Below are 144,179 nucleotides of genomic sequence, written 5' to 3' on the forward strand. Positions count from 1 at the left end.
ATGCTCTACGTGCGAGTGAAAGCGTGGGGGGAAGGGGGAGGGGTTGAGCCGACGATGGTGGCTCAGTCTTGTGTGCGCAAGGGAGAAAAGCGGGGAGGAAGCGCACCGCCTTCCGTCGCACGCGATACATTTTGGGAGTGGAGGGAGGGGGGGGGGGTGCTGTGATCTGTGTACCTCTGGTTGTGCAACCTGTTTATTTGCCTTGTTTGATGCATTATATATAGTGGCTTTTTCTTAGGTACGTAGATTTATTGGAAACTTATACGTATATTTAAACATCTTGTTGCGAGGTTTTGTGTATATGCGAAGTGAACTTTGTTTCCAGTGACAATTTTTTGCCCTGTATCAAGCTGTATCTTCACATTTGTATATTCCATTGTATCTTCGCATTTCTATTGTACGAAGGCGAGTCAAATGAAAGTGAGACAACCCGTGCCGCGCAATAATGGTTCGGTTCATTATTTTCGAGGCATGCGCGTAGCACATACGCATCTCATTTACAAGTGACAAGCAGAGGTGAGGTTAAATGTTCTTTAGTGCTCTCATACACAGGGTTGAACATGATTGCGTGACATAATGGACCCTCCAAAAGTTGAACAGCTCTGTGTCATGAGGTTTTTGACAAATGAAGATGTTTCCCAAAAAGAAATTATTCGCCGTATGGCTGCCGTATGCGTGGAAGATTGCGTTTCATTGGCCACTTTGAAGCATTGTAGCAAACTGTTCAAAGAAGGACATGAAAGTCACAAAGACGATCCATGCCCGGGCCAAAGCCACCGTGCAATCACCCTAATCACAATTGAAAAGGCCGTGGTCGCTCAGTGGCTATGGAGTTGGGCTGCTGAGCACGGGGTCGCGGGATCGAATCCCACTCACAGCGGCTGCATTTTGATGGAGGTGAAAACACCCGTGTACTTAGATTTAAGTGCACGTCAAAGAACCCCAGATGAGGGCGACGACTCTTTGTCTGCAATTGTGACCGGGAATGACTCATGGTGCCGCTACTACTAGCCTGAAACACTACGGCAAAGCTTACAGTGGAAACATTTGAATTCACCACTCCCAAGGAAAACAAAGGCCGTCATTTCTGCCGGAAAAGTGTTGACTTCGTTTTAGATCGTTAAGGTCCATTATTGATCGAATTTTCTAAACCTGGAGAGACTCTAAATCATTTCAGATATTGTGAAAGGTCGGATCGGCTGCGTGTCGCAATCAAGAACAAACGACGTGGAAAATTGAGCATTGGGAACATCTTCCTTCACGACGTTGCCCGTTCCCACGTCGCTGATGTGGTTGATACAAAACTGGCAAAGTTAAAGTGGGAAATGCTGCAACATCCCTCATGCAGCCCAGACCTGTTGCCTTGCGTCTTCCACATTTGGTAAAATTTGAAAAAACTGCTCAAGGGAACCAGATTCGTGTCGGAAGATGACATGTATTTATTTACAGATTTTTGAGGCAGCAACCCAAGGAGTCTTATGAGACGGGAATTACGCGACTCGTTAGTAGGACAAGTGTCTAAATACTCATGGTGACTACTTTTAAATAAAGTACCCCGTTTGTCATATATTCGCATTGGCTCACTTTCATTTGACTCCCCCTCGTATATTCTGCAGAACTCCTGCTTTTTATATATGCTCTCTGTTGCGGCTGTAATTTCGGAGCAATTAGTCGCAATACACAACCGGTGACAGCTGCTCCTGTCATTTAGATTTCCCCCTGGTCATATGCACGACAATGTAAACATGGTTGTTGAATGACATATATATATATATATATATATATATATATATATATATATATATATAGTTCCTTCGACTAATTCTATAAGGAGGAGGCCGAGCTGCAAAGTGAGCCCCCCACGAACGAAATTTCTGGCTACGCCACTGCCCTACAGGTGCGTGCGCGCCTGACGTACGCCTGTGGTGGTGGCGCTTGTCTAACGTTGACAAGAGCTTCATTGTACATCCACTGTCACAGGGTAGAATGGAGCCGGATTTCTTTCGCGTCAGCATTCATGAAAAAATAGAATTTGACGTGCCACAACTACACAGTGGATTCTCAGGAATTTCTTGGTGGTGGCCTCCGGAATAGTGTTGACCACTCAATGCTCTTTAAACATGAACCCAAGCCTGTTACACGGTGGTTCCTACAGTCAGAACCAAGCAGAGTGCGGCCATGAATTGCCCTCACGACTTAGCTCTCAGGAGAATGCCACAAGAACAGAACAACCACGGCGAGAAGAAACGGTTTTGTATGCTCTATTAGAAAAATACAGTAAATTATATTTGACAGTAAGGGTTGCTTACCGTGAACAGTGTTACAAGCAAATAATACACATCTCTAAAATTTAAGACAGAACCATGATACATAAATAATGACTGAATAAATACTTTAGCCAGACATGAAAAAAGCAAAGAAACCACAAAGAAGGAAAAACTATAGAAATGACCAAAAACGCCATTAAAACAACGGCAACGCTGTAGACAGGCCTTGTTTATCATGTACTTGTTGTACGTCTGTTTAGCCTACGAAAACCGCTAACACCGCGATGCTGTGCCATTTTGTCTAGCCAGTTATTCACACAGTTATAACTGGACTTACTTGCATCGTTTTGTATTATAGTGCTTTTTTGCAATAAAAAGCGCTACTTGCACTTTTCAAGCAAGGAGAAATGCTACTCAGGTAGACCCTGTATTTTTTTCGCCTTGTCTTCCGGGTAATTCTTGAAGCCTGAAAAATGTAACAGAACCATTCAATGGGGCATTCTCAAATGATGTAAATGCAAAATATCCTTAGACAACGTGCACTTCAAACCGTGGTCCTTGCTCTCCCTGCTGATATACAATGTTACGCAAGAAGACGCAGATCAAACGCTATATACAAGTATATTTACAATGTAATACGCCGCACTTGGCAAAGAGGCAACAGCCCGTGTTGGCCTCTAATCATCGTCGTCGTCTTCTCACTGCTCACCGCTTTGTCATTGGAAACAATATTCCGTAGCACTACCCCCGGCGGCAAAAGCGCCGTCCCGGAGCGACTAAAGGCCGGACTCGGAAGCAGTGTAGTAGGCCTTGAGCATACTGAAGTACATGAAATCACTAAAAGCCAGAGTAGAAGACGAGGTTGAGCTCACAGGAGCAATTTCGTACGTTACAGCCGTCACCTGGGACAGCACGTGGTAGGGCCTTGTGTATCGCGAAAGGAGCTTTTCTGAAAGTCCGATGTGACGAGAGGGTGACCACAGGAGCACGAGCGCACCAGGCGAAAACTGTAGGTCACGGTGGCGGGCGTTGTAGTGATGCTGCTGGGTGGTTTGCGAGTCCGTCAGTCGAATACGGGCAAGTGCATGGTCGGCGAGGGCGATGGCTTCGCGCGCATACTCGCTTGTTGAGATCGCAGCAGGAGGAAGTGCCGTGTCAAGGGGCAAGGTCGGTTCGCGACCGTAGAGCAAATAAAATGGAGAAAATCCGGCGGTGTCATGTCGGGAAGATTTATATGTAAATGGGACGTAAGGAAGAGCAATGTCCCAGCAATGGTGGTCTTTGGTAACGTACGTGGACAGCATATCGGTAATAGTACGGTTTAACCGCTCTGTCAGGCCTTTGGTTTGAGGATGGTATGAGGTAGTCAGCTTGTGTTGAGTGGAGCAGGAACGCACAATGTCGTCGATAACTTTCGAGAGGAACTTACGGCCATGGTCAGTAAGCAGCAGTCGCGGGGCGCCTTCAAGTAAGATAATGTCACGCAAGAGAAAGTCCGCGACGTCAGTGGCGCAACTGGTAGGGAGAGCCCGCGTGATAGCGTATCGGTTGGCGTAATCAGTTGCGACGGCTACGCATTTGTTCCCAGAGGATGGCGTGGAAAAGAGACCGAGGAGGTCTAATCCAACAAGAAATAACGGTTCAAAAGGGACGGTGATCGGCATGGATCTTGTCTGGGTCCGGTGGCACTCAGTTCGCGTCAACGAGATGCCCAAGGACGGCAATCTGACGACGGCCGAATTGGCACTTCGATGCGTTCAGTTGCAGACCGGCTCGACAAAAAACGTCCAGGACTGCATAGAGGCACTCGAGGGGCGTAGCGAACGTTGGGGAGAATACTATGCCATCGTACAAGTAACACAGGCACGTGGACCATATGAAACCGTGAAGAAGGGAGTCCTTCATGCGTTCAAAAGTGGCAGGAGAGTTACACAGACCAACCGGCATCACTTTCAATTGATTAAGACCGTCGTGTGTTGCAAAAGCAGCCTTCTCGCGGTCGAGATCGTCTACGGCAATCAGCCAGTAGCCGGAGTGAAGGTCAATACAGGACAAATAGCGAGCACCGTGGAGGCAGTCAAGGGCGTCATCAGTGCGAGGTAGGAAATACACGTAGTTTATGGTAACCCGGTTAAGGCGCCGATAATCCAGGCAAAAGCGCCATGAGCCTTCCTTCTTTTTTTCCAGTACAACAGATGAAGCCCATCGACTACATGACAGTGCAATAATATCCTTGGCAAGCATTTTGCGAACTTCGGCGTGAATAACTTGACGCTCAGCCGGTGACACTCGATACGGGCGGCGATGAATAGGAGGGGCATCGCCGGTACTAATGCGATGTTTAACAGCTGTAGTTTGGGCCAAAGGACGATCATTAAAGTAAAAAATATCGTGGTAGGAAAACAGAACGCGGTTGAGCTCACGAGCGTGCTCGGACGGCATGTCAGGCGCAATCATTTTCTGTAAGACGGCGATGGAACAAGTTGCCGACTGCAATGGTAGAGGAGGATCAGCTGAATTGTCGTCTACTGCAATATATGCTATTGAGTGATCGTAGAATGAGTAAAGCTGGGCCGTAGACATTCTGCGTGGTAGCACTTGTGTCGTCAAGCCAAAATTGACCACTGGCAGGCAGACGCAAACCGCCGTAATCGATAAAACGGTCGGTGGTATTGTGATCCCGTGTGTAAGTACGACGTCTTGCACAGGATCTGCGATGTAGTGACCGTCGGGCAGTGGTGGGGATGACACTAAGTGAACGTAAGTGAGTGCCGATGGTGGCAAGCGAACGAAGTCGACGGAAGTGAGGCGACTGGGGTGTGGTTCAGCGGGATCCAGAAGGGGCAGGTCAACGTAGAGAGTAATGGCGGAACAATCGATGAGAGCAGAATGTGCAGAGGGGAAGTCTAAGCCGAGGTTGATGTCGTGGGGACAGTGGGCGATGACTGTGAATAGCGCGATTGCGGAGCGATCGGCGAAGGAGACACGGGCGGCACACATACCTATTACGGGGGCTGTTCCGCCATCGGCGACACGGACAACAGGCGTCTAGGCGGGCGTGATTATTTTCTTCAGGTGATTACAAAGGTCAGCGCACATTATTGACAAATGCGCCCCAGTGTCTATAAGAGCAGATACAGAAACACCGTCGACTTGCACGTCAAGAAGGTTAAGGGCAACGTCAGTAGAGGATTTGGCGGCGTAGGGAAGCAATTATCCACTTGGATGCCAGAATGGGGTCCACACCAGGTTTCGTGGGGAATATGTAATGTTACTAGTATCAAGATAGACATGTATGCTTTTTATATAAAGTACACTAGTGACGGAAAGATAGGCGGCGTCTTGGAATCCGCCTACTTTGACGCAATAATGACTTCTCAGATAGCGCATGCGATGGTGCGCCGACTATGCAGTATGACGTCGTTTCAAATGCTTTTCTTGCTTTTTTCCCGCAACGTGCAGCAAATCGATACCATGATGCACAGACACGATGCAGTAATCGCTATTCATAATAGTGAGCCTTCTGGAGTGTTTTTGCCACGCTAACAGTTCAACCATGGCAAAGCACCCTCTACAGGGAGTACAGAGAAGATATTTCATTGCCTGCTTTTGGAAACCATGTTCTCCATTATGTAAATTGTGTCAGGCGGTCCAAATTATGCCGTTGAGATAGATGTTCCCACCAGCGCAAAGTAGTGCGGTGTTAAGCACTTACATGTCTTCAATAGGCCCCAAATGTTCACGAAGAAACGCGCATCTATAGTTACCCCTTTCTTTTCTTCAGGGCTTGGCCGCCGTTTTTTAGGTCATGCAGATTATTTAAGAACAACTTTCGTGTGCCTTCTACTTTCCTGATAGAATATGGCAGCGTCACTTGTTTTTTTTTATACGTAGAAAATAAAACAAATGTTCACACCAAAATTAAATTTATTGTTGGGTTTTACGTGCCACAACCACGACCTGATATTAGGCACGCCGTTGTGGTGGACTCCGGAAATTTCAACCACCTGGGATTCCTTAACGTGCAACTAAATCTAAATACACGGGTTTTTTCGTATTTCGCCCCCATCGAAATGCGGCCGGCGTGGCGGGGATTCTATCCCTCGACCTCGCGCTTAGCAGTCGAACACCATAGCCGCTAAGGAACCATGGCAGGTATGTTGGCATGTATTTAGATGTGTCAATAGTATTTTCTTCTAGCAGGGTAAATTTTGGTGGAGTGAATGCCGGAGGCCAACCTTACTAATTTCTATGCATGGCCGCTTGCACTTTACGTCGGCCAGTATTTTTCGACTCACTAAGGATATTCATATATAAACAGAGCCATGGGTATTCAACTGCGTTGTGAGGTGTCAGAACAGACTAACGAAACTTCGGGTCAGCTTTCTTGAGACCAGGTGACGTGATTATTATTACAGCACATTATCAACTTAAGCTGTTTCTACTAGAGAGGCTAGTCCTTGTTAGTAGCGTGCAGATGGTAGTTGTTACGGCCGTCTTTGCTGGTTGCCTTGACTAGTTAATACGTTCGTTTTAAAAGCGCCTCGTAACGAAGTCTGTTTTGAGTCAATGTCAATGAACCTGGATGCGGTCAGGTAATCCCAAGGTAATCCCAGCCGAACGGCGGTAGCGGGCATCGCCAGCCACACTGTGCAAGGGAAAAGCGGATGCATGGGCGAGTACGCGAGATGCCCTTGTTTATCGCGCATTTACGAGATGTGGCATTTCGAACACACTCTGTGAGTTCACAGGTACCTCTTCAAGAGGTCTCTGACAAAAATTGTGATCTGACGGGGCAACTGCGGATGACGACAACTGAAGCGCCAATTCCGGCACAAATAAATGTTTTCGCTGAATTTGTTTCATGGGTATCATACGGGAATAAAATGGTTTATTTTGCTATTTGCTACCCCAAACACCGCCCCGTATTATGTGCAGCTTTTACTGCCTTCCTCCTCATTCGCTTCATGTCCCTTTGATGACGTGGCATCTCTCGCTGGAGGAGGCCCTGTTCTCCGCACAGATTTCAGCGTTGCGCTAAACTTGCTCTCTTTCTTCAGTGGAACCGGCAAGTACACGTGTTCGTCGCATCTAAAAGCTTGAGTTTGTGACCACAAAATGCAGCGCAATACTTCGCTGCTAACTTTTACATTTTGCTTGTGAAGAAGCCTTCGCCCTATCTTATGACTTTATTGCTGTGATTTCGTGCAAGCCTTCGTTTTTTTTTACCCTATGCATGTTTTTGTGTTCCTATTGTGTACTTACACTGCCTTTCGCTGTATTTATACAGCAGACTCGTGTCAGGACTATACCATCTAAGTAGAACTCGTAAACCGGAGAAGTGTGGATATTTAGGCGTTTCCCATAATGCATTCCAAAAGGAATATCCGCTTAGCACGAACCGTAAGCTTGGATAAGCCTAACGTCAACTGCCGCCTCTGGCTGCTGCTACTCGACTCAACGATAGGCCCGGATCGGAATACTTGGAGGAGATTGCTCTGCTAGCTACACGATAAGCAAATATTGTTTCTGTGCATTTTGAAGGCCGCCCCAAAGTCGGCGTTGTTGACGGAATTTCTCGATGTTTCGTGACCCGGTGTCACTCGTCGTCGACGCTGAGGTAGGCGACAGTCTGAAGCGCCGAAGTCGCCATGCGTGATCGCCATGCCTCCTTTCGTAATGTAGGCACCCAAGAAAGGTGTCCAAGAACCCCCGAGGTAAATCAGTCTTGGCGTTTTTCTTTTCATGCGTGTATTGGTCAATTGAGAAAGCCGTGAAAAAAAATCTTTCTAAATTAGTCCCTTTCTCTCGATTTCTGGCCCGCTATAGCCGTGCGATCAAAACGTGGTCGTTCCTGTCCCTCTGCAAGCAGAGTCGCGTCGCCGCCTTATCAAAATTATTTTACTTCTTTTTTTGCTTCTGCCACTGGCTTTAAGGCGCTGGCTCCTTTCACACTGAGCCCAGCTCAGCTTGTGCACAGCCAATTTTCTCGTCTGGACGCGTGCACAGCATTGCGCTTTCTTCGGGGCCACATTTAGAGGCTCCTTTACTAGTTTATGAGTTGCAACGAACGCGCCATTTTCCTGTGTCCCTTATCAGACGTGATGCTCAGACAACAACAATACAAACTCCTTCAAAACTTCTTTTTGCTCCTAGCTGTGGGGCAAGACTTCCGGAAGAAATGGCGGAAAAAGTCCGCCAGTTTGCGGCAGATGGAAGGCGAGACGCGGTTATTTCTCTCACTGAAGCAGCCTGCTACTTAAGCTAAAGCATGACAACTTTTGCATAAGAATGAAAAACCAAAAGCTTTTTTGTTTTCTCATATGTGACAAAATAATTTATCCTGGCTGCCAATAAATTTCTTCTCAGATTTCGTTACTACAACTCAGTTGCTTTATCATGACGCAGCTTAACATGAACGTGGCAAATCAGGGCTCATTGTGACAGCAGTACAAAACAGACGGTTAGACACAGAAAAATAAACCAAGACAAGTGGTTACCATGCCCGCTTCATGATCTCTGTGCCGCTGTCATCTTCGCACTGCTCTTATGAAATTCAACTTACTTGCCAATTTTTTCTATTTTATTTTGATAGCTAAATTAGGTGCGAAAGATGGAGAGGTTAACCGAGAGATAGATATCCACTTTGCTACCCTGCACTGGGGAAGGGGAAAGTGGGCTTTACGGAGTGAATCGAATATTTGTTACACAGCTGGTTTGTTTGTGACTTCAATACGCTGGCACAAAGACGGTGGCGACCCTTTTTTGTTGTGGTTCTCTACAGCCCATATTATTTTGAAACATACGTCTGTGCATACGTCTGTACATGTCTACTTAAAAATCCATAAGACGTATTGATAATCCGTGATGGTTTTTCAGGGATGCTGCTCAAAGCTAACGCTAACAAATGTACTCGAGAACTGATGGAATATCTAAGGCATTCTTAAGGCGTTTGGCTTAGCAAATAACCGACCTTCTCAGCCGTCTTTTGAAAACGTCACTCGACTGTGGTCAGACGCCATCTGATTGGCGTGCAACACGCGTTGTGCCTGTCTAAATAAGTTACAGCAACCATTAGAGCTTGCTGTAATTTATTAGAACATGTAGTTCTTTACTCTGACTTGCCGTTGAGGCCGTCCGTTTTCCATAGGTTCCGGGGCGGCGTAACGCACACGCGAACAGCACGGAGACCAGAAGGGCACTGCCCCTTCTCTATTATTCCACGTGGTAGCTCTCGCACGCGCATGCTCCGATTTTGGGCATTATTTTCTTCGCGCTAAAGGCGCGTGGCACGCGCGGAGCTTCGTCTGCTCCGTTGGTGTGCTCTGGCCAGTGACTTGCCCGGGTTGTTAAAGGCACTCGTTCCGACTGTCTATCAATTCGGAAATTGTACCGGCGCTCAGCGCAGCAGTAAAAGAGAAAACAACTCATTCACCTCACTTAGAGAACACCTACAAAACCCTTACAAAAAGGCAAGGTTCGCCATCCCACTTTCACATACACACAAATGAATGAAAACAGTGACACTTATCGCATATGCACCGCAGTTTTGTATAGTTGACTAGTCTGCAGAAAGCGATTACTTCAATTTGACAATGAGGCTTAGAAAAGGCTTATATTTCTCCAGATGCATAACATCAGTTCTCATGCCGTCTGCAAGTTCAATCTCGTAGTTCGTGGGAGACAGTCTGTTCACTACATGTGAGGTCCAGTATAACGTCTGACAATTACGTTCCCAAATTGTTATCAAAAATAATGCGCTTTCATTATATCAACGTGAATTCAGAAGAACCATTTCGAAAGTAAGTCAGCCGGTGGGTACAGTGTACGCAGATTGATGTGTAGTTTCTAGATTTTTGTGAGGCTTTTGAAAAGTGCCTCACGAAAAGATATTATTCAAACATGAAAGTATCGCACTTCCTTCAAGTGCGATAGTTTCATGGATTCATGCATACACAGCACGACGAAATCAGTTTCTGTAGGATGTTCTTTTTTCTACGCTTTACTGCAGGTGTACCACATGGTAATGTGTTACGTCCGTTATAGTTTTCTTATGGATTCAGTTACGGTCGTACCTAAACGTATTTGATAAATGCTGTGGGTTACTAATTGATGAATGTTGTCAGCAATGGTTGCAGGGAACTTATTGAAAATTAAACGGTTCTCAGAGAATAAAAAGATGCTTCCTTCACAATATGTTTATCAGAACATTTCAGTATGACAATGTCAGAGTCACTCTCCTTGTCAATACTCATTTCATAGATCTGCACGTCTGCGATAAGCACAATGTTTTTAAAAGGAAAACTATGTCTGCTAACAAAGAAAGACGAATTATGCTCAGCTCGATCAAGTCCTTAAAACCAACTCGATAACAATATTTAGCGGTTGTGTATAGCACGCTCCGACAGCATGCGATTATAATTTGTGTACTTATTTTACTTATTTATTGCATACTAATTTATGCATTATTGCCTGTACTATTCCATTTTATGTTTCGTAAGATGTGCATAGCGCACCATTGTATTTTGAGTGTTTCTGCTCCAAGGATTGTTCATTCTTATCTTTTGTTGGCTCTACTGTTTTAATTTTTTGGTTGTCCCTCCCGCTTGGGTAAAATTAGGCCTGCAGTATTTCTCATTAATAGAAATTAATCATTCTGTCAATCAATTCGTTCAACAATTCTCTAGTTTCTCCAGAATATATATTTTTTGTTTTCGTTTTACTTGTGTCCTCCAGGTTTCATGCGTGGCTTCGGTACGCCTACCGAAGAGATTAAGAGCACTTGCCCAAGGAAGAGGCGCGAAGGAGCTACAGGATTTCTCTAGACAGTTTGCAGGCAGAGCATACCTAGACCCTACCAAAACTAGACTTGCCAATTCAGCAATGCCAGGATACCGTCACGTTTTGGTTTATTGAAATGCTTATCGGCGGCATGGCTGGTACTTCTTTCAAATTACTGCATGTTTTCCCGCTGGATGTACACTCACAATGTACACTCACACTCCTCGCAATAAACGTGATTATTGAGCTACTATGGTTTGTGTACGTTAAGAGTCTTTGACAAATCTGTAAAAAGCCCATCACCATGTAAAAAATGCATTACCACAATCTCGAATATGTCGGTCAATCTAACCGCTATTAATATTCACACCCGCAACAGCTTACACATGTTGGCGAACTCATTTACTCGGCAGTAATGTTGCACAGCTCGAAGAGAGGCGGAAATAATTTTAATATTACGTAGAGAAGCCGACAGGTTAACTAAACGCGCTTTGTGAGACTGCAGCAATGTACAGTGCATCTTGAAAACAGTCACGGGTCCTGAAACGCTGTTATCTTTTAACTGTTCACAAAGAGATTAACACCAGGGAGACAAAACGGGTGCTATATGAAGCATACAATGATAGCACGCGCAAAACCGCGGATCAAGCAGTAAGGTATAAAAACGAGGAGAAATACTCGGCAGATTTTAACGTATTAAAGGAGCAACGAAGCCCTCTAAACCTTTGTTCGTTTGGTTCCTTATAGCAAACTTTGGCAATTTTGATGTCTGAGATTCGTAAGGGGAGGAATTAGCGCTGGAAACAATAAACGAATGATAAGATCGGCCCTGTGCGGAAGTCTTCACATGCTAGAACACGCCGCCACCAGAGCTGGAAGGAGCCCATTAGCGGAGCCCATGAGCGGGCGATAGTGGCAATGCAGCTGGCAACCTTCGCAAACGATACCAACGGCAAACAATTGGCCTTGCGCGGCGCCGCAGGACGCACCTCTTGTCGGCAAGACGGGGTGCCATCTGCGAATGCAGCTGTTCAAACTTTTTGTGAGCGGTGCTTTGAATATTCTTTTATGCCTTAAAACTACATGTAAGCCATAGGGACTACAAGCAAGAATAATTCGTTCACTTAGCACCCTGCCTCAAGTTAAAGCCATATGGCAACACTGCGCGACGCTGAGCTGGTGATGGTCTGCGTGCTCCTCGAGTGGCTGGGCATCCTTTCCGACGCCGGACGGGCGACGACGGTGAAAGGATCAGGGTCAGAAAGCGCCGGCAATAGGTAAAATGTGGGGCGACTTTAAGGGCGACTTTAGCGATAGCGCAATGACGTGCAGGACTGACGCCGCTGAACAAATATTTCCGGAGATCCTGGATGTGCCCCAGCTGGCTAAGAATTAGGTAAGCAAGCTTCCCAGAAAGAACAAGAACTAGTTTCCCACTTGATGCAGCTCATAATGCCCTGAATACTTCAGTACCTTCTTTTACAGCGTAGGCTGCTATTGGCTCATTCCAATAACCGTTTTGGTTGGTGATGGTGCCTGCCGCCTAATCCGGCAACCGGTGTCCGTTGCAGCTATCGCGTAAGGCGCGAGATGTCGCACAACGTCACAAGCGCACCGCGTGCCGTCGATACGTGCTCACCTTTCACAGCACTTGCACAATGTTGTGCGTACCGAGCCACGCTTATCCAAGCGATTCGCATTTTAATGTTTCGTGCATACACACGCCTAATTTTTTCATTAGGACGCTGCATCCTTTAAAAGGGAGAAAACGCTATTTAGAAGAAACATAGCGAAGAAGAAGTGATGCGCGCGTGGTATTAAACGCTCCCTTTTTATTAATGTTACCACGGACTGAGTGCGTTGGACCGTCAATTTTCCATTTGTGTCATTTCGTGACACGTATCAAGCCATGTGACATGTGAGCCGCGTAGTCTCGCTACCTGTGTTACCCTTTCCTAACCTGTTATTGCGCCTCCTCGCAAGCAGAGAACCGCTGCGGAAGTGCAATGCTTCTTGCGCTGCTCGATCAGCCCCACCGATTTGCCATCTGCTCTTTCAGTGCATTTTCTTTGGCTGCATATTCGTTTGACGTCCTGCACGACTGGATGCATGCATCACCGGCTGCAGTTGTGTGGTGTCAGCAATTAGAACTGAGCACAGTGCCTCGGGTGTGGCAATATAAGAACGAGAAAATTAGCCTATGCCATTAGAACTCGTAGGAGCACCGGACGTAGAATTTGCGAGCGTGTGAGCACTGCGTAAATCCGAGGGCGTTGTGGTGCCCTCTGTGTATGTGTTCACCTATGTGGTACGGGTGATTTGAATGTAAACGCACCGCATCCCCACAACGCCTCGTTCGGGCAGTGTGTGAAAAAATACCTCGGAATGGAATTTGTGTCAAATACACAATGTGCTCTCTTCACGCACTGGTTCTTGCTTGCACTTTTTTTTTCAAACATCAAAGTACCTTTATCGCCGTCCTGAATGTCTTTCTCGACTTACATTTCCGAACATATTGCACAAGTGAGAGTCTGTCAATAAATTTATGCAAATAAAAACACGACTTTATATATACCTAATAATTGCAGCTGCCCTGTGCAAACAGTTTATGATGGTCTCCTACAGAGACGCTCCTCCAGCTTAAGCTGTGACTGCGTTACTTGTTCAGCGCAGGCCTGCGCCTCTTTTTGCTTAACAGCTCAATACACGTGAAGACATTTAGATCAGTCTAGATGAAATGTCAGTTTTGTGAAAGCGTAGAGATTATCATGGTGGCAGCAAGCAACATTAACTCAACAGATTGCTTAAGAGATTGTCAAGCAATATTTTGTCTCATGAAACTCCAACTAAAGTCGTTTGCTTGCGCCTCAGTATTGCTTTTAATTATGATCCTTAAAATATTTTAATCATAACATTTGGACGGATCTGCAAATAATGTTATGCTCGAGTGAATAATCTTTATTAAACAATGCTCACATTATTATTATTCAAATATAATTTGTCTTCCTCACCTCTTAATTTTCAGGGCACATTTCAAAGCATTGCATCATGGGTGGAGGAAGTTAACAAGAGCCTAGTGTTCTTTACTGGTTTCTTTTGCTCTTGTTTCCAACTAAATAATTTTTAAAGGTTACAGAAGTTATGCGTAAAGAGACTGAGGGGGAGTATTGATTCCACCAATAGTTCATCACAATTTTCTTGGAGCCTCCTAGGTAATACAAAAACAAATTTGCAGTTCTGTTCGAAAGGCGAAGCGTCGGTAGCGAGAGCAACGTCTGAGACAGCTACTCAAAATAAGTACAGTAAATTTATTGGCCCTATAAATTGTACTAAACATTCGCTCACTAAATAAATTAAGAAGCATAGTGTCACATTCATGGAGGCAAACATCAACACGTATCACTCGATAACCGCTAGCCTTCGTTATACCAACTTTGTCAAAATGAAGAGTGCCAGCAGCGGGTGGATAAGGCTTCGTGCTGCGTCTCACTTCAACGCATCTGCAAAAGTTGCGATTACATGACGTGTAGCCCCAGGTGCGCAATAAGACAGCGCGAACGAAGCCACCACGAAGAGTCGCTTTGGAATCTGCCACAGAAAAACCTATAAGATACGGCGCGCAACCACGATTGGCTCGAAGGAGGAGACGCATGTGCTCCTTCTTTAGCGCACGCTCGATCTCGTGATCTGCAACAGTGGCCGCCTGACGCCACCCACCATCACGGCTATTGCATGCTTTCTGTCTCAGCCACATCATATGGCGCGCAGAATGCGGCCTTATTGCATTTGAACTTCACATGGAACAGCAAGTAATTGTGGACATTCGTTTGAAGTTACCATACATCGCCAGGAGATCATTTCAAAACAGTTATACGTTGCTTTATGGAGCTTTGACGCTACCGTTCTAATTACTTGCAATTTTATAGAAAAAAAAACTGGTTTCTTATGACCCTTCTGTGCAAGCGAATGTCAACACACTGGACTAAACGTCGAAGAATTTGAACATTCACACTGAACAACATCGCTAATTATCGTCAAAGCAAACAACACAGCAAGCTTTAATTAGATCTATTCCCGCAGTGCGTGGGATCTGCATAATTTTGTATGACGAAGATAGAAATACCTTGGGCGCAACCTCGTGGTTGCGCCTAAGCAACTAACTTCATGCTATACAGCAATAATTCTATTTATAATATCTGCCCCACCGTTCCTGGTGATAAACTTTATTTATAAAAAGAGAATGCAACGTCTTCGTCCTAGGCCGGCCGAAGACCGTTGCCTTTTTGTTTATATACTTGCAGAAGTATCTCTGTTCACCACCGCAGAGCACTGACATTAACCTCATCTCAAGTGTTTGATCGCCGCAGTTGCGGTCTCAATGCTCAAGAAGCAAATAGAGATGAACAAGGTATCACTTTCAGCAATGCTTAATAAAAAAAATGGCTGTGACTTAGCTAAGGTTAAGCCCAGGATGCGAAGCATACTAGCCTTTATTTTAGTTGTTAAACCACTGTTTAGCCTGGTGAACTGCTGTTGCTTGGCTATATTTGGTTCGGCTAGACGAAGAAAGAAATCATGCGTTACTCTGCTTCGCCTTCAAGAGTGGAACGCGACAGCGTTCCCGTCGACCCGCCAAGGGATGTAAGACTGTGCTACGGCGCAGCGACTACGCGCCCCGCATTGGACGCGGTGAGCGTCGAGCAACGCAGCGTTCGGCGCGGCAACGAAATGTGCGCCTGAGCAAGCGACGCACGCCTGATGCCTGTTTCACATGCTGCGACTGGAACGACGAAAATCGGTGCTGTCGCACGCGTCGCAGAGCGATTTTTAGAGGGCCCATTTCACATGATTGCGATTTTAACAATGCGACTGGTGCGATTCCCAGGGTTGCTTACTGCCAGGTTTCATGGCACACGTTGCACAATTATTTTATTGTAATGAATAAAACGTTTAACTTATAATATTGTTGACTTTTCTTTATTAGGAGCAAATAATATGCTTGTTTTGTAATTTAAAAACGTGTTGAAGTTAACATTTGTTTCGGAGTGCGCGACGGCGGTTTCTGTAGTTCAGTGCGACATCGCGCACGTAAACAATGGTAAACAGCTGTTCGCAGGTGGTTCAGCGATTCTTTATTCTATGGTTCAGCGCTGTGTGTTATTTTATCTACCTTCTATGACCGTTTCGTTCTGCCTGCGCTACAACAATATACAAGATGACCTATCGACAAGTTCATATAGCTACCCTCACCGTATATGCAGTATTCGGAATTCGGCTGCCACGAAGTTGTCGTGTCAGCCCAACAAGATCCTCGCGCTACCCGTGCTCGGCGTCAGCTTCTGGAGAAATGATGCGTGTATATTGCCCGTCATTGCGCATATGTGGTGCCTGCTCCTAGCCATATTCTTACGCCAAACGCAACAAGAAGCACCAACCCGAACGCCCGCGTGTGCCCCTGAACGAAGCCTCAAACGATCTGTGTGATTACGACGTGGAATGAAAATTGTGTTGTGAAATTCAACCTTAGCGCTAGCCTGGTTCGTCCATCGCCGCGCTCGCGCTGCGAATGTATATATGGGAGCCCTCTCTAAATATTTCTAAAGGCGCAAAAGCCGACGCATCAAATGTTTCGAGCAGTTACCGTCACTTTTGTAAAAACCTGTACGTTGTAACATAGCATTCTAAAAGACACGCTTCTCGTCCACTTTGTTGTCCCGTGTCTCGCGCTGGTAGTATACTAGGAACTTCTAACAAGAAGACCATATCAATACGCGCTATTCATAACGCAGGATCGTAGGCCCACGGCAGGCGGACTTGCCGTAGAATTTTTCAGCTTTCTGCTCAGCCTCGCACGCCTCTCAAGGTTAGCCTGTTTTGTGGAAATAAATATTATTATTATATTATTAATGTTATTAGATATTATAGCTTCTTCACTGTAATTTATAGCAATCATCCGGATTTCTTAAGCTAGTCATGCATTTAACCTGTATTAGATCAACATTGTTACGACGTGTTTACGGGAGTCATTTAAAACTAGATTGCTCAGCCAGAGAAAGAACAAATGCAAGCCTCAGTGTTTATTCCAATTTGGTATTCCTAAACAGATTGTATTGGCAGAATTTTATGCCTGCTTGCATTTCCTGCAATTCAATGTTCAGAGCTGGAGAAACTTATTCCTTTTCTTGCTGTCGAAAGGCTGCTTCAATGTCGATAGCAAGCTATAATTATTCATTTCGAAAGTGTTAAGCAATGACTATATGTCTAAGCTTATCAATGCATTTTTGTTCTACGAACACAATTAAGTTTTCTCTCTCCCTCTCATTGACAGCCATGGAGTGAAACTGTTCACTTTCATAAGTATCCGGATGCAAACATTCTGGAGTTTGTCCTGAGCATTTATCTGCATCCTATAGTGTGCATGTATGTATCAAGTTTTTGTGTTACAATCGCAGTGATCTACACATATTGTTATATTGCAAAAACAAATTTATTTCACTTTGTTTTCAAATCTACAATGTGGCCATGCAGTAACGACTGCATTAATAAGCAAAGAAGAAAACTGCATATTCAGTGTACGTGTTGGAATCTATGCGAAGTGAAGTTTTTGTCAAGTGGTCAATTAAATACTGTTAAAGTAACTGCGATATATACAATTTGTCTTATTTTCAACAATCCAACATGTCATCTTTTGCAAGGTTTGCTTATGCACCGCATAGGTCACAACCTTAATGTAATGTAATTTTTATGCATTACACTGTTCACAAACCATACCGAAACGCAAATGGCAGTTAATGTAGATGCACGCTGCGAGACATCAATGCAGTGACGTTTGTTGAGCAAGAAATGATGCGAGGTATATGCAGATAAATGAATGACATGTGCTTATATACATATTTATTTATATACCTCGCAGGCTGCAAGGTTGGAGTATTATGCGAGGGGGAATAGAAAAGTAGCTACAGAAGGAAGAAGGGCACAACATAAAAAAAAACATCAAAAAAAGCAGTGCCAATACATTGCACCAACTAGTCCGTGTTTTACTGGCACAACATTATACAATACTTAACAAACAATAACAGAAAAAGTTACTGCCCGTGCACCCTGTACAGACAGTAAACCAGCAAAGCTGAAATGTGCAGCCCCGGTGTTTATCACTGGGTTAATTTCAATGGTTTATTCAAGTCTTTCTATATTATTGGTTATGTCTGTGTTTCTTAATGAGGTTATGCACATGTTTGGCTTGGGTTTATCACATTGTTTATTTGGAATGCCACACATTGCACTTTGCAAGATCACTATCATGGAAAGTGCAATGAGTGGTTCATTGTGGTATTCCAGCGGGTCCATCAAAGTCTTTCTGAATTATGTTACACACTTGTGTTTTTTAATGCATTAATCATAATGTTTATGACTCAGTTATGCACTGCAGTTACGAAGTGACACACCGGGGCTGCACATTTCATTTAATTAAATACAGGGACACATTTTCGAACCTATTGGGAAGTCGGAGAGAGACTGCTGCTAGCGTGCTCTGCTGCTAGAGAGAAACGACGTCACTATCGGTCTAGCCAATGGCCCACCACACCTTTGCTGTGAGTTAATAATGACATCATGATCTTGTCTTAACCCCGTCCCCCTCTGTGTCCCTTCCCTGCAATAATACGCAGATAAATGTATGTTTGAAATGCATAAGCATTTCTGTCTACCCAAAAAGAAATGTCGCCGTCCATCATGCAAGACGAATGCAATGGCTCACACCCCCTTAAACAATGGCTCATACCCCTACACTAGGGTTTTTGGGATCGGACCATGAGTGTTTCGCCTAGGCATATACAGCTTCACTGTAAAAAGAATGAACACCTTTCTGCTAGAAACCAAGGCAATCATGAGGTGTATTAATATATGAAAGTTTATTGAACATGCCGAGTAAATGCTGTTCGACAAGCAATAAACCGAATTTACACAAAAAGCAGAAGCAAGATCTGATGTGTGTCCATACAGATTCCAACAGGAAACGCATCCATCTCTGAAAGTGTAACAGTGGCCATGCTGACACAAGATTCTCCCAGTGTGTTTGCATCTACAACATCCATAATTTCTCTAGGCAGCCGATCTCCACAGAATGCTAGCTTCTTCCTCTACAATGCACTCTCCACATCTGAGCGTGCATTGTAGAGGAAGAAGCTAGCATTCTGTGCAGATCAGCTGCCTAGAGAAATTACGCAAGCTGTAGATCTAAAAATGCTGGGTTAATCCTGTCAGCACGGCCTCCGTTAGAAATGGATGCATTTCCTCTCGGGAAACACACATGAATTTTTGATTCTCCTTTTTGTGCATGTTCAGTCTATTGCTTGTCAGCGAGCATTTACTCGGTGTGTACATTAAACTTTTGGTTGTTAGATCATCTCGGTTTTCTTGTTTGTCCTATGTGTTCTCTGGTGCCATCTGCAGCCAGGCTATTCGTTTTTTTTTAGACTGCAACAAGTCACTTTAATGGCCCTCATGATACCTTATAAAATCTTTTATTTGGCCAATGTAGCAAGAATGTACAGTGTGAAGCAGTAAGAACAGGGTATGCTAACTTCTGATTAAAAGGTTTATTGTGAAAATGCAGTGATCTATAAAGGTTACCACAAAGTAGTACAGCAATAAAACCTGATAAAGACTAGTGCTTGATGAAACCAAACATAAAAGCAGGAAAGGGAGAAAATACATATAGATATACAAGTCCAGGGAAAAAAAAACATTGTGATCATCAAGTGTGCATGTGGCTACCTTCCAGGAAACTCATTTTTTTCCCAGTGGCATGGAACTGGAAGTATGTGCTTGCATAAACAAGCTGTCAGTCCGTCTATTGGAATAACAACAAAGTTTCTTGAAAGGTGCTGGCATGCAGGATTGGCAATTGTAATGATTTTTTTCTTCTTGCACTTGGAATTTTTCTATATTTTCTTTCTGTAGCATCTTTATTTATGTTTGTCTGTATCAAGCACCAATTTTTATCTATCCTTCAAAGATGTCTTTCTTTTTCTGGGGAAAACTCGGGGAAGACAGGAGATGGAAATTCAAGACGATGAGCAACATGAGAACAAGGTGAAAGTAGGAGCCAACGTTTTCACACGTGGACCTTGAAGAAGACAAGTCCACTTGTCGAAACGTTGGCTCCTGCTTTCACCTTGTTCTCGTTTTGCTCATCGTCCTTTTTTTGTGCTAATTTATATAACTCGCCACATTTTTACAAATGAACCTCAGTTGAAAGTTCGTCCTCATCCATATCTAGTGTCATCCTGTTGATACTGCTTCATGCTATCCACTCTTGCAACATTTGTGTGTGTGTGTGCACACGCGTGGATTTGGATGTGAGATCGGGCCCTTGGGCAGAGGTATCATTCTTCTCCTGTGCAGCCTTATGAATTCATTAGCTATACTGCAACAGAAATTCGATGGACAGGAACGAAGTGAACACACCGAGTACTTCTTTCTTGTCTGTTGTCTATCTGTAGCACTTTAGTTAATAATGAATATACACAAACTCATCTAGTTCTCAGTTATTATGTCAGGCTTATAAGCCCGCTTGTTTCCTGAAATATCTGCATGGCTATGTATTCTGTAATTTAATTTCTGGCTATGTGCTTGCAAGTCGCGTGTCAATCTCCTGATTTTCCCGACAATCTTGTGTGATGTGCAGGCCCAGACAGTTTCTGGTGAATCCATGCAGGGTGTATTCTGCACTACAAGTGCTGCTTTGATTGCCTTCAGTTCAGCTTTTCTAGGTGTAGGATGACCTGGAATGGTACTCACTTATATGGCGTTTAGTTTTATGTAGTGTCATACTACTGTTACACTGGTATTGCCAGATGAGTGTACTATATGTGCCTTATGTTTGCTTGCATTTTCATGATTAGCAACCTCCTCTGTGTGTTTGGCAGTTGCATATAGTCTCCTGCCCTAATTGTTTGCCCCCATATTCCACGGTATGGGCCTGTTGTGTTTCAAGTTCAGGTACTCCCGAGGTTGTGTTTCTGAAGGGAGGGGTAGTCATCTTTGCATCTCGTATGCTAGCTGGCATAGTATCTTGGGACGAGGTTCTGAGCTCTTGAGACAAAGAATTTGTGCTGCAGGCTGCAACTCTACTCCGTCTAGGAGCTTGTTCGTCAGCTCTTTTTCATAGAGGTCATCAAGCATGGTACAGTTGGAAAGACCTGTTATTACTACCCGATGCCTGTATTCGATGAGTTGTCTTTTTTGTGTGCTGCTGGTAATTCATACCGTGCCATACCTTGGACACAAGCACAGCATCTGCGATTTTCTATAGTATGCACTAGTCCACCCCCATTATTTCGAGATTATTCTGTTCACCAGGTGTGGAAGTTGCGTCCAGGCATTGCATAATTGTTTCACCCACGTGCTGGCTCTGCCGTCACGGGCTTACACTAGCTGAGGATTTGTGGATGTTGACTTGCGGGCATATTTGTCCAGCTATGTGGATCACAATGTGCAATCTTGGGTAGTTCTTGATTCTAGTCTTTCTTTTTTTTTTCCGACGTCCATATGAGCTGACTTATCAGAAAGCGAGAGGCCAGACTGGCCAAGAAAGTCTGCAGTGTTGTCGAGGGCTTGTTGCATCATTCTTGATTTCTGTATAAGATAGCTTTCCCATGGACTGTAATACACCATAGGCTGTAGTGTTTCTTGTAGTATGCCCGTGTTTTGGTGTGTGTGCGCCAAATGTACCTCCAACTCTCACCTGAAATTTTCTGTCTTTCAGAAAGTTGCTGTTTAAGTGCTCTACCAGAAATGTTTTTGCTTATCGTTCCTCTTATTAGAGCAGCATGAGGTACTGCTGTTAAAAGCCTTTTCACTCTCTTCACTCTTTCATAAGCAGTATTACACAATGTCCTGCAATAAAGTTTCTGCTGCTTATGTCCCACTCATATCTGCCAGAAGGGACAACTCTCGAAAAAGGTTTTCTTTGTGCTATGTGTGCGACGTAGTATGAGCATTCATGCCTTTTATACATCTGTAGAACCAGCTTCCTGACAGAGTACTTGCTACACCTGCTCATGCTTATTTGTGCAGTGCTGTTGAACAATACATATCGATGCAATGAATATTTACACACTCGAATTATCACGAAAGATGGTTGGTTTACAATTCTGCCCTTTGCTTTCTATTGGTGTTAGATTTTGCATAAGCATGCCCCCCTATGCAATAGTATTTTGAAGTGTAAGGGTTCAATAAAAGGTGATGAACTAAATCTAAGTGCAAGAGCTTTTTTTCTCACCTACAACTCCCATCGAAATGCGACTTCCATGGCTGGCAAATCAACCCCTCGCCTTGTGTTGGCAGCAGAATGCTATAGCCACAGTGGCAGGTGAACAAATTGAAGAACAATATTTCTGTCTATAATTTTTTTTCTTGCCTGTATGTAAGTAAAGTTTGGAATAAATTTGTCATGGCAAAAAAGCCCAGTTTATGGTATTTTATTGAATAGCCACATATTGTGTATGGCCCTGATGGTCTCGCATAAATCGTCCGTGGCCAGTGATTGAATTCCGGAGTAGCTTGTTGGCTTGGTGCGTCGGTCAAATTGCCGGTTCCGCAATTCCAGTGTCTTCTCGATGCTCGTCGCCTCACGAAGAAACTCGTCGACGGTCTTCGGTGGACTTCTTACCATACCGGCGAAAAGTTCCTCCTTTACGCCACGCATCAGTAGACGTACTTTCTTCTCCTCGGACATTTCTGGGTCAGCGTGGCGGAACAGACGGCTCATTTCCTCAGTGAAAATCGCGATCGTCTCATTCGGCAGCTGCGCTCTTGTCTCCAGTAGAGCTTGGGCTCGCTCTTTTCGCACGACGCTTTGAAATGTTTTCAGGAAGCCGCTTCGGAAGAGGTCCCACGTCGTCAAGGTGGCTTCTCGATTCTCGAACCACGTCTTGGCGGCGTCCTCCAATGCGAAATAGACATGTCGTAGCTTGTCGTCGCTTGCCCAGTTGTTAAACGTAGCGACCCTCTCATACGTTTCCAGCCAGGTTTCCGGGTCCTCAAATGTGGAACCGCGGAACGTCGGTGGTTCCCTGGGCTGCTGCAGGACGATGGGGGACGCTGGGGCTGCCATTGCGGTTGCCTTGGCCACAATCTTCTCGGTCTTCTCAGGTAGAAGTCCGTGTTCCGGGGGCAGTTGTTGAAGACGGCGGCTTGCTCGGTGGTCCGGGATTACGTTGGTGTTCTGTTCGCGGTCTGGGCTGGGATCACGGCTTGTCGGGGGCGTCCTGTACATGGACGAAAAGCACCTCCACCAGATGTCACGTGGTAGTGACGGTGAAGAAAGAAGCAATAACACAGTAGCAATACTGTGAACGAGAAAACTAACTTTTATTGGGCGAACCTGTGCCCACAAAAACAGGCTACACTTATAGCACAACGATAGCGGCGAACACGGTCGGCGATCGTCGAAAATCTGATCAGCGGGTCAAGCGCGTCGGCTTTTATAGATCAGTCGTCGAATGTTCCAGATTACCTGATGGGACCCGCGTGTCTTCCACAAAGTTCTACACCATTCATGTCACGCGATGAAATCTGATAACACAAGGTTCGGCGACAACAGACACGCGGATAGAAGCATCGATAACTTTCCAGAAACTTCGGATACATGCAAGCGCGTCCCGCGCTGCGCGATAAGATTTGTTAGGCGGTGAAACCTGGTCGCCCGATAAATATAAATACACGTGTCAGTATAGTTTAAATGCAGAAATTTGTTCTGAAATCCTTGGGTGATATATGTTCTTGCAAGTAGCATGGTATTTCATTACTTATAAAAATAATAATCGCAGCGGATATCGTTATATGGATTTACACACTAATATATGTGATCACAAACTTATTAGAAACTTACTAGAAACATGGAAGGCATGTTTCTGCACACTTGATCCGCTGTGAATGTGCAAGAACTGCTTGTACTGGCTGACTTCACTGCACAGTTTTGATTTACTTTTCTTCAGCGTGTCGTTTTATACTGTTTTATCCCCACAAGAACAGGCCGTTTGCCTGCTTTTCGCATTGTTGCACGAGTTCTACATAATTGTGCTGGAGGGTACGTTGTCACTTTGCCTCTATAGCAAGCAATTTAATTAATCTGCTAGCTGTACAGTTGATTACCTTGCAGAGCAAGTGTTCATACAGATGCAGTAAGGATACAAAGTCCGCAACATAGCCTATGTTTATTGGTTTCTGTGCAAGAAAAAAAAAATCTCCAGAGAAGAGGTGCAACTTAGCGTGCATGTAATATTTTATTCAAGCCACGGATTTAATACTACCGTAGCAAATTCATTACGATAGCCTACACTTTTGCTCTGTCAAATTTAATAAGAGGCAAGATAAGCTTTCAAGATGAATCGGTAAATTCATGCTTGAAAACCGACAAGAAAATGCAGCTGAACGGTACCGCGTTCAGCGCAACGTAGAAACTTCGGGTACTTTGCTGTCTTGTCATTTGCCCTTGCCGAGGTTGAAATAATTCAAGCTGCTCCGTAAGCGCGATTTTTGCATGCTACTCAACAAAAGAAAATTGTGACGACCTCGTCGTCTGCTGGGGATCGAACACCTCCTAGGACTGACAACTCGCAAAGGCGCACGAAGCAAAGGCGAAAATGCACTTCATTTGCTGTGTAGCGTGTCAACAAACGCATAGCAATAGGAGAATGCAATCTGTACAAGTTTTTTATTCTCCCTTAATTCGCGCACGTACCTAATTCGACGATCCACGTCTCCGCGATTGCACTGCTCGTGCGAGACGCCATCAAAACAAACCGGCGCAATAGCTCCGTTGACAGCTCTCCGCGCAATTTCGACGGAAAATCGCAGCGATCGGTGCGACGGTGCGACTGTGCGACCAACCGGTTGGTCGCAGCCGAAAATCGGGGGGTCGGCACTGCGACTGCGATTTTCATCGCAAACGACGGAAATCGCACTTCCGGTGCGACGAAAATCGCATCATGTGAAACAGGCTTGAGCCTTAGAAACAGCTCGTTTCTAAGGCAACACCGCATTCACTAGAGGCGCTTTTGCACCGCTTTGAAGCATCGTACTCGTGGCTTAGCGGTAGCGTCTCCGTCTCACACTCCGGAAACCCTGGTTCGATTCCCACTCAGCCCACCTTGCAAGAGTTGAGCCAAAGCCACCTAGAAAATCAGTCTTTGTAGCACGCCGCAACCTTCGCTTCTCATTCCAACGAGCAGCTCTGCCTCCAGGAGGCATCGCACCTTGTGAATGTCTAGCAGAGGCAAGCGCAGCTGCTTATATACCGCCGCGACGCAGCGAGCGACGGCGCGAGTCGGAGCCCCGTTTCTCCTCTGTCGTGACGTCACGGTGTCACGTGGTATTGAAGGCGACACCGCCGCGCCTGAGGAGCTGGCTTGAGCTCTCGTAATATGCTTCGCAAAAAAATTGGAGGACACTTAAGCTTCGCCTTCAAGAGTGGAACGCGACAGCGTTCCCGTCGACCCGCCAAGGGGTGTAAGACAATGGGCAGCCATCACTTACGAGGCGCCCCGCATCGGACGCGGTGAGCGTCGAGCCATATGGTCGAGCAACGCAGCGTTCGGCGCAGCAACGAAACGTGCGCCTGAGCAAGCGGAGCGAACCAAAGAACTCGGTATCCCGGAGGGGGAAATGATGCACGCCAGCCAAACGTCGTGATCAGCACGGGCAGAGAGATAGACAGATAGTGATCTAAAGAAAGGAAGGACGCTTGTTTCTGCAGAGGGAGCAAGGCGAAGCGTTGTCAGGGGAGAGAGTCCGAGCCGCGACAGATCCAGTGTGCGCGTGGCGCGCCATCTGTCGGGGCAGCGCCGTACATGGAGAGGAGGGGGTCTTCTGTGTTTCCGCAAGATGGCTCTGCGTGTGCGGAAAGCGCAGAAGAAATGCAGCGAAACGCACTTCGCTACTCGTGTAATTGCGACTTCTGTAAGTTACATGTTCATAATTACCGATATACACCGCAGTATAACTTTCCACGGCTCGTTTCGAAGGCAACACCGCATTCACTAGAGGCGCGTTTGTACCTCTTGGAAGCATCGAAAAAAAAAAACTCGTGGCTGAGTAGTAGCGTCTCCGTCTCACACTCCGGAGACCCTGGTTCGATTCCCACCCAGCCCATCTTGGAAGTCGCTTTTTATTTATGGAGTGCCTGCCGTGATTTATCGCTCACGGTCAACGCCGCGGACGCCGACACCAACGCCGACGACACCGGCTTTTCTGCGGCACGAGCTCCCTAACGCTATCGCGTTAAAACGCGACAACAGTGAGTGATTAGAAGAGTAGAGCCACTAGGCTGCGCACATAAAGTGAATGCATTGCGTAAAATCTGGCGCAACCAATTCAGATACGCTGTAGTCTCAGGCTCCCTCATTTCTTTCTTTTCTGCTGTCCACGACATCGCTTCGCCTTCAGTTTGTTTACGCATATCTGTTCGTTTACTCGTAGCAACGCCTTCTTCCCCCTTGTTCTGGTTACACACATTTTCATCACAGGCGTGAGGAGTAACCTAGCTCATTCGCAGTCAATATGTCTCCAAAAATAACGAGCCTTTCTTTCATGCGTTCCAGTACTCCACAATATTCTTTTCCTTGGTTGGCATAAGTAATGGCGGGCTTTCGTCGTTTAGTGATTGCGAATGAGCACTCAAGAGTGTTATAAGAGCTGCAACAAAGGGCGTACATGAACCACATAGCACACTTACAGCAGTGCGTGAACCATAGCGAATGGAAGATGAAAACTGAAACCTAGGTATAGTTTAAGAGCGAAATGCTTCAATGAATTTCCGAAGTTCGGAAGAACTTGAGTCGCGTTTTGCCGAGTAGGTTGCTCGAATCATTTTGATCTTGTGCGAAGGCCCATTGCGGCGGGGAAAGAAATTGTAACTGCACTGGCACTATCTTTTAGACCGAGCTGCTTTGATTTTGCAATATAACCTAGTGCGAGTTCTGGAACAATATCTCAATGTTTTGGCAAGTGCTAAAATTATGCTGCACGCTTGGAAACGAAAAGACAATGACGCAATAGCAGTACAGCCGGCGTAATTTAGGTAAAACCAGCCGTTAACTCAGGGGACCAACTGCAATGCATGCTCACTGACCTGGAGAGGCAAAGCAGAAGAGTGGGTCTAAAAATTAATCTGCAGAAAACTAAAGTAATATTTAACAGTCTCGGAAGAAAACAGCAGTTTACAATAGGCAGCGAGGCACTGGAAGTCGTTAGGGAATACATCTACTTAGGGCAGGTAGTGACTGCGGATCCGGATCATGAGACTGAAATAATCAAAAGAATAAGAATGGGCTGCGGTGCATTTGGCAGGCATTCTCAGATCATGAACAGCAGGTTGTCATTATCCCTCAAGAGAAAAGTGTATAATAGCTGTGTCTTACCTGTACTCACCTACGGGGCAGAAACCTGGAGGCTTACGAAAAGGGTTCTGCTCAAATAGAGAACGACGCAACGAGCTATGGAAAGAAGAATGATAGGTGTAACGTTAAGGGATAAGAAAAGAGCAGATTGGGTGAGGGAACAAACGCGAGTTAATGACATCTTAGTTGAAATAAAGAAAAAGAAATGGGCATGGGCAGGACATGTAATGAGGAGGGAAGATAACCGATGGTCATTAAGGGTTACGGACTGGATTCCAAGGGAAGGGAAGCGTAGCAGGGGACGGCAGAAAGTTAGGTGGGCGGATGAGATTAAGAAATTTGCAGGGACGGCATGGCCACAATTAGTACATGACCGGGATTGTGGAATAAATATGGGAGAGGCCGTTGCCCTGCAGTGGGCGTAACCAGGCTGATGATGACGATGATGATGAGCCGTTAAGTAGGCGCATTTCGAACTTTGGCCTTTCTGCTTTTGTTCACGAGAAAACGTGTTTTCTTCTATCGGCCTAATATATATATATATAAATTTACTGTACGAATGCGAATGCAAAAATTTACGTTCTTGTTCATGGGGCTCCGTAACAGCAGCGTGATTTCCCCAGCATTACATGTGATATCAGAAAGCGACTTCAGTTAAAATTGTGGCACCCTAACATTACATACACAAAAAAGAACCTTATTGAATGGGCTATTGTGTGGTAAGTAATAATGAAGTGCTCAATCAATTCCTTTTCGAGAATAGATTGTGCAGTACTGAGCTTTCGGAAGTCTTTTCAAGAGTTAAAGATAAACTCAGTGTTATATCTTAAGGGGCTGGCTATGGCGGATTACTTGCTGGGTGAACTTTCTTATGCTTTCGCCGAAGAACATGGCTTATCTTCAGTCAGATGCACCATATCAGCATTTTCTTTGTTGTTTTCTACCATCTTGCATTATGACATCTTGCAATACAATCCAAGCTTATCTTGACAACAAATAAATAGCCGCCAGGGTAGGGACCACAAGGCAAACAAGTGCTTGATAATGCGTCAAAACTCCGTACAAGGACTTGTTCCATAGCACCACTTTTGCCGAAACATAACAGCCTAAACAACCATAATTGAATTATGTTCGCGCGTAGGTGCGCTCCTTAGATATAGCTTTGGGTTAGATGCAAGTTGGCCTTATGGCATGAAATGTAATGAAATAAGGCAATAAACGGGGAAGTATAAGTGATTTAGACTCTATCAAGACCGTCCTATATATAAGTTCCCCAAAAATAAGTGCAATATTGTAACAAGCACGATGCAACACAATATAGAGTCCACAATTTAGGTTTTGGCCACCTACAGGCATTGAACCGGCGCACTGAAGATTTCACTGATTCAAGTTAAGACATAAGAATGTGTGGTTAAGCTGTGTCGCATGTGGCATCTGCACACTACATAAATCAATTCAGCTATTTAGAACTTCCCAGGCCATAAAATTAAAAGTCCTGCCTGAATAAATAATTCTATGTCTTGTGTTCTTTGACATCGTGGCAGAGCAACAATTGCATCACATTCTTTCACAAGCTACTAAAGTTGATATTTTCGGGAAACTAGAACTTCTGCGAACCCAGAGAAGCAAGGGTGAAAACGCATGTGTACTACCATAAATTCAAAGTTATGAGCCAGTCTTGATTGTTGCAAACTGTGTTCTAGAGCCTATGAGCACCGGACGTAGACTTTGCTAGCGTGTGAGCAGTTTCCCTCTGCGTATGTGTCACCAGAGGCTCAACGCGGCAAGATTTCGGACTTCAACAACATGTTCCTCAACAACATGTTACCCTATGTGTTACGGGTGATTTCAATGTAAACACGCAGGATCCCCACAACTCCTCGTTCGTGCAGCGTAAGCAAAAATACCATGGAATGGTATTTGTGTCAAATACACAATGGACCTCTTCATGCACTGGTTCTTGATTGGACGCTTTATTTTCAAACATCAAAGTACCTTTATCGCCCTCGTGCATGTCTTTCTCGACCTACATTTCTTACCATAATGCACAACTGAATGTGCTTCAATATATTTATGCAAAGAAAAACACGACTTTCAATATACATTTTAATTCCAGTTGACCTCTGCAAACAGTTTACGATGGTCTCCTATGGAACCGCTCCTTCAGCTTAAACTGTGACTTCGCTGCTTGTTCAGCGCAGGCCAGTGGCTCTTTCTTTTTCAATACGTCGATGTGCCTGAAGACAATTGGATCAGTCTAGGTGAAATGTCGGCTTTTGTGAAAGCGTACAGATTAGCGCTGTGCCGGCAAGCAACATTATCTCAACAGATTGTTTAAGAGAATATCAAGAAATATTTTATCTCACGAAACTCCAACTAAATGTCGTTTTCTTGTACCTAGGTTTTAGTTTAATTATAATTCTTAAAATACTTTAATCGTAACAGTTGGACGGATCTGGAAATCATTTTATGCTCTAGTGAATCACCTTTATTAAACAAAGCTCATCATATTAATATTAGAATATTATTTGTCATTCTCTTCTCTCAATTTTCAGGGCACTGTTCACAGCATTGCATCAGAGGTGGAAGAAGTTAACAGGAACCTAGTGCTCTTTACTTTGTTTATTTTACTCTTGTATCCGAGTCTAAATAATTTTTGAAGTTTACAGAAGTTTTGCCTAAAGAGATTGAGGGAGAGTATTGATTCCTCCAATAGTTCGACACAATTTTCTTGAACCCTCCGTGGTTGCTCAGTGGCTATGGTGTTGGGCTGCTGAGCACGAGGTGGCGGGATGGAATCCCGGTCGCGGTGGCCGCATTTCAATGGGGGGGAAGTGCGAAAACACCCGTGTACTTAGATTTAGGTAATCTTTAAAGAAGCCCAGGTGGCCGAAAATTTCCGGAGTCCTCCACTACGGTATGCCTCATAATCAGAAAGTTGTTTTGCCACGTTAAGCCCCATAATTTTAATTTTTGTTCAAGCTTCTTGGGTAATGCAATTACAAAGTTGCAGTTCCATTCGAAAGGCGAAGCGCCGGTATCGATAGCAAGATATGAGACAGGCACTTGAAGTAAGTATTGTAAATTAATTCGCCCTATAAATTGTACTAAACATTCGCTCACTAAATAAATTAACAAGCACAGTGTCACGTTCACGGAGGCAAACATCAACAGGTATCCCTCGATAACCGCTATCATTCGTTATAACAACTTTGTCAAAATGAAAAGTGCCGGCAGCGGGTGGATAACGTTTCGTGCTGCGTTTCGCGTCCCCGTATCTATAAAAGTTGTGATTACATGACCTGCAGCACCAGACGCGCACCAAGACCGCGCGAACGACGCCCGCAGGAAGAGTCGCTTTTGCAGCTGCCGCAGAAAAACCTTTAAGATACGGTGCGCAAACACGATCGGCTCAAAGGAGGAGACGCGTGTGCTCCTTCTTTAGTGCACGCTCGGTCTCGTGACATGGAACAGTGGGCGCGTTGCTATAAGGTGCGCATCAAGACACTCACCATGTTGGCTATTGCATGCTTTCTGTCGCACCCGCACTATATGGCGCGCAGAATGCAACCTCATTGCCTTTCAAATTCACATGGAACGCCAAGTAATCGTGAGCATTCGTTTGAAGTGCCCACACATTGTAACGAGATGATTTCAAAACAGTTATACCTTCTTTTATGGAGCATTGGTGCCGGAGTTCTAAGTACTTGTAATTTTACAGTAAAATATGGTTTACCATGACCATTCTGTGCGAGCGAACGCAGAGCACGCTAATATTCTGCGCTGAAAAAGACCAACGGTTTATCGTTACGTTAGTCTAGTGCGCTGTACAAGAGCATTTTTTTGATAAATGGTGTATACAAAGGTCGTGCACTTGCATTGCAGCACGCTTTTGCATTGCACCACCGACGTTCATCTTGCCTTGCAGCTGCTGCCACAGAGATTTGTGATTTCACGAAGAAAATGAGAAATGCGTGCGCTAAGCAAAAGTAAGGGAAATACTAGTAAACTACACCTCGTGGATGGCCCCTTCAGCGAACCTATGCTTCTAGCGCTTGCCAATGGGTGATTGTGTGGTTCACGTGGGTCTTCTGCTCCGCAAGAAGTGCGCGGTTCACGAGAATGTGGTGGTGCCTCCAAATGTTATCCGCGTGCATATCCATCTCTCTTTTTTCGATATTAGATGGGCTTGTGCACTAAGTACACTAAGATGCCACGATAATAAATCCACATCTTCAATCATCAACTTCCAAATAAACATCCAAGTATTTCTTATGAAATACCACTATAGGACAGGCACTATCATCGTGGCTGTGCTATAGAGTGGTAAAATAGCATTTACGCGGACTGGTTGCGCATTACTAGCTGTTCTAAAAACTCAACGGTAAATAATTCGTTGGCAAGGAGATTCTCGTGTCACTACCCATAGGCAACACACGTGCACGCCTATATAAATTATCCATGGTGAAATCTTCACTGGCCTGGCTTTGAGTAGTTTAACGCGCGTCCTCTACTTGTTAAGAAAGAAACTCTACATTTCTGAGCTGAGAAGCCCGCTTACCATAAAAGGAAATCATGAAATCACATCTACAGAGCATTGAAGTACTAGTGCAGGGAACGTGTTAGCAGGCACTATTTTCGAAACTGCACTTTTGCTGAACCTAACGAGGACGCGGAGTGCAAGTAACGTTGCCGCATTGAAAAGTTCCATGGGAGTATTGAAATGTGCTGAACTTGGAATAGGCTAAATACACAATAATTAACCTTGAGAGAAAGAAATCGCGAATCATCTCACTCTTAGAAATACGCGTAAATGTGCGAGTAAAAAAGGAATGACAACATCATAAATTGAACGAGGAAGCATAAAACACCAGACACGGGCATTCGGGTGGCGCAATGGACGAGAAATAGAAGTAAAGAAAAAACTATGATCCTCTTTTTCTTTTTTTGGTCACACACAACGTAGGGCAAACTTTGCTATAGGGATAGAAACCCCCTCTAGTAGTGCCACTGCAGACAAAAGAGCAAACGATTGCAGCCTGTGCGGAGGGCGTGGTTTGGCGCTTAGCCTTGCAAGAACTGGCTTACATGTTTTCCTAGTCATCGCTTGGAGGTATTTCACATTCTGGCTTTCCGCTCAGTTCCATGGAACGGATATATGAGGAACGATGCCCGCTAAAATTATAGGTTTCAAAGCACTCGTGTGACGAGAGAATGCTCGTGGGACGCTGTACCGGAGGCGTAACGGATTCCTTCTCCTGATGCTCTTTTCTGCGCTACATCTCAATTAACCTCCCGTGTTTCACTGTAGAAGGTCGCATTCAGGTACATTGCGGCGTCAGAACTAATACCATGGCGCAGCAACCACTGTGCAAGAAGACGCCGTCGAAAGCAACTGTACAGCGCGTGCGAGGCCCTCACAGCTTCGCTACGCGTCGGTGTACCTCAATAATTTACAGTTGCATTTCTATGACAGTTATATCATTTTTGCTTCTATCAGCCCCGTATGGGTGGCAAAGATATTTGTATCTTAGTCCCAAAAAATTATGGAGATCCCACGCACTGCGGGTATCGATGTAAGGGAAGCTTTCTGTGTAGTTTCCTTTGACGATAATTGGTGGTGTTGCTGACATGAATGTTCAAATTCTGGAACGTTTAGTGATATGAGTTGACGTGTAACGTTACATTGCGTGCACCACTACTGTTTGTCTGCGTATTATACAGAACACATAAGGGGAGGTGTTTGCTTCAGCAGTTGTTGTGTGCCATACTTCATAACGTCTGAGAGGGTTAGACTAATTCATTTCCTTACATGTCACATCGCATCTTTGTGGAAGTAACAAACCTTAATTGAATTATGGGGCTGTACGTGCCAAAATTATAATCAGATTATGAGACACGCCATAGTGGTAGTCTCGGGATTAATTTTGATACCGCGGCGTTCTTTAACGGGCACCTAAATGTTAGTGCAAAAGCGTTTTTTTTTTTTCGCCCCGGTCGAAATACCGGCTGCTGCGGCCAGAATTAAACCCACAACATCGAGCGATACCATAGATACAGAGCTACCACGCTGGGCATAGAAGTGTTGATTTGAAGTGGGACCACTTCGTAGTGTCGTCTAGACCCTTTAATGCAACTCTGCCTCGGCACGCCCTGCGTAAGTTGTCCGCTTGACCAATTTGCATGGTGTTTATTTTTCTGAAATAGCATAAATGTGCCGTACCGTGCCTTGAACTTAAATTCATCCCGTATGCCTGCAACCGCTGTCGTGTCCATAGCAGCAGCGTGTGTGTGTCCCCCCCGCCCATCTGTATTTGTATGGGAACTGCTAGCGAAGAGTTGTAAGGTGTTATTCACTCATTTCGTGACTGCGTCGGTTCCACCCGTTCTCTGCCTCCTTTCCATCTCATCTCTACTATTCTATGTAGCTTCCCTCTGGACTTACACTTTAGTAGAAAGGTAAGCGCTTGCTCGGGGTCATGGATAATTACAACTGTCAAGAGGATAATGTAGCGAAGGCCAGCGAGCTCCAGAGGGCATTGTGCGCAATCGACGTGGTGCGGTCCGACCGAGTTTCCCGCATCTCACTTCCTCTCTGCCATGCTCCTTCTATGTATATGCACATTCTGAACCACCGCCCGACAGGGTGTACCAGACAGCAGCAGCAGCACCAATAGCACCAGCAGCAACGGGAAAGTCGAAGAAAGGGGCAAAGAAAGCTCCGTTTTAAAAATTTCTGGCCATCTCGGCTCTGCGAAAGTGGATGTCAAGTGAAGCGACTGCGAAATCATTGCTGCAACTGCTGAGAAGACCATGCAATGCTTTACTGATGGTTCAGATGCTTGCTCCGAAATTGTTCTTTATTGAAACGTATCCTGTTTTGTGCGTTGTATTTCAATGAATGCATGCACTATTCGCTTTACTTTGCTGAGCACTTGTAGCCTCTACCTGAAGCTATGAGCGATTCCATTTTTCACTTGCATATGGAGGTATGAGCCTTTGCTTATGATTAAAGATGCTTGCTTTTATTTTGCTTTTTACTGAAACGTACGCTGATATGTACGTTGTATGGTTGATACCAATGAATTTATGCACTATTTGCTTCAATTTCCAGAGTGCATGTAGCCTCTGCATTTTGAGGGCGATGAGCCAGTGAATTTTAAAGCGAAAGCTTTAAATCACTAACCTTCGTTAGTTTTTCCGGCGTCAGGCAACAGAAACGGACTTAGCGATTTCTAACAAGCCCAAACGGGTGCAGTGTGGTGGCACAGGTGCCACAATGCGAAACAGATTAGAACGCTCTCCGTGAATAATACCGTGAAGTCAAGGCTAACGCAATATATAAGCAGGAGAGGTGTAGGCGCTAAACAGCTGCGTTATTGATGGGGTGGACACGCATAGTTCGTACACCTGAAGAACAACATGCGGACGAGGAGCACCAGGGGGAACAGCAACGAAAATGCAAACGGCGCAGGCGTGAAACGACCACTGATAAAGAACGCTCCCGCGATGCTGAACGAAAACGGTACTCGTGAGCCCGGGTACCTCCGAACGAGCAATGACGTGCGACTCGCAACGTAAAAAATGACAGCCATTCCACTCTGTGAAGATGAAATGGCAGCGAAAGCGCTTTGCTTTGCATTTGCGAGCTTTAACTGTCGCCAGGTTTTGCCGCCATTCCATCGTCAAAGAGTGGAATGGTTCTGTTTTTTGCTTGCTTAGGGAAGTATGAGCCATTGCTGAAGGTCATAATTTTCTGCATGGATAGAAACGAAAAAATGCCAAACTTCGAGAGGCTAACAGCTTCGCTGTAAGAAAATTTACAGTTTCGCCTGCAGCATGAAGCAGTGACACTGACAGCATTGTTTAGCGTTCCGTTTTGAACTCCTTTGACCTTGGTGTAGATATAAGCGGGTGCGACATGTGGACGCAAGGCACCACACAAGCCAACACCTAGTGGGAGGAAAGAACTGCACTATCGAAACGCTGCCGTCATGAGCCACACTAGTGGTGTTTGTGGCGTCGCACTTCGACGCTGCACGAGATGCAACCGACAGGGAAGCGTCAGCATAAGGCACCACCCTCGGCTTATTAGACGGACGGACGGATGGACGGACGGACGGACGGACGGACGGACGGACGGACGGACGGACGGACGGACGGACGGACGGACGGACGGACAGACAGACAGACAGACAGACAGACAGACAGAGACAGACAGACAGACAGACAGGCAGAGACAGACAGACAGACAGACAGACAGACAGACAGACAGACAGACAGACAGACAGACAGACAGACAGACAGACAGACAGACAGACAGACAGACAGACAGACAGACAGACAGACAGACAGACAGACAGACGGACGGACGGACGGACGGACGGACGGACGGATGGATGGACGGACGGACGGACGGACGGACAGAGAGACAGACAAGAAACTTTGTTTTGTCCTAACGGACTACGTCCAACAAAAATATTCACAACATAAACAAAGTGCATAGGTGATTGCAAAAAAACACGACATAAATATAAGTTACAAAATGAAAATATCATGCGAAAACTTGCCTGAAAAAAAAAGCAAGCAATGCGCACGGTTGTTCAAATCATTTTTTTTTCGAAAAAATGTAACGCGAAGCCTTCGAACTTGAACAGAATGACATCGGCCCTTAGCTTTATTTTTTGGGCCGGCAACTTCAAAACAGTGACTTGCATGATAAACTCAGAGTCACGACAATTGTCTTCCAAGTAAAAATTCATCCCAACCACACGACCATTTAGTGTGCCAAACACAAGTGAACGGCTTCTTGCACTTGTGCTATTCAGCACCACTGGAAAAAGTGAACGGCATCTTTGCGTCCGTCGCTGAATAGCCGGAGTGAGAGTCCGTCACACGAAAATGTCCTCGGCATTGTTTCTGAACCTCCTAAGAACCACTCAAACTTGTACTGCAGAAGGCAGACTTAGCACGTAAATCCGCGACAAAAAACACCGCTCCTACCCCGTCCCCGAATAGGAGCCGCTTTACTAAGGTCCTATTACGACCGGTTTTGCCACACAACGAGGTCAAGACTGGCAGCATACAATATTTCGCATTCCGTGACGAAAAAGTTTCGTGGCCAGTATAAAACGTACTCAAGGACGGTGGTAGGTCCTTGTGAGCGCAATTATTTAGTTGGTAATATATATTTAAAATGTTTGATTGATTGACTTGTGCCTGATTGAAGGAAGTACAGACTTTGTAGCCTTGCTGCTCTGTATTTATTGCCTATGTTCACTGTTTATGTACATGTAACAAAACATGCATTTTTGATTTAGCGCTTTTTTGTCACCTCATGATATGATCTATTGCTGAAGAATTTATTGTTTGTGGCGTAGTCAGTGACAAGATAGTTGACGACGTTTAAAGTTTCATCTCAATAAATAGGTCAGGCACAGGGGCAGCTACCGAGACAATACGACCGTAATTAATGCAGCCGCTATGCTCGTAATCCCCCCGTTAACTGCAATAACTTCCCGGCCTGCGTCACGGTGAAGAGATCTCCGATCCTTACCACGGTCGCTCCGAGAATTGTTTCTCTGCATTACTATCCTTAACCTATCCCTAACTCTAACGGGTCAAATGGGCTGCAAAAAAAGGGGGGGGGGGGGTCGAAAAAAAAGAACACGATGCTTCAAGTTCAAATGATTGCTAATGAATGGCCCAACTAGCGCTGTCCAAATTCCGATACTTTGATGCGTGTGCAGTTGTTACGCCAGAAGACAGCCGAGGACACCTTTGGTAATTGCTCTAGCCTGCCGATGTCATCAACCCTTTCTTGGGTCAGTAATGTTCGGCTGCATTCCTGGCGTAATTAAGTCCGGCGATCCGACATACTCAAGAGTCGTGCACAACTTCGAGCTTCAACATCCGCCGTGCAATACAGGCAAGGGGGATAAAGAACGGAGTTGGTCTCTACTTGGTTGCATCGCTTATTGATCCGGAACTATTCTTCAGCTGCCGCGGTGACTAGGCAACACGTCGCTTTCAGCTCACTGGTTTCGGCGAAAGGCTGTTTTGCAGGAAAGAGAAACGTGGGCATTCTCCATGGGGTCTAGGGATGTTTGCCTGGTTTACAGATCACATTAGCGATGAATAAAGTGACACAGTTAATTTCTTTTCCCTTCATTATCTGCTAGGTTCCTCACTAGTTAAGGAAGGAAAGTGTTTAAGGTCCGAAATTGGCTCCCCTAGATGACTCGAGTGCACGATGGCAGCGCGAAGGAGGAACCACTGTCCGGCAAAGAGACGCTTTATTCAAAGGCCAAGGCGTCTGTCTAGGTCCAAGGGCGAATCTCTGCACTTTTTCACACAACTAAACATGACTTTATGAACCTTCAGTTCAACAAAAGATTCACAAACCAACCAATCAGAAATATGCCTTCACACCATTACAACCAATAGCTCCAAAACTTTCGTGACGGACACGGCAATAGTACAAACAGTGACACAATATGCAAGACACAAGAGGATAGGTTCACTGAAAGACAAATGTCATTTCACTTTCACCTACGTTAGACCTCGAGTATTGGCCTTTATGTCCTCCGGCACCGGATGCCAGGCTGAAGCTGACACTTGTAACCATAAGTTGCCCGTGCTATTCCCTTTTGTTTACGGACAAGTCTACAGACTAAACATCTGCGAGAAGCCGCCGTGCCAGCTGCCCGAGAATGTCCCCGCGGAGCCACGGCTATTGACAATATGTTTGCCTGAGAGTAGGCTGCCCTGCCATGACGAAGAAAACTCGTTCACCGCTTGAACGCCCTGAACACCGTAATTGTGAGCCGATGGCGATCGCACACACAAGCACCCCTACAGTCTCAGCAGGCTAAGTGGTCGTAAAAATACCTCTGTTTTCTCAAGGCATTCTGAAAAGACGCTCTTGAATGCCAAACACTGACACTGAAACCGGGTGGCCATGTGTCGCGTCAGCCAATTTCCGTGTCTAGGCTTCCCGGTCTTGCGGCGAGACCCACAACAGACCACAGTAGCGGTCGAGAATGTCAACGGACATGTCGTAAGCCCTGGGGTGTCTAGTGGTAGCGGTGACTTCAAGCACACCCCCTCCTCTTTTCTTCCTGCCTGTCTTCCCGAACGCTTTCCATTCAGCTGGAACCGCGTTTCCGTTTGTTCTGAATGAGGGTGCTCATTAGGGTGCTTCTCTACGGCACAACCACTAAGCCGCATTTGTTTCCATCCATGGCTGTCTTCTGTGTTCCCTCTTCGCGGAGCCGACCCGCGTCTTTCCTGTTTGGTAAATGCCCGATCTAGCATCGTGTGATATCTTCCAGCGCTTTGTAGTACTCGCATAAACTGGGCCACATAAGAACAACAACACCAACTCTGTTTACCTCAAACGACTGACCCCTTCATACAATGTAGTCAGTTCAAGCAAAAACATCACCATCTAGCAACAAGCACAATCATACACGTTAACACACGTCTATAGCGTCTGGTCGAGGCTAATATAATGGAGGAAGACAAATAAAGTTAAAACTCGATTTAACGAAGTGATGAGCAACCTCGAATTATTTCGTTATATCGGGAAGTTCTGAAAATAGAGAAAGTAATTTTTGGGTCGTTCGAAATCTAAACTTGTAACTTAGGGACATGCAAAAGCTACCGCGGCATTATTATTATTATTATTTGTTTTGCACACATATACGCGGCATTGCATTTCCCACTAATCCAGACATCTATTGCATAAACCCTAAAATAACGAAAGCAACCACCGCCGCCTTTACCGAGGTGGTGTTGAGTCCGCTGTTCTGTGCATTCGCACGGCGGGCGACCTCACCGAAATAAAGCTAGGGCTTTGACTAGGGTGCCTACATGTTTTAGCGCGATAGATTTAGAGCGCAAGATTGAAGAAAAACGCATCTGCGTCAAAACTGCAAAGACACCATTGGTTTTTTCACACATTTTGATTTCAAGAACTTTATTAATTCTGCTGTAAAATGCACATTATTTTATTTTCTCCTCATTCTATGCTGTACTTTGGTCTTTCGCCGTGATTTTGGGCTTCCCATTTTACACAAGTGCTGTGTCATTGCCATCGTGTGTTTTTGTTTCTGAACCCCACACTAGCCTCTGGCTATGGGTTCAGTCAGTGTTTTGACAATTTGTATGGCGAAAGTAGCAAAAAAATGAAAATGAAATGAAATGAAATGAACTTTGTTCAATCGAGTACAGCCAAGCTAGTTTCATTATATGTGGGTTTATGGCAACATTGAACCCTATGGGTACGGTATGGGGAATGGAAATTTCTTCGTGACATGGGGAACTTCGCAAAATCGGATTTCGTTAGATAAAGTTTTAACTGTAGCGCCTTCGTGGTGGGGAAAATTGCCAGCATCGCTTCTCCAGGCTTTATCGAAAGGGCTGGCACGTAAAACTAAATCACAATAATTAGCGTTCATTGTAGCCGCAAAGCGTGTAGTATTAGCCGGGGTGCGGCCACCAGCAAACATTAGCTTTATGCGTAAAACATTCGTGTACAGATCTTTATGGGCACGATAAGCAGCCTTATCTGGTCAAAGGGAATCCTTGCTCTCCCAGTGGCGCGTCGTATAGGATTTGGTGGGAAACAGACCTCAAGTTAGCAGAGTTGCAGAAAACAAGCACTACAGGTTCGGGCGTAGGTGCTTGTACAATCTGAGGTCGGCTATAGTTATCTAATTGCTCTACCATTTACTTTATCTCATACCGAATTAAAAATACAAAATTGTTGAAAAACCAATCACAGCAATAGTCAGCGTAGGTGGAGAGTCATACGCTCATAGGAAAGTATTCCCTTTATTATAAGGTTGGTGCACTTGAAGGCGCGTATTTAATCTAGTCAGGATAATTAAGTACCGTCTGTTGCTTAATTGCGTAATTCCGTAAAAAAAGACATTAACACACAGATCTACAGCGGTGGTGTAGTTGGTGTAGATTAACACATACAAGCTTATTCGTCATGTGTGCTGTCTCCAGCGACCACCGGCTTGGAAGGCTACTACCCTAATTATCTTTCGCCGGAGCCCTCTCCAGGTGAAAGTACCCGTCCTCTTCCCCTGGAGCCGCCACAGGGGGACGGGTAGTGGGAGACGACGACAGCTGTCCCTCCCGAGCACTGCGCCACAACATAGTAACTTTCAAGCTATCCCACCCTCTCGCGCGAATGCACGTACGCCTCATAGAGCAGTTATTAGATAATTGTATCGTGTCTAGTATTTCGGTGTACGCAAGCGGATTGGTGGGTTGGTCGAAGCTACTGCGCTAAGGGATGACACACACACACACACACACACACACACACACGCACACACACACACGCACACAAGCACACACACTTCCAACAATGTTTAATCAGGAAAAAACACCACTACCCTATACAGCGAGCGCAATCACAGCTTCTCAGTGTGCATTCGCGTTCAGGTAAAGCAGTTCTTTGCCTGACAGTGATATTGATGCAACATTTGTCACACCTTCACTCATGCTTAACCAACACGCCCAACTATCCATGCGAGCGCTCAGACAACTTGACGTTGTCGGACAACCTAGTCGGCTCGAGTTATTGAAATGTGAATGTGCAGGTTTGCAGAACAGCATATACGGAATGTTTCGGGGCGTTGTTTTCTGTGAAATGAATGAATGGATGTATGTATGGTGCTTATTGGCGCAAGGGCCAGGTATTTCCAAAGCGCGCCAGGTCCATGGTGATGCGTTCACAATGTAGTTATGAGTTATATGAGGTATATGTGACGTGGCTGTAAAGGGGCCTTAAAAATAGTGGTTCTAGAGTGTGTGAAATCTATCTGTAATAAGATTATGTCGGTGACAAATGACATTACATATGAGCATTAAAATCTATCGTAAAAGAATGACACCAAATATACTATATGTGGAATAGTAAAATTACCTGGAGCACTACTGCCTCGCCAGAGCCCTTGAAACACAAGCACCTAGAGGCATATGCTATACGAAACAGCTACCACAGCGGCATCCTCTGAAGAAAGGAGATGCTACGAACGTGTGCAACACAACATCTTTCAGAAAACCTAGGACTGCGTTGTCAAAAAGCGGATCTGGGCCGAGTAACATTACAGGATGAAGGAGGATGTGATGCCGGTATGCTAAAGGAAAATTTTTCTTTCTCTCAGATTCGGCTGCCCGAAACTCCAGTAGAACATGGAGGACGGTCAGCCTCTCTCCCCCTCCCCCCACATCTACCACAAGTTGGAGGATCATTTTCAGTGTGTAAAATGTTATGCGTGCCGAATGTGTGTCCTATTCAGAGGCGACAGAATAGGACATCTGATCGCCATGATTTTGTTGCGGAGGGCCAAGAACCTAACTGTGGCTTTATCACGTGCAGTTTGTTATTTATTTCTTCGTCCCACGTGCATTGCCAGTGGTTTCGTAGTTACCTTCTTAAGAAAGGTTTCAGGTCAGTGACAGGGACCGAAGCAGTAGGATTAGCTACATGTATTGAAATCGATGTGGCCACCTGGTCCGCTAGAACGTTACCCTCGATGCCCCTATGTCCAGGCACCCAGCATATAATCACATGTTGGTTAGATATATATGCTTTGCACAGGATGGAGTAGAGTTCATTTATTACCGGATTTTTGCGTTTACGGAATGATATCAAGGCCTTCACAACACTTAGGGAGTCCATATATATAACTGATTTCTGGAGTTTTGATATCTTTATATGCTTTACAACGGACAATAGTGCGTAGGCCTCAGCTGCAATGATACTAGTTTCCGGATGCAGTACATCGGATTCCGAGAAGGATGGACCGATGGCTGCATAGGACAGCCCGTCATGTGGCTTCGATGCGTTTGTGTAGAACTCCGTGCAGGAGTATTTGTACTGGAGTTCCAGGAAATGCATTTGGATTTCAGGTCTCTGGAGCATGCTGTGTAACTTGCGCGAAGTATATATCGCATTGTATCAGCTGCCACTCCCATGGGGGTAGCAGCTTGGCTGGATGCATTAGGCGGAGCTCGAAGAGTGGACGTGCATTTCATCACTAAGCTCCCTCACACGCAGCGAGAAACGCTTTCTTACGGAGGGACGATTATGAAAGAGTGTAGTATATGTCATATCGTTAATGGTATTAAAACACGGATGTTGAGAATTAGAGTGCACTTTCAGAAAATATGTTTGGCTGATGTATGTTCTCTGCAGATAAAGTGACCACTCATTTGATTACACATATAAACTTTCAATGGGACTTGTTCTGAAAGCGCCAGTGGTCAGTCGGATTCCTAGATGGTGGACCGGATCTAGCATCTTTAGCGCGCTCGGGGCTGCAGAATTATAGATCACTGCACCATAGTCCAGCTGTGATAGAATGAGGCTCTTGTAAAGATTCATTAAACATTTCCTGTCGCTGCCCCATGTTGTGTGGGATAACACTTTCAGTAAGTTCTTTGTTTTTAAGCATTTGACCTTGAGATAGTTTATGTGTGCAATAAAAGTTAGTTTAGAATCAAGCATGATGCCTAAGAACTTGTGTTCTTTGTTCACAGGAATTCGCTGACCATACATTTCGATACTGGGATCTGCAATGAGCCCTTTGTTTCTCGTGAAAAGCACGCAAGAACTCTTGTTGGGGTTAACTTTAAATCCCTTTTCGTCTGCCCATTTTGACGCTTTGTTCAAGCCCTGTTGTACTTGCCTCTCGCACACTGTAAGGTTGCAGGATTTGAAACCTATCTATATTTCGTGCACGTAAACAGAATAAAAATGGCTTGCGATAATGAAGCACGAAGGGTCTTCATTTCCACGATGACGTACACCAGTTTCCTGTATAAAAGGTTCTGGCAAAGCATTGCCGATTTTAACGCTGAAGGCACGTTTGGACAAATAGCTTTTTGTATATTTAACGTATTTCCACGAATGCCCATCTCCGATAAATCTCGCAAGATCCCGTATCTACACGTCGTGTCATAGGCCTTTTCCATATGGAGAAATATCGATAAGAAGAACTGTTTATGTATAAATGCGTCCCAGATATTTCCTTCAATACGTACAAGATGATCAGTTGATGAGCGTCCTTCCCTGAAGGGACACTGATAGGGATCAGGTATTTTGCTCTGCTCAAGAAAATGAATGAGTCGCCGATTTGTCATTTTTTCAAACACCTTACAAATGCAACTTGTGAGGGCTATGGGGCGGTAACCTGCCACTGCGGAAGGGTCTTTGCCTTGTTTCAAAACAGGGACCACAATGGCTTCCTTCCATGCGGTTGGGAGGTACCCCGCATCCCAGATGGTGTTGAAAAGTGTGAGTAGTGTGACTTGCGTATCATTGTGTAAGTTTTTGAGCATTTCATACATGATTCTAGCGTGTAGCGGTGGCGTAGAGGTACAACACCTGCCTCGCGTGCAAGTGGTCCGTGGTTCGAATCCCGGTGCCGCGAAATTTTCCACCGGAATAAAAAAAAAAATCCGCGTGTTGATAAAATCCCATAAACAGGCCTGGAGTGTGGCCTGATCCCGGTGACCAGAACCCACTAGAACGTTATCTAGTGAGGCGAGTCTAGCAGTGCTGTTGGAGGAATTAGAGGGCAGCAAATGGGATATAATAGGGCTCAGTGAAGTTAGGAGGCCAAAAGAAGCATATACAGTGCTCAAAAGCGGACACATCCTGTGCAACCGGGGCTTAGCGGAGAGACGAGAACTAGGAGTCGGTTCCTCATTAATAAGAATATAGCTGGTAACACACACGAATTCTATAGCATTAACAAGAGGGTGGCAGGTCTTGCTATGAAACTTAATAAGAGGTAGAAAATGAAGGTTGTACAGGTCTACGCCCTTACATCCAGTCATGATGAACAGGAAGTCGAAAGCTTCTATGAAGACGTGGAATCGGCGATGCGTAGAATAAAAACAAAATACACTATACTGATGGGTGACTTCACTGCCAAGATAGACAAGCACAGGCTTGAGACAAAGCAGTGGGGCAGTATGGCATAGGCACTAGGAATACCAGGAAAGAGTTATTAGTATAGTTTGCGGAACAGAATATTATGCGGATAATGAATACCTTCTTCCGCAAGCGGTACAGCCAAAATGGACGTGGAGGAGCCCGAACGGCGACACTAGAAATGAAATAAACCTAATACTCTGCGCTAACCCTGGCATCATACAAGATGTGGACGTGCTCAGCAAGGTGCGCTGCAGTAACCATAGGATGGTAAGAACTCGAATCAGCCTAGACCTGAGGAGGGAACGGAAGAAACTGGTACATAAGAAGCCGACCAATGAGTTAGCGGTAAGAGTGAAAATAGGGGAATTCCAGATCAAGCTACAGAACAGGTATTCGGCTTCAACTAAGGAAGAAGACCTTAGTGTTGAAGCAATGAACGACAATCTTGTCGGCATCATTAAGGAGTGTGCAATAGAAGTCGGTGGTAACTCGGTTAGACTGGATACCAGTAAACTATCGGAGGAGCCAAAAGATCTGATAAAGAAACGTTAATGTATAAAAGCCTCAAATCCTACAGCTAGAATAGAACTGGCAAAACATTCCAAGTTAATCAACAACCGTAAGACTTCTGACATAAGGAAGTATGATATGGATAGAATTGAACATGCTCTCGGGAACGGAGGAAGCCTAAAAGCAGTGAAGAAAAAACTAGGAATTGGCAAGAATCAGATGTATGCGTTAAGAGACAAAGCCGGCAATATCATTACTAATATGGATGAGATAGTTCAAGTGGCTGAGGAGTTCTATAGAGATTTGTACAGTACTAGTGGCACCCACGACGATAATGGAAGACAGAATAGACTAGAGGAATTCGAAATCCCACAGGTAACGCCGCAAGAACAAAGAAAGCCTTGGGAGCTATGCAAAGGGGTAAGGCAGCTGGGGAGGATCAGGTTACAGCAGATTTGTTGAAGCATGGGGGTCAGATTGTTCTAGAGAAACTGGCCACACTGTATACGCAATGCCTCATGACCTCGAGCGCACCAGAATATTGGAAGAACGCTAGCATAATCCTAATCCATAAGAAAGGGGACGCCAAAGACTTGAAAAATTATAGACCAATCAGCTTACTGTCAATTGCCTGCAAACTATTTAACAAGGTAATCGCAAATAGAATCAGGAACGCCTTAGACTTCGGTCAAGCAAAGGACCAGGCTGGATTCCGTAAGGGTTACTCAACAATGGACCATATTCGCACTATCAATCTGGTGATAGAGAAATGTGCGGAAAGTAACCAACACGTATATATAGCTTTCATTGATTAAGAGAAGGCGTTTGATTCTGTCGTAACCTCAGCAGTCATGGAGGCATTACGGAATCAGGGTGTAGATGAGCCATATGTAAAAATACTGGAAGATATGTATAGCGGCTCCACAGCCACCATAGTACTCCATAAAGAAAGCAACGAAATCCCAATAAAGAAAGGCGTCAGGTAGGGAGATACAATCTCTCCAATCCTATTCACGGCGCGTTTACAGGAGGTATTCAGAGACCTGGATTGGGAAGAATTGGGGATAAAAGTAGCTTGTGATATGTTGATGATATTCTCTTTCTTAGTAACTCAGGGGACAAATTGCAATGCATGCTCACTGACCTGCAGAGGCAAAGCAGAAGAATGGGTCTAAAAATTAATCTGCAGAAAACTAAAGCAGTGTTCAGCAGTCTCGGAAGAGAGAAGCAATTTACAATAGGCAGCGAGGCACTGGAAGTCGTAAAGGAATGCATCTACTTAGGGCAGGTAGTGACGGCGGATCCCGATCAAGAGACGGAAATAATCAGAAGAATAAGAAAGGGCTGGGGTGCGTTTGGCAGGCATTCTCAGATCATGAACAGCAGGTTGCCATTAACCCTCAAGAGAAAAGTGTATAATAGCTGTGTCTTACCAGTACTCACCTACGGGGCAGAAACCTGGAGGCTTACGAAAAGGGGCTCTACTTAAATTGAGGACGACGCAACGAGCTATGGAAAGAAGAATGATGGGTGTAACGTTAAGGGATAAGACAAGAGCAGATTGGGTGAGGGAACAAACGCGAGTTAATGACATCTTAGTTGAAATCAAGAAAAAGAAATGGGCATGGGCAGGACATGTAATGAGGAGGGAAGATAACCGATGGTCATTAAGGGTTACCGAATGGATTCCAAGGGAAGGGAAGCGTAGCAGGGGGCGGCAGAAAGTTAGGAGGGTGGATGAGATTAAGAAGATTGCAGGGACGGCATGGCGACAGTTAGTACATGACCGGGGTTGATGGAGAAGTATGGGAGAGGCCTTTGCCCTGCAGTGGGTGTAACCAGGTTGATGATGATGATACAGGATTCTATCAGACCACAGTGCAGAGCTCTTTCATGCGCTCAAGGCAGCTCTCAACTCGGCAGTACTAAAAGGACAGTTGTACGGTTCATTCTGTCGAGATTTTCCTATGAGTGGCTTACATTCTTCTATTTGTTTATATTTCAGAAAGGATTGCGAATAATGTTTTGAACTTGACACGCTCTGAAAGTGCTCTCCAAGTGAGTCTGCCTGATCTTGCAGTGTATCGCCTTGTGTATTTACCAGAGGGAGTGAATATGTTTGTCGCCCTCTAATTCTATTGGCCCTGTTCCAGACTTTGGCCTCTGCAAACGAGTTAATAATCGATAAAAACTTCTGCCAACTTTCTCTTCTGGCCTCTCGGCGGGTTCTCCTGCCTTGGGACTTTACTTTTTTAAAGTTGAAAATATTCTCTGCAGTGGGCGAAGCGCGTAGCAACCCCCAAGCTTTGTTCTGATTCCTACGTGCGATTATACATTCGTCGTTCCACCACGGCACACGCCGTTTGCATGCCGAGCCACTTCACGTATGCATTTAGAGGCGGCATCTATTATGAAGGCTGTAAAATACTCCACAGCAGCATCAATCCCTAACAAGGACATGTCATCCCATGATATGCTAGTTAGGGTTCGGAATTTCTCCCAGTCAGCTGTGTCAATCGTCCACCTATGAACCTGTGGTGGATATTCGTTTTCTTTAAGTGTTCCTAATATTATGGGGAATTGGTCGCTTCCATAAGGATTGTTCGTAACTTCCCATTCGAGTTCAGGCAGTATAGACGGGGAAACTAAGCTGAGATCAATTGAAGATAAGGTTTTGTTTGCAATATAGTAATATGTGGGTTTCTTCTTATTCAGAAGGCACGCACCAGAACAAAAAAGGAACTGTTCAACGGGACGACCTCGTGCATCGGCACGAGAGTCTCCCCACCTGCTATTAAGTGCATTGAAATCGCCCAGGACACCATAAGCTTCTGGCAATTGATCGATGTAGGACTGAAAATTATGATTGTTTAATATGTAATGTGGGGGTATGTAAAGCGAGCTAATGGTGATGAGTTTGTTTAGGAGAATGGCTCGTACTACCACTACTTCAAGAGGCGTTTGTAGCTGTAAAAGTTGACACGCGATGCTTTTGTGGATAACAATGACTACACCAGCCGATGATGCGAGAGCATCACCGTGATCTTTGCGAAAGGTTAGATGCTGTCGGAGAAAGTTTGTGTGTGTTGAGTTTAGGTGTGTTTTCGGTAAACACAGCACTTTTGGATTGTTTTGTGCATGAGTTCATGTACGTCATCAAGGTTTCTGAGAAGACCTCTAACGTTCCATTGAAAAATTTGTGCATGAACATTTAAAGAAAATTGGTGCTGTGTGTACGGAAACGAAAATGCTTCCTCTTTTTACCGAGCTCTTTCCAGGCCCTGTAACGGAGATGTGATCCTTTTTGGAGCGTTCGAGAGAATCTCGCCGCCCCTTAGGCGCTTTGTGCGCCTTGAGGATTGCTCTAGTGTTCATCGCCTCTTGTGAGGCGCCGGACACGTGCTCTTGCGAGCGAGAAGTTACCAGTGAGGGTCCCGCCTCTGAGGGGAAGACCGCTGCGCCCACCAGCCCGGAGGTCGATGGAGCTGCCTGATGGATTTGACTGCGCCGGCTGTTGCCAGCGCTGTAAGGCGCCGGGGAGTTTGGGGCAGCCTCGGCTGCGCCCCCCTTCGGGGTCGATGGTCCCTCATTCTGGGTTGACGGAGCAGCGCTAGCTGCAACCGGCGGGGGGCAGAGGGCGTAGCTGCCGACTCACTGCTTGTGGGTCGTACAGCCACCGGATGCCGTTGTGTCGCTGCCTCCTGACGCATCACATCGGCAAATTTTTCTTGCGCAGGTATGAAACCCGCCTGCATGCCTCCTTGATACTTATGTTTTCCTTGACTTTGATCGTGACTATTTGCTTTCCCCTTTTTCAAGACAGGCACGATCACGAGTATTCGGCATGCTCGCCATCACAGTTGACACAATGTGGAGCGTTTTGGCACGTTTCGGAGGAATGTTCGTTGTCAATGCACTTGGCAATAGTGAGCCGGCCTGAACAGTTCTGTGAACTGTGGGCGAAACGTTGGCACTTAAAGCATCTGAGTGGATTGGGCACGTATGGCCGAACACGAAGTTTGATATAACCGGCCTCAATGGACTCGGGAAGGACACTTGAGCCGTAGGTGAGTATCAGGTGTTTCGTCTTGCTCTCTTTACCATCTCACCTCATCTTAATTAGTTTACCATTGATAACATTCTGGTCACTGAAGCCCTCCAAGGGTTCAGCCTCAGTGAGCTCCGTCAAGTCATCTTCGAAAACAACACCACTAGTGGTGTTCATCGTGCGGTGCGGGGTTATAATTATTTGGATTTCGCCAAATTACACTAGTTTTGACAATTTTTCATATTGTTTCTGATTATGGGGCTCCAAGAGGTGATCACCGCTTGCCATCCTCGACGCCTTATACCGTGGACCAAAGACTTCAGTCAATGACTTGGAAACAAGGAAGGGTGAGATCGGTCTTACTGGTTTATCTTGTTTTGCAAATGAATGACATGGAAACGGGGGAAGCATTCTTTTTACCGGCCAAAAAAACGGAAAACTTTATCGGTGTGCCCTCTTTCTGAGGGTGATCAGGCCGTTGAGGGAAGGAATTATCCATAGAGGAATGTGTGTTTTCGGCAATAATGCTAGCCACCCACCGTGGAGCCCTACAAGTGGACGCTACAGGAACTGCAAAAGCAGGTCCTGCAAACGCCAGCTGTACGTAATTACTATAACCGAATATGAAATAACCTAGGTTGACTATTAACACAAGGTTAACCCTTGCTGCCTGGGAAAATTGGAAGTAAGCGGAAGCTAGATGAAGACTGGAAAGATGAACAGTCAGAGAAAGACGAAGGCTGGAGGAAGAGAGAGACAGGAAAAGGCAACTACCGATTTCCCCCGGGTGGGTCAGTCCGGGGGAGCCGTTTATGTGAAGCAGAGGCCAAAGGGGTGTGTTGCGTCCACCGGGGGGCCTTAAATGCCCAAGCACCAGCATCAGCTCAACCCCCAGGATCCCCGTTTTCCCAGACACGGCTAAGCCGCGCCGGGCTACACGCGGGAGGGTCCAGCCCTCTTGTGCTCGGGTACGTGGTGTTACAACACACCAAACGCCTGCTGACGCAGACGCCCCTGCGGGGTTTCTGTGAAATTGAGTGGAGCAAGCCGTCGACTACGCGTTTCGTGTTGACAGCTTCCGGTGTCGTCTGCTAGTCATGAGTGTGTACATGTGCGTGTACGGCCTTGGTATCTCGTCACTGCTGTTAAGTTTTTGCGACCCACTTAATATGACTTGGTGGACATTTCTTGACAATTAACTGCAGAATCGGGCCTCCAGCTACTATTTCGAGGTTGTAATACTGCGCTTGTTTGTACAGAGAGAGAGAGAGAGAGAGAGATTGCTGCGTCTTAGGTCGCCAGCTCCGACCGCCACGGACGTAGCAATTTTGTCGCCGCCCAGCGCGTTAAACATATCATAAAAGACGCTTGATGCTATAGTTTGTCGCTCCGATAGGTTACTGAATACATTAGTTTAGTGGGATTGCCGCAGAATTCAGTCTGCAACGTCTAATATAAAGGCAGAAAAAGATAATTAGAAAAACGGAGTTACCTATCCATGCGAGATAGAAGAAGCGAACATCCACTGGACGCCGGGACACGAATTTCTCGTGGGCAACCAGGCGGCGCACACCGCGGCCCGAGATCATGCACGCCAAGCCACCTCCAGTGCACAGAGAACACTGCCCAATGGCGGTCACAAAGAGGCTGAACGGATACCCAATAAGTACTGGGAGATATTGTCGCACTACAGGAAGCAGGGGAGCCACTACCCGTCCTCACATAAGAGGAGTAGAGGAAAAGCAGTAACCTAGAGCAGACTCCTGCCTGGGACCTACCCGCATAGAACGCTGCTGCACGACATGTATCCTGGGGCCTACAGGCCTCACTGCAAGTTCTGCCCGCCGGACACGCCAAACACACTGCGCCACATGGTGCTCGAGTGCAGGAATAACCCAGACGTACCACCATCATCACCACAACCAGGTGATAATGCGCAGAAAAAGCGCAACCAAAGGAAAAATCGGAAGACGAGTGAGAGGCTTTGCTGGTGAAGCAAGACTGTGAAGACCAGCTAGGGTTGGTGAACAGGGCTCGGGTGGTGGCAGCGACCCATTGCTACCCGGACTAAGGAGGCCACCCACCTTTGCGCTCAAGTGAAAGTAGCTTGGTCAAATAATAAAGCTTAGTCTCTCTCTCTAGTCTCTCTCTCTTGTCGTGTACTGCAGTGCTGAGCTTCACAACTTTAAATAAACTTCGCTGCTTCCATCATGCCGAAACTCGCCCGTATACATGTTAATGTATATGTAAGTCGCCTCAGCATAACCCTTTCTGTTTTTTGCTCCTGCCATGGGTACAAAGCCTTGTTTTCGGGTGAGGTTCGACAAGGGATAATGATAAGGGCTATCGCAATAACAAGAAAAAGCGACGCTCTTTGCTTAGATCACTGTTTCCGATATAGTTTCTTCTCTAACAGCGTTATACGCACTAAAAGTTAAAACAAGAATTTTGCTACGTTTATGTTTGCTGGAACTTGTCCATATAGGTAGCTTTAGCCTTAAACAAACGAGAGAGAAAAAGACAGGAGACGCACGAAGGTACATACTGATGTTTTACGGGTAGTGACCAATTATCTGACTATGCAACCGGACTATGCATCTAGTATTCTAGACGAACAAAAGTTTAAAGTTCCAAGGAGATTTCTTTTCAAGATGATGGTATTAAGCATGCTTGACTACTGCGAAAAATCATAGAGCGTTATTGAAATGATGCTTAATGAACCGCTTGTGAGTGAAATAATGAATTTTTTTGTTCTCAGGAGAAGGTTTATATGTGCAACACCAAGTGACTAGAATTACGAGCGAAGTGTGAAATCTGTATTCATCTACAATGCCACTCAGTCGAGGCTAAAATTTGAGAATGCGTCTTACGATTGTTCTGATTTCCAGATTTAAGTAGATTCTCACGTAATCACTCAGCGCAATGTTTGATGATTGAGACAGAAGATCCTGTGCCTGCCTGCGAGGGCAGTGGTTACATGAGAAAAAAAATTGACCTCAAGAAATAAAGTTGAGACATTTTACGAGTCAAAACCATCGCATCATTATAATGGAATGATTATTGTAAGGCTCCTTTATAATTTTGATTAGGTAGGTTTATTTGCCATGTACCGAACTGTATAAGTATACACAAACGTTTTTCGAATTTCACGTGCACATGCCGCGGCCAGAGTCGAATTAGTGACCTCGAGCTTAGCAGCGCAATGCCATAGCCACTGGGCTATGCCATCAGGCATAGCCCAGTGGCTACGGGCTATGCCTACGGAAGATCTTCTAAATATATAACCTTTGTTGTCCTCTTATTTCAAGCATTTATAAGACAGGCACTACAAAAAAAAGAATACTGGAAGTAATTGGAAAGCGCCCTCCCACGCAAACACGACGCGAGAGCGCGAGAAAACGCAAGAAAATGCAGCTATCTTCGCCGGAGCGTAGCAGGCAACAAAAGCGAGTCCCCCTGCTGACTTCAGCGGAGCGCTGCTCGGGCGCTGCAGTCAGCTGCGCACCAAGCTCATAGTGAACTATCCACGACGAATGTACCCGGCACCCGCCGTGGTTGCTCAGTGGCTACTGAGTTGGGCTGCTGAGCACGAGGTCGCGGGATCGAATCCCGGCCACGGCGGCCGCATTTCGATAGAGGCGAAAACACCTGTGTACTTAGTTTTAGGTGCAGGCTAAAAAACCCCAGGTGGTCAAAATTTCCGGAGTACTCCACTAAGGCGTGCCTCATAATCATAAAGTGGTTTTGGCACCTGAAACCCCATATTTTTTTATGTACCCGGCTACTGGGTTGTGCGTACGCACGTAGCCATTACATTGGCACAGAGATGCTTAAATTTCGACCAGCAGGTAAGTGGCTTATAGGTCCAAACGAAGCTCTCCTCTTTCAAAAGGACAATTTGTGACCAGTGGTTCGTGATATGGAAGGGGGCTATTCAATAATCAGAAGATTCCCTATAACAGGCATTTGACTCGTGGAAAGCAGTTCTGTGGCAAAGCCGAAGAGACAATAAATACAACGTGAAAGAAAGAAGAGTGAAGTAGCTCTTCCTGTCGTGCACGAAGGAGCCTGAGGCACTAACAAAGCAAATAAAGGTTGGAAAATTGGTGACCGCCCGGATCAGTGCCATTATGTTGGCGCAGCCCTCGGATTCGCTTCTTTGTGTGTCCAATGACGGCCTTCGAGGAGCCACGATTTTTTATTTATATTTATCGGTTCGCCGCCATTTCCTTCTGTTTTGGTGTCCCCGTGTTTTACCTTTGAGAAGTTCGAAGCAGAGAAAGGACTCTGAAAAGGACAACAAACAAACAAATTTATCCATGTCGTTAAGAGGCTTGGGTTTAACGACGTTGCTGTTGGCGTTCAATTTTCAGGCTCCGTCAAATTAGGACCGTAGCATGTATTAGTGTGAGTTCAACAGGAAAAAAGAACGTTTTTCACTTTTTTATGTAGCCCCTAAAATAATTTGCTGCAGCTTGGTTATCCGCACTGGTGATGACCAAAGAAATATTTCAGATTGCCAGTAGTACACCAAGACATCACTAGCGTTCTATTCAGAAAAGGCCGATGAATCGCTACTGCTTCTATTCCGAGGAAAGCAGCGCCAGTGGGTCATCGCAGCCATGTTGGAATATAGCTGTGATGACTGCTGCGATAAAATTCAATGAAATCATAATTTACTCGAACGGCGCATGGTTACCTTATGAAGTGACTCATCTGAAAAGCTGTGTGCCAAGTATTCGCAGCGACCTCGGAACCTGCGCATTTTAATTCAGTGTGAGTAATATGATTTCGAATGAGCCTTTCACTATAGAGTTTTGTACGTGCGACACTGTGAATTATCGCAATGTATTTACCAGCAAGATATTTCATTGGTACATAATCTGTGAGTGTGCGTTACATATTAATTTTTGCGTGCTTATACCCAGCTAGGGAACGTGGAACGGGAAGACGTCTCCATTTTGTATGCTAATTTTCTGCTGCACCCATTCAGACTGACCCTAACATGTGATCCTGCAATAACTGCTTAATGAAAATGTGAAACCAACGTAGTAGTCGCAAGCCTACTTGAACCTGGGCTGTGCGCGAAGCATAAGGGACATTTGCCTCATGGGCTCTAATTTTCTAATAATGAAGAATAGGACAAAAAAAACAATAAAAACATGGTAAATAGTTTTTGTACTCGTGTATTCTTTTTCATGGTCTTTAAAATTATATCTTTAACGCGCCCTAAAAACACCAACATTTCTGTTACCCATGTACCGACGTTCAATTGTATTTAATTCGATTCGTTTCTGAATTTCAATCCCTAGGGCATCTTCAAATTTCCTATGCACATGTGGTATCTTTCAAATCGTTAATTCAACTTGCTATATTCTGTTTTTGTTAACCACCCTATTTTTAATGAGTGAGCCAAAGAAATTTTTGGCAACGAAAATTATCATTTGTCTTCAGTTAGTGTGCGCATTATTTATGCTTGTTGCAAACCGGAGGTCACCACCGCCTTGGCGCCACACTGGTAGAAACAAAACAATGGCAGCGGGGCAATCTGCAACCTCACGCAAGTATTTCTTCATACACCAAGATGTCGACCATTGCGGGTGGCAGTCCCTGTTTACGTCAATCTGTAATCGTACGGTGCAGGTTCTGGTCTGAAGAGACACCACGTGCCGCAAGCGCGAGTGAATTACCGAAAAACGAAAACACTCTCGGGTACGTGATTGGCCGTCATGAAGTTTGTTCTAATACTGGCACTGTTTCCCTGGACTACTTATATATGACATCTTTCCATTGGGTTTTGTACTCCTCCAAACGCAACGCTCCCCTATATTCATAGTCTTACGCTTGAAGAGTTGTCTCGTGGCTGCGCCCAAGCAACTAACCTCATGCAATACAGCAATAATTATATTTATAATATCTGCACCACCGGTCCTGGTGATAATCTTGATTTATCGAAATAGCTTCCGACGTCTTCGCCCTAGGAGGGCAGCAGACAGTTGCCTTATTGTTTATTTACTTGCAGTAGTATCTTTGTTCACCATCGCAGAGCGCTCACATTGACCTCATCTCAAGTGTTTGATCACCCCAGTTGCGGTGTCAATGCTGAAGAAGCAGAGAAGCAGAGAGAGATAAAAAAAGTATCACTTTTTATCACTTATTTTTTTATTAAGCTATGCTTAATAAAAACGCGAAAACAATGATTGATTAGAAGAGTAGAGTCACTATCTTTTGCCCATCAAGCGAATGCACTGCGTAAAATGTGGCGCAACTAAACTCAGATACGCTGTAGTCTAAGGCTCCCTCATTTCTTTCTTTGCTGCCGTCCACAACCTCGCTTCGCCTTGAGTTTGTTTACCCGTATCTGTTCGTTTACTCCTAGCAACGCCTTCTTTCCTCTTGTTCTCGTTACACATACTTTCATCACAGGCGGGAGGAGTGACCTAGCTGATTCGCACTGAATATGTCTCCCAAAATAGCGGGTCCCTCTTTCAGGAGTTGCAGTGCCTCACAATGTTCTTTGGCTTGCGTTGCAAAAGTATTGGTAGGGTTTCGTCATTTAATGGTTGCGAATGAGCACTCAGGAGTGTTGCAAGCGCTGCAACAAAGGGCGTACACGAACCACAGATCACTCTTAGAGCAGTGTGTGAAGCATAGCGAATGGATGATGAAAACTGAAACCTAGGTATAGTTTAAGAGCAAAACGGTCAATGAATTTTTGAACTAAGAAAGTTCGCAAGAACTTGAGTCGCGTTTTGCCGAGTAGGTTCCTCGAATTATTTTGATCTGGTGCCAAGGCCCATTGCAGCGGGGGTAGAAAATGTAAGCGCATTGGCACTATCTCTTGGAAGGAGCTCCTTTGATATTGAAATAAACCTTAATGCAAGTTCTTGTACTTTAACTCTTAGTTTCGACGAGTGGCTAAAATTATGCTTTATGCTTGGAAACAAAAAGACAGTGACGAAATAGAGTATAGCCTGCGACATTTAGGTAAAACCAGCCATTAAGCAGGCGCATTTTGATCCTTCGCCTGTTTGCTTTTTTTCACGAGAAAACATGTTTTCGTCTATCCGCCTAATATATATATTTACAGTACGACTGTCAAGGCAAAAAATTTCACGTTCTTGTTTATGGGGCTCTGTACGAGCAGCGCAATTTCCCCAACATTGCATAGGCTATCACAAAATGACTACGGTTAAAATTCTGGCATTCTAACACTACAGACACAAAAGAAACCTTCTTGAGTGGGCTCTCGTGTGGTACGTAATAATGTGGTGCTCAATCAACTTCTTTTCGAGAATAGATTGAGCACCACTGAGCTTTAAGAACTATTTCAAGCGTTAAAAAAAAAAAACTCAGTGATACACTTTAAGAGGCTGGCTCTGGCAGATTATTTGCAGGGTGAATTTTCTTATGCTTTCGCCGAAAACATAGCTTATCTTCTGTCAAAAAGACGATATCAGCATTTTTTTATTGTTTTCTACTTTCTTACATTACGAAACCTTTCAATACAAGTTTGTCTTGACCACAAATAAATAGCTGCCAGGAGGATGGGCGATGATATTGCGTCAGAACTTCTTATAATAACTTGTTGTATAGCACGACCATTGCTGGAAACATATCAGACTCGTCAACTACACTTGAATTAAGTTCACGCGTACGTGAGCTCGTTAGATTTAGCTTCAAGTTAGATGGAGGTTGGCTTCATGGCATAAATTGTAATTAAATAAGGCAATAAACGCGGCAGTATAAGTGATTTACAGTCTCTGAAGACCGTACTATATAGAAGTTCCACAAAAATGATTGCTGTATAGCAGCGTGCACAAGGTAGCGTAATATTGATTTGGCCATGTAGGTTTTGACTCTCTATAAGCATTGAACCAGTGCACTGACGATTTCACTGAATTAGGCAAAGATATAAGGGTGTGTGATTAAGCTGCTTTGAATAGATCATCTGCACTTAAAATAAATCAATTCAGCTATTCAGAACTTCCCAGTCCATAAAATTCGCTCAACAATAAGTAAGACCCGCGCGAATAAATAATTCTGTCTTGTGTTCTTTTATATCATGGCAGAGCAACCATTGCATCGTACTGTTTCGCATACTATCAAAAGTTGATATTTTCGAAAAACTAAAGGCTTCCACCCGCCCAGACGAGGGAGGGTAAAAACGCATATCCAATACCGTAAGTTCAAAGTTATCAGACAGTCCTGATTCTTCCATGCTATGTTTTAGAGCCTATGGGCAATCACGTACTCTGCATTGCAGCATGTTGCTGTGCATAAATTTATTAGAAATACCACTAGTACCATATCCTGCTAACTACTTCGCCTGAAGCGCACTTGCTTTGCTGCTCATTCGGCGGCGCAAAAACGTGCCGACATATGGAACCGTGCACGGTGCTCGCCATAAAGTAAGCGACGACCTAGAACTGCAATTTATCTAGGAAAAGCAAGTTTATCTAGAAAAGCAAGCAAACATGCACGCTTGGTCAAACGACTGAAGGAAAAAAAATCAGCAGGTGTTACACTTTTGTAACACAAGAAGGCGAAAGCCTGCTGCACATTTCGTAATACATAAAGTTAAGCAATCAGGGTTAGAATTCTCTGTAAGATATATTGGTAATGCATTAAGGTATGCATTCGGGGCTAGACTGCTTGCAAGATAGAACGAGCCGGAATGGGAAGCACACGTGTGGCGCTACGGCGACCTGCTCACTAAGGCGCTGCGGCACGCTCTTCTTCCGCAGTGGCGCATTTGCACGGCGGTCCTCGCGAGCTACAAGAGCGCGCACGCAACTCCCTCACTCGCCGCCGACATACGCCGCGGTTCCGACTGTGACGTCAATGCCCAGAGTGCGCGCGCCCGTTTTTTTGCGAAGCAACACCTGACGCTAAAGCAATTACTAAACTTAATACTCGCTGGACACTTAGGACTGCTCACCTGTGGGAATGTGGAATTATTATACCATGTGTAGACCTCATGACATCAACAACGCACTCAGTTTATAGAGTCAAGACGTGGCTCCACCTCCTCTGCAGAGTCACGTGCGTCACCCAATGACGCACGCACTAGTCGCTAAGATGGCTGCGACGTGACGTGTGCAATCAAGCACGTAGAAGAGACACCTTTAGTTAAGCAGAACCGTGCAGTAGCTGTGGCTTTAGGGACGCGTGCTCGTCTTGGACCCCTGAGGTCCCGGTTCAATTTTCACCTATAACAGAACGTATCAAATGTTCTTCTAAAATCCACTAATTTACTTCGTTTGCAAGAACCTCCTTGAGAAATGTGACGTAAGTCCGAGCATTTTGAAACGAGAGCTATACAAACCGCGCAGAGCCATATTTAGCCGTCGCCAGCAATTTGACCTTCATTTTACTGCAGCTGCAGCGTAGCCTTGGCAACGTATCACGTGACTCGCCGCTCCGTGGTCCGCCCGCTTGGCACATGCGCTCTCCGCATATGGGTCGCCGCATGACCGCGTGACTCGCCGCGTGCCTGGCTAAGAGGAGCGCCGTGCTCGCCTCTTCAGTGCGAGCTTGCTCATGGATGAGAGCGAGACCGAGCCGCCTTCTCTAGGCATGCGCGGGAGCGGGACGCTTTGAGCCGTTGTCGCCATGCGGCGTCTGACCGCCCTGCGGATATGGCCCGGCGAGGTGCATCACTGGAAAGGGACCCGAATGCCACAGGCGTCGCACCGTCGCCATCAATGTAGCGACCGCGTTCACGCCCTGTCGTTTGTGCTTCGACGCTGCATATTCGCGGCGTCTCTTTGCATGTCTAGCACTTGCGCTGTGCCTGTGGGACAACAGACATCGCACCGTCAAACGATGCGTATCTATCCAAGCGCAATCAAAGTCATGTCTAGCCACTGACCTTGGCACAGCCGCCATACCTTGCTTAACGATTATTGTGTACCTAAGTATAATATTTACGGCTAAATCAAAGGTTAACCAAGTGAAACCAAGACTTAGCCAGGCTAAACCAAGCTTTCGCCTTACATATCCTCCAGTGTTAGCTGAGCGAAGTCGCAACCAATTATTTTTATTTGTTTTTACTCTTTCCGGTGTCGGTCATTTTTAGTCACGGCGCAGTTTCTTCAAGGGCGCCGCCAACATAGGACCTGAGGCTGTCGCATTAAAATTCTTACAACCCGACCAGAAAAGTTGCCTTCTCAGTAAAAGCCTCGGCCGAAAGAAAAAAAGAAACAGGCAACTGCCGCGAATGAAGCTGAAGCTTCACTGGCCAGAACGCACTGCTTCATAAAAAAAGTACTGAACATCGCTTCGTTTCAAAGAGAGCTTTCTGTTGCGGTGTTAAGAGCTCTTCATTTATAACACACAGAAGATAATTACTTCGCACGCTGTAATGTGCAGTGCTGCTAAGTCTAAACCATTAAAAACAAAGAGGAAACGCCATAGACCTTTGGCGATTACTGGGTTATCACGAGCACCTTTGGAAATTGAAGGCCGCTGGCTACCGGAAACAAAGAGTTGTCTCGGGTGTAGACCTGGAAAATATAAGGACACTGAAAGAAAAAGTGTACGTTTTCTCGGCTCCATAGTTTTTCGGTTCCTCAAAGAAAGACTCAATAGACATAAGCATTCTCGAAAGCTGGCTAGCTGATTTTCTGAGGAAAGATCCTTCATAAGTTGACATTTGGTTCATTGATTCATTCAGCGATTTTTTCATGGAGCTTAGCGTCCTAACTCAACCATGGAGTTATACGAAACGCTGCCATGGAGGGCTACAGATGGATTTTGAACAGGTGGGGTTCTTTAGCGTGCACCCAAATCTAAGTACATGAGCGTATTTGTACTTCACTAAACACAATTTAAAGAAATTTGGTAACGATAGCTCATGTATGCTATCAGTATTTTGTGTTTTTCTTTAACTTATGTCATAGGATATTGAGCCATTGGAAAAAGTGCACACGTGAGAATTACAACGATATCGATGCAGACATCAAAAAATAGGGGGTCCAAGCCTTGTCAAATTTTACCCAGTTTTTCGGGAGAGTTGTTCCACGTCAATAAATGTGGAGGATTCTAGGGAAAGTGATGATCTCTGCTTATGTATCACAATTTCAATGAAGAGCGTCAAAAAATGGTCACTACTATCATTATAAAATGTTGGATTTTTCGAATGTATCCTTTAGGGGATATGGAATTGCAGAGCCGAAGTGCAGCCATTTTCTGAAACATAACCTCATGCACGACATTCATTTCATGCCTAGCACTAGTTGCAAAAAAAAAACTGAAAAAGATCCGTGAAAAGTAAAAGAAAGAAGTTGTCCAGCACACATGCATGATTGCTAACTACCCTTGTGGGTTCATTAAATCAATAAAAAATTATTGACTCAATAAAAAGTTATCCATTATGAATGTATTATCGTATGCAGTATCAGCGTATATCAATGTTAAAAGAGCAAGTGCGCTGTTTTTTTTTGTGAAACAAAGGAAACACTTTTCGAACAAACTCCATATCGCCTGACAGGGGCTCTTGCTCCTAAGCGCGTTCGGCTTACATGATGATCCAATGTAAGAAAAAAGCAAATATAACAAGAAACGAGTAAGTACGATGTAGAAAATACAAATAAACAAGATAATGTGTACATTATACAATGACTATGTGAAAAAAAGCATTTATGCTTCAATTTTTGTTTGTACATTCACATTACTGCGCAGAATAAGGAATACATATATAGTGCATAAAAAAATGTTAGTGTGATAGCATTTTATGTATATATAATTTGATTGTGTATGAGAAGGTTTTTTAAACATTGCTTAAAATTAGGCGCACAGAAATCAATTTTTCGCTCAACAATGTTTAGTGGCCTTGGTATTTGATAGTCTATATCCTGATGGGGGAGGAAGAAGAAGTGCCTCGGAAGAAGAACGCCTATAGCTGTGGTCTCTTCATTTTCCTGTGTCTCGGACGTTTTTCAACATCAGAGACTGTGCAAAGGGCACAACGTCATCCTCCAGGATGGGGGATAGGAATCCCAACCAAGCGTTTGACCCTGGTCGTCCACCACTGGCTGCATCGATGACAAGGGACCGTACTGGCCCTTCCACTGTCGCCCTTGAATCTTCCGACAGCTCAACGGTTGAAGAAATGGACTCGGACAACGATTTCACACTTGCCATGGGTCGCCGTTTGAAGAGAAAACTCAGGAGGACATCAACAGACAGTGAATCGTTGCCCAGGCAGGACAGCGGTAAGCAATCATTCACTATTGCTTACGTCCCTACCACAGCTACCGACGATCTGAATACCTTGAACAGGCAGAGTTTAACAGAGTACTTTGAGCGAATTGCGCCAGGCCAAGTCAGCGAGATCAGAATTAACGCACGGAGGAACATCCTTTCGGTGGACGTGAACAACAAGACAATTCTGGATACGCTAAAGGCTGCCACACTACTAGGAAACATCCCAGTGCGCTCCTTCTTTGCGTATGGAAAAGGAACCTCGACTGGCGTTATTTCTGACGTGGACAAAGAAATCGCAGACACTGACCTCCAGCGGCTTCTGAATTCCACCGCACCAATAGTGCAGATTCACCGCTTCGGTCAATCCCGGTGTATTAAAATAGTTTTTGACTCTGAAGCATTACCTGACTACGTAAAAGTAGGATACGTAAGACACCGTGTGCGCCCTTACGTGCCAAAACTGGTGCAGTGCCGGAAGTGTTTCAAAATAGGACACGTAAGCGCAGCTTGCAAGGGCGGAGTAACATGCCAACGGTGTGGAGGGGCCCATCAAAATGATAGCTGCGATGCTACTGCCCTAAAATGTCCTAACTGCGCCGGTCCACATGAAGCGACATCGAAGGACTGCCAGAAAATCAAGGACGAAATGTCAGTGCTTCGAAAGATGGTGCGGGACAACTCCACTCACAGACAGGCTGCGACATCGATACGCCGCCGCAGACGTCGATCGCGACACAGACGACAGCAAGACAAGAGTACTTCTCATACCGATGGACCATCGACCGCATGGCAAACTCCTCGCTTGCCAAGTTTGCTTCTGCGATCAAGATGCGGGCCCGACGTGCCTTCTTCGGCAGCAGCACGTGGAACACATGCGCTGCATAAAACGACGCTTCCGCCGACCGACTCTGACATTGACTGGCCGTCGCTCCCACCCAAACAAATAGGCTTAAATGCGCCGGGTGATGTGTCTGCAAGGGTGGTTGAGAACGATAAGTCAGAAAATGAAAATGTACAAAGTATGCTGAAACAGCTGATAACTACGATGCGTTCACTTCTCTGCGGACTTCAGACGCCGGTTGCTAAGACCGCGCTACATGTTCTAGATGCTTTGGAACCGCTCCTTGCGGCTCTACAATAAGGCATCATGGCGCTCTCTTTTGAAAACCAATTACGAAGATCTGCAATAATGCAGTGGAATGCCAGAGGCCTACGAGGCCGCCTCGCAGACTTTCGGCAGTGGATGTTCAAATACCAGTTTCCCGTGGCTGTAATATGTGAACCAAACATGACATCTTTACTACGCGTATCTGGATATGTGCCTCTGTGGTCAAGAAATGATCACAATTTAAGCAAAGTGCTCACTTTTGTCCGTCGGAATTTAACGTGCCTTTGTAAAGACATTCCTGCACACGCTTCCAACGAGTACGTTTGCATAACGCTGAAGTACAAGCGGCGCACACTCTCAGTAATTGGCGGGTATATACCCCCAAGATCGAGCATAGACTGTTCATATTTGCTGTCCATACTGAAAGCTTGTCCGGGTCCGTACATAGTCATCGGTGACTTCAATGCCCACCATCCCATGTGGGGCTCTGCTTCGACGAACGCCCGCGGTAGAGACTTGGCTGACTTCATGCTTAGTCAAGGCTTGATGGTGATCAATGATGGCTCGCCAACATACCTTCGAGGCTCTTACTACAGCAGTTGTCTTGACATTGCGTTCGTTTCAAAAAGCCTGCTGTCTGCTACACGATGGTGTACTGATCTCGACATCCATGGAAGTGACCATCTACCAACATATGTTCAGTTGAAATGGTTACATCCCCCAGCTCCGCACACTGTGCGTTCTATCGATTGGCCGGCGTTTCGAGAATCTGTGACCACCGCATGTCAAGCCATCCAAGCACCATCCAATATTGAAGATGTCATCGCGGCAACTTTACGTGACACAACAAAACACCTCAGTGCACCTTCACCTAGATCATCTATTGATGACCAGTACGAGCGACCTCGCGCGATACGGCGTCGAGCAGAACGAAAATACAGAAGGACCAAATCACCATTAGACGTCACTGCATCACGCCGGGCTCAGCGTCATGTCCTGCGCCACCTTGACAAGCTTGACAAACAACGCTGGAGATCATTCTGTGGCTCTCTGGATCCGAGAAAACCTCTATCTAGAATTTGGCAAATTGTACGAAGCCTTCGCTCGCCTCCACAACAGCTTCACCCGTTCAGTGCTGTGGCCATACGGCAAGGCCGGCGTGAGGTTGACGTCGCCGATGACTTTTGCAAATTACTCGTGAGCTCCTCGAACGATATACCAACCCATTCACGATTGACTTTCCCGTCATCTAGTGATCACCGTCTGGACGCGCCTTTTACCATGCACGAGCTCGACGCTGCAATATCTTCTTCCCGCCGATCAACTTGTCCAGGACCAGACGGAATTACATACTCCGCGATTTTTCATCTTGGAGTAGAAGCTCGAGAAATTCTCCTGGCGCTCTACAACTCTACGTGGGACACAGCAACTGTGCCTAATCACTGGAAGTGCAGTCGTTTTGTGGCTTTGCTAAAACCTGGGAAATGCCCGCAGGATCTCTCACATTATCGACCAATAGCCTTGGCAAGCTGTGTCGGTAAAGTGATGGAGCGAATGGTACTGAGCAGACTGGAATGGCTACTCGAGAAAAGTGGTGGACTTCCTGATTTCATCAATGGTTTCAGAAGAGGCCGATCATCCATTGACGGTGTGATCGACCTAGTATCTTCTGTTCAACAGGAAAAGAGACGCCGTCGTCTGGTATGCGCAATATTTCTGGACATCAAAAGTGCCTACGACAACGTCTTCCACCATTCGATTCTTCAGGCGCTTGAGGATATAGGTGTTGGTGGCCGGATGTATGCGTGGCTGCAGAGTTACCTCAGTGGCCGCACCATTTTCATGTCCACTTCGGATGGCGAGACTGATAGACATGAAGTTCGCAGGGGTGTTCCGCAGGGTGGTGTCCTTAGCCCAGTATTGTTCAATATGATACTGGTGGGCCTTGCAGACGAGCTACCTGAAACAGCGCGTATCAGTACGTACGCGGATGATATCTGTATTTGGTCATCTGGGGTCACACGTCCGCAAGTGCGTGCAAGGCTTCAACGTGCGGTTACCATAACGGCGAAGTACTTGCGCCGTAGAGGCCTGCAACTCTCAGCTACTAAGTGTGCAGTCATGGCATTTACGCGCAAATCGATGTCAAATTATCCAATCGTTGTCGACGGAACGGCGCTCCCTTTAGTCACCCACCACAGATTTCTTGGCGTGATAATAGACCGCAATCTTTCTTGGACCAAACATGTTACTGCGCTTAGGGCTAAACTGTCCAACTTCATACACGTTCTTCGTGTAATATCAGGACTGAGATGGGGGCCATCTGAGCGAAGTTTGCTCCAAGTGTACCAGGCACTTTTTGTGGGCTACATACGCTACAGCATGCCTGTGTTATCTAACATGGGGTCATCTTGTATACGCACGCTGGAGAGCCTTCAGGCTCAAGCACTACGGATATGTCTTGGCTTGCCACGCTGCACGTCAACTAAGGGCACAATAGCGGAAGCACGGGCTTGTCCTATCGACATATACAGGTCTTGTGAACCCGTGCGAACCTATCTTCGCCTGCTAACCAGACACTCACGCCATCCACTGTCAACGCTTCCAAGCATCAACCTTGACTGTGCTTTTTCTAAAGCTATTGCATGTCACGCAAGCATTGTGCCTGCAAGATTCCAGGTAACCGACATCCCCGCGACACCTCCATGGACATTGCCAAGACCACTAGTGAGGCTTCAGATACCCGGAATTAGGAAGAAATCTCACGTTTCCTCCATTGGCTTGAAGCAGCTCACCCTGTCCCATATATTTACTTTATATAGTGGGACTGTAGAAGTATATACCGATGGTTCGGTCACGCCATCTGCCACAACGGCCGCATTTGTCATCCCACAATTTGGAATTACTCAACGATTTCGATTAGACCACAAATCGACATCTACGGCAGCGGAACTTGCGGGAATACGGGAGGCTGTCCGTTTTATGAGAACGCAGACACCCCATAAATGGACAATATTGTGCGATGCCAAATCAGCGCTACAGGCGCTAAAATACTTTTTAAACAAAGGACCATACTATCTGCTCGTGCTGGAAATCGTCGAACTTTATCACAGTGCCGAGTTAAGTGGCCACGTGATCACCTTTCAATGGGTGCCTAGCCATTGTGGTGTTTTTGGTAATGAACTCGCTGACAGTGAGGCAAGATCGGCCTCCCCTTCATGTGATGAAGTACGGATTGCCTACTCGCGACCTGACACCAACTCCATGATCAAGGCACTCATGCAGGACCTTACAAAGGCTTACAGAGCCCACTCTGATAACATTCACAGACGTTTACGTATGATTGACCCAGACGGTAAATTCTGTTTGCCCCCGAAGCTTACACGGAGCAAAACATCATTGCTACACAGGATTCGGCTCGGCGTTGCTTTCACCCGTCGCTACTCACACCTCATCGGCCAATCGAACAGCCCTGATTGTGTACACTGCCAGATGCCCGAAACACTGCAACACATACTGTGCGACTGCCCAGCATATATGCTGGAGCGAAGGACGTTAGAGAGTTTCCTAGCCAGCGTTGGCAGACAACTACTATCGGAGGAAGCTATTCTCGGTCCATGGCCTGACACTGCAATTTCAATGCGTGCCACAAAAGCATTGTTGAAGTTCCTGCAGGACAGCAAGCTCGACGAGCGGCTCTAGCGAGGCAACTGTCTCATGTACATAAGCACTCACCACTTCTCTTATCATCATCATCCATCCCAATACTTTCACTCCCCTTCCCTCTTCCCCAGTACAGAGTAGCAGACTAGAGCGCACTAGCTCAGGTCGACCTCTCTGTCTTTCCTATCAATAAATTCTATTCATATATATCCTGATGTCCGTGGTTAGTACGCGTGAATGGTATTTTCCTGATTTGATATCGTAATGGGTAGCGAGGAGAAGTGGGCATGCTGACAGCATGGAGCCTGTGTTTTTTTTTTATATGTAAGAGTAATCTATAATAAAGTACTTGATTTGCTCGGATCAGTAAATGTTTGCCAAATAGATTTTGTGTAGATAGGTCACGCGGCCTACCATGGTAGTTAGTAGTAAAAATTATTTCTGATTCGACGCCTTTTCGCCATTGGACATTGGATATTGGTCAAAAGTTCTCGGGCTGCACCCACTTCGCCTGCCTGTCACGCGACGTTGCAAAACCGCGAAAACTCAGCGCGTCAAATTGACGTATACGCGTTGAAGATGCATTAATATACCGGGCAAAACTGAATTTTTCTCTTAGTAGCCGCAGGCTGTCCCGTTCTGAAAGGAATAAAAGGTGGCTTCCGCCGATCGCTCAGGCACTGGCTACTCACACCAGCCGGATAACATGAGTTTATTTCCGTACACTAATACTTTGTGCATGGCTATGTAACGTTTTCGAGTACTTTTGGCACATTTACGACCTCGCTCAGTCTACTTTTCTTAGCTGATGATCCATTTTAGTGGCATTCTAAACCTTCCGGTGCATGCTGCCGCGATTTTTGACGAGCCACTCCAAGCTAAGTAAGAGAAAGCGGACCAATCGCAGACGCCGCATCACCCTCTTTATGCGGTTATCGATTTTCATTGCACTGTCTCGGCCTCATCGAATCCTTCTCCACTGTAGGCTATGTTATTTGTTTTTAAAGCAAACAAAAGTGACCTTCTATAAACGAGGAAAGCATTTGATTGGTCTCTTTAAATAACCTTGCGGGTTACCGCCCGATGCTTGCCTCGGAGGTTGCGCAAATTTGACATCAGGAGATTGGAATAAAAACATATTGGAATAGTTCTATGTTGTAGGGCCCCAGGTTTAACCAAATTAAGAAAGGCCACTGAGCTTCAACAAAGACACTCCCTGACAAGATCAGGAATTGGACTCTGTAGTACAGCATTCTGCCACTACCTCCCTCATGACTCCTGCAATTAAACCATGGCGATCAGTCCCAAGCGGCTGTGGACCAACTGGCCAATGCGGCGGTCAGACATCCGACGTGACAGTTGGTGCTATTTATCTCTGGATTCGGACAGCCTGCCACTGGAAACTGAGCATGCTAACGCACAACACATGAGCCCTCTCAATTGAATCTAGCTTAACAGGAGTCCTTGAGGAATTATCAGGCATTGCATGGGACATTGTAGGCCTTAGTGGGATTAGAAGAATTTGATTAGAATTGTTTAGGATTATACAGTGCTGACTAATTGCCACGTTGTCTCCTTTAGATGACTCCGAGATAAGAAACAATACGGGACAGAATTCTTAATCCGTAAAGAGATAGCGGGCAGGATTGACGAATTCTGCATTCGTCTGTATAATGATAGGGTAGCAGTAGTCGTAATAAAACTGAATAAGAGGTATAAAATAAACGTAGTAGAAGCCTATCCTCCTAGCTCCAGATAACCGTGGTCAATTACCCACATGGAACCCTGATCAAGTAAGGAAACGTATAGAAGGATAAAAATGTGTTCGAGTGCATGAGGCAGGCATTCGCGAGATACTGACTAGGAGCTTACCACTATCATTGAAAAGAAAGGTGTACAATTGCTGCATTCTACCGGTGCTATCATATGGCACCGAAACTTCGAGGGTGAGAAAGAAGCTAGAAAACAAGTTATGGACCGTTCAATGAGCAATGTTAGGAGTAACGTTAAAAACATGAAGATAGCGGCATGGATCAGAGAGCGAACAGCGATAGCCGATATTCTAATTGGCATTATGAACAAAAATGGAGCTGCACAGGGAATCTAATGGGTTCGATGGATAACTGGTGAACAATTAGTGTTATACAATGGCTGCCAAGAGACGGTAAGCGCAGTCGAGGACGACAGAAAACTAGGTGGTGTGATGAAATTCGAAAATTCGCAGGCGAAAGTTGGAATCGATTGGCGCAGGGCAGGAGCAATTGCGGATTGCTGGGAGAGACCTTCGCCCAGCAGTGGGCGTCAAAATAAGGTGACCGTGATGATGATGATGATGTTGTTGATGACGAATATGATGATGATGATGATGATGATGATGATAAAAAAGAAGTTACTTGGTAACGTTTACTCCGTGCTGAATACTTTTCCCTAGTTAACATTTTAACTGTGTTTTGAGGTTGGAGTGTATGCTTTGCAGGGCTACGAATAATGGCGTTGAAGTTTGCAATTCATCCTACTTTTCGTTTATGCACAACAGTGATGGAGATTTGTTAAGGTAATAGCTACCGATAAATAAAAAGGTTGGCTATAGGTTAGAGCCCGCTATGCCCAGACAAAGCTTTTCCTTGTAGAAATTTGTGATCTCAGTCCTCAAAATATTGCAACCAATCGATATACCTGTTGAACGGAGTGACATGAAGTGTGAACTAATACAATGCGACGCACGAAACTAGCCATCTTGTTCTTTTACGAAGAGAGAGAGAGAGAAAAAACATTTACTCGGACCATCGAGGTGGTTCTTTTACGAAGAACGTAGTGAAGTGTTATAAAAGAGAATGCTGGAAATAAAACAGACGCTACGCGATCAAGCAAAAACAAAAAACAAGAAAGAAAATTGCTTCACGCATTGACACCATCTCCGTGCGTGGGAAAAATCTAGGGCGCTTAATCGGGTGATTCACGTGAGCGCAACATTGAAAATGGTGGAGTTCCGCCCAAAAGATGAATCAATGGTTGTGATAGCAAATTACTAGAGATATACGAAGTAAGGCTAGTAGTTTTATCAGCCGTAAGAGAACCCCAGGGTCCTCTACGCGGACGCCTCGCTCCGAAAACACAGTGACAGTGCAGCGGCGGTGGTTACATCAAAGGACAGGCTGATCGTCAGCGCGTCCCTGAAGACTACAGACCCCGCAGTTGCCGAAGAAGCGGCCGTGGCCCTCGCACTCGCACAGCAGAGCATGGACACCATAGTCACCGACTCAAAGACAGCCTACAGAAGCTTCCGCCGGGGGGTAATCTCCTCCGCGGCCCGAGCCATTCTAGCCAAGTACAAGCCTCCGGGAGACCCATAGAGCTCGTGTGGGTCCCGGCTCACTCGCAGGTAGCAGGCAACACCATCGCCGACTACCATACCCCAGAAATGTCAATCCGGGCCGAGCACGAGCCGGAAGAGCTACCGCACCCGGTTACCAGCTTTCGGGACATTACCCGGATGTACCGAGAGGAAAGGTGCAGACTGCCAGAACCACACCCCAAACTCACCAGGCAACAACAGACGATTCTGCGTCGAGGTGAGGTGGGATCGCTTGCGCATCCCGTACTCATGAACCGCATGTACGCTGCGGAATACGATATGTTCTGTCCTTTTTGCAGACGAGAAAAGGGCACCCTGCCGCACGTCTTAGCAGAGTGCACAGAACTCAAGACCCACCCTTCTCCCCTTCCCACCAACACCCCCAATCCCCAATCCCTTGAGCGATGGGAGAACTTGCTATCCAGCCCCGCCCTACCGATTCAGCTCGAACTGACGGACAGGGGCCAGGAGCTGCTGGAAGCATATGGCTCCCGTAACTAGGGAACCACCCCGTCTGGTGCCTACGTGCACCACCAATTTATTTCGGGTCCAGCAAATGTTGCTTCATCATCATCATTATCAGCCGTAGAGACTTGTACACATTTGCTTACTAACTATATCAGGAAGCACGATGTTACGCGCACACTAGGAAATATGAAGGCATCTAACTCAGTGACAGCACACACTCGATTTCAATGCACTGGAGTGAGGAAGCCCGGCAGCAGCAGTGAGCGCATTGACCTTTATGGTGCCTCTCACTGTGTTGTTGCTTCGAACTAAGCGGTGCAAACACAGTTCCACGAAGCTATAAACATTCGGCATGCTCTGCCCCCATCGCAGGTCGCTTTCATGCTGGGGCACGCGATACCCTACGCAGCCGCGCCATAAGTAGCCGCCACCGAAAAAGATCCCTCCCCTCTCTCTTCCCGGAGCTTTGCGCGTGATGAAGACGGTGTGCTACCTCCCCGATCTCCTTCCTTTCGCGCGTGAGAATGGGTCTTCATGACCGACTCACCCTCGCACACTTTCACTCGGACATAGAGTATACGGCGCGCGATGATGATATTAGCGCACTTGGACGTTATATGGAACATCATGGCGACGCCAACGGTGAAAATTTCACCTTGAGCATCTATGTAATTGGTATTGCAATGTTATATTGACGCTAAATTCCTGCAAGCGCAAAAGGAACGACGGTTGCTTCGTTGCAGCGAAGACGGCAATACTGTCGCAATCCTGAAACCATGGATAGATACAACAAAATAAATCGCTGGAACGTTTTTTAGAAGATAAACAGGAAGAAAACAAAAAATACAGCTGCAAATGGAATAGCATGGCACCGTAGTACAGAGACCCGTGATAACGCGACAAGCCAGCCTTGGCCGCTTGGACCCGCGTTTGGAGTATTGTCCTTGGAGTATTGTTTTATGTGGTGCGTTTTGAAAATCACATTTAGTAGCGCCCTGTGCGCGCTTGAGTGAAATACACCCATCCTGCCACTAAACTTCATTACTTCCCAGTGTTCGAGTCGAGCAAGCGGGTCAGATGATAACCTCGAGGCGCCTGATTCCACAGCGCCATTGTTTGTTCGTATGGCCAAATCGAATCGACCGATGCGCCACTGTTGACTTTCTATCGTTGGCGTTGTCTGCGCTCTTTTACTGGCGGTCTCGGAATGTAGTTTTCACATGTGTTCTTTATAAACATGTTTCGTTTTTCTCTTTTGCTCCCAGAACTCCACTTCAATTCTTTCACGACAGCCGACCAAGCAGGTGGGCGCAAAAAAAAGCTCAATTTCTCCAAGCACAGGTGTTCCAGAAAAGCGATCGCCGACTTGGTGCTGTGCTAGCTAGTTGGAGTGCGTGTTAGTGTTTCCGTGACATTTTCAATTGAACGCTGCTGTCGAGGCTTACTGAGAGAAAAAGCAAATGGTGCTGACATGGCAACCAGAAAAACCTTTCGCCTACTTGCAGTTGCATCCATGTGTCAGCCAAAATGGTGAACATTCTAAGCTGTCCACGGCACTCTGCTTTGTGAGATGTCAATTTAGAAAAAAAAAAGAAAAGATATTGGCGGAACGTATCTGAAGTAAACGAATAACTGCGCAGTGTTGATGCCTTCCGACATGTTAACTGACTGGCAAACGCGGTTATGAGATAAAAAGTTCGTGCTTCACTTAGACATTGTTGTGCTCAGGCTTATGTTAATTTATTAGCAACCACTACGATATAGATACGATGCATTATATTCCTGGAAATCTGATGAATCAGAAAAAAAAGAAGTGTCCAGTTTCTTGGAATAAACTGCCTTTTGAGAAAATGGGTTTAAAAGTTGAAACTCAAAGAATTACAAAGTTTCAACTTGCAGCTGTGATTGCAACTATGTACTTGTAGCGCTTATGCGGAGGCGGGACGAAAATCCGTGAGTGTATCCTTCTCTAACCATTTTACCGCATAGCTGGCTCCCTGGGTAGTCAGTGGTGCAATGGGTAGCGCAGCGGGCTGCTGTGCGGAGGTAGCAGGATTTAAAATCAACCACAGGCCAAGTTTTCTGACAGGGTATACTTGGCAATCTGCACCTGCATGCGGCTCTTTATCGAACTTACTTCATGCCAGCCTGGCTTACTGCAGCCGCGGGACTGGCAGGTACCGCAGTTTGATGAAGCATTCTGACGCCGTCCTGGGCGCGTGCCACTCGTTGTGCGCTTGTGTCCAGTGAACCTCTTTCATGCCAACTTGTGTCACTGGGTTCGTGTCAGTAGGTGTCTGACATTCTTCAACGAACGTATTTGACGCCAACTTGGTTGACTAGGCATGTGCCACTGAGAATTTGCAACTCTACAATGACAATAAAAGATCCCTTGTATTTCTCGAACGATGAGTGGAACTGAAACCACATCACATGGATCTATGAAGGACGGCAACCTGACTCGTTAGCAGGCTATGCCATGGGTTCACTTGGCATGGGCCACTTGCAATGAGCGCCTTTCACTCGAACGCTTTAGCGAGCTGCGCATGAACGCGCTGGATATGTGACGCTCTTCAATGAGTCTCTTGCCATGTTGGGTTCCAGGCTATGTACCACTCACTGTGGGGCAAGAGAGTGAACAATTCTCAACCTCAGCAGGCACCAGCGCACCACGCATCTAATCTCGGGGGTCACGCGTGGAGAGAGAGCGAGAGAGAAAGAGAAGTAGAAGAGAGGAGGGGCAGGGAGCTTCTTAGCTGTGCCATTAGGGATCGCAGCGCATCCAGAATGAAGCGCGAGACCGGAGCACTGGCTGCCGCGTGACGCGCTTCTCACCTTTCTCACGTACTGGCACGCCATTCATTTCGGAGGCCACGCACAGGCTTCAAGGCGGCTGCGCAAGAAGGCGACGACTGTTCTTCGGGAAGCGCGAAAACGGAGTCCTGCCGCTGTACACGCGTCATACATATCTCGTTCTGATGGCGGTAATAAGTTGCGTCGCTCTAATATTATTTTGCTAACACCTTACCGTCGACAGTCATCGTTATACAGGTACTCACGCAATTTCATTGCACTCCGTTTGTGCAGAGAAATAGGTGCTTTTTTAGAGAGTCGCACATGACATATTTGGTGACATATAGCACCTTCGCATGGATTGCAGGGGAATTGCCGAGCGTATCAAAACTGCGGCATTGATTTCCCTCGTGTAGATGTCAGGACTGAGTCAAGAAAGGCAGGTGCTGATAATATTTGGGAAGCCACTCTAGCGCAAATGCCGTTGCGCTAAGACTACAAACTTACCATGTAGTCCCAGCTGTCAGTCTGAAACGTTTTAGTCCTTGAAGAGAGAACAGTACTGGCTATACTGACATTGCATTAGGCGACTGTAGCCACAGGTAATGAGTGCGCTAGGCCTATTCCTTCCGTCGCCGCAGATTCTCCCCTAAAATATACGAGATCTATTCGAACGCGAATATCATCGTGATTTCTCTCATCTCTGCACAGTCCTAAACGTGAATATTGTGAGCAACATTTCTGCTGATTGTTTCATTTAGCCTGTTGAAACCTCTGATGCTTTACAGCCTGGAACGTTTGCCTAAGGCAAGTGAGAGCCTCTCATGCCAATAGCGTTTCTTTTCTTTTGGGGATATTTTTGATTGTTCGGTGCACTGCGCGTTTGTTAGGATATGACACGGCGAAAGGGAAGTTTGAGAAAAATAAATTAATAGAAATATTATATTGAGTTAATCGAGTGATGGGTAGCTGCCCAGCTCATTAATCTCGTTCTTACAAAGTAGTGGTTTCCTTTATTTTATGGCTAAACAAAATACATCAAACAAAAAGAAAATACGAAATTAAAAAATAACTACTTTATTGCTTCTTTGACTTTGAAAGATTTGCTACTTCGAAGAACCACAAGACGCCTCGTAGCAATTCAATAGCAAGAGATGCCTGCTGTAATTTACATCATCTTGTTTATTAATTTCAGATAATAAGGTCATTCTTCATTATCTTCGGTAAGCGGCAATTACTACGTCTTGTATAAGAATACTTTCCTTCAAGCCAACCAGGCAGCCGTATTCCCGTCATGAAAGGTCTTCTAGATTTAATTTTTATGCAGCGTCTCTCTAACAACATCATCTTTCGCCGTTTATTCAATCCATTACTCTGTTTTCTAAACTTTATGCTGATTCTTAACCTAACACCGTTCGCATATTATCACGCGTACACTGTTTAGCTTCTTGATGGGGATTATTTTTCACCAGATTTATGCTGTAATTGACGTAAGGTTCGATCCAATGCCATTGTGCCAATCCGCGCCATTGTGCGCGTGACGTGAAAGCTAATATACATTCTCGAATCTGAGTGAGTACAAGATATTATTTGAGAATGTACTACGATCCGTGAAAAACCATGGACGAAATGTGACCCGTGAGATCCGATTCAACGGCCGAATACCACCCCTGATGCTATCGCTGTGATTTGAGTGTTGCTGGTCTTTTTGAAATACAAGCTGGCACATTGAAAAGATTCTTAGAACACACTCTTGGCACTCTATGAACCGTCTCCGTGACCACAACGTGACAATATATTCCCTCACGTTCGCAGAGCCAGGGCGACAGCCAGCTTCAATCCACTGAGCCGGAGCCATCACCGCCAATCGACAAGCACGTTCGTAGGGACAACGCCATTCCCGCACGCAGCTCGCGAGCCCGAAGTTGCCGTAAATGGCGTGCCTGTTCATGGCTTCGTGCGAAGTTAACCGGGGAGTGAACATGCCCGTAGTCACTAGCCACAGTGGTGCACGAATGTAGATTCATGAACAGTGCATTACCTCCACGTTTGCCGGATACGCACCACTACTTTCAAACGTTAATGAAGTATACTTACTGAGATCTGTGTTCTCATCTATAACACACAGACACGGACATATGTCCGCAGGCGCGCACACAATTCCTACTCGATGATCTGACTACCGATCTGTGGCAGACTTCATTTTGGGCACCATGAACGCCTCCTCTATTTCGTACCCGCTGCGGTAACCCAGTTGTTATATGACGCTGCAGACCTCACGGTGACGGAATGCAGGAACACTCATGCACCGTATACATTGGGTGAACGTTAAAGAACCTCCGGTCGTCGAAAATATATTGTAGCCCCTGCACCCACCCCCGTGTACTATGCAGGACACGTTAATCAGATCGTGGTTATGGCTTATAGAACCCCAGAAATTCTTCCCACGTAATTACCTGTGTAGTGACGATGAGGTAATGTAGTTTTGAAACACTAAACGTGTCTCATTATGCAAAATAGAAGTGAGGCGTGCAGACAGGACACAAGAGAAGAGAAGTGGACAACACGAACGTCCTGTCTGCACGCCTCACTTCTATTTTGCATAATGAATCCTTAACAACTAGCTTAGCTTTCTGTCGTTCTAAACGTGTCTCATCAAACATTTTATTGCATCTTAAACAAATTTGTAGAATCATACTTTGATTATACATTCGGTGAGAGCGGCCTTCTATTTTGTAATAAAGGTTAGCACCTCATTGCTTAGATTGTCACTCATCCGAAACAAACAAACAAATTATGTACCTGATCGTTCACAGATATAAGACCTGGTTAGTTTGTAATTTTCGTAAGGGATACGCCAAAAGAAATTATTTAGAATAATGAGGCTGGAAGGAGCTCAAGAGTTGGGCGGCGTTTTAAAGCAGACTTCCTTAGAGTGGCGGTGTTAATTGTGGCTCAGAAAATGTAACAGATGTATAACGATCGTTCCATTGCTATATGTTCTTTATCGTGTTGGTGGGCCGCTTAAGAGGAATTGTTACTTGATAATTTAAAAATAATATAAAGTTACATTTTGACATGATAGGAAAGAAACTCTTGTTAACACTGAGTATTTGCAACTTTCGTCCGTCGACTGCATAATTTTTGTAATAATATTATTGACAACTATGAGTCAATGTTTTCTCAGCAATACTGTACTTCCTATATTTGCACCTACCATGTTCTATCACCCTGAGCGGTGCTGGCTATCAATGCTGGGGATGGTCTCACACAAAAACACTCAAGAAACTGGGGTAGAGGATAAGCGGTGCAGCGGCCGTAATTAGAAAAACACCCCACTCATATTCCAGAGGACTTGAGTTTGGTACCACCAGCGGCAATTTATCTCTTCATTGGCTTTAGTTCCTCTTTATCTGATTACTTGAACATTTCAATTCAACATAACTATTTTCTTCCTCGGTGCATTTCCCGTCTTGATTTTTTGTCACGTCGAAAAGTCACGACTAATAAGAAAGTGAGCCACTCTTATCCCCTTATTCTTTGGATCTTTGCTCTTTGAACAGCCGTGTGCACGTTTCTTGTTATTTACTTGGGGTGTTTAACATCCAGGAACTGCAAAGTGGGCTACGAGAAGCGACATATAGGAAATATCTGGATCAATTACCACAATCTCGGGTTCTTTAAAAGGCACGTAACTTATATGCTAAAGCATTTTTTGTTCATTCCATTCCCACCAGAATGCAGCAGCCAGGGCTGTAATTAAATCGGCGAACTCATGCTGAGCAGCCCAGCGCCTTAGGCCCCGAAGCACTGAGGCTAGGTATGAAAGTTGCGCTAATGAACACGTGTGCACCGCCTGAATACAGTTAAGTCATTATTACTTTCTCATGTGCTATATTTTGCGTCCTACAAGGCTAAAGTGGCAGGAAACCTAGCTTAATACTGTTGTTTACTTTAGAGTGAGTAGTGTTATGCTCATAACGCTGTCTCGAGACCTCGTTTGTTACTTATTGGTCATCCTCTTTGGCAAACAATGTTGCTCGCTGACCCTGGGAATTCTGGCTATTGCTGAATGGAACAACCAGGGGATTGCTTGCTTTCTAACAGACTCAAGCATAAGTATGGTCCCCGAATAGCGAGGTTAGATAGGGAAAAGAATGGGGGCCATGCCGGCGCTCCATAGCTGAACTTCCTGGTTTAAAAAAAATATTAAGCAAGGTGAGGTCGAGCACGTCTAGCATGCGAATAAAGGGAGGCGAACATAGCGGCGCGCTAAGTGGACGCCGGGTCCTGCAGGGGCATTAGAGATTACAGTGGCCAGCGAACCATTACTCTGGTTTGAAAATCCGTCCGTGGTGGCTACTAAAGAACAGCAGGGTAACGAGGCTTCGCTTGGCGTGCGCAAACTGCTTTTCCTTTTTTTTTCTACGCTATGCAAACGAAACTGAGGTAACGTGTTTTCTCTGGCAGCGTTACCTGGTTGCCGCTGCCAGTGCGCCTATCCGCTCCAAACGCTAAAAGTTAATTAGGGAGGGAGCCCACTTATGCTCCCCCCCCATTCCACACAGACATACGAGCTACTCGCGCTAATCGGAGAGCTGGCGCGGCAGCTTGAAACCCGGTGTGTGTACCGACTTGCTGAGATAACGACTGGCTTAGCAGTTTCGTTTTTTTTTTGAGGTAACAAAAGAATGCGCACACTCAGGCGTCTACTGGGTAATGAACGCTTGGGGCAGAGTAATTGTGCTTAGAAGCAAAGCCGCAAAATGGGGATATCTAAGTGTACCGCCCAGCTAGCTGCCCTTTCTACGCATAGCTTGCACGCCATTGCTTTGATCACAATGTCTTGTGCTTAGCTTGCTCAAGGGATTTTAAAAAATTACGTTCTCTTTTCCATAGAAAAGTGATGTAAGGGTTTTTCAAACGACGATGGTAGTAGCGCCTACTATATGGTGACGAAGAGTGCATCGAGGCCACAATGTCTATATCTCCCTTTCAATCCAGGCGATGCTGTTTTGACTGGTGCACCCGATTATGCGCTGTTTTTTCATTATGTTTCTTCGCCCTGACAGAAAAAAAAATTACGCCTTCAGGTTTCATCGTTGATAGGCTTTGCGCTGCTTTGACTGAATGCTATATAAGCCAAAAAGTGAAACTTTTTGGGAAAAGTTTATCGCTTCATCAAAACAAACGAACTTAACTCGAAGTCTTATGTCAGTTCTATAATACCTAAAACGTGTTTGCACAGCTGCTGCGTCAGTGATCTTGGTCGACAATATACAATGAAGCTTTTTTTTTATTGGGGCACGCTCAGCGTGGCGATTTTGCCAGTATTTAGATGACTTGCGACAGGGGACATGGGAAGGTCTCATATTACATCTTACTGAAACGTATGGACCTGGGAACGGTTATATTGCAACGCATTCATTGACGTGAGTTTTGATGCATAGTGCTTGAGGCCACGTTTCTTTAAAAGTTTAGTGTCACAAACATAAAGACCTTATCAATAAATAAATGAAAGAGAGACGACAGTGATCATGACTCAGTCCTTTGGGCTGCCAATTTTGAGATCAGCCGACAGTAGTAAATCTTTCTAGGTAGTCTGCAGATGAAAGTATGCTCTGCTTTAAAGTTGTCCGGTGTCCCGAAACGCACAAAGGTCACCGATGTTCCCACAGAAACAGATTGTAACACTACAGGGTACATATAATTATCTCTCAGTTTGAGAGAGTACCGCACCGACCTGAACTTGCAAGACTGAAGCCTAACCTAACAACCTAACATCGTTGAAACTATCAATACTATATCGCTTTGACTTCACAGGTGTCCAGGGCCAAAGAGTGAGAAAGAGAGAAAAAGGTTGCACAGAGGAAAAAAAAGTGCCTCCTCCGTGTATGCAACATATCTCGCATTCTCTCTCTATCTCGGCTTGGACAGTTCTGAAGTGAGAATGATATAGCATCGATGCATTCGTCGTCCATACTGTCTGGGGCACTCTAACCATTACATGTACGCTATATTCCACTATCTTTGTTCATTATGTATAAAAGCTCTTCATTTCCTCTTCGTCTGCTCCATAAGTCCTTCCCTCGCCCTCCATGCCGAAGTCACAACAGTGTGTGCGTGAGTGTGTTTTGAACACCACGGCGAAAATTTGCTTGGATGTTGTACTAGCAACTATCGTAAAATTTGGCACTCTCAAGATTGCTTTTGTGTGGGAATGCGAAAACATTACATCGTTTGTAGACCTCGCAACTGCATTAAGGCGCTGATGTTAAACAATCATGACGTGGCACCACATCCTCCCTATTGGCTGCGCCGTCACGTGCCCAATGAGATACACACTAGGCCACACCTTCAGTGAGCCAGATGGCTGCGCTGTAACGTGTGCGACGTGGCTACAACGTGATGTACTAGGCACACCCTTCGTTAGCCTGAAATGTAGCGCCATCATTGCGTCATGAAAGCGTGCCCATCTCGCACCCCGGAGCCCCGGGTTCCATTCTTTCCCACACCAAAATTTACAGTGATTTCTTTTGAAAGCCTTTAATTTACTTCGTTTACAAGAACCTCCCCGAGAAATTTGACGTCAAGGTGAGTATTTTTAGGTATTCTTACACTTTTCGCCGTCGCCGATTTTTAGCAACATCATCTGGTCACGCTGACTACGCCGACGGATTTTCGCGTAGTGGGACATATCATAATTCCTCAATAATAAAAAGAAAATAAGGTGCGGCGTATGACGGGAACGAGACGCATATCCCAACTCCGCTGTCGGAGACGACCGGGAAGGAATGTCGCCTGCGGATGCTGAACCAGGCTAAAGAATACATTGTCTTTGTTGGCACTGAAGTTTCATGGCTGCAAGAGTGGAATAGAAATTTTGATGTCTACTAATTTCCTTAATAATGAACCGTTTAAAAAGTATTCCAGTAAAACGCTTCCTTGATAGCGAGGTTAAATAGAGCAAAGAAATAGCACGCACATATAGAAACAGAAATGAATCGTAGCGGGCGAGAACGCACGGCATAGGTGATCTTCGGCTCTTTTCTAGAGGAAAGGGCAGAAGACGTTCTGCTCTGGGCTCTTCGCCTCGCCCATCGCTCCACGATATTGTGACCTTAGAGGCGCTTAACGAACTCTATTTTTAACCAAACGTTCCGATGGGCCCTGGTGAGGTGCCTTTTAACACTTTGCCGATCCCTATAGCAGGCGCGTCCTAATTGTGACCGATGCGTTGTCGTGTCAATTGTATTAGTTAGCCACGACGTACAAAACAAACCACCTTTTCACTCACACATTAGAGGTCTATATTGCTTGTTCATTTTTTAAAGAATACTGCAGGCGTTACTGCCTTTCTTCTTACATACCACTGTCCGCCGATTCTGCTGTACATCTCTTTCAGCAAGGCTAGCCTTTTCGACATGGTTAGCTTTCACTTTCATAGCTATAGCTCTCTTCAAATAAGTCGCATATCCACCGAGTTCCTTAGCTACTATGAAACTATAACTGGATGAGGATATTCCTTACTGTTCAATTCCTATCCTATTTATTTCTGCTCTTCGCATTCTACGAAACACGTTGCCTTTATTTATATTATCTTGCGAACAATTTAATTATTTTCTTGCTATAGGATCTCGCTGTTAAAGTGTGAGCCACAAGGCATATTCGAGACACGCTAAACATGTCATTTTTAGTCGTTTTATCTTGCCGAGCAGTTTACTATTTTTTCCTGTCCTATAGGATTTCGCTCTTAAAGGATGTCGCTGTGAAAGTGCGAATCACGAGCTATATTCGAGACACGCTCACCAATGGCTGTCCTCTTTAGCGAGTTTTTATGAAAACTGTCAAAATGTACGAAATCGTCCAAAGCAACGTATTATTGCAACAAATTTTTTCTACAATGGGCTCAAACCTCTCATCACCGGCCAAAATCGACCTTGCCAATACCTGCATAAAACTTATTGCCATATGCACATGTCAGTTTGGAACGTTGTCGTACTACCTCAGGAAGAAACTCACGTATACAGAAGTTTAGGGCATCCCCGGGCTTGTCGACCAATGCTGAGATAATGTCAGAAGAATGTACAAGCTCTTCAAACAAGAAAAATGGCGCCGAATTCAAATCCAAAATGACTGGCCGAAGCTGTTAGTTCAAGGCAGTAACGACCCAAACAAAGACATGAAAAAGCTGGGCTACTACAAGAATTTAACAGGACAGACTACCGAATTCATATGGCAACGTACAATGTTCCCGTTACCCAAGCAGCCAGCAAAATGTTGTGAAGCGAACATGGTCACCATATTCGGATACTCTAGTCTTCCTGGTACCGTAAATAAGAACCTCGAGAAAGGCCCGAAATAGAGTCTCGAGTCGCACCTCAGCGGACAGCAGCTCTTGGCTCTAGCAAGAAATATAGACGATAGAGCAAAACAACGCCAGCGTAAACGTGTCATCAGTGAAGCTGTGGACAGAGTCTTGAAAAAAGTCGATCGTGGAATGGAGTCCCGACCTCCGCTCAAGAAGATAGTGGCATGCCTGAAGGACAACAATCTGACCATTATCGAAGCAGATAAAGAAGGAGAATTTCTGGTGCTGGGAGAAAACCTGATGCAAGGGAAGACGTGAAAACATGAATAAGAACTTCAAGGAGACCAATTTTAACCCGGAGCAACAAAAAAAGTTGCACGAAAATTGTTGAAAGGCATACAGCTCGACCCTAAAAAAGCGGACCAAATCTGCTAAGAATGATCAGCTGGAAATCTTCTTAACTTGCAAGATCCATCCTTTCCGCATGATCGTCTCAGTCAAGGCGTCGTGGCAGCTCCAAGTAGCATGGTTCCTGCAAGGGGACCTGATGCGGCTAGCACTTGCAGGTCCCTTCATCCTGAGGTGCTCTGATGTTATCTTAGCGCTAGAGGATGGTCTCGACGCTGTAGCCATAACTTTCTCACTAGACGTTAAAGACTTTTGTTATTCTGTGACGCGCGAACGTTTTCTAGTGCTGTTCATGAAAAAATTGATCACATGAGTGAACGAAATTTCAAGACTTAGTATTCACGAACTGCGAGAATTTTTTAACTTCGTTAAAATTTTATTTGCCTTCTATTTGCCACAATGGTTGTTATTATATTCCCAGCACAGAAATCTGTATTGCTTCATCAATAGCCTCCGTATATATATGTTACATTTTTAACGTGGTTTCACAACCGCGTTAAAGCGGAACTGAATGCAAAACCAATCATTCGTATATTTAGGTATTCCGACGACTCTCTAATACCCCTCAGCAATTCATCAGATCTGTGTATTCACGACGCCGCATCATATTGTCTAAAGATTTTCACTAAGCTTTCCCAGGGGCTAAAGTTTACTTTTGAACTACCCAATGGTAACCATATTCATTTTCTTGATCGTAAGACGTTCTTTTCGTCAGATGACCACCAAAATTGTGACAATACAACTGCGCATGTAATTCCATTCCTCCACAATGTTTCCCATTATTTGAAAACGTTGCTGACCAACATATTGTCAATATAGTTCTTTCAGCTCGTTCTAAATTCTCAGCAATGTGTAACCTTCCACACACAAAGAACCACAAAAGCATGCACTGCTACACTAATCAGCGAACCGATTACACCATTTGTACTTAAGATGTTGTGTGTGAGATACCCTTAGATTGTGAACGCAATTATATAGGACAAACTGGCGAGTGCTTCAACGACAGTGCTAGACAGCACAATAATAACGTTCGAAAAGGATATGGTAGCTACTTTGGTGAACACGGCAAAAAGTGAGCATGCACATCCACGTCTGGTGACATAACTTTCTTGAGTAAAGAAAACACAAAAACAGAGGGCGAAATAGTTGAAGCGTATTTCATGAGGAAGGAAGGTCGCATATGTCTGTCCGTCTGAGGCGTAGGAGGAAAAGGAAGCGATAATTATTTCTAGGTATCTAGGCACGCGAACTGATTCACCATATAATCCTATGTATGGTCTGATTGGCTTATACAATATTTTGCACGTTGATGCGTGCATCATGTTTCTTGTGTGCATTATATAAAATACATGATCGTTTCAAATAAAAGCGAGTTGGTAGTTAAGCGCATGTCCTGTCGTTTGTATTCCTTTCGCCTCAGCCTGTAGCACGTTTTTATAAAAACTGTCAACTCTATTTTTTTTGTTTCTTCCTATAGGATCGCGCTGGTGCATTGCGAGCCGCGAAACATATTCGAAACGCGTTCAACCCGTAGTCTTTTTTTTTCTTTCATCTTGCCAACTAGTGGATTAAAGTTCTTGCTTCCTATGGGATCTAGCTGTTAAAGTGCGAGGCAGGAGACATATTCGAGACACGCTAAGCACGTCATTTGTATTTATTTCATCTTGCCCACTAGCTTATTTTTTTTCTTCCTATGGGATTTCGCTGTTAAAGTGGGAGTCGCGACGCACATTCTAGACATGCTCAGCAATGAATGTCTTGTATCGTATGTGTCCGCTCCCTTCAGTAATCCTATTTTACCCTACCGCACGGCATGGCTGCACACATAGTTCGTGCGGCCTGCGATGCACTCAGCTTTGTACGCCGCTCGGCGCACTCCTAAGAAATTGGGCCCACTTTCTCTGCACCAGCACTTTCACTTATACTCCTTTGCTGGGCTGTATACAACAGGTATTCATTTTCTGTCAGGGTGGTCGTGTGATGCAGATTCTCTCTTATATGCAAATCTTCAGCGTGTGCGGAAGCTATGTTGCATGTTCGGACTCAGAGTGCAAAGCCTTCGATTATCGCTTGTCTGTACTTGCTCACAGGAAGTTTCTTTCTATTTCCAGCTGTTTGTGTACGTGTGTGTGCTGATTTATATTTTTTTTCTGGACGCCCAACATGGCTGTTTATTTCTTGATATTTTTTTTATTTCAATGTACAGCTCTAACCATGATAGGACAATACTAGCTGCTGTAATTTAGTTTTATAGGTATATTGGAGAGGTAAATGTTTCTCGTGAATGTTTCCTTCCACTATGGTGTGACATAGCCAGTGTTATTTTCTATTCCCTCTACTGCATGCAATCGCGGACTGCGCCATATTCACATATTCCAATGCGCATGTTCTAAAGGACCATATCCTAACGCGATACGAAAATTATCATACCCATCGTAAGTGGCTTTCCGCGAAGATACATGGTCTGAATAAGACTTCGTTATTAGTAACCAAACTCTTGAACACATGTCCATCAGAAGAACTGAAGCACACGCGCACTAGAACATTCTTGAACTAACGGGAACTCTAAAATGATAAACCTTACTGCTGTACTATGATCATGTTATAATGATGTAGTTATAAAGTAACTAATACATTTTGCCCACTTTGTTCGTAATTGTGTTCACGTGAATTTTTTGTTACCGTATTGTTACCGTGAGTACTGTGTTTGTAATGCGCCTACAACGAGGGGCGTCATTTGTACTTCAACGAAACCATCTATATTTTGCGAACCACTCAGGAAGACTAGGCCTTCTGCGATTATGTACTTTGTGTCTCCGTGAACTTTACAATTGTGGTCACAATAATATTTTTCTAGACTTTGCTTCTAACACATACATCATAATACGACTACAAGCAGGCGTTGCGTTGTCTGGGGGGCTTGACTTCTCCTTCACTAAAATATTACACCCACACGCAGAAATATTATTCTAGATGATACCATCTTTCTTGATTGTTTTCTTACTTGCTTTCTAAGCGGTCTCCCCTAAAAAAATATGTCTTGCGCACATATGTAGATCAGCTCATAGAGAACTCTTCTGTTTGGGTATATTCCAAGGTATGACAAAAATTTCAGAAATGAGTCCGCTGATTGTAATGATGTGTTTTATTCAATGGCCTCATAATGAATGTTTTTCTGTCGTTTTTTCATTTTGACCACTAAAGTTAAAGTGCTTTGAATACACAAAAATATCCTGTACTGCACTTCGCGACCTGCAGTTTTCTAGCGAATGTGTCCGCATGGTGAGTTTGATGGTGTCCCGTTCCTCGGAACTTGATTGTTGAGAGACTGACGTGGTGACGCCCTTAGCGTCACCACGTCAGTCTTTCCACAGAAAAAAAAACATTAGGTATAACTGATACAAGTGCATAGATACGCAAGAGAAAATATGTTCCCTATGCCGAGTCCTTGTAGTACACAGACGTCATCGTCATTTTTGGGGTGGCGGGAAGATCACAGTAAATTAGCATACCCATGAGGGTACCAAGCTAATGAGAACGTCAAACATAATAAGCTCACTAATAGCCATGTAACACACACACACAAGCAAGCAAACAAACAAACAAAAATATATTGGATTGCCCTTCCACAATAGCATGATGTATTATAGTAGAATAACTGACGGCGTTCCACTGGGATAACAACACAGTGCCTCTAGCAGTCTAACCTTATTAACGCACATATGAATTCTTTCAGCACAAATAATAAAACCACAGCTTACAGAGAAGTGCTGGGTAGATTTAAATGTGTGGGATGCCGTGTCTGCCGAAGGACGAATCCCAACATAAACACGTAACGACTCTTTATTCGACTAATGATAGCAGCGGACGGGCGTATATCAACACTACGTTCGTCCCAGTAGCGGAAGGTAGAAAGCAGTCTTTCTCAGCCAGGCAGCCTGTTTTTATATCCACCGTCGGTGACGCATATCTCGGGTGACGTGGTGGTGGCACTATGTTTTATCGACCATGCAGTCCAGCTTGCAGCCGTGTTATGCTGGGCCGGATGATAAGAAGATGGAGGGTGCGCAGAAATATGCGAAGAGTATGTCGCCACAAATGAATAAAGTTTTGGAAAAGTCAGAGATGATATAGTGAATAATGCGAGAGAAATGCGTTAGAATTGTGGCATGCTTCTTTGAGTTCCCGAATCATTTATTTTGACCGTGTATACCGCGCTGCAAAGTGTTATTCGGGAGCTCACTTGACGCACGTCCTGCCTCGCCGACTAGTGAAGTGCAACTTACGGCAGTCCGGAGCAGACCGCAATGGAAATCGTGTCATAAAGAACACTTTCCCTCCTCCCCCGCCTGTTATTGTTTGCATGCATATAGTTCGAGTTCTCCTTCTGTTGAGTTTTATTTTCACCATACGTTTGGTGAGTACTTATTAGACATTTCTTTTTCTTTCAGGCTGCATCGATTCTTTCTTCAGTCTGGGTCAATCGAGTCCTTAGAAGCGAAACGGGGAGGATGAATCACTCGCTGTGTATAGGATACCGGAAACGAAGCAAGATCACTCGCAACATAACATCTCTACCCAAGATATCCGCTCAGAGATGCCTTAAGAGCCTTCCAATCTGTCAATAAAATGGTGAGTTATATTTCACCTATTCATTGGCCTACTTCATTTACTTCTAATTAGTGATCTGCTAGGTGGACCGGCCGTGGTTGCTTAGTGGCTATGGTGTTGGGCTGATAATCACGAAGTTGCCGGATCGAATCTGGGCTACGCTGCCATTTTTCAATGGCGGCGAAATGAGTAAGCACCCGTGTACCTATATTTAGGTGCAGGTAAAATATCCGCAAGTTCTTCAAATTATTCCGGAGTCCTCCACTACGGCTTGTCTTATAATGAGATCACCGTATTGGCAGGTAAAAGCCCATAATCTTTCTTTAAACTTTGGCATGCACCACTCGGATTGTGCCCACTCTGGGCCATTTCTCCAGAACGGTTACATTTCAGTGTGAGACGACAAGCGCAGAATACCTAAATGCTGCTTGATACGTGTCGTACTTTTCTGTGCATTTACTTGTCATCACCATTCTTCCATCTACAAGTACTATACATCGAGTCGATCCTTTAGAAACTGCTATGTGTGGTCTCACGCTGCATCCGCCTCATTCTAAGTTTGAATTTCAGCACAGTTTCTGAACGATGTACTACGTAATACATAAGCATAGAAATGGCAAGAGAATAAGGAAGTGACCTTTGTGGCGATAAGCGTATACACATTTATTGAACTCCGTCTGTTGCATGTTCCCAGTGCGCATGCTCTGTAGCCTAGCGGCGAGTACAGAAAACGTTTTGTATGGCATTGGTGGTTGTCTGCAGCAGACGACACGCGCGTTTGCTGTATCGTCGGTAGCCTGTTGTATATTCGATGCGAACGCGAACTCGTAGTGCCGATGCAATGCGGACGTCGCGGTATCTGCGAGAGTTTTGGTAGAAATTCCTGATGTTCACAACAATACTCGGTTAATGTTCGTACCTCACACTATACACCGACACGACACTGACGCAGACGAGAAGTCAACATAATGCCGATGCCGACATTCGGCCACAAGTTAGCGGACTCTGTCGATGGGAGATGTAGAGGATGTCCTTTAGCTACACCAAAATTTTCCGAACATGGCCTATGGCAGATAGCACAATTCTGACCCTTGACCGAAATTACTCGATCAGGCGGTCGTTACTTCTAAGCGAAATCAAAATGTTCAATTAAATAGTTATACTAATTATCCCAATTATTATTTGATTATTCAGTGTATGCCAAATATTTCAATCTGCGAATTATAGCCGCTGAGCTCGCGCAGCGCACCCCTTTGGAACGAATTCTCTGGAAAGCAGCACTTCCGAGATAATTTTCAAAGTGTCTGTCGAAATGCATTGATGTTCCAGTTTTGCGTTTGAATTCGTAAAACACCTGTCTCTGAACAAAGTAACTTGAACGTCATTGCATTTCATGGGATACATTAAAAATTAATGTTTGGAAAAGGCTTTTCAGAGAATTCGTACCAAGTGGATATGCCATGTGAACTCAGCGGCTATATTTCGTAGAGTGGAATATGTGGCGTAAAGTAAATAAGTAAGAAGTAAATTCGCGTTATTATGTTATTTATCCAATCGAAATGATTTCTCGTAGAATCAATGGCCGCTTCACCAAGTAAGTTAATTCAAAGGTTAGAATTGTGCTGTTGGCCACAGGAAATCCTTAAAAATTTTGGCACAGCAAAAAAAAAAAAACAGTATGTTATCACACTAATGTGACAACGACGCGACTGACGGTGAAGTGTGAGAGCGAGTCGTCGTAGTTTGAGAGGATTCCATGCCGACGACGCCAACAGAATGAGTCTGTTGATCGCCGTGCGATCAGGCGCCATGTGAGAACATCGCGCCGACAACTCTAATGTCGCAGCAACTGCGCATGTGTATGTATTTGTTGACGCTCAAATTGAGTCGAAACGCACTTCTGAAGTTGGCATGCATAATTTCCGTACCTTGCCAGCCATCCACATAGAGTTTGAGGTGGTGTCGATCTCATTCAGCGCAGCTTTGTTAGGCCTATAGCACAGACTGCGGGTTTGTCCCCTACGGGTGCACCTCAAATATAGGATAAGCAAGTAGGACGAAGGAACCTGCTTTTATATTCAGTCGTGGCCATACCAACTTGAAATGAATACCACTCTTAGCATGGCACCATGCACATACAGGAAGTAGGAAGCGGCAACACGGCGCGGTGCCGGCACCGGAACATCACCGTTCTTAAGTAAAGGATTCTGGAAAGATTGTGGACAGCCTTTCATCACAGCTCGGCAATCCTTCTGGCTGAAGATGGCGTGTTCCTATCTGCAGCTGCGGAATGGCGTGAACGTTTTCGGTGTCGATGCCGACGTCGCCGAACAGCGGCAGCAGCCTCTCGATGCGTTGAATTATCCCGCACCATTCGTTTTAGAATCGCGAATTCCTTCCGCACCCACGGGCACTCCTTTGGTGAGGCCTTGTGAGGACCACTGCAGTTAAGGCACTTAAGAATATCGGTGTTGCAGGCGTCTTCTGAATGGGACTCAGAGCACCGCGGGCACACGACGTTGTTCACGCAGACACCCTTTACGTGGCCAATCTTGCAACACTTGAAACACTGGGGCCTGGGTAGGAATGGCCCTGCTGGACGGCGCACATGTCCTACTTTGGCGTGGGGAGGAAGGCTGTCTCCTTCAAATAAAATCTTCATACAGCACATGTTTCCCAGTCTGAAAATGTTCGTAATGAAAGTGCCTTATGACGTTGGTTTGATCAGCACTGGCAAGTCGTCATTCAGGATGGCCACGTTGACATCATAACTGACGCCCGCAGTACCATCGCTACCTGTAGGAACCATTGATCACACCTTTACATGGTCATCTTAGTTATATTATGTAGGCCTTGTAGGGCGCTGCGATGTAACACTTCAACTGCCCGGACATTCTTGCATGAGTTGATTCTCACTTCTTTGACCTCATTTGATGCAATTTTCTCGAGCAACAAAGAAAGCACCTCCCTGTTTAGGAGCCGCTAATTGGTCGCCGGGTCCACGGGCACGAAGAGCACAATGTACGGTCAACGCTGGGGTGCAATCTTCATGGAAGAAGCCCTTGGCGACGAAGATGCCTGCAGTAGCCTCTTTGCTGATCTACTCATCATGACTTTGAAGTCATCCTCCTATGAGTCGTAGCTGCCCGAGCATAACTCAATCGCCTCACTGTCTATATCATTTGACGCAATTACATGTTTCCTGGACGTTATCCGACCTGACGGCTGCGCACCAGGAAGGTCCTCGGAGATCTCATCATCCACTGCCGCCAGGAGAGAGCGGCAGCTTTCAGAAATGCAGGGAAAGAAAGCGAAATAGCAGGGACAAACGTACAAGCGTTGTATCAAGGAATCACTTCGTCTTCCTACTCCTCTTATGCTCACTGCAAGAGCTACGGTTACTATATATGGTCAAAACTGAACTACAAAAGCAGCAGTATTTATCCTCCTATTGCCCATGTTCGGTGTAGGTCTGACAGTGTTAAATTCATGAACTAGGCTGCTACGACAAGCAAACGTGTCTGAGTGGAATGGACCCAAGCTCAACCTTCATATGGGCGGCTGGGGAGTGCTCAAATTCGTGCATTTCAACTTTCGAAGCATGTTTGGATTCCGATTGATGACGACGAAAGAGGAGTAATAGGAAAACAAGCGTACCTGTGGCAATCGTCTTAGTTGCTGCGTTCGTTCAGTGGCGCATCGCCCGGTGACAGTTTTCTTTTTTTGTGTGTGTTAGATGCGTGGAAGCCCGCAATCACATTTCGACGACTTCCGGTTGTCAGTCACTCGAGAGTCATCGGCACACGGGTGACTGCGCAAAAAGTGTCCACTCACACAACACAAAAGCTACGACTAACAAACGTCCGAAAACGTTTCAGGTTGCGTCATGCAGCCCGCCTCTCCACGTACCGCGATACCCCGTCGCCGCACAATTTGTTCCTCGCAAAGCCCACTAAGGTGGCGGGACAGAGCTATGAAAAAAAGAAATTACAAGTTGCATGAGGTTAATGTAGAAAGAATTGTGCGCATAACCATTACTTGTCACAAACGTATGTCACTAACTGCTTTACTATAGTTTCGCTTCAGAAAAATTTCCACATGGGCGTTACATTTGATATTTGGTTCGCCAACGACGGTCGCAGCAAAACTCTGTGCAACGAGTGTGTGTTTATTTAAAAAAAAAAAAGATGTTAAAAATGTCACATATTGTTCAGCGGTCCTTTGATAGTATCTCTGTCGTATTTTAGGGAATGCAGCTGGTGTTGTACGTCTGGTTTCTGGCGTGCGTTACTACGACGGCGCGATTTGCTCGAGAGAGCTCAAGACGTGCTGAAACGCTTCGCTTTCGTTTCTGGGGCGTTAGCGTTCAGTGATGAGCTTTACTGCGGATCAATTTTGAATATGTTTATTGCCATCTGGACAGCCGTTATTGTTTAGGACAGCTTTCTAGCTGTTCACCTGAGTGGCCACTGTATATTTTCTACCCCGTTTGCAAGACATTGCGACGGAGAAGTTCTGATTTTCTGCCTCTAAGAATGAAACAATCTCGTTCCGCGTAATTTCAACTGTGTAGGAGAAACATATATCTAAAGTTGTCTCAATTCCAAGTGGAACCTACATACAACGAATGTCCTTGAGAGCCGGCTCTTCCTGTGGTCAATATGCTAGCCACTATCGCTAGGTCACCCTTAATATGGTTCGCCATAAGTATCAATACATTAGTGTAAAATCATAACGTATTTTGCAAAAGTGTTCTACATATCTAGTGGAACTTATCAGGAACAAGATTAACAGCGCACGTGTGCGTGGGGCAATATCGACTCTCGATAAAACTGTGGTGACTCGCCTAAAAGTTCATGAGGCAGTGATTCCACGAAGCACCACATTCAGGCTCTGGCATTTGACTCTTGCCATCATCAGGCTCTAAGAGTCAAAACACGCCATGGCATAGAATAAGAAGCCATACAAAAAAAGAGAGAGAGAAAGAGAGAGCTGTGTTCGCGTTCGGTGCTAGTCTTGCTTTGTCTCTCCTTAACCTAACATGTATCTGTAAAATCTCACATAACTTTCTGATTAATGACACATTTGCGAGGAAAAGTGCCTGTCGAGACCTCCCTTTTCACTCACAGCCTGTGCCACACTATAGGACAAACGTAAATTTTTCTATCGCCAATAAAGAAGAAAGTAGTCAATGTAAACTCCAATTAAGCAGCATTAATGAAGCGCTGTTGCACGTAGAGATACGTACATAAACAGCACTTCGCCGGGAAAGAAAGACCTATTGCTAAAGTGAAGAAAACAAGTGTTCGCGACAGGGAGTTTCTCTTTGAGCGTTCTCTAGCAGCAGAACTGATCATCAGGGAACGCTACCAGTCCTTGAAGCTGCGCCATGAATAGCTAAAGGTGCACTAACGAGAAGGGGTCCTTAAAGTGTCTTAGTAAATTACGCTCCCAAAATAAAATAAATAAAGCTTGCCTTGGCGAAAGCCTAGGTAAACCATAAAACGGAATAGTGAAAAACGTTTGCTGGCGGCGTGTTAATTATCTCGCCCGAGCGCGCTTGACATAACGGATTCCTCTGATCGGCTCTGGCATAACTAGGCTCGATCCTCTGATCGAGCCTAGTTAGTCTTTCATTGGTAAAGATGAACAACACTGCATCCTATGATCCCATAGAATCCACATGTCCCACACCTTATCAAGGGGTGGGACATAGTACTATGCCATGACGCCCAAAATGCCAGACAATATTTTGAAATCAGTAAGTCACCCTTACTTAGCTACGCTTGTGGTTCAGCCTCAAACACGAAATAAAAAACAACGAAGCTTTCACATTTTCACTTCTAATACTGTACCAATTATTCCGAAATAAACAAAAAAACAGTGCTGAAACATTGTTTCATTGGCCTATGCGAATATAGTATTTCTCCCAAGTATTCATGTAACTCCTCGAACTAGATGTTAGCTAGCAATCGTAAAATGTGTAAAAACGCGCAGCACGCCATAACCCGTTCAACAAAAGCACAAAGTAAACCGAAATAATGATGCGGCACCAGCTGGGCACTTAACGTAGCATGCATCCCAGTTTACTCTAAGCACCTCGATCAGAGCTATACAGTGCACTATTAGGCAGTGGAGCAACGCTTTTCTGCACGCAAAGGGCGTGGGCTTGCATTTGGGCTATAACATAATTTGCGTGGCGTGGCCAAAATGGCGCTTGCTACTCGGCACAAAAATCGCTTCCACGTGCCAGTGCGAAAGCACTATACATCGCAGGTTCGTCGTTGCCATTCGGCTTAAAAACCCCGCACGGTACACATGGCCTCCAGATTGCCGCAGCTCGTGCTCTGGCACGGAAAGAACGTTTGCCCTCCGCTGGGTTAAATTTAAGGTTACTGCAACCCAGCAAGCGCTGTTATCAAGAAGCGACTGAGAAAAGTAATGTACCGAGAAAAAAAAATATATATATATATATATATATATATATAAACGAGAAGAAAGGGTGTTAACCGAGGGACCCGATAATTATTAGTCATATAATGAGAAGCCAACAAACACTGACGCCAAGTACAACAATAGGGGAAATTGCATGTGCTTAATAAATGAAATAAAGTAATGATAAATTAATGGAAATTAAAGTGGATGAAAAAACAACTTGCCGCAGGTGGGAACCGAACCCACAACCTTCGCATGTCGCGTGCGATGCTCTACCAATTGAGCTACCGCGGCGGCGTTTCCCCATCCACTTTCTTGGGTATTTATGTGTACTAGTAGAACCCTGGGAGTGTTAGCCAGCGCCCCCACTCACAGACCTTGGCGGCGGACGTGGAACGTCTTTTTTTGCCGCAGGCGTCACGAGAACGTGATCTTTTTGGGTGAAGGCAACTGGTCAATAAACCCACATATGCTACCTGAAGGCATCAATGTTGCCGGATTGGAGACCCTCGTTATGTGATAAACGAGAAGAAAGGGTGTTAACCGAGGGACCCGATAATTATTAGTCATATAATGAGAAGCCAACAAACACTGACACCAAGTACAACAATAGGGGAAATTGCATGTGCTTAATAAATGAAATAAAGTAATGATAAATTAATGGAAATTAAAGTGGATGAAAAAACAACTTGCCGCAGGTGGGAACCGAACCCACAACCTTCGCATGTCGCGTGCGATGCTCTACCAATTGAGCTACCGCGGCGGCGTTTCCCCATCCACTTTCTTGGGTATTTATGTGTACTAGTAGAACCCTGGGAGTGTTAGCCAGCGCCCCCACTCACAGACCTTGGCGGCGGACGTGGAACGTCTTTTTTTGCCGCAGGCGTCACGAGAACGTGATCTTTTTGGGTGAAGGCAACTGGTCAATAAACCCACATATGCTACCTGAAGGCATCAATGTTGCCGGATTGGAGACCCTCGTTATGTGATAAACGAGAAGAAAGGGTGTTAACCGAGGGACCCGATAATTATTAGTCATATAATGAGAAGCCAACAAACACTGACACCAAGTACAACAATAGGGGAAATTGCATGTGCTTAATAAATGAAATAAAGTAATGATAAATTAATGGAAATTAAAGTGGATGAAAAAACAACTTGCCGCAGGTGGGAACCGAACCCACAACCTTCGCATGTCGCGTGCGATGCTCTACCAATTGAGCTACCGCGGCGGCGTTTCCCCATCCACTTTCTTGGGTATTTATGTGTACTAGTAGAACCCTGGGAGTGTTAGCCAGCGCCCCCACTCACAGACCTTGGCGGCGGACGTGGAACGTCTTTTTTTGCCGCAGGCGTCACGAGAACGTGATCTTTTTGGGTGAAGGCAACTGGTCAATAAACCCACATATGCTACCTGAAGGCATCAATGTTGCCGGATTGGAGACCCTCGTTATGTGATAAACGAGAAGAAAGGGTGTTAACCGAGGGACCCGATAATTATTAGTCATATAATGAGAAGCCAACAAACACTGACACCAAGTACAACAATAGGGGAAATTGCATGTGCTTAATAAATGAAATAAAGTAATGATAAATAATTGGAAATTAAAGTGGATGAAAAAACAACTTGCCGCAGGTGGGAACCGAACCCACAACCTTCGCATGTCGCGTGCGATGCTCTACCAATTGAGCTACCGCGGCGGCGTTTCCCCATCCACTTTCTTGGGTATTTATGTGTACTAGTAGAACCCTGGGAGTGTTAGCCAGCGCCCCCACTCACAGACCTTGGCGGCGGACGTGGAACGTCTTTTTTTGCCGCAGGCGTCACGAGAACGTGATCTTTTTGGGTGAAGGCAACTGGTCAATAAACCCACATATGCTACCTGAAGGCATCAATGTTGCCGGATTGGAGACCCTCGTTATGTGATAAACGAGAAGAATGGGTGTTAACCGAGGGACCCGATAATTATTAGTCATATAATGAGAAGCCAACAAACACTGACACCAAGTACAACAATAGGGGAAATTGCATGTGCTTAATAAATGAAATAAAGTAATGATAAATTAATGGAAATTAAAGTGGATGAAAAAACAACTTGCCGCAGGTGGGAACCGAACCCACAACCTTCGCATGTCGCGTGCGATGCTCTACCAATTGAGCTACCGCGGCGGCGTTTCCCCATCCACTTTCTTGGGTATTTATGTGTACTAGTAGAACCCTGGGAGTGTTAGCCAGCGCCCCCACTCACAGACCTTGGCGGCGGACGTGGAACGTCTTTTTTTGCCGCAGGCGTCACGAGAACGTGATCTTTTTGGGTGAAGGCAACTGGTCAATAAACCCACATATGCTACCTGAAGGCATCAATGTTGCCGGATTGGAGACCCTCGTTATGTGATAAACGAGAAGAAAGGGTGTTAACCGAGGGACCCGATAATTATTAGTCATATAATGAGAAGCCAACAAACACTGACACCAAGTACAACAATAGGGGAAATTGCATGTGCTTAATAAATGAAATAAAGTAATGATAAATTAATGGAAATTAAAGTGGATGAAAAAACAACTTGCCGCAGGTGGGAACCGAACCCACAACCTTCGCATGTCGCGTGCGATGCTCTACCAATTGAGCTACCGCGGCGGCGTTTCCCCATCCACTTTCTTGGGTATTTATGTGTACTAGTAGAACCCTGGGAGTGTTAGCCAGCGCCCCCACTCACAGACCTTGGCGGCGGACGTGGAACGTCTTTTTTTGCCGCAGGCGTCACGAGAACGTGATCTTTTTGGGTGAAGGCAACTGGTCAATAAACCCACATATGCTACCTGAAGGCATCAATGTTGCCGGATTGGAGACCCTCGTTATGTGATAAACGAGAAGAAAGGGTGTTAACCGAGGGACCCGATAATTATTAGTCATATAATGAGAAGCCAACAAACACTGACACCAAGTACAACAATAGGGGAAATTGCATGTGCTTAATAAATGAAATAAAGTAATGATAAATTAATGGAAATTAAAGTGGATGAAAAAACAACTTGCCGCAGGTGGGAACCGAACCCACAACCTTCGCATGTCGCGTGCGATGCTCTACCAATTGAGCTACCGCGGCGGCGTTTCCCCATCCACTTTCTTGGGTATTTATGTGTACTAGTAGAACCCTGGGAGTGTTAGCCAGCGCCCCCACTCACAGACCTTGGCGGCGGACGTGGAACGTCTTTTTTTGCCGCAGGCGTCACGAGAACGTGATCTTTTTGGGTGAAGGCAACTGGTCAATAAACCCACATATGCTACCTGAAGGCATCAATGTTGCCGGATTGGAGACCCTCGTTATGTGATAAACGAGAAGAAAGGGTGTTAACCGAGGGACCCGATAATTATTAGTCATATAATGAGAAGCCAACAAACACTGACACCAAGTACAACAATAGGGGAAATTGCATGTGCTTAATAAATGAAATAAAGTAATGATAAATTAATGGAAATTAAAGTGGATGAAAAAACAACTTGCCGCAGGTGGGAACCGAACCCACAACCTTCGCATGTCGCGTGCGATGCTCTACCAATTGAGCTACCGCGGCGGCGTTTCCCCATCCACTTTCTTGGGTATTTATGTGTACTAGTAGAACCCTGGGAGTGTTAGCCAGCGCCCCCACTCACAGACCTTGGCGGTGGACGTGGAACGTCTTTTTTTGCCGCAGGCGTCACGAGAACGTGATCTTTTTGGGTGAAGGCAACTGGTCAATAAACCCACATATGCTACCTGAAGGCATCAATGTTGCCGGATTGGAGACCCTCGTTATGTGATAAACGAGAAGAAAGGGTGTTAACCGAGGGACCCGATAATTATTAGTCATATAATGAGAAGCCAACAAACACTGTCACCAAGTACAACAATAGGGGAAATTGCATGTGCTTAATAAATGAAATAAAGTAATGATAAATTAATGGAAATTAAAGTGGATGAAAAAACAACTTGCCGCAGGTGGGAACCGAACCCACAACCTTCGCATGTCGCGTGCGATGCTCTACCAATTGAGCTACCGCGGCGGCGTTTCCCCATCCACTTTCTTGGGTATTTATGTGTACTAGTAGAACCCTGGGAGTGTTAGCCAGCGCCCCCACTCACAGACCTTGGCGGCGGACGTGGAACGTCTTTTTTTGCCGCAGGCGTCACGAGAACGTGATCTTTTTGGGTGAAGGCAACTGGTCAATAAACCCACATATGCTACCTGAAGGCATCAATGTTGCCGGATTGGAGACCCTCGTTATGTGATAAACGAGAAGAAAGGGTGTTAACCGAGGGACCCGATAATTATTAGTCATATAATGAGAAGCCAACAAACACTGACACCAAGTACAACAATAGGGGAAATTGCATGTGCTTAATAAATGAAATAAAGTAATGATAAATTAATAGAAATTAAAGTGGATGAAAAAACAACTTGCCGCAGGTGGGAACCGAACCCACAACCTTCGCATGTCGCGTGCGATGCTCTACCAATTGAGCTACCGCGGCGGCGTTTCCCCATCCACTTTCTTGGGTATTTATGTGTACTAGTAGAACCCTGGGAGTGTTAGCCAGCGCCCCCACTCACAGACCTTGGCGGCGGACGTGGAACGTCTTTTTTTGCCGCAGGCGTCACGAGAACGTGATCTTTTTGGGTGAAGGCAACTGGTCAATAAACCCACATATGCCACCTGAAGGCATCAATGTTGCCGGATTGGAGACCCTCGTTATGTGATAAACGAGAAGAAAGGGTGTTAACCGAGGGACCCGATAATTATTAGTCATATAATGAGAAGCCAACAAACACTGACACCAAGTACAACAATAGGGGAAATTGCATGTGCTTAATAAATGAAATAAAGTAATGATAAATTAATGGAAATTAAAGTGGATGAAAAAACAACTTGCCGCAGGTGGGAACCGAACCCACAACCTTCGCATGTCGCGTGCGATGCTCTACCAATTGAGCTACCGCGGCGGCGTTTCCCCATCCACTTTCTTGGGTATTTATGTGTACTAGTAGAACCCTGGGAGTGTTAGCCAGCGCCCCCACTCACAGACCTTGGCGGCGGACGTGGAACGTCTTTTTTTGCCGCAGGCGTCACGAGAACGTGATCTTTTTGGGTGAAGGCAACTGGTCAATAAACCCACATATGCTACCTGAAGGCATCAATGTTGCCGGATTGGAGACCCTCGTTATGTGATAAACGAGAAGAAAGGGTGTTAACCGAGGGACCCGATCATTATTAGTCATATAATGAGAAGCCAACAAACACTGACACCAAGTACAACAATAGGGGAAATTGCATGTGCTTAATAAATGAAATAAAGTAATGATAAATTAATGGAAATTAAAGTGGATGAAAAAACAACTTGCCGCAGGTGGGAACCGAACCCACAACCTTCGCATGTCGCGTGCGATGCTCTACCAATTGAGCTACCGCGGCGGCGTTTCCCCATCCACTTTCTTGGGTATTTATGTGTACTAGTAGAACCCTGGGAGTGTTAGCCAGCGCCCCCACTCACAGACCTTGGCGGCGGACGTGGAACGTCTTTTTTTGCCGCAGGCGTCACGAGAACGTGATCTTTTTGGGTGAAGGCAACTGGTCAATAAACCCACATATGCTACCTGAAGGCATCAATGTTGCCGGATTGGAGACCCTCGTTATGTGATAAACGAGAAGAAAGGGTGTTAACCGAGGGACCCGATAATTATTAGTCATATAATGAGAAGCCAACAAACACTGACACCAAGTACAACAATAGGGGAAATTGCATGTGCTTAATAAATGAAATAAAGTAATGATAAATTAATGGAAATTAAAGTGGATGAAAAAACAACTTGCCGCAGGTGGGAACCGAACCCACAACCTTCGCATGTCGCGTGCGATGCTCTACCAATTGAGCTACCGCGGCTGCGTTTCCCCATCCACTTTCTTGGGTATTTATGTGTACTAGTAGAACCCTGGGAGTGTTAGCCAGCGCCCCCACTCACAGACCTTGGCGGCGGACGTGGAACGTCTTTTTTTGCCGCAGGCGTCACGAGAACGTGATCTTTTTGGGTGAAGGCAACTGGTCAATAAACCCACATATGCTACCTGAAGGCATCAATGTTGCCGGATTGGAGACCCTCGTTATGTGATAAACGAGAAGAAAGGGTGTTAACCGAGGGACCCGATAATTATTAGTCATATAATGAGAAGCCAACAAACACTGACACCAAGTACAACAATAGGGGAAATTGCATGTGCTTAATAAATGAAATAAAGTAATGATAAATTAATGGAAATTAAAGTGGATGAAAAATCAACTTGCCGCAGGTGGGAACCGAACCCACAACCTTCGCATGTCGCGTGCGATGCTCTACCAATTGAGCTACCGCGGCGGCGTTTCCCCATCCACTTTCTTGGGTATTTATGTGTACTAGTAGAACCCTGGGAGTGTTAGCCAGCGCCCCCACTCACAGACCTTGGCGGCGGACGTGGAACGTCTTTTTTTGCCGCAGGCGTCACGAGAACGTGATCTTTTCGGGTGAAGGCAACTGGTCAATAAACCCACATATGCTACCTGAAGGCATCAATGTTGCCGGATTGGAGACCCTCGTTATGTGATAAACGAGAAGAAAGGGTGTTAACCGAGGGACCCGATAATTATTAGTCATATAATGAGAAGCCAACAAACACTGACACCAAGTACAACAATAGGGGAAATTGCATGTGCTTAATAAATGAAATAAAGTAATGATAAATTAATGGAAATTAAAGTGGATGAAAAAACAACTTGCCGCAGGTGGGAACCGAACCCACAACCTTCGCATGTCGCGTGCGATGCTCTACCAATTGAGCTACCGCGGCGGCGTTTCCCCATCCACTTTCTTGGGTATTTATGTGTACTAGTAGAACCCTGGGAGTGTTAGCCAGCGCCCCCACTCACAGACCTTGGCGGCGGACGTGGAACGTCTTTTTTTGCCGCAGGCGTCACGAGAACGTGATCTTTTTGGGTGAAGGCAACTGGTCAAAAAACCCACATATGCTACCTGAAGGCATCAATGTTGCCGGATTGGAGACCCTCGTTATGTGATAAACGAGAAGAAAGGGTGTTAACCGAGGGACCCGATAATTATTAGTCATATAATGAGAAGCCAACAAACACTGACACCAAGTACAACAATAGGGGAAATTGCATGTGCTTAATAAATGAAATAAAGTAATGATAAATTAATGGAAATTAAAGTGGATGAAAAAACAACTTGCCGCAGGTGGGAACCGAACCCACAACCTTCGCATGTCGCGTGCGATGCTCTACCAATTGAGCTACCGCGGCGGCGTTTCCCCATCCACTTTCTTGGGTATTTATGTGTACTAGTAGAACCCTGGGAGTGTTAGCCAGCGCCCCCACTCACAGACCTTGGCGGCGGACGTGGAACGTCTTTTTTTGCCGCAGGCGTCACGAGAACGTGATCTTTTTGGGTGAAGGCAACTGGTCAATAAACCCACATATGCTACCTGAAGGCATCAATGTTGCCGGATTGGAGACCCTCGTTATGTGATAAACGAGAAGAAAGGGTGTTAACCGAGGGACCCGATAATTATTAGTCATATAATGAGAAGCCAACAAACACTGACACCAAGTACAACAATACGGGAAATTGCATGTGCTTAATAAATGAAATAAAGTAATGATAAATTAATGGAAATTAAAGTGGATGAAAAAACAACTTGCCGCAGGTGGGAACCGAACCCACAACCTTCGCATGTCGCGTGCGATGCTCTACCAATTGAGCTACCGCGGCGGCGTTTCCCCATCCACTTTCTTGGGTATTTATGTGTACTAGTAGAACCCTGGGAGTGTTAGCCAGCGCCCCCACTCACAGACCTTGGCGGCGAACGTGGAACGTCTTTTTTTGCCGCAGGCGTCACGAGAACGTGATCTTTTTGGGTGAAGGCAACTGGTCAATAAACCCACATATGCTACCTGAAGGCATCAATGTTGCCGGATTGGAGACCCTCGTTATGTGATAAACGAGAAGAAAGGGTGTTAACCGAGGGACCCGATAATTATTAGTCATATAATGAGAAGCCAACAAACACTGACACCAAGTACAACAATAGGGGAAATTGCATGTGCTTAATAAATGAAATAAAGTAATGATAAATTAATGGAAATTAAAGTGGATGAAAAAACAACTTGCCGCAGGTGGGAACCGAACCCACAACCTTCGCATGTCGCGTGCGATGCTCTACCAATTGAGCTACCGCGGCGGCGTTTCCCCATCCACTTTCTTGGGTATTTATGTGTACTAGTAGAACCCTGGGAGTGTTAGCCAGCGCCCCCACTCACAGACCTTGGCGGCGGACGTGGAACGTCTTTTTTTGCCGCAGGCGTCACGAGAACGTGATCTTTTTGGGTGAAGGCAACTGGTCAATAAACCCACATATGCTACCTGAAGGCATCAATGTTGCCGGATTGGAGACCCTCGTTATGTGATAAACGAGAAGAAAGGGTGTTAACCGAGGGACCCGATAATTATTAGTCATATGACAAACAGTCAGAACAAACAGTTCTGAGGCTCAAATACACACATTTTGGCATTCGCCCAGCACCCGTGCCAAGGTACTTCCCTTCCAGCGAAGCTTAAGCCTAGCGTACTCGCCGAGTCCATCTACACGCTATCGACCCATCCAGGCTCAGGAATCAACAAGTCTAACAAGGATAAATCACTCTATATTTGAGCTTTCGCACCGCTGTTCATAAATGAACAAAATGGCAATTATTCGACTACTGTGTGAACAGAAGCAATGAGCGCCGATGTGACGCGTCATAAACATGCTTGTATATGCTGCCGCCGAAAGCTGCCAGCACCAGTGTACGCTTCTCTGACGAAGACATATGACAACACGGACCTGTCGATTGAAACGGATCGTTGAACTAAGAAAATGCTGCATATCCCGTGCCCAAAGGACAAGAAACTGCTATCAAAATCGGCAGTAACGGCCCATACAGCGTCCCTTGTCTGCTGTGCACTTAGAACTTTTATCGAAGTTAAAATACCAATCTCAAAAGAAAATCAGCGTTGTGGTGCATCCACACATGCTAATTATTACGGACAGCATTTTCTTTCGGATACAGGCGTAAACTTTAGTCGCGAAGTGACACCGCATCGACCATGTCTTCTGTGCACGACGTCTACGTGCGAAACAAACTGCCACTAGGTCTTTATATGGCAAATTATTCACACTGCGCCAAGCGCTGGCGTGGTGTAGTGGTAACCTACGGTGCTTAGGATGTACAGGTCAGGCGATGGAATCCTTGTGGTTGCATTTTAATTTCTTTTTTTTCGTTTTTATTGCACTAATGCTTTCTGTGTTGCTTGCTGTATTAAAGAAATATATATGCGGTGGCCTGACGCATCGCAGCAGCTTTTCGCACCGGTATCCACTGCCTCCCAGTATGTCGCGCCTGCCCAGTGCCCCAGTATCCAGCGCGGAATACTTGGCCCATAAGCTGGCAGGGCACTAGATACTGGATACTGGGTTTTACAAAAGGGTAAACGCTCGATTACTCAGCATTTCCTCTCCAACTCATGTCGTATAGGCTTTCTTCACTTTGGCATGAAATAAGCTTCGAAACTCGCAATCTTATTGTTTTCAATCTTCGAGAAAAGCGCAGGCAAACCGAGAACTTTCAATATTTGCTAGTTTAGTCTGTCACACAATCGAACTATTTGCCCCTCTACGATAAAAATAAGACTATTAGTGGACTTTTTGAGATACCTATACGCAGCTATTAATTATACCTATAGCTAGCTATACTTAGGTAGGCACGCAACAACGGGAGCAATATTACCGCTGATCGCAAGGTTTTACTTTACCGTGCTGGGTATCTTCTCACTGTTCATCTGGTCTTCAAACATTACCAGCCCGTGTCAAAGCCAAGTCGAAATTAACGTCACTCTGGCCTGGAATCTGCTGATCGAGGGATTACGCGCTTCGCTGACGTCGACAGCAGCCGCCCGTATTGAAAGGGCGCGCGGCGAGATTTCGCTCCTTTCTGGTTTGTGCGATCCCGTGCTTCGCTGCTCGACTGTGTTGCTTTCGTGTGCCGCGAAAATTTTGGATATATTTAAGGTCGTTCTTCGTGACATATTGGTGATGTCAGTTTATGCATCACGGAAGGGGGAATCGTTGCGTAGCCGCGAGGTACAGCAGAATCTACAATATGCGGAACTTTTTGTTGAATGCGCAAAAAGACGACGTGCATCACCATCTGCGGTGCGTACATGTGTTGTGGACATGTTTTGCTGTATCGGTTTTTACTTTAGAAAGAGAACTGGCGTCAGTGAATTGCCAGGGTGAATTGGAAAATCTTTCACAATCTTATGGCTTGGTGTGTGAAAACACAAAAGAGCACAATCGTGTGCAGCCTACCCGACTTAACCCTTCAACATCAAAGCGCCAGTTGTTAAAAATGTTTACGTCAGCCACCGGTTTCATTCTCACCCATTTAGACGATAGAAGGCTTCAAATCACTGTGCTATGTGTATGAGGCAGCTGGCGTTACTCAACACATGGGCTATAGTGGCAGATGAACAAACATGAAACATATAAGCTTCTTGCTTCAGAGTTGCCTTTTTCCCCTGTAAAGCAGTAATATCCTAAAAGGATTTCATAAAAAGTATCCGGCTGCTATTTGTGAGGACAAAATTTCCTTAAGACGGGTGAGTGCGTCGCGAACGACGAGAGGAACAAGACAGGAAAGAAAATAAGTTCTTTTTCTCTAACTTCGCGTGAAAAAGAAAAAGAGAGTACGTGCTAATGCCGCACTAAGAATTCGCATCGTCGTGTAGCATGTGAGAGAGAAATGTTTAATGATACGAAACGCAGAGAGGTCGGCCTGTGGTACGTTCCTCTAGCCAGCTACCCTGCGTTGGGGGAAGGGGAATAGAGAAAAAGAGGGAAGAAAGAGGCGCATGGTAGGTGTCGCTGATGACAAGAGGAAGATGTAAAGCATATAGTGACCAATTTGGACTACTCAAAGCGTACAGTGCATGCCCGTACTTGCATAAGCAAAATAAAGTATTGCCTGGATGACCTTAAAACTCGACTTGACATCTGTTCAAGGGCCTAAAATAACGTCACCCGCCAGTGGAGGGCTGTCGAGGAGCGTACGGTCACTGTTCAACTTTTCATGGCCTTCCACGCACTGAGGGCAGTCACGCAGTACATGACCTATAGCCTCATTCCTGTACAATGTGTGACGTAGGACTGTGCTGTGACACTGCGTAAGACTAGGAACGCCTTTGCGGCCTGCGTGACAGTGCCCACAGAAAGAGTTCGTGTGTACGTGCGTGTGTGTGTTAAGGTTTTTTTTTTCCTTTTTTATCCTTCTTTCTTTCTCACCTATTGCATCCCCTTGCCCTTCTCCAAGTACAGGGTAGCCAACCGGAGATAATCTGTGGTTAACCTTCCTGTCTTTTCTTTGCCTTTCTCTCGCTCTCTCTCTCTATAGCCTCATTCACATTGCAGAGCTCACACTGCAGAGACTCGGTGCCTCGCCGGAGGGGCGCCTTCCCGCGCGTAAGCGCCACCCCAAGCCTAATTCAGAGGAGAAGACTGGCACAGCATGCAGCGATGAATTTTTTTCGGGGGGGGGGGGGGTAGGGGGGAGGGGGGGCAGACAAAATTTCATTGCAGGGTCCAATCTTTGGAGTTGTCTGTGGCGATTATCCGGACTGTCCGAGTCCGTTTCTGCCGCTGTTCGGATGACACTTGAGAGCAGGCAATTCACGAGGCACAAGGTCGCGTGATCGAATGCCAGCCACGGCGGCCGCATTTCGACGGGGACGAAACGTGAAAACACCAGTGTACTTAGATTTAGGTGCACGGTAAAGAACCCAAGGTTGTCCAAATTTCCCGAGTCCCCAATTACGGCGTGCCTCATAATCATAAATCACATACAACCCCATAATTTTTATTTTTAAAAGAAGGCAGTTAGCGTCCACTCTTAAAACCACTCTTAAAAAAAATGGCTGTGGCTTAGATAAGGTTAAGCCCAGGATGCAAAGCATACTAGCCTTTATTTTAGTTGTTGAACCACTGTTTAGCTTGGTGAACTGCTGTTGCTTGGCTATATTTGGTTCGGCTAGACGAAGAAACAACTGATGCGTTACTCTGCTTCGCCTTGGACGCGGTGAGCGTCGAGCAACGCAGCGTTCGGCGCGGCGACGAAATGTGCGCCTGAGCAAGCGACGCACGCCTGAGCCTTAGAAACAGCTCGTTTCTAAGGCAACACCGCATTCACTAGAGGCGCTTTTGTACCGCTTTGAAGCAACGTACTCGTGGCTCAGTGGTAGCGTCTCCGTCTCACACTCCGGAGACCCTGGTTCGATTCCCACCCAGCCCATCTTGCAAGAGTTGAGCCAAAGCCACTTCGCCTCTGTCGTGACGTCACGGTGTCACGTGGTATTCAAGGCGACACCGCCGCGCCTGAGGAGCTGGGTTGAGCTCTCGTAATATGCTTCGCATAAAAGGAATCGCAAGCACTGACTCCGGTTCTTCGAGCGCCTTCTTCGCTTCAGCATCGGCCATTTCGTTGCCGTGTACACCACAATAACTACAAACTCACTGAAATGTAAGTTGTTGGCCGTTCTTTTTCGCTAGAGTGTATACCTCGGAAGTATGAAGAAAGCTCTTGGGGAGCTTTCTTTCATTGCAACTCTATGTAGACGCAGAGCCGATTTCGCTTAACCAAAGACGGTCCACACTTGAGGAGGCTGCCCCGAAATATAGTGAATTGCCTCTATGATTGCCATTAGTTCCGTGGATGTTGGTGTTGTCTTGTTTCGCAGACGAAACCGTCGAATGATTTATTGCGCTGGCAAGACAATAGCCGCACCTGCCTCATACGACGAGACCAATCCGTCTGTATATACATTCAATGTTGAGCCATATTCTTCTTACCCATATTCATGTTTTAGATGCCTAATTCCCCCGGTAGGTATACACGATTTTTTTTTAAATTGGGGGAATTGATAGACGTACCCATATTTTGGACATTACCAAGGGGGCCATACGTGCAAGGTGAGTCGGGGCAAAGTTTGACGGTATGGCGGATCCTTGACGTTTAATGGCTCTCGAAAAAGTGGAGTCCAGCCGTATGTCGGCAAGTATTGATGAGGGCTGACATCAGTGACTTCAGAGCAGCCGCAGGAATAGCCAATGAGGTTCGCATTGTAGAAAGACAGCTATAGAGGTGACGCGAGCTTTCTCAATGGAACTTTAAGTTTGAGTGCAACGTGGAACCCCAAGTCGTGTTCTCAGCATCTGTTCCTGACTACTTGACGGGCTCAAAATTGACGGGCTCATCCTTGATGTACGAATGTAGCCGGCATAGAGAGGCTAATAGAGCTGAAGTAGCGAATGCTCAGACGTACCCCACTGCATAGTATCCAGACAGCAAAAAAAATTGACCAAGTACATGAGAACCATCTTGAAACACAGCGCAACGCACCGGCAGCACAGAAATTAAGAGGAACACAGGCGCACGTTCATTTAATTTCTTCTGTAACGTTGCCATATGCTTCGATCGTGAAACACCGCGGTCAGTGACAACGCCCTGGTATCTATGGTGGGTCACATAATGAATGATAGTGTCACTGATAATAATCGCATACCGGCACATAAGTTTCCATGTGAGTGCTATCACAGCCCACTTAACTGTGGTCAGTTGCAGTCGTTGGCACTGCAAGTACCAATACGCTAAGAGCTCGCTCCAATCTTGCACGAATTTTCGGTCGCATGACTCCGGACGCCCATACGCATAAGTTGTCGGCGTAGGTACTGATGTGTGATGTATCAGTAATTACTTCTGCAAGGCCAATAAGGGCATCATTGAAAATGATCGGGCAGAGCACTCCTCCTTGACGCACTCCGCGGACGACGACATGCCGTCTCCTTTCGCCATCATTCGTGGACATGAAGACTGTGTGACCACCTATGTAAATTACAATCCACACGTAGAGACGGCTGCCTATGCCGGAAATAATGAGGGCATCAAGAATGGCTTCGCGTTGTACATTGTCATAGGCACCTTTTATGTTTAGGAAAACTCCTCCTGCAAGTCGGGGCCTCCTTTTTTTCGTGTTCAATCATGGACACAAGATCAATCTCCCCGTCTATAGCAGACCATCCCCGTGTGAATCCGGTCATCATTTCAGGATAAAGCTCATTCTTTTTCCATGAACCACTCTAGTCTAGCTACCAACATCCGCTCCTTCACCTTACCAACACAGCCTGCTAAAGCCACTTGTGACAGTTCGTAAGGCACTTTTCCTGGCTTTAGTAGGGATCGTTGCTTTCCAATTTTTTGAAGGTGACGCCGTATTTTTCGTTGAGCTCGTCGACATAAGACAAGGTGTAATGAAGATGTAATTCACCTACACATTCTTTCCGCTCGACGACTTGTCGCGCAGAGCCATTCATACTCGATATCAATTGTTCTGGATGAAGGTGCACTCATGAATCTTCTACACTGTCGGTACTTCTTCTATAGCAAATGGTGAAGCGATGTATCCAAAATACTGTTCGACACGTGTAGAGAACGTGGATCGATCAGTGCACCGTAAAGCAGACACAGCTGATTGAACAAAGCACTTCATCTGCACATATGTTGGTATATGATCACTCCCATGCCTTTCTACGTCTGAGCACCACGTAACAGACAGCAGGAGACTCTGACATAACAATGAGATCAAAGCAACTACCGAAGGAAGTGCCGCGGTTGTGCGTGTGAGACTCATCGTTGATGGCAGTCAGATCTTCAGTGTCTATGAAATGGCTCCGAAGTGCTGAGTGCCACGGCTTCGCATATTGACTGGTTTTAAACTTTATACGCCACCTGAGCATCCTGTGACCGGGGTACCTAATCAAGCACATCATTCTTTGTTAACCACGTTAGCGCGTTCACCACATCTTCATGACGTAAGAACTACTCCCAAAGGTAGCCGCACAGTCTTAATGAGACGCGTAGACGCCTAAGCCGTAGAACAAAGTCCTAAATATATGATTTCTTTTCCTAATATGGTGCGTGCGGCGCTAAACCGACATTAAAGCCGAGGTAATGTATCTGTAATTCAATCTGACACTTTTCAGGACTAACTCTCAATCCAATTTTTTCTACCCCCGGAAGCATAAATTCGAGATGCTTCAAGGGTTCCATCCACGTGCTAGACGTAATAGTAATATCATCCAGGTATGGCGTGGTCTATTCCTGATGCTGCGATAAGAATTTATTCACCATTCTCTGAAGGGTTGCGGCTGAATTCTATAGCCCAAACGGCATCACTCTCCAAGGGTATTGACCCTCATGCGTGACAAACGGAGGGAAATGCCGACCCTTCTCTTCAACTGGCACATGTTAGTACTCACGCTAAGGTGTGCTTCCATATGGAACTTTGCTACTACCGCTATAAATATCAATTTTTGAGGGTTCATTGTGTGGAATGCATCGACTCTTCTAACGGTATCTAACGCTTCGCAATCTACAAGCACGCGGATCGTCCCATTCTTTCTTCTGACACATACTACCAAGTGCGAACACACGACCTAGTGTGAGAAATGAATTAGAAAGCGTAATGTTCGCCAACCTGCCGACTGACATCTTTATTTCATAGCTCAGGTATACAATAAGAACCGCCGCCAAGGATGGGGGATGACGACTTGGTACGTGCCCTTTCTTTTATCGTAGGTGCTATCACTATCACTTTCATTAGTGGAGGTCAACAGGGTATAACGCCTGCAATGGAGCGCTGTGCGCGCTGCTTGCAGAGAAAGAGAGAGGCCAGAAGGTGCTTTTATACGTTGGTGCCCCACCCCGTCTATTCGGTATGCTTGAGAGATTAGCGCCTTAACAGGGCCTGTCAACTATAGCTCAGCCACAATGGTTCACAAGTTTGATTTGTCTCTTGACAATGGGGCACAGACTAAGGCAATAGTTTTAGATTTTAGTAAGGCGTTATACCGCGTTTCTCATGCTAAACAATCTATAAGCTCCAATATATTGGCATTCCTAAAAATCTGCTCAATATAACTCGTTTTTACCTTAGCGATCAAAATCAATTTGTTTAAAATAAAAAGCGCTATGGTGAGGTACTACTTGCCGTTAATTCTGGAGAGGCTCAGGCAAGCGTCCTCGGTCCCATCTTGTTTCTAATCTACATTAACGATACTATCACGGTGATAAAGGCTTATTTTCTTCCCTTAAGCGTATTTGCTGATGATGGTAACAGTTTCAAGACTTTTACAAATTTTAATAATCCGAATATGGGCTATTCTATTCTCTCTCATATTGGCGAGTGTTTTGACGAGTTGTCTATGAGCCTAAAGACCGATAAATCTGTATTATTGCTAATAACTGATTAAAACACCCTCTTGATATCACTTACATATTTCGAGAGCTCAAATATCTAGGTGGAACAATTGCTAACGGGCTCAATAAGTGCTAACCACCTCCGCAAAACTTATTCTTCTGCATCCCGCAAGCTCGATTCTCTTTGCCAGAAGCTAAACAAGACATTACCTGATGTAAAACTGCCGGCCTATATTGAGGAACTTGAGCAACTGCGTGTTGTTTGGCCCCCCCCCCCTTTTTTTGAGCAAACATTTGCACAAAGTTTAAGCTAAACAAAGAAACGCTGTCCTTGTCCTTTATGAAACATACCTCTCATAGCTACGTTTCTATTTCGGAAGTCACAGCACTAAATAACATGACATTCTTCGAAAAAGTAGAGCACTTGCGCAGCTAAAATTCTTGCCGCGTTTCCTTCTGTACGGGAACGCATCTTCTCGGTTACTGGTTTTTTAGGCGCAACGTTACACAGTGGAATGCTATAAATCTGCTGATTTATTTACTGAATGTGATTATTCTTATATTGAGTAATATGTGTCACCGCATGTTTCACTGCAGCTGTCACTCTCTTAACTGTTCATATACTACTGCGATGTGATATATCCTTAGGCCGCCTCACCTCAAGCTTGATTATTGCTGTGTTGACTTCTCCACTAGGTCTGCATTTTTTTTGCTGAAACTTTGTCTGCTGTTTGCTGATCGTATTTTTCAGCTTGCATTTGTATTGCTTTCCCGCCTGCTTGGACCTCAGCCACAAACTGCAATACGTTAAATTCTGAAAGTTTACGTGCCATAACCAAGATATGATTGCGAGGCACGCCATAGTGGGGACTCCAGATTAACTTTGACCACCTTCGATTCGTTAACGTGCGCGAAAGGAACAGTATACGGGCGTTTTCGCATTTCGCACTCTCCTAAATCAGGCAGCCACGGTCGAGATTTTATCCCACGACTTCGGGGAGAGTGCCAATGCACTACGCCAGCATAGTGTGTTACTGCAGTAAGTTCTAAACAACTGAAAGTAAATATTTATAAGTATTCTGACCCATATACATACTCTCACACGTTTAAGAACTATGGATGAAGCTTAAATTATTATCTTTAAATCAATAAATACAAAAGAGTACAAAGTTGTGTACAAAGAACAAATGAGATCACATTTCAGGTATAGTGCTATGGATAGGTGATTACAACTGTTGGTGCTAAAACAGCACAGCAGAATTAGAAAATATATAATCGGCTCACTACAACTTTCTTCAGTTAAAACAAATTAAACGTTTCTAAATCAGGTCACTATGCAAAAAAGTTCAGTGTCTTCGAACAGTTCTTTTCTTTACTTCTTCAGACTGCATGATGCGGACTTACCAGTGGATACGCGTAGGGTATATCTGAAGGTAAAGGAGGATCGGGGCCTATTTTTTAACCATCATCATTACTGAAATGCAGGAAAACCACTGTGCACTGAAGCAGACAAAGCTTCTTAAGAATTGAGGTAATGTTGCCGAGGTAACGGCCGTTTATTGTCACAGAAAAATTGTACGAGATCAGTACGAGTCCTTTGTCATTACGAACACAATCTGTTTAAAGCTTGTTTAGCCAACAATGATAAATTCCTAATAGCTTCAACAGAAATGCATGTCCGCTTTGCTAGATTAATTTTGTCCAATGAACTATTGTGGTTTTAAATTTTGATTGAATACTCTTTGCTTACTGAACAGATGTGTTACTTCAAGAATTTTTCATGGAAGTCCGACAAGCACTAGCTTCTGAACACCCACTTATGCACTGCAAGCTCTTAAGAATGATCAGTGGATGAACGTAACATAAAGAATCTGATAAGAAACCTACAAGATTGGGTGAAACAGGCTTTAGGTTTAGTAATGCATGCAGAAGGTGTTGCATATATAAGGCTCCTTGTAGGGTAAATCGTAAATTATGGAAACATGGCTTGGAAGCACAAGCTATCCCGCAAAACGACAATGCATTGTACTTTATTTAGAAGGGTGGCACATATAGCTAGTCATGTACATTATGTTGCACAAGGGCATAGCGTGAAGTAGTAACAACAAAACGGCATCCGTCTGGGATGAGTGTTAACTTTGCTCTAAACTGTATTGAGAAAATGCGGTCATTTATACAGCTCACCACAATGTAGCTGAGAAGGAGGTCCACATAAGAAAAACACTAAGGATTGAAGCGCCGCAGCCTGGGGCCGTATACCGCTAAACTACTTCCTTATGGTTTCATTTCAAACGCTCACATCAAATTTACGTAACGCTGACGCAGTCATCGGGCGGTGACTCGCAGCATTGTCGTAGCAGCCCAATGTAACGCTATCCTCGTTTATAGGAGGTCACATTAGTTTCCTTTCAAAGTGAAAACTATTGCTTACCATGAGGTGTTTTTCTGGAGCGAAGGTCTATATAGCTACTTTCCGACGGTGGTCGCTGAGATTCCAACCAGGTGTCGCGTCGACACGAAAGTTTCTTTGCCCTAGTTTCTCGCGAATGCTCTGTAGCTCTAAATCTAATGTAGACATCTTCACAAATATTAAACTGAAATTGGCCGCTAAGACAACTATTTCATCACTCCGAGTTTCATTTACTTCTCCATAATGGTTAGTTCACAGTAACGTTGTAAACGTTACAGAATTCCTGTCTATGGTCAATACATGGGCATTTACTGTGGCATCATTGTTACAAAAAAGGCTGTAATTCTTGCCTTCTCAAAACTACTTCGAAACAAATCAGACTGAAATTGGCAAATAAGACGACTGTAACAGTACGCCGAGATTCATGAACTTTTCCTGTTTACGTAGTTCACAGTGAGGTTGTAAACAGTCTGGAATTCCAGTTTTTCATGCGGCGGTACTTGCACACGTCACTACTTCATAAAATAACAATAAATCACTCAACAGTCAAAACATGTATCCGTTTTCCATGTCGTTTAATAATAATAATAATAATAATAATAATAATAATAATAATAATAATAATAATAATAATAATAATAATAATAATAATAATAATAATAATAATAATAATACATGTGTATACATAGATGCGTCATTGAGGTCAAATACCCCTAAGCTTCGCTGGTCGCCCTGAGTTTTTCTTTATGTAGTTAGCTGACAAGAGGTGCAATGAAAGGGTAAAAATACGGCTATAAGCTGTACTCATTGTGGAAGATTTGGCAAATCGGTGTCGTATATGTGTCGGAAGGGTTCGACAACGCTGTACAGCCTGGAAAATTTTGTTTTATACGCAAATAAATTCATTCTCCCCAGCAGCTCCGTGTAGCCAGTGCCAGAGCAATTGAAGGGCAGGCATATCCTATTCATATCTGAAGGGGGCAGCTGGCGCATAATCCAAAAAAAGAATTCAGATTTTTTTTTGCATAATAGCACGTCTTTAACGCGTTCATGTCACTTTGGCGGGATGAGTTTTTGCAGCCTGCGGCTATCGTTGTTATTGGTGACGTTGGTGTTGTCTTTCGCGTTCGGGCTTGGCTCACGGCTTTGTGGGGGCGTCCGGTACATGAACGCAAAGCGCCTCCAGCAGATGTCACGTGGTAGTGACGTATAAAGAACACAGTACAGCAATACTGTGAAAGATGAAGCTAACTTTTACTGGGCGAACCTGTAGCCACAAAAACAGGCTACATATAAAGAACGGTGTCAATGGCGAACACAGTCAGCAATCGTCAAAATCTGATCAGTGGGCCAAGCGCGTCGTCTTTTATACATCAGTCGTCGAATCTTCCAGAGTAAACACTGGGACCCATGTGTCTTCCACAAAATTCTACACTATTCGCGTCATGCACACATGAAAACAGATTACACAATGTTTGGTGACGGACATCGGATGGAATCATCGATAACATTCAAGAAACTTTCGATACATGCGATAACATTTGTTAGGCGGTGAAACGTGGTCGCCCGATAAAGATAAACAAGTACACGTATCAATAGGAAGGATATATCAATAATGAGCGTAGAACTGAGCTCATAATGTCTCTTTTAACGAAGCTCAAAAATGTAAACTAGCAAGTAGGACAAGTAATGTTCTCCCTGTTTCTTGTATTGTAAATAATCTCAGATAAAAGTTATTGTGGAACATAAATATACACAGTGAACAGGTAAAAACTGTTATCTAAGCTATTCTGGATGCTACCGTAGGGTACATCAACATGCTATCAATAGTCATGCAACCTATGCTCTATTTCTTTCAACTATGAATGTTATTTTTTAATGCCTAATCATTTGGAGTATTAACTTAGAACAATGCATTTGATAAACGGACATTCAAGAAGTTCACGTAGGAGCAAAGAGCTGGCTTACCACTTGAAACAGTGATTTGATGTACTAGTATTAGCAAGCGCGTGATATGAAATCATAGACTACGCTGCTTATGGCACATTCTGCTATACCTGATGAAACCCATCATCCATTCCAAGTACCTCATTGATCCGCTACGATATATTACCGGTGGCAGCTCTTCCCTTTTGTGTAGCTGCCTCTCTTGATTACCAGAGGTTCAACGAGACCCATGCGCATGTACGCACACAATGGCAAATAACTCCACTCCATCGTCTTCCTCTACACTCTCTTCGTTAGCCAAAAGCGCTGACGGAATAAGTGTCGTCGTCGTCCTGACGAGTTCTTTGCCGCAGAAGAACGGCCTAACAAGCACGGTTGTCGGAAGCACGTCGGGAAGCTCACTTCCACGCCCCCCACGTGAAAGGTAAACCTAATTATGGCACGAGAGGCCATGGACGGGTCGGGCTATAAGGACATCCGAGCAACAGCCTCAAAGCGCCATGTATTGCAGCACCCCGGTTGTAACACTCTCCCTGTTCCCCGCATTGAATGAGTCTCTCCTTCATGCCACTGGACCATCGGTGTATATAACCGTATTATCTCTAGACACTACTGTCGTCTGCTACCGAAGCACGGAGAAAAACCACAACTTTTGCTCCACTTAGTTTAATTATGCAAAACGTCCTGGCTTTTGTTAATCCCGTAGGCGCATATCATTCTCTTTCATCAGCACGCTAATTTGCTGTACTCAAAGTAGCCCGGTGTACCTACAACTTTAGATAGCAATTCCTACTTTCCCCCCAACGAACGTCTCCAAATTGAGTTGATGTCTGCCATACGCGGGCTACATTTTTAATGTTTCGTAACCTCTACGAAGCCGTAGTGGGTAAATGGAGACGGTGAAACTAAATGCCTGCCGAAAGAAAGTACGCCTTAATATGATTTTCAAATTTCTGCTGTTTATCTCTGCTACATCACGTGTTTATCTTGAGCGATCAATGAGTCAAGTCTGCTCAGATAGACACACTTATAAAAAGAATTGAAGAAAGCATCGGTATCTTCGTCACCGATTCTTAAGTGTTTGCTTAGATACACTCATGTTATACGCTACAATATTTCCTTAGTAATTAAAATTTTGTTAGTGAGCACGTCATCTGGATGAAATTCTGAGGACAGATGAGTTTCCATTAAATGAGCATGTATTCTCAGACTATTCTTTTACCTCAGGGATGGTGAAAATCTCTTGGAATCCTACGTTCACAGGCATAAATACATTTGCCAAAATAAGCTAGAGAACAATGCTTCAGTGTAAAAATAACATCAACGTTGTGTGATTTTACGGTGATGAATTTCAGATTTCGTGCAGTAATGCAGTAAGCGGTCCACCACTCTAACTCGAACTGAAATACCACTTATTCGAACACTCTATTGACTTTCCCACTTTTCTCGAAACAGTGAAACTGTTTAATTCTAGGCTACCTCACCCGAGTTCATGCTTTGTGAAAAGTCGAAAAAAAAAGTCAAGTCGGTGTTCAATGAATCAGAACTTCCTGATTCGTACTTTGTTAAAAGGCCCCTGAAACGCTTCGGACAAATTTTGTAGACGCGTAGGGTACAGCATAAGTAGAACATTCGCACCCCAATTTAAGTGAAGCGTTACGTATAATTGGAGCTACAAGCGATCACAAGTTACCCTCCTCCATAGCCATGCTTTTCCTTCTCAACTCTTTCACCGAGCGATCAGGGCTAAGCGCCGCCTTCACTGGTTCTGCGTCACGATCGACGTCACATTGTCCACTTCCGGTTGTTTTGGAGCCCGCCCCCGCCCGCGAGGAGAAACCTCTCCGCTAGCTACTTGGCCGTCGACCCCAAGCGAGAGCCATCGAAGGAGCGTGCGTGGCGAGCATTCTGTCGTAGCGCTGAATGTGTCTGGTATTCCGGTAATCACACACTACATGAATATTGCGACGGAACGATGGAGACATAAACTCCAGCTGAGGAAGGAACTTTAGCGTAGACGTACGTGAGCTGCCTGATCGGTTTCTACGGTCCAGCCACCCGTTGGCGCAGAGCTTAACCAGCCAAAGAAAGCTAATACTGCTCCAACCACATGTAAAACATTTTAAACATTTACAAAAACAACGTGTTAACGATTATATTCCTGCGAGAAATTTACACCAGCAGCAAAGAAGAATACATTTTGTTACTGCTACTGTGTGTGGTTGAGGTCTATGCCACCAGGCGGCTGCACCGTGCAGACCATTCACATTTGCGCTTCCGTTCATCCCCGGAAACGATACGCAAGGGGACACGGCCAGGCCCTGTCCCCTTGCGCTTGCGTTTACTCTAATACCGGACTCGCGAAACGCTATTGCGTTAGTAATCTTCCGGTGTAAAGTGACGGCCGTAATCACACAAATCCTGGCGCCGATCGGATAGTGGCAGTCCGCTCGTCTACTGGCTTGCAGAGGGATACTATGTCGCAGCTTGACATATTGCCAGTCGCTACGTTTGGATTCCACAACGCAACAAAGTCGAATCATAGCGCTTGGGAAAAGACAAACCGACACTGACGGCGGAGCTCTCGTCAAAGACGGAACAGGTTGTAACACAAGCAGACGACACTTGCTTTGTGCCGGAAGTGCTTAAGTGTACTGAAAAATGGTTTTTGTGCATTCTCTTTATGTTAATTTCTTTTTATAAAAACAAATAACTAACATTCCAACTATTGCAAATATCATTTGCTTACCATAAAGTTGAAAAAATTCTCTATCACGTGCCCTTGTCAGACAATCGGATAGCTCGCCCCACAGAAGTCATATGGGTGATTTCAGTCATATGGATAGGGGCGGTTTAAAATTCCGCCGCGCAGTTTGCTGCGATCGGCAGCGATGTGAATTTTTAAAACGTTATAATAAATTACACGCTTTACGCGGAGCACTTAGATGTGCCAATTAATGATCAGAAGGACCTACTCTAACGACTCAGTACGTTTGTAGAAAATCGTCAAAAGCGTTTCAGGGTTCCTTTGAAACATCGAAAATATGTGCGACGCAGAGGGTTGAAACGATGCAGCTACTCTAATTAGATTCAAATTGTCAATTTATCGATCCTTCTTAAAACCAGTGAAAGGATGCAGCTAGTGCTTTTCATCTACATGGATTACACAAATATTTGTTGTACCACGGCCTCCGCAAATAACGTTAATCTATGGAGTGTCTTACCACAAAACTTCAACACGAAAATTGAAGGTAGCTTGAGCCTTATGAAAGCAAATCATTTATCAGAGACCCCGACGACGGACGAGAACCAGCGTGGTGTGAGTCTAGAAATTAAATGCGTACAAACCTAATTGAGTTATTATTTTTTCACAATTACTGTCGCTTATAGAAGTAGTTGCAACTTGCTGCGCTTTGGGGAAGCCCCGTCATTTGAATGAATATAATTTAGGAAATAAGAAGATATATGTTCGTTTTGCGAAAGATGGACAAACAAATACGGATTTCTTTAGCCTTGGTGTCCCACAAAGCGGAGCGGTATATGGGATGCTTTTCAATAATGTTTAAAAGAGGCTCCCGAAAACGATGCCGCAGATGGCTACTGCCTCATTGTATACCAATTATATCTGTTGCTGAACCTGCAGCGTGACACAGCTAGAAGTGCACGGAAGAATACAAAAATCAGCAACCCAGACATCTGCACACCTTCGCCGACAATATTTGGCAATATCTATAGAAAAATCCATATTAAAGGAACTGACACGTACACCGATGTCTTTCTACTTGGAATGCATTGCGTGCAAGTGCTTTGCGTTTAAGAGGACTCACACGACTTTAGGTGTTACTTTGGACTGACATTTTACCTTCAGACCACATGTTTCCTACCTGAAGAAAAAAACTCGTTTGTAGTGGGAATGAGTTTAAATTCATACTTGAAAAATCATGGGCAATATATGTGCGCTCCAAGTTGCAGCTATATACTGCTCTTTGAGTATACCTGTGAAACAGTCGTCTCGTCTTGTCCAGCTCATGCAAGACCCAGTCAGTGAACCACAGACACTGACAGGCTAGTATTTGTAGAAGCGATGACAATTGAGCCAGTCTCATGAACCACTGATGGCTGCACAACCAAAGGGAGACGCTTACACAGGGAAGAAAAATCGAACAAGAAGAGGCGCTGACACTCGACAGAAATTTTTGTCAAGTGCAACAATATACGCTGAACGTGTCACCAACATGTGTTGGCCCCATTGAGAAAAACTATTACATAATTATGCAGGTGCACCTTCTGAGTTTGTCTAGCATGTCATTTATTTTTCTTGTGCACACTCTGTTGGAGATGAATATCACATACAAACGCTGAAATTAGGTATCGCTGGTCAGCCAATACTTGCTGAGCCAATGAAGGGATGCATGCTGTCCTGAAGGCACCGTTACTTCCGCCGGTCAAACACTTATCAGAATGGCTACCGACAAAGAAACGCGAGACAGTGCGCCTTCACATGCAGCTGAGAACAAAGCTGCCAGCCCACACGTTCATACATTTTGCATGGTTTCGAAAAAGTGGGTGGTAGTTTTGGTGCTCGCGTGGTGTGATCAACCGCGGTTCGCCTAGCTAGATCGTGCTCCGTGGCTGTGGCCTGAAACACGGAACACCCTATGTCAAGGGTGCAACATGTCTGGTCTATTACGTACCGGGGTCATGGGTCAGGTACTTGAACAAGCGTTTGGCCGAGCATGCGTCTAGAGGAAAAAAGAATAGAGATTTAGCCCACTTGGCCACGCAAATCCCAGCTGTGCCAGTGCTTTTCAAGTTACAGGAAACGTTAGAGTTACAAACGAATAAGCGGGCGCTCACTAGATTGGTTATCGAGGCCTACAATATTATCAAGGCTGGTGATTCAGGCGCAAGCCAGGCTTCTGTCCTGTTGTTGCTGAAGGAAGTGGCTGTGCTGGATGATGCATAACTAAGTGTTTTTTTAGCTTTTTTTTGCTAGCTATTGCATGCTGTTTCTGAAGCTTCTTTTCTGGTTTTCGCGATACCCTCCACATATATTGTTTTATATGAAATTAAATTTAAATCCAATGTCAGCGCACTGCCAAGTTTCTTTTATTTTTTTCCCCTTGCGTTTCTCTTGTCCTGTGAAGCAATCATGAAGGGGAGCATAGGTGCACTGATGGGGGTCATGCAAAGTATTCACACATGCTCCTGCTATATCTCATTAAACGGAGGAAAGCGGGCGCTCTGTACTGTGCGACGAATATTCAGTGTGCTTCACAAGCATTTATCAGGCGATAATAAATAAAATAGCCGTTTAGCAAGTCTCCTTTGCAGCTACCCCACTAAAGGCCAGCGACCGTAGAAGATTGCTCGACTGTACACTCCACCTCAATTCAGGAAACCGGATGGTAGTATTGGCGGCACGGAATTTGTCACTTTTCTTCAATGAGGCTTCACGGCAATCACCGAACAAAGAATTTGTGACAATTTATTTTGAACGCTTTTTCGAGGGCACTGGTACAATGGCTTGTTTCTCAAAGCAACCTTCATGCAAGAAATCACACTAGGGTGTCATTAAAATTAGGTGTGCACTACTGTCGAGAGGCGACGCTTTTTTGCACATTAAACTTTATGAAGAGCTGGAGAAGGGCTTACATTCAGCCGTTTAGGTATGGCATACTAACAAGCATAGGGTGTTTTAAAAGCTTATGCTAATAACTTCAGAGGACGTGCGCTTCTGACCACGGGGCAGCATTGAACAATTACCGAAGCAATGTTACATAAGTACAGCGACTAGCTAAATGAAACGACAACGCTGCCTTGTATTGTAATCTTCGCATACAAGGCAGTGGTATCAAGTTGTGGCGAACGCCTCTGTGCTTTTTCAAGGCGTGCTTGGGAGCAAAGTTACCATCAGGACTATATAATCTCGATAGTTGTCACGCAAAGGTTACGAAAGGAAAGAAGACAGGGGCGGAAAGAGCGCCATTCCGGAATGTACAGGGTGAGTAATGAGCAAAATTATGCAGATGCACGCAATCTGCGAATCTATCTTATGCGAAAAACATGCCGCTAGTTCGCTATGTGGCATTTTTTCCGTGTTCACGAAAGTGTTACCAGGCACATCCAGGTGCTTGAGCAAGCCAATAAGGGGGGACATACGTGTGTCTAACTTGAGCGTATATGTGGTGACAGAAACGGAGAAGGTGGGTAGTGCGAAGCAGTACAAGGGCGACAAAAAGGACGCGAACGCTAACTTTCAACTGGAATTCAGGTTAGAAGAATCCGGAGGTGGAGAAACCGCCAACAGACAGAATAGTTGCATCGCACAACCGAGGCCTCAAGAGGAGCCGCGCACTTGCTTTGTGGAGACGACAGTGCGTCAGAATAAGTATGGTATCATCATCTGCATATGTAAACCATTTTGTTATAACCGATAGAGATATATGACATACAATATCAATGCATTTATAAACAATACATAATAATAACCGAAGCAACAGTTTACTCAATTGGACAGGCCATCAAATTATGCTAGAAATAAATATTTGGATGAAGGCGATAAAAGGGTACAGTGATAGTTACAGCAAATTTTATCCAAATTGATGAGCGAACAAAAAATAAGAACGACAGCTTTTGCGTACCCTGCGTCTGTTATACAAAAGGCGTCGCCGAAAAGGCAAGACACAAAGGGCGCACGTTGCCGAATCCGAACCGAGCGACAGCTGAGAAAAGTCCGCGGTACACTGCCGACATTGTGCTGAATGTGGGCAGCGAAAGTGGGTCAGGAGATGGACTCTGCCGAGCTTTGCTTTGTTCGCTAAACAATGCGCCAGCCGTCCCAGGGCGCTGTTATCTCTTCTGGCAGGAGGAGCTCGGTTACTGGGCGAGCAGTGACGCAAGTGCGGCGAAACGAGGCTGATTGAAAGTAGAGGGACTGTGAAGTGGGCTAGTTGAAAGCTGTCCATTGTGATCGGCGTGCGAGGCAAGGAGGACAACAAGGCGTGTGCTCTCTATAAAATAAAAATATTATACGGTGAAAAAAAATAACATTGACGCACGCATAAGACTAGCTTTTTATGTGTGTTTACAGATTGTCGTTTTTGTAGTGGTGCTGTTTCAAAAATAATTTTCACTTTGTAGACAATCAACCCTTGTGCGGCGCTTCCCCCGTTGTATTGTTTCGTTTGGGAGCTGACAGCAGCATAGGAGTAGCAGCGGAGCATGAGAACGGAGCAGAAGCCGCGCCTGCAGTGCTTTCCTCCTATTCATCCTGTTAATTACTGCTCCTGCACGGATTTTGGGAAAGACCGAGTGCATAGAGTAAAAACATTAAAGCAACGCGCAGCCCACACACCACTTGGTCTCTTTCCTCACACATGCCACTAATTGAATGGGGTCTTCTCGCAAAAGTGCACCACGTAGTGGGTGGAACTTAGAAGGAATAACATTAGGATGTGCTAGTTATTTGGTGAAACTAAAGTCGAACGTTGTTAAGCGTGACACCCATTAAGAATAGCAAGAATTCTGACCGGAGTAAATGCCGACACTCATAAACATTATTTCCACGTAGTTTCTACATAGTAAGTGCAACATCTTTAGAAATCATCATCAAAATCAGCCTATTTTATATCCACTGCAGGACAAATGCCGCTCCCTACAATATCAAATAACCCCTGTCCTGCGTGAACTGATTCCAGCTTGCGTCTGCGAATTTCTTAATTTCATCACCCCACTTAGTCTTCTGCCGTTCTATACTGCGCTGCCCTTTTCTTGGCAGCCATTCTGTCACTCTAATGATTTTGTCACTGTCACTTCGGTCACTCTAATAAAGCTCGATTTTTTTTCTTAATGTCAATTGTACTATCGGCTATCCCCATCTGCTCGCTGATCCGCAGGGCCCTCTTCCTGTCTCTTAATGTTACCCCTAAAATTTTTCGTTACATCGCCCCGGTTGAATACAAACCACGTGTGCTTGAGTTCTGGAGGATAAACACATTGTGTACCGTTGTGCCCCTTTACCATTGTTTTCTGTCAGCTGGGAAACACTATTGCACCTAACTGGTTACCATGAGTGGGTGAGGGGGCATGATAGATATCCGATTCCGCAACATCATTCTGACGATTTCAAGTAGCATAACTGCAACATAATCGCATTCCACCAAAGTGACGGGATCCACAGCATTCCCAAACGAGGCCGAATAATAAAATTCGCTTCATTTGCCTACAAATGGCAGCGATATCAGCTAGGCTTGCACGCATGTATTTCGTAAGTGCTTTTTTGGCCGCACTGCCAAGTTTTGCCTAGCAGGAGAACATTCCTGCTGAATCTGCTGCGGGAACTTAATGTGTGAAGTTGCGCTGCTCCTGTGGAAGAGAAACAACGCATAAGAGCCATGTTCAACCACATGTTAAGCCGTAGCACGTGACAGATGATTTCAGAGTCTGCCCATTCGAGAACGTTATAATCTAAAACACACCCAACGAGCTCACATTGCTTTGGAGATCCCTTCAAGGGCTCAGAAATTTGAACTTGTGATACTCTAATAAGGAGTTTGGTTGTCTGATGTACGTTACCAAATCTATGTTACCACTGCATAAGAGACTGCTAGCTGGTATTTTACGATCCACTGCGCTCCCTGAGAAGACGCCTAACTAATTAAACAAAAAAGAAACGCCCGTGTAGCGTTAATTGGTGCATGTTAAAGAACACGAGCTGCTCAACACTGACCCTTCGCTTCCCACTACTTCGTGCCTCATCAAGATATCGCGGTATTGCAGGTAAAACCGCAGAATTTATTTTATTTAACATGGAACTTATCATTCCACAAGATTTAAAGATTGCTGCTGACTAAATAGTACACTCTGGGCTTTCTAAACGTGCTGCAATAAACTTATACAAAATATAAGAGAAATGGGGATTTATTTTAAAAGGAATGGGTACGAGTTTCATCAACATGATTGCAGCAGGACTTAACAACTCCTCCACATCCTTACTATCTTAGAATAATCGCCTTATAGCAAGACGGCGAACATCAAACTCACAGAAGTTGGCAGAGTTTCATTCCATGCTGCCTCACCACTACCTGATACATTAAATTTGCAGAAGCACCCAAAATCTGAATAGCCACACGTATATTTTTCATCCACTAAAGGAAAGCTTATTCTCTTGAAGCACAAAAAAATGACTTGTTAGATTCAGCGGATATATCGTTCTATGCATATATAACGCTTCCGTGTTATCTAGGAAGCCTTTACATGGAGATGCAAGAGTGTCGGTGGTCTGTTGCACTCGCTTTCCTAAAGCTTGTCTAGAGCGCGCAGCCAGCTATACGCCAAAGTGCTGAGAGTCTATAACTTGAGCTGTTGACATTCATTGCAAAAAGTTCTCTTCGAAATGAAGCCTGTGCAACTGGAGTGAAGAAAAGCGAAAAGAAATGTAAACAACACTCTCCAGCTCGCCGCTTGCACTTGGCCTACTTCCTACGCCGTAAAATATTCACATTAACGAGATAGCTCAAAGAGACTAATATATCCGAAGACCACGAGCGCTCTTCCTGCTCAATCGACTGAAAGCAGTTCTCAACGTTATTACCCGTCTTGCATATTTCAACGCGCGTTAGCGCTCACGTCGAGCGACTGCCGTCACTTACAGTTTTCGCGTTTCTTTCGGGCTAGATACCGACATGTTTGGTCTATCGCGGTACATAAATCAACGAGCCTTACCTACTCCCTCGGACTTTCCTGACCGGGCCTGGTGGAAAAGGCAATTTTACATCACACCGCATAAATTTTGACGGCAGTGCGAACGGAAGACGTTACTGGTAATGAAGATGAAGGACGCATTCGCTTTCTAACCACCTTTCTAACCACCTCGGTACGCAGTAACGGCATTATAACGGCCTTAACTGGTAATATAACAAATACTCAGAATTAGTTAAACTGAGTGGTAAAAATACGCGTCTGAGTTTTCTTCGTGCTGAGGTTCACTGACTGTCATCACACTAAAACACGCGAAAACTTCGTCAGAATCATACCCGATGCGCTCATAAACTGTTTACTGCGCTAAATAAAGCTTTCGCGACTTTGCTTCACGGTTTATCGTGAAACGGGTGTACGCATTTCGCATCGCACACAAAAGGACGGTCAGTTATTTTTCTATTGCTTAGCACGTATGTCTCAATCCCATTGCACCGTCAGGGATGTATTGGTCTCAATGGCGCCTCAACGTGGTCGTGCGACACTGAAGCAGAGCACAAGGGACAGTCGCTACTATATTGCATCTAAGGCTGCAGTCATTGGTATTAGCCCTGAAAACTGTAGATCGATGAAAGCCCTAGAATGACGCTTCTTTTGCTTTTATGGCAGCAATAAAAAATGCCTGTAAAAATTTGATTCTTACCGCGATGGCGTGAGAATTTGACCGCGCTTGTCGACCATGTTCTATTTGCAAATTCGGGAGTGAGAAGACACGATTACACAACGGTACGTTGTTCTTCGCACTTATTTTTCTTAGGGTTGCTTATATATAATTTCAATTTAGTTTGAAGCGTACGCTGCTTTAAATGTGCGTGCGCATCGTGAAACCTAGGACCTGAAAACGGGGCGAAAGTTATAATATGCAACATGCTACAAAGTTCTTGCAGAAATACAATGAAAACGAAGTTCACATAGGAAACGCTGAAAATGGTCAAGACCCCGAACACGGAACACCGCAACCCCTGGCGAGTAGCGAAAAAGGACGCGCACCTTGCCCATTTCTTACAACTGTCTGATTACAAAAGGACAGGTATATGTATACTGCCGTCGAAGTCGACAAGGTGGGCATCCTTTTTCGCACCTTGCCAGGGGTTGCGATGTTCAGTGTGCGAGATATTAACCACTTCTAGCTTTTTTGAACATTGATTTGGTTTTAACTTCATTTCTGGAAGAACTGTGTAGCATTTTTCACATTAAACGTTTCGCCGAACTTTCAAGTCCGAGCTCTCACGATGTGCCCGCAGATGTAAGGAAGGGTACATATGAAACTATAATTGAAATCATAGCGTATTCAATGAACTGGGCCCTTTCAACTTCGAAAATTACTCAGGTAACCAATTTCTCGCATAACATTAAATGCACCAGTGTTATGGTGCGTGTTCCAAATATTCGTACGTGCACATTAAAAAATAGCCTTTCAGAAGTTTTTAGATCGACAAATGTGTTCACAATACTCATTACTCCCCATTAGGCAAAACACACTAGTTCCTACTCCTTGCATTGCTCTGACAACCTTTGGAAGTCTTCTGCTACGCGCAACAGCTGTGTTGTCGTTTGCGCTTCAGGTGTTGTCAAAACTCCAAAATGTGGCTCTGGGGCGGCGGTTTGCATTTGGGGAAGAAAAAGTCATGCGGATCCCACGCACTGTGAAAAACTACGTAAGAGAAGCTCTCTTTGCTGTTTGCTTTGGTCCTCGATGATCAGCGGTGACGTTGACAGTGAATGTTTTGTTTACTCAGCGTTTAGCGCAATACTAGAGTCCTGAATTGATGGTAAACATTACCTTGTGTCCACCGATGTTGTTTGCCTGCGTAGTACACAGAGCACTAAACGAGGCCTCTTTGCTGGAAGCGTTGTGCGATTTGTTTATAGCCTCCGTGGAGCTCCACGTGCCAGCCCCAAATTCGGGTCATGAGGCAAGCTGTAGTGGGGGACTCAGGTTCATTTTGACCCGCTGTCACTCTTTACCGTGCACAAATCTAAAAGAAAAACGAGAGTTTTTGTATTTCTAGAGATAAAAGCGATAAAGCGCTCAAGGAAGTCTTGGAGCAGCTCTGCAAGCAGCAATATTCTCACACTGAAGCAGGTTTGGAGCATGAGGGGTCCGTTTTAGAGCAGTAAATACACGTTTTGGAAAAGCTTGGTAAAGGTGAAATACAGGCATACTAAGAAAAGGTGTTCCTTCCATGAATTTGCCGAAAAACATTAGATTACGGACGATCAGTTCTCCGGACGCCTGCAAAGCGACTAAAATTCATAACAGCAAAAAAATTATCCACCCAATTTAGCATGAAGCTAAAAAGGAAACCAATAGAGGTTTCTCAGAAATACCCATTAAATTACATACCGGATGCGCCAACTAACTGTGGGCAAGAAAAAATGAGCTAGGGCTTTGCGTGAACAGCGCCAACTCAAATGTTTATACGCTTAAGTTAGTGTTAGTCAAGTTTAATTTTTTCAATATGAACAAGCAACTAATATTCAGTTTTAAGGAATTGAAAGTTATTACCTGACATATTCAATGAGGTTACAATGCAAGGGTTATGGAGTACGTCGAGAAATGACCGATAACAGTGCGTATAGCAACCTTGGATATGTGTGGTCTTTTTTCCCCTTCAAATGATATGAGAACAAAGCCAGCAATTTTTGTTTATCAAGATCCATGCGACAGTGCATCCACGCCGCAGTAATATAACTGGCCTCAGACGTAAACGTCGTCATGAGTGCACTGTGTGTTACATGAACGTGCAAACCAAGGGCACTTTCTTGTCAGGGTTCGGAAAGTGAACCGTTGGAAGAGCGCGAAACCTTATGTTTGGTAGGGACCGAAGGTGCGCTCTAAAAACTGCTGACACGTCGAAAGTAAGAAATAACTGCCACTCATTCTCAGTGCCTCTATTTGACGGAGTTCGCGTAAAGATTGGCGCAATATTTTGTGCACAGAAGCGTTGTCATGGTCAGGGTGTTTTTTTTTCTTTCTATTTATTTCACGGAACTTCCTTCTTGTTAAAAAAAGAGGTTTTTACAAGTCCTATATTGCTTTCAACGCTGTTATTGGTCATCTGCAACTGTCACATAAATCTTTCTTCCCTGACGCCTCATGGATTAGGTTCGTGCCATATTCGTGCCAAATGAACGAGAAATATTCATTACTAACACGGCATATTCTAACGCAACTGAGAGAGTCTATGCGGACTAGAAAAAAACTACAGAGAAGCCTGCTCGCTGTATAATCTTTAACTTACGCATTGTGACATGTTTGTACGGAATAATTGACACCTTTTTTCGTGCTAGGTCTTGAGCTGCAGGAGCACTATCACTGTTATTCGACTTCTTAAGCAGCGCTTCTGGCACAGACACGATCAGATGACTCGGACAGCCTGCCGCCTTTCCGCGAGCAATCTGACTCTATATCACGAACGTAGCGCTCCGACCAAAACTGGACGCAACGGTGCTGCGTCAATGAACGTAGCGGCATTCATCGAAGTGATGGCTCTCGCAGCGAACCGCAACAGACCCCAGTACTCTTCAGTGTGCAACTACGGAAAGCAAATAACGAAGTAGTAGGCATTCGCTTTCACCTATTTCATGTAAGAGACGGGGATCAAGCGAGAAATCACTTTTATTTTTCAGATCAGTAGCCGAACTTGAGGCCGCTAGGTGTAATATAAGCGCATCTCGTTGTTAGGTCGGCACAGATTGATTTCAGGGCATTACATGACACTTTTTGTTGTAAACACTGGACGTTAGGGGTGCGATCTGGTACGCGTTCCAAAATCGAACGGAGGCGGTCCGTTCTTTCCTGTCGCGAAATTGACGGCCCGTTCCGTTCCGTTCGTCTGATAGCACACGACACGGAATGATTGACAGCAGATATCACTTCACAATAGACGTCATTGCGTTCGTCACCGTTCAAACTGACCAACCGTGTGCGGCTCGGTAGAACGGATCGCCTCCGTTCTATTTTGGAACGCGTACAAGATCGCACCCTAGTACTCAGTCTCGTTATTATTCATGAAGCACGTATGAAGACAGAAATTGCTTTAGTTTTGATTGTTTTCATTGTCGATTCCGTTTTCGTTCGTCGAAGCGTTGCAAACGCAAGACGCAAATATCGACGTTAAATGATACTCTAAACTCGTTGCTATCGCGCGGCGCTAGGACTGCGTTATGCAAGGTCTGCCCGCGCTAACCTCTTTGCGGATACAAAGGCTCCACTCAAAAACTCTTAAATGTTCACTCCATGCACGAGGACGCACTATTAAAGTCCTAGCACAACTGGTCCCGGAACGGCAACCAGGTAGTCGGACGACCATCAAATTTCAGCAGCTTGATCTTCAGTAGGCGATGTCGTGTCGACGGCTGTGTGTTTCAGTGATTGGGCTATATAACGCAAAAGTATTCCATTATATTTTAATTCCAACTCCTGATGTCAAATTTGCGTAACCGCCGACGCAAGCATCGGGGGGTGACCCGCAGGGTTGCCTTAACAGACCCATCCAACGCTCTCCTCGTTTATAGAAGGGAACTTTTGTTCGCTTTAAAAACGAATAACATTGCCTACACTGAGCGGCTTTTTTTATCTACTTGGCTGACAAAAGGCGAGGAGCATGCTCAAGTGGAGAGGGATTCGATGGGGCTGAGCCAGTGCACTGAAAATCGATAACCGGATGAAGAGTGCGGTGCTGGCGTCTGCGATTGGTCCGCTTGCCTTTACTTAGCTAGAGGTGCCTGGTCAAAAATCGGGGCAGCATGCGACGAAAGGTTAAGAATTCCGCTAAAGCGGATCCTTAGCAAAGAATATTTGCCAGAGCCATGTTGTAAAATTGCCGAAAGTGCTTGAAAATGTTACACGACGACGCAAAATGTTTTATTGTATGGAAATAAACCCATGCTCTCAGGCATGTGTGAGTAGCCAGGGCCAGAGCGATCGGCGACATCCATATTTTATTCCTTTTGGAACGGGGCAGCCTCCGGCTATTGAGAAGAAAATTCAGTTTTGTTCAGGATATGAATACACCTTTAACGCGTGCACGTCACTTTGACGCGGTGAGCTTTCGCGGTTTTGAGACGTCTTGTGACATGCAGGTGAAGTGGGTGCAGCCCGAAAACTTTTGACCAATAGCCGAATGCTAACGGCGAAAAGGTGTCGAATCTGAAATAATTATCTTTCTTTTGTTCTGTCCAATTATGCATGATCAGTGGGTACGCGGCATATCGGATGGTGAACTACCGCGGTTTTCGTGACGTTGCATGACAGACAGTCGAAGCGGAGGTGGTTCAAAAAGTTTTTGACAAATCGCGGATGGCTAATTGGAATTGAAGAATTGGAATAGAAAAGTTTGGTATAACTTTACATTAAAGCGCCCCTGGTGTCATCTCTCTACACCTGCCTGTGTATGTTCTTGGAACAGCTATAATATTGACGCTGGTTTGCTGAATACACTGTCATGCGGTGCCGGCGCATAGTTGGTGCGGTTCCCAAGTATTGGTAGTGAAGGCTGCGTAATCGTTGCTTCAGTACAGCGACACTGGCGGCAGCTCCATCATTGTGGTATACGACCTGGTCAAACTTGTTATCCGTGCCAGAGTCCAGAGAACCTATAAAACTACAGGCACTGCTTACCACAGGACAGTGTGAAGAGCCTGCAGTAGCTTATCAGTACGCAGCTGTTAGTTTTGGTAGCAGCCATGTAGCACAAGTACGAGGAAATTTCGCGATTAGCCTCGTACGTTAGGCCTTGGGCTTGGATTGCACTCACTCCCTATTTTATTATCCGTCGTGCGACCAGCCGAATGTCAGCGCACTTGTGGACAAATAAACTTGTGGACATCGCCGTTGCTTCAAGATACATCGTGTGGCAGCACCATTCGAAATGATTACAGGCGCTGCGGGAGCAACAAGCTTTTTATGAAACCGAAAAGCGTTCGTACCTTCGTCCAAAATGGCACACGGAGTGTCTCCCGTCTCCCTTCATTTTGTTCTTCTTCCTTAAGCGATTCAGTGCGCTGCAGTAAAACATTTCTGTGTCTTAGTGAAACATTTCTGTGCTGGCACATCTCCACATTCGACAGCGTGCCAGTAAGCGAGGTTGCGTGAAAATGTTTTCATTAAAAATGGGACTTTTTTGCAAGATACACGAAACTATTTGTGGCGATCGGGGAGGGTAAAAAAAATGAAGGCGCAAGTAGTCCAACCACGAGAATGCAAAATTTTCGGCTTGCTTTAGGAGTCTTCCAGCATAAACAACGTCGCAAGATAGCTTTTTGAAAGTCATACAACGCCACTCTGTGCCTCGTAAAGCAGCAAAAGGAATCAAACCCACCAGGTACAATAAGAAAGAATTTTCGTTGCAAGAAAATTACAACATATATATATATATATATATATATATATATATATATATATATAAAATGGCTGTGGCTTAGCGAAGGTTAAGCCCAGGATGCGAAGCATACTAGCCTTTATTTTAGTTGTTGATCCGCTGTTTAGCCTGGTGCACTGCTGCTGCTTGGCTATATTTGGTTCGGCTAGACGAAGAAACAACTCATGCGTTACTCTGCTTCGCCTTCAAGAGTGGAACGCGACAGCGTTCCCGTCGACCCGCCAAGGGGTGTAAGACAATGGGCTACCCGCCGTGGTTGCTCAGTGGCTATGGTGTTGGGCTGCTGAGCACGAGGTCGTGGGATCGAATCCCGGCCATGGCGGCCGCATTTCGATGGGGGCGAAATGCGAAAACCCCCGTGTACTTAGATTTAGGTGCACGTTAAAGAACCCCAGGTGGTCGAAATTTCCGGAGTCCTCCACTACGGCGTGCCTCATAATCAGATAGTGGTTTTGGCACGTAAAACTCCATAATTTTTTTTTAAGACAATGGGCTACGGCGCAGCTACTACGCGCCCCGCATTGGACTCGGTGTGCGTCGAGCAACGCAGCGTTCGGCGCGGCAACGAAATGTGCGCCTGAGCAAGCGACGCACGCCTGAGCCTTAGAAGCAGCTCGGCAACACCGCATTCACTAGAGGCGCTTTTGTACCGCTTTGAAGCATCGTACTCGTGGCTCAGTGGTAGCATCTCCGTCTCACATTCCGGAGAGCCTGGTTCGATTCCCACCCAGCCCATCTTGCAAGAGTTGAGCCAAAGCCACCTGGAAACAAGCGCAGCGGCTTATATACCGCCGCGACGCCGCGAGCGACGGCGCGAGTTGGATCCCCGTTTCTCCTCCGTCGTGACGTCACAGTGTCACGTGGTATGGCATGGGGTCAAAGGTCATTGAAGGCGACACCGCCACGCCTGAGGAGCTGGGTTGAGCTCTCGTAATATGCTTCGCATAATAACACCTATTTACTAAGCACAGCAAACTGCTCTGAGCAAATCTCGAATAGGTGGTGCCGCTGCTTGCTGCTACTTTTCTTACGCTACTAGCGGAAAATACCGCCAACTGCAGCGTAATGAAAAATTGTACCACGGCCGCTGGACAGAAAGAAAAAAAAAAGGTGCTACCTGCTGCGTCAGGCGGGATGTTATAGGAGCGAACATGATAGCCTAGTTCCATTCTCGGCCTCTTGTCGGGGCCGAACGGCGCCAGCTGGCGGGGATGGGACGCGTCGGGATACGGCGTTCTAAGCGCGTTCCTAACGCATGTTCCACGCCGACACCAGACAACAGCTATCAGTTGGCTCCGGCATGGCGGGTCACACCATTTTCGCTACACGTGTCGGGTCACACCTCTATTTCTTGTTTTCTTTTTTTTTTACTTCCAGCAGCCGTGATTGTATAAAGGAAGGAAATAAAGCTTTAATTTTACTTGTGCCATTTCAAGAGAACAATAAGTAGACTTAGAGAAGACAGTAACAAGACCGAGCGTCCATTCAGTACCAGAAATTCCACCTTATTTACTGTGCACCGACATGATGGCAGCACGCAGTATAAGTAGAATAAAGGTTAGCTGCACAAGTAAGCCAGCACACTGATTCTCCCAAAGGAGTGGTTTAAATGTAAGTCAAAAGTGCTGCTCCGTGATTGCAGCAGGCGTCAGGATGGCGATAGAAAATAAATAGAAAATTCCGACCAAGTCTCCGGCACTGACAAATATAGTTCGAGAGCATCTTTTAAAGCCCAACAAGATCACGTAAGAACCTTGCCCACTCTGAAGCGGTTCCAATCACAGAAGATGAGGCAAGAACAGCCATGAAAAGTAGAAATAATCATGACTCCGGTTGCATTAAGACTTCACTGAGGTAGAAGTAAGCTAAGCCTTCATTTTGCCGAAGAGGCCGGAAGTTCCGCAAAATGCACGCGTGGAGGTAAGAAAACCAAGCAGCAACAACGGAAGGCAATGTAACGTAAACAAGCATGTCGTTTGAAAGGTTCAGACGGATTTAACAAAACTTGTTGCTGAACTGGTTGGTTCATGACTTAATAAAAACCGTAAGCGCCCGCAGATGTCGTTTGTGTCTCCCGTTTTCCTCGTCTGCTTAGCGCCATAGCATTCGTTTTTTAAGTCCCGAGGTATGTTTGGTTTTGTTGTCACACGTTTCGAAGCTTGTGAAATCGAATTTGTGCAGCAGTGGCAGTTGACCAAGAAACGGGTGCGAAAGAAAGTGTGGAAAAAGAAAGCTATGCTTCAAGATGTGATTTTCAACTGCAGTAAATCCGCACGGGCTGGAAACTGTTTTGATTCCGCTCCCTAAACTGCACTTCAAGGCCACAGACAGCTATTTGTTGTGTTCAGCGTAAATGTGTGGCCGATTCCAAATGCTTAAGAAAGTATTGACGTAACATTTACGATGCCTAAAATAAAGTCACCACAATTACTGGAGAGGTTTGGGCCAGTTACCGCGAATGCATCATTCACACATACTTATCTAGTACTTAAAAACGCAGGGGAACAAACAAAAGCCGTTGCTTCTTTGTATCTGGTTTCTGCACATACAATGAATTCTATTTCTCAGTGTATCATAAATTCAGTTCCAATCTTATCTTTTATCATGTGTGCTTATCGTTCTACGCCAATGTATTTTAGCTGTAATTAAATATGCCTGAGTTTTGATTAGAGCAAGACATTTTTTGCCTTCGCTACCGCACTCAACCTGGCTGTCGCTGCGGCCTGTTGCATCAAGAGCTTATGCATCAAGACAAGAGCTTATACATCAAATGCATCAAGAGCTTATGTACACCGAATGCTAGTAATAGCAAAGGGGCCTATATAACCCCTGTATTATACTCATCCATAACGCAGTGTGAAAAAGTGCACCACTCTTGTGTAATACAAGAAAAAATTCCTACATAGATTCAAAACAATATCGTTGGACCACAGGCATCTCTAAATTACGCCGGCCGCTTAATGGAGTAGCGCATTGTATTCAATAAATTCTTTGATTTACTTAATTTTGTTTGATTTAGGCGCTTGGTATGTGGCACTGGTGGTGCGCCTAATATTGGCCAATAAAAGGTTTGTTCCGCCATGACACAAGCGGCAAATTCTTAAATGCAACTACATATGTGACCTACTCCTCTGTACATACACCTGCTATCAGCATTATTCCCACGACAAGCATCACACACAGCCTTCCGCCCCGTTATATGGCTGCGAAGACGCCTGATTTCGTCATTGTATTTGGGCACAGTTTGCGAGTGGTGTAGCGTATTAATATCAAAATTGCCTGACAACAAAGCTGTGCTCTTTGCGGTGGACAAACATAAACGTTACGTGAGGTTACAAGCAGTGTAGGATGAAATTTGCACAAGTGTGTGCATAGCCGGTAGATGCCTAAGGTTTGTTACACAACCATTGACTCTCTAACACAGTGATTACAGCCACAGCCACTGGCTGGTTTGCAGCATGCGTTAAATGCTTATGCATTTTATTATTATTATTATTATTATTATTATTATTATTATTATTATTATTATTATTATTATTATTATTATTATTATTATTATTATTATTATTATTATTGCTATACCTGCTCGGCTTCAGGGGGCCATTTTACCAGTTCCTAAAAAACTATTTGTCCGGCCGCTCGCAGGTGATATCTTTAGACAACGAGTTATTCATCAATAACAAACTACCCTTCAAAGCTGGAGTGCCTCAGGGCTCTATATTATCTCCTCTTCTCTTTAACATATATATAAATGACTTTTCTTCAGCTGTTTCGAAGTGTATGATATTTCAGTATGCAGATGACACTGTCCTTTTAACTAAACATATCTGTTACTCAAAAGCAATTGCATTACTTCAAGAGAGTGTGTACGACGCAGTGACCTGGTTTGCTAACAACTGTTTGTCAATAAACAAAGAAAAAACAAAACTGTTATGTTTTAGAAATCCACTTAAAGCAACGGTTATAAATTTACCCTTGTTTCTACACTGTCGTACTTGCCAATCGTGTCAGTGTGCCCCTGTAGAATATGTTAACTCCATTAAATATCTTGGCATTTTCTTTGACAGTGACCTCTCATGGAATGATCACATGACGTATCTTTGCCGCAGGCTCAGAAGTGTTTCTTCGCTGCTTTTGTTCCATTGTTCCGGTGCCTGTAAAAATCAGTATCATGCACGCCTTAGCATACAGTGTGTTACGTTATGGCATTACATTGTTCGGGTTTTGCTCATCTCGATGGCTCTGTCGAATTGACAGAATTCTAAAAAATATGTTGAAGTCCATTGTTTATAACTTTTCCTTGGCCGACAATGTGAACTTATTTATACATCTGGGTCTTCCGTCATTTAAAACTTTGTTCACTCAAACGGTTGTGGTAAGACATTTTTGGAACCCTGATTTCAAACAAGAATATGTTGCTCCCCGTGCACTGCGGAAAACATTGCGTTTTGTGGTACCGCACTGCAACACAAGATTTGGTAAGGCTAGTAGGTATGCTTATGTCCCAAGAATATTCAATGACCTTCCTGATCATATATTTACTGCAACTTCGAAACGAAACTTGAAAAAAATGTTGAAGGCACTGTAAGATATGTATAATACTACATTTCTCTTTTCTTGTCTCTTGTATTTCTTTTGTCACTGATTTCAGCTGATTTTCTGTTTCAATTTGTGTGATGAACTTCACGAGCTTGTCATTTCTGTACATGTTGCCATTTTGACTTTGTTTGCCGACATGCCGGGCCAAGTCACGCAAGCCACTTCGTTGGCTTTGACGGGCCTGCCTTCTGATGTGCGATTATTGTAAGATGGCAACAATTATTATTATTATTATTATTATTATTATTATTATTATTATTATTATTAAATTTTCCATTTTGTCAACCCACCAGCTTGGTTTCGTTCCTGGTCGTGGTACTGTAGCTCTTCTGGAAGAGTTCTCTGATGAACTTGTTTTCAGCTTTCGATCAAAATATGTTTAGTGTAGCTTTATATTTAGACATTTCTAAAGCTTTTGAAACAGTTCATCACGGTATTTTATTAGAAAAACTATACTCCATAGGCTTCAGAGGTCTGTTTTATGATGTGCTCAAGAACTACCTTTCCGGTCGTTCACAAGTGGTTGTTTTAAACGGGATGACAAATGTAAGTAGTCAACTTCCTATGAAGGCCGGGGTTCCACAGGGCTCCATATTATCCCCTCCTCTGTTCAATTTGTTCGTTAATGACTTATCTCACGTTATTTCCAAAGGTCTATTATTTCAATATGCCGACGACGCTGTTTTGCTTTCCAAGCACTTTTCTTACAACATGGCCATTACTAATCTCCAGAATAATATACACATAACAATGACTTGGTTCACTAATAACTGCTTGGAGGTTAACCCAATTAAAACGAAACTTGTTTGCTTCAGATCCCCACTAAAACTAACAACTATAGATGCGCCCGTTTTTCTACAAGTTCACGACTGTTATCCCTGTCGGTGCGTGCCTGTCGGCTATGTGAATTCGGTAAAATACTTGGGTGTCTTCTTCGACAGTGTAATGTCTTGGCACAGCCAGCTACCACATGTTTGTTGTAAGCTTCGGAGCGCGGCCTGGTTGTTTTTCCATATAAAATCCATTGTTCCTTTTCACATAAAAAAAATATTGCGCATGCTCTCGTATACAGCATTCTCAGATATGGGATTACTGTTTTTGCTTTTTGCTCAGCCAGATGGCAAAACAAAGTTGACACTTTATTAAGAAACATACTAAGAAACATAGCATATAACGCCCGCTTTTCTGTGTCTGATAATATTTTCACAGCGCTTGGTCTTCCATGCTTTCGAACACTCTTTCTATAGACTGTAGTGGTGCAACATTTCTGGGACAGCAATTTAAAAACACGTCATACAGCCTCCCGAAGCCTGCGTAGTTCCATTCGTTTTAAGGTGCCGCGCTCCTCAACAAGGCATGGGGAAGCCAGGCGCTGTGTTTATGTTCCCCAAATATTTAATGACTTACCAGAGGAAATGTTTTCCGCAACATCAAAAAAGTGCTAAAAATCATGGTTCACTCATTGTAACACGGTTCCTATACGCCTGAAAAATGTTCATGATCAGGCACGAATTGTTAAAATACTGTTCCTTGCTCTTTATTTTTCATTTCTTGTTGATGTTACCCTTCCTAACTTTTTGCACCTTGGTCACTATTGATTTCATGTTAGTATTGTGTTGATATATTGTGTTTATCTTATGTTCATATTTTATGTTTTACTGCCCGTCCGTCTGCCGACTTTGCCGGGCCAAGTCCCTCAAGCCACAAAAGGCTTTGACAGGCCTGTCATTGCCCTGTATACGTTATGTGCAATAAAAGATTTATTATTATTATTATTATTATTATTATTATTATTATTATTATTATTATTATTATTATTATTATTATTATTATTATTATTACATCTCACTTTCGCAACACTCCCAAGAGTGGCGGCTGCTGCTGTCTCGTGGTTGCTGTTGGGTCAGTCTGTATCTCGGCAGAATATTTAAGAATAGATGTACGAAGGTGATGTTCCCTGCGATTGAAGAGTTTCCAATAGAGTGCAAATCAGTTCGTCACTTTGGCCGCATTACATGTAGGGGGGGGGGGGGGCTGTTGTCTGGGTGGCGGTTGCAGTAGCTTCGATCTTAGCACGCTTCTGTTCTTGGTAAGCTTCTCTATAACGTGATATTCTGCCCTCCATTTGCTCGGGTGTTTCAGCAGGCAGTTTTACCTTTGCTTGGGGTTTCGCAGTCCACCGTCTAGCTATGTCTACTGCATGATTGGAGTCTGGCTGCCGCTTGCGCTGAAGCGCACGCACAGACAGCCCATCCAGCACGCCATCCACGGCTAGACTGTGGGACCAAGCTCCCGCTAACCAGCCGTCTTTAGGCCCGTTTATTGTCCGACGTCACTGGCACGCAGCCGAGTGCCGCACGATGTCGGGCGTGTTGGTCACGTCCGGTTACGCTGGTCGCACCAGTAGGTAGAGCCAACGGTCGAACTATAGACGCTATTGTTCTCGCCAACGTGACGTAACCTGTACGTGCGCTCACGGTACGTCGGACTATATTTAGGTAAAACCCCTGAAACTTCGTAAAGTTGTGACACTCTCCTCCTCCGCCTTCACTCCTCCTGGTTTCTCCTGTCTTTCGCGCTCCCTCCTCGACCGTGGCGTCGCCTACAATGCTCGAGCGTTTACAGAGTGAACACAGGCGTGCCAAGGTGGTGCGCTTTAGGCGTTCGCTTTCCAGCTCCAAGTAAATTCGTGTACAGCACAGAATTTCTATACGGATGATTTTACTAATTCAGTGACGGCAGCGTTTCTTTTTTACTGTTTTGTAACTATCTTTAAAACAAGTATATAAACGAGCGCTAATGCCGTACCATGATGATTCCGAATGTATCACCGGCGCTACAATTAGGTACGCAACATTAGGTACGCGAATGATTGCAAATAACACGTTTACGATCGAATGCCAAAATCCTGGCCTCCAACAAGGCCTCAGTAACCTAAATAATCCACACCGTCATTGACATGTGCATTCGCGGCGCGTATACACTAAGACGCACAAAGACTGCAGAGGGCACGATCGCTGCTCTGAAGCTTCGATAGAGTATTACAAGCTACAGTGCCACCAACCAGAGTACTTTTCAATGTTCTGAGCACATGCAAAGGCTCAGCGGTGGGCACTGGCGCTATTATGTTTCTCGCGCCTCCAAATGGACACAAATACACACGGCCGACCACAGAGTCGGAACTCAGCGTACATAGAAAATGGAATAGGTTTTTTATTGTTCGTTCACGACGCGCAAACGCCGTAACAATGCTTCATTCAGGCTCAAACAAGAGCATAGTAAGCTTACGTTGAGTAAAGAATTATTTCAGGTTACTGTCATCACGAATAACATTTCATCGTGTTCCGCTCACGAAGTGACGCACTTGAGACGTATAGAGGTACATGCATTTTATTTATTTACTTACATACCTACAGCGCCCAATGTTGGGCATTAGAGTAGGGGGAAGTGAGGATGCATGGGGTAGCTCTGAAATAACATTTGCGAAATATAAGTTTAGTGATGACCATGCAAATAATTGCCGCGCGATGATGCGGTAGGTGAAATGGCATCAAAATGATTAGGCACCATTTATTGCCTCATTACGTAATCAAATGCACCAGCCTAAGTGCCCTACAACAAGTGCGTCTCAGAGACATAATGACCGCACGAACTAACGGTTCAGTGAACGAGCTAGCGAACGACTACACCAAAGTCCAAGCACTGGCTAAGCCAGACTGTGAACAACCGGGCTACCACACCTTTTGTTTGCAAATGCTCCCCTACTGCACCTTAACCCTCACGCACTTTAAATCTCACGCGAATTAGCTGGTACGTCTCAAAGACCTGTAATGTTGCCGTACGCGCTTCGTAACTCGCTTTCAGAATAGCACGCAAGGTTTCCCTTCGCATCGCAAATCCACAGGGCGACCGCCAATGACGCACACTAATAAAGAAGGCAAATAGATCTATGAGCTCTAAATAAGGCTACTAAGTAACCACAAAAGGCAGATAGTTGCTTTGCTAAGATGAGTTTTCACACTCGAGCCTCAAATTTTGTCAAAAAGACAGGGCTTAAACTTAAAAGTTTCTCAATCATGTTTTCGTCCACAGCGTCGCGTGGCCGTGAATTCAAGCCTGTCCGCGTACAAAACGACTAAGCGCACCAAGTGCTACCACGTACTGCTCATATAAACAAGTACGTGTCGAGTAGGAATCGTGTTAAAGCGTGCAGGCAATTGGCAGCATGCGCAGTGAACTGCGGAATAAGTTCTCCTTCCCAATTCAGGTGAATCCATGCCTTTTTTTAACACGTCCCGCTTACGAGACGGTATCGAGAAAAGCTTCTTGCTTTTGCCGGAATTATTTTGCCATACGAAGGCGCAGTAGATCGTGGGGATGGAAAATGCCCTGAAGCGACAGCGTATTTGCGACAAAACTTAGTACAAGGCCTTCGCAAACCAAAACAACACGGAAGCGCAACGGCGCCGACAACGATATATACGCTTCTCAAGCGAAAATGGCAGTGCTGCGCGACTGTAAACAAACGAAGTCGGCGCGAGGGCCCACGTGATGCCTTTAGGCCAATGGCGACGCGGCGTCGGCGAGAGGTGGAGGCGGCATTCTTCAAATCGTGCCGCTGCTTTAGGAAGTTGGAGGGGCTTTTTACTTAAATCTTGAACCCTCACCTTTTCACGTTGTGCCATAGCGGCGAGGCTCCAAGGGAGCGCAGCTGCGACGGCTCTCCGCAGCGGATCACGTGGCGTGACGTCACACCTACCACACTTGCGCTCCAGCGGCTCGAGTTAATTGCGGCGTGATGAATGACCTTGAGACACGGCGTAGTAGAGCTTCCGCTCTAAGAACAGTACTTCTGAACCAGCTGCACTCTGATATGTTGCATAAAAAGGAATGCTCGAACCAATTCCACTAGTGCTGAATCATGCATTGCGAAAAATAAAAGTACACCGACACTGAATTAACTGCTCTTATTGAAGAATATATTAATTAATGAAAATACATGTCTTATGCTATGATCAAAATATATTATTTACATATTTACCACTTCCCCTTAGCAAGCATGCTCCCCCGGCTGACCCTGGCATTCGTGCCATTTGTTTCAAACGTGCTGCAAGTTGTTACCTCTCGGCACGGCAAAGTGCACTGCTTAGCTATTTCCCGAGGTAACCCCCCCCCCCCTCCCCTCCATTCATCAGCGCGTATCCATAAGACGACGCAGCGTTGACATCGACTGTTTACGGGTCAACAAACGAGAGCTCACTGTACTTGCTCATTCTACCTGAACCTGAATCGGACCCTGACAAACTGAACTAATTGACGAAAGGGTGCAACGTGGAAAGCTACCTTGGGATCCACTTCGACCCCGGATTCCCACATAGCTACGAGCTTGCGCCATATTAGGAGGCGAAGGTTCGATATGTAAGGCAGAGAACGGTGGCACAGCGCGTTAAAATGGCAGGGATTTCGCGAGTGATTCGTTGATTGTGATTGGCCACGATACAGTCATCAGATTCCCTTGTATACTAAGATTGTATAACAGATTCCCTTGTAGAGATGACAACGGTATTAAAAGCGAACAGTTTAAGTGTACTGAAGGAGATGATCTGACGTGTCCTGATCGGAACTCAGACGTTTAATTTGCTCCTACATGGAGTATCTACATGCTCCTACGTGCAGTATCTGGAGCTAATGGAAATAATTTAAACTAAACCATTTTTCCTTCATTCCTGACGTGTCCTGATCGGAACTCAGACGTTTAATTTGCTCCTACATGGAGTATCTACATGCTCCTACGTGCAGTATCTGGAGCTAATGGAAATAATTTAAACTAAACCATTTTTCCTTCATTCCTGCTACCGGACGAACTCAGTCATGGGTTTGGTGGATTCCTGGCCCAAACGCCACCTCCAGCTGCAACAAGCAGGTTGGCAGCGGTGAGATGAAGAAGGCAGTCCTCACACGATCTGGGATGGTCGAACCTGGCGACCTTCGCAAGCTCGAGGTAAATTACGAATAGAATAGCGGCTTTTGTGGATTTGGGATCGTCAGAGCTCCTCTTCGTGGCTCAGCAAGATACAACCATCGCAGTAACGGCGTGGAGCCTCGACAATGCCAGGAAACTTGAAGGAAGAGCAACCGAAGGCAGTTCCACGATGTGGGATTGACGTACCTAGTAATGTGGCTCTGGATGGCACGACCTTCGCAAGTTCGAGGTTAAAAAAAATATGGGGTTTTACGTGCCAAAACCACCTTCTGATTATGAGGCACACCGTAGGGGAGGACTCCGGAAATTTCGACCACCTGGGGTTCTTTAACGTGCACCTAAATCTAAGTACACGGGTGTTCTCAAATTTCGACCTAATCGAATGCGGCCGCCGGGGCCAGGATTCGATCCCGCGACCTCGTGCTCAGCAGCCCACTTAACACCAGCGCCACTGAGCGACGACGGCGGGTAACGTCAAGGTTCTGTGAGTGCTCGAGCAACTGCTTTTTGCCGGACTACGGACGGTTCTACGAGGCAATTAGCTGTGTTTTATCGCGACCGTGTGTGCGGTCACAACAGAGGAAGCTGTGGTCGGCTCTCGGAAAAGCATGACTATGACAGTGTTAAATAAAAGAAAGCTGCTGGTGTTCGCAGCAGAGCTCGGTGTAGAGATTAACCATAAGTTGAAGTTTGAAGTTCGTACTGCGATTGACGAAGTGGGTTCCGATGAAGAGGAGCTCACGGTTACCTGGGAAAAAATAAGTCGCGAGACGAAATCAAGGCAGATAGAGAAGGAGCGCAAAAAGGAAAGAAGCAGCCTGAGAGGAAAGAAAGATCGGAAGAGGAAGGTGGCACGAGAAGGAAGAAAAGGAAAGAACAAAGAGAGGCAAAAACTGAGGTCAAGAAAACGGAACTAGAGCTAGCACGTTGCGGATGCAACGCGGATGCAACGCGGATACAACCACGTTGCGGATGCGGCACCGCCACATACGGAAAGCGAGAAAATGACACGTTTACTTCAACCGTACAAAATAGGCGATAGCATCGATCTCTACGGGTGTAATTTTGAAAGCATTCGTGAGAAGCAATCATTTTACCAAGACAGACCGATATCCTTGCGTTGCTGGGGGGATAAGTCTCGCAAGTAGTGGCCCTACATATGGCAGCCGAGGCAGACGCGTACAGTTCAGTGAACTCGAGTTTGCTCGAAAAATGCAAGCTTTGCACAGAGAAATTTCAGACGTATCGACAGGAAAAAAGGAGCCTAGTGAAGGACTTTGTTGAGCTTGCGCGTAGCCTGAAGGATAATTTCTTGAATTGGTGAAAGGAGGAGAGGGGGATAACGTCAGTAAACTGCCAGGTCTATTTTGATTAGAGGAGTTTTACAAGACCTTGACGGATAACATTCGCCTTTGGTTTCTGGACAGGCAAAAAGGTGTGTGTGTGTAAAGAGCGCAGCTAAGCTAGCCGATGAATATGCGGCAACCCATAGCTTCAGGCCACCCATGGCTAGAGTCTTACCCTCTAGGGCAGCAAACCACAAAAAAGGACAAGACGACAATGTAATCGCAGGTCGGCGCCCATCTAAGGCACAGCGAGATGGCCTGAAACTGATAGAAAAGAACCGAGACACCATTCGAAACACCTGGAATTGATAGCTCAGTCTGCATGTTGTGATTGTAAAGAAACGGTTCATTTCGCCCGAAACTGCCCGAAATGCGCGCAAAATACCAGTATTCGCTTGCATAAGCAACCATCCGACTGGCATCGAGCATTGAAACCATAAAGGATGGATCTAGTGGTAAATGACAAAGAATGTAGGGTACTCCGAGACTGCGCGGCCGCCATGGACGTCGTCCTCCCCAAATATGTGAAAAGCGGAAGGCTACAAGGCAAGCCGTCAGCGAAGATCCCGGGGGCCTATCGGTGGAAAACGCACAGATAGACCTTTCGCAGATATCAAGACAGGGGCAGCAATCTTCAATGGGCTACAGGAAGGCTACCCTTACTTTTTCTCGAACAGTTCAGAGTCGCTACAGAATAAAGGTCGGTGAATATTTGCTGAAGCGCAGGTCATGACTTTCACGCGGCCCAAACATTGCGAACTAGCCAGCAGCTGACCTACGACAATGATAAAGGTGCTCAAAAATAGGATTAAACAGCTACGTCCGGAGACATAGTTGAACCAGAGGAGGGAAATCTTTGAATTCCGCGATAGAAATTCAGGAAAGGAGCCAGGCGCTGAGTTACCACGATTAACACCCTGCAAAGAAAGAGGACAATACAGCTAGCTCCAGAGACATAGTTAAGCCGGAAGAGGAATTCTTTCCGGTTTTCTCGAAGAAATCCAAGAAGAGGATCAGGCTGAGGAGCCGCCAGCGGGAACAAAAAAAGGCCCTCTAAAATGTACATCACGAACAGAGCTAAGAGTCATCACAGAGCCAGGAATGCGGCAGAGTAGGCAACGCGGCTGAATCAAGCGAAAACCACTAAAATACGTGGAGGGCGCAGTGAAAAAATTAGGAAGGCGTGTTTATCGTTTGGAATGCTTCTCCTTAGAGCGCGTCTGAGCCACCAAACGAGGCAAAATTAGATGTTTGGTGCGGACGAGGAACAAAGTCAGGGGGGCAATTACGTTCTCCTTCTTTGAGTTCTTTTCGCCGTGTAACTAGTGTGACACAGGAGAGCGTGGGGGCAAGTCGACGCGAAGTGGACATACCAGGCAGTGAACTCGTAGTGCAGTGTCTAGAAGGCATGTTGCTAGTACGTAAAGTGTCGGTGGTCTGCAGCGGGGGGAATGGTCTACGTGCATTTTCTATTCCCGGATTGACAAGGTTGACGAGAAGCGCTTTCAGACTACGCCCGCCTCGATTACGGCTTAAAGAGATGAAGCACCCGACAGCTATTCGGAATAACGCGATAACGATTTTGTGGAAACTACCATTTGTTTCACTATATTTAGATTTTGTATAAACGTTTTGAGATCTCCGAGATTAGGGATCGTTCCGATGTGCAAGTTCTGATCATTGCTTAGATTCTTTATTTTAGAAGCTCGCTAATATTCTGAAAGAGATGACTTGCGCGCGCCTTAGTTTTGGAAACATTGTTTTCTCGACATGTCGTTCCTTCATGTTGAGCAGATAGGCTTCACTTCTTTGTCAGATAGGCTTGCGAAGCCAAGGGCAGGTAGTGGATAGGATTCTTTATTTAGATAAGCTTGCAAACCCAAGTCCACGTTATTTGTTAAGAAGCTTGTGGTGGCGCGCTTCAGTATCAGTTGACGTTTCGGAACTGGTCGCGAGATTTGTTTTTCGAGCTATGACGCGTCATTGGGCGGAGACGATATTTAAGGGCACATTTTTAAAAAAGTGTTCGTACTGTTCCTTTATGGCGTGTTTTGCTCGGACACAGAGAAGCAAAGCGTTGGTATCTGTCACGCACGTGTATTCATTAGACGGCAGCGTTGTGAGTATCGCTTAGAGCGTGGGTGGAAGTATTTAGAGAAGAGCTCGAATCTCCCTGTAGTATCAAGCGTGCAAATTACGCAACACTTCGTGGACATCTACTTAGTGCGGATCCTTTTTGGACAAGAGCAAGGAAATGTTAGTGTGCGAGTCGGACGAAAGTGCAACATTTGTGGAGCTTATTTGGAATATGTGAATTGTTTTAGGATGAAAACCTTGTCTTCACGGCCTCTGCTTGTCTCGACAGACTTTCGCACAGAATACATTTTCTAGTGTGACGCCAGCAACCATGGCCTTAGCGTCGTCTTTGACCAACTTAACGAAATGAGTGAAGAACACCCCATTCTGAATCTCAGTCGAAAACTGATACCGCGAGATGAGGCATTCAGTACTTCTGAGAAAGAGTGTTTGTGCATTGTATGGGCCATGTGAGGTGGAGATTGACGATTGCCCTTTTGCATGGCTGAAGCAAATGTCGGAAAAAATGGGAGACTGCTCAGATGGAGTCTTATTTTGCAAGAATACAACTTAGAGGTCAGATGCGGGCAGGGAAAACAGAATAAGAATGGAGACGGTCTGAGCCGGGGATATTGAGCAACGAACTCAGGGCAGTCTTTATTCTTTGAAGAAAAACGTGTTCTGTACGTAGCGCTATCGATGTTATTGAGATAGGCAACTAATCTCACTACTCAGAGGGCGCAGCGTTTATGGCAGCCGCTCGAGCGCCACGACACACGATCAACCCACAGTTACACCGAATAACACACACAATCCGCTCAGTGGCTGCTCAGTATCCAGGTAAAACATGGTGCATCACCCTTTCTTTACGGACATCAACTAGTAAAATCAACAAGCATGAGCGATCGCTTGCCGTAAACATTCCTTATAGAAGGGGCGAGAACAAAAGCGCATTTTCAAAGCAT

General features: G+C 45.2%; 1 long non-coding RNA gene across 1 annotated transcript; it reads left to right on the forward strand.

Moving 5' to 3' along the window:
* Positions 1-12,139: 12,139 nt before the first annotated feature.
* On the forward strand, positions 12,140-85,938 carry LOC135899768 (uncharacterized). The gene is made up of 3 exons (XR_010563716.2): positions 12,140-12,325; positions 12,381-12,444; positions 85,743-85,938. It is a non-coding gene; the product is annotated as an uncharacterized lncRNA (long non-coding RNA).
* The last annotated feature ends 58,241 nt before the right edge of the window (positions 85,939-144,179 follow it).

This window comes from Dermacentor albipictus, chromosome 5 (genome assembly GCF_038994185.2).
Source record: "Dermacentor albipictus isolate Rhodes 1998 colony chromosome 5, USDA_Dalb.pri_finalv2, whole genome shotgun sequence".
Classification (NCBI taxonomy): Eukaryota; Metazoa; Arthropoda; class Arachnida; order Ixodida; family Ixodidae; genus Dermacentor; species Dermacentor albipictus.